The sequence below is a fragment of the Tinamus guttatus genome, unplaced genomic scaffold (genome assembly GCF_059628265.1).
Source record: "Tinamus guttatus ecotype Peru unplaced genomic scaffold, ASM5962826v1 Tinamus_guttatus_pri_ptg000212l, whole genome shotgun sequence".
Lineage (NCBI taxonomy): Eukaryota > Metazoa > Chordata > Aves > Tinamiformes > Tinamidae > Tinamus > Tinamus guttatus.
This window is the reverse complement of record NW_028288746.1, coordinates 1707154-1848844: the sequence shown is the minus strand read 5'-3', so window position 1 is coordinate 1848844 and position 141691 is coordinate 1707154. Positions and strand designations below refer to the sequence as shown.

The window sequence follows — 141691 nt, the reverse complement described above, 5'->3', positions numbered from 1 at the left end:
AGTCTTGGCACAGCAAAACACTTCTCTTGGCATGCCCTTTGCAGCCTCACTCCAAACGGGGCTCTCCGCTTCATCCATCCCCTGACTCCATACTAGCACCAACGGCCTGCTAAAGCGTTTCGCAGAAAACACCAAGGAACCTGTTTCTCATTCCAACCACAAAGCGTGCGCAGCACGAGTCTTGGCACAGCAAAACACTTCCTTTGGCATGCCCTTTGCAGCCTCACTCCAAACGGGGCTCTCCGCTTCATCCATCCCCTGACTCCATACTAGCACCAACGGGCTGCTAAAGCGTTTCGCAGAAAACACCAAGGAACCTCTCACTCCAACCACAAAGCGTGCGCAGCACGAGTCTTGGCACAGCAAAACACTTCCTTTGGCATGCCCTTTGCAGCCTCACTCCAAACGGGGCTCTCCGCTTCATCCATCCCCTGACTCCATACTAGCACCAACGGGCTGCTAAAGCGTTTCGCAGAAAACACCAAGGAACCTGTTTCTCACTCCAAGCACAAAGCGTGCGCAGCACGAGTCTTGGCACAGCAAAACACTTCCTTTGGCATGCCCTTTGCAGCCTCACTCCAAACGGGGCTCTCCGCTTCATCCATCCCCTGACTCCATACTAGCACCAACGGGCTGCTAAAGCGTTTCGCAGAAAACACCAAGGAACCTGTTTCTCACTCCAACCACAAAGCGTGCGCAGCACGAGTCTTGGCACAGCAAAACACTTCCTTTGGCATGCCCTTTGCAGCCTCACTCCAAACGGGGCTCTCCGCTTCATCCATCCCCTGACTCCATACTAGCACCAACGGGCTGCTAAAGCGTTTCGCAGAAAACACCAAGGAACCTGTTTCTCACTCCAACCACAAAGCGTGCGCAGCACGAGTCTTGGCACAGCAAAACACTTCCTTTGGCATGCCCTTTGCAGCCTCACTCCAAACGGGGCTCTCCGCTTCATCCATCCCCTGACTCCATACTAGCACCAACGGGCTGCTAAAGCGTTTCGCAGAAAACACCAAGGAACCTGTTTCTCACTCCAAGCACAAAGCGTGCGCAGCACGAGTCTTGGCACAGCAAAACACTTCTCTTGGCATGCCCTTTGCAGCCTCACTCCAAACGGGGCTCTCCGCTTCATCCATCCCCTGACTCCATACTAGCACCAACGGGCTGCTAAAGCGTTTCGCAGAAAACACCAAGGAACCTGTTTCTCACTCCAAGCACAAAGCGTGCGCAGCACGAGTCTTGGCACAGCAAAACACTTCCTTTGGCATGCCCTTTGCAGCCTCACTCCAAACGGGGCTCTCCGCTTCATCCATCCCCTGACTCCATACTAGCACCAACGGGCTGCTAAAGCGTTTCGCAGAAAACACCAAGGAACCTGTTTCTCACTCCAACCACAAAGCGCGCGCAGCACGAGTCTTGGCACAGCAAAACACTTCCTTTGGCATGCCCTTTGCAACCTCACTCCAAACGGGGCTCTCCGCTTCATCCATCCCCTGACTCCATACTAGCACCAACGGGCTGCTAAAGCGTTTCGCAGAAAACACCAAGGAACCTGTTTCTCACTCCAACCACAAAGCGTGCGCAGCACGAGTCTTGGCACAGCAAAACACTTCCTTTGGCATGCCCTTTGCAGCCTCACTCCAAACGGGGCTCTCCGCTTCATCCATCCCCTGACTCCATACTAGCACCAACGGGCTGCTAAAGCGTTTCGCAGAAAACACCAAGGAACCTGTTTCTCACTCCAACCACAAAGCGTGCGCAGCACGGGTCTTGGCACAGCAAAACACTTCCTTTGGCATGCCCTTTGCAGCCTCACTCCAAACGGGGCTCTCTGCTTCATCCATCCCCTGACTCCATGCTAGCACCAACGGCCTGCTAAAGCGTTTCGCAGAAAACACCAAGGAACCTGTTTCTCACTCCAACCACAAAGCGTGCGCAGCATGAGTCTTGGCACAGCAAAACACTTCTCTTGGCATGCCCTTTGCAGCCTCACTCCAAACGGGGCTCTCCGCTTCATCCATCCCCTGACTCCATGCTAGCACCAACGGGCTGCTAAAGCGTTTCGCAGAAAACACCAAGGAAGCTGTTTCTCACTCCAACCACAAAGCGTGCGCAGCACGAGTCTTGGCACAGCAAAACACTTCTCTTGGCATGCCCTTTGCAGCCTCACTCCAAACGGGGCTCTCCGCTTCATCCATCCCCTGACTCCATACTAGCACCAACGGGCTGCTAAAGCGTTTCGCAGAAAACACCAAGGAACCTGTTTCTCACTCCAACCACAAAGCGTGCGCAGCACGAGTCTTGGCACAGAAAAACACTTCCTTTGGCATGCCCTTTGCAGCCTCACTCCAAACGGGGCTCTCCGCTTCATCCATCCCCTGACTCCATACTAGCACCAACGGGCTGCTAAAGCGTTTCGCAGAAAACACCAAGGAACCTGTTTCTCACTCCAAGCACAAAGCGCGCGCAGCACGAGTCTTGGCACAGAAAAACACTTCTCTTGGCATGCCCTTTGCAGCCTCACTCCAAACGGGGCTCTCCGCTTCATCCATCCCCTGACTCCATACTAGCACCAACGGGCTGCTAAAGCGTTTCGCAGAAAACACCAAGGAACCTGTTTCTCACTCCAACCACAAAGCGTGCGCAGCACGAGTCTTGGCACAGCAAAACACTTCCTTTGGCATGCCCTTTGCAGCCTCACTCCAAACGGGGCTCTCCGCTTCATCCATCCCCTGACTCCATACTAGCACCAACGGGCTGCTAAAGCGTTTCGCAGAAAACACCAAGGAACCTGTTTCTCACTCCAACCACAAAGCGTGCGCAGCACGAGTCTTGGCACAGCAAAACACTTCCTTTGGCATGCCCTTTGCAGCCTCACTCCAAACGGGGCTCTCCGCTTCATCCATCCCCTGACTCCATACTAGCACCAACGGCCTGCTAAAGCGTTTCGCAGAAAACACCAAGGAACCTGTTTCTCACTCCAACCACAAAGCGTGCGCAGCACGAGTCTTGGCACAGCAAAACACTTCCTTTGGCATGCCCTTTGCAGCCTCACTCCAAACGGGGCTCTCCGCTTCATCCATCCCCTGACTCCATACTAGCACCAACGGCCTGCTAAAGCGTTTCGCAGAAAACACCAAGGAACCTGTTTCTCACTCCAACCACAAAGCGTGCGCAGCACGAGTCTTGGCACAGCAAAACACTTCCTTTGGCATGCCCTTTGCAGCCTCACTCCAAACGGGGCTCTCCGCTTCATCCATCCCCTGACTCCATACTAGCACCAACGGGCTGCTAAAGCGTTTCGCAGAAAACACCAAGGAACCTGTTTCTCACTCCAACCACAAAGCGTGCGCAGCACGAGTCTTGGCACAGCAAAACACTTCCTTTGGCATGCCCTTTGCAGCCTCACTCCAAACGGGGCTCTCCGCTTCATCCATCCCCTGACTCCATACTAGCACCAACGGGCTGCTAAAGCGTTTCGCAGAAAACACCAAGGAACCTGTTTCTCACTCCAACCACAAAGCGTGCGCAGCACGAGTCTTGGCACAGCAAAACACTTCTCTTGGCATGCCCTTTGCAGCCTCACTCCAAACGGGGCTCTCCGCTTCATCCATCCCCTGACTCCATACTAGCACCAACGGCCTGCTAAAGCGTTTCGCAGAAAACACCAAGGAACCTGTTTCTCACTCCAACCACAAAGCGTGCGCAGCACGAGTCTTGGCACAGCAAAACACTTCCTTTGGCATGCCCTTTGCAGCCTCACTCCAAACGGGGCTCTCCGCTTCATCCATCCCCTGACTCCATACTAGCACCAACGGGCTGCTAAAGCGTTTCGCAGAAAACACCAAGGAACCTGTTTCTCACTCCAACCACAAAGCGTGCGCAGCACGAGTCTTGGCACAGCAAAACACTTCCTTTGGCATGCCCTTTGCAGCCTCACTCCAAACGGGGCTCTCTGCTTCATCCATCCCCTGACTCCATGCTAGCACCAACGGCCTGCTAAAGCGTTTCGCAGAAAACACCAAGGAAGCTGTTTCTCACTCCAACCACAAAGCGTGCGCAGCATGAGTCTTGGCACAGCAAAACACTTCTCTTGGCATGCCCTTTGCAGCCTCACTCCAAACGGGGCTCTCCGCTTCATCCATCCCCTGACTCCATGCTAGCACCAACGGGCTGCTAAAGCGTTTCGCAGAAAACACCAAGGAAGCTGTTTCTCACTCCAACCACAAAGCGTGCGCAGCACGAGTCTTGGCACAGCAAAACACTTCCTTTGGCATGCCCTTTGCAGCCTCACTCCAAACGGGGCTCTCCGCTTCATCCATCCCCTGACACCATGCTAGCACCAACGGGCTGCTAAAGCGTTTCGCAGAAAACACCAAGGAACCTGTTTCTCACTCCAAGCACAAAGCGCGCGCAGCACGAGTCTTGGCACAGCAAAACACTTCCTTTGGCATGCCCTTTGCAGCCTCACTCTAAACGGGGCTCTCCGCTTCATCCATCCCCTGACTCCATACTAGCACCAACGGGCTGCTAAAGCGTTTCGCAGAAAACACCAAGGAACCTGTTTCTCACTCCAACCACAAAGCGTGCACAGCACGAGTCTTGGCACAGCAAAACACTTCCTTTGGCATGCCCTTTGCAGCCTCACTCCAAACGGGGCTCTCCGCTTCATCCATCCCCTGACTCCATACTAGCACCAACGGGCTGCTAAAGCGTTTCGCAGAAAACACCAAGGAACCTGTTTCTCACTCCAACCACAAAGCGTGCGCAGCACGAGTCTTGGCACAGCAAAACACTTCTCTTGGCATGCCCTTTGCAGCCTCACTCCAAACGGGGCTCTCCGCTTCATCCATCCCCTGACTCCATACTAGCACCAACGGGCTGCTAAAGCGTTTCGCAGAAAACACCAAGGAACCTGTTTCTCACTCCAACCACAAAGCGTGCGCAGCACGAGTCTTGGCACAGCAAAACACTTCCTTTGGCATGCCCTTTGCAGCCTCACTCCAAACGGGGCTCTCCGCTTCATCCATCCCCTGACTCCATACTAGCACCAACGGGCTGCTAAAGCGTTTCGCAGAAAACACCAAGGAACCTGTTTCTCACTCCAACCACAAAGCGTGCGCAGCACGAGTCTTGGCCCAGCAAAACACTTCCTTTGGCATGCCCTTTGCAGCCTCACTCCAAACGGGGCTCTCTGCTTCATCCATCCCCTGACTCCATGCTAGCACCAACGGCCTGCTAAAGCGTTTCGCAGAAAACACCAAGGAACCTGTTTCTCACTCCAACCACAAAGCGTGCGCAGCATGAGTCTTGGCACAGCAAAACACTTCTCTTGGCATGCCCTTTGCAGCCTCACTCCAAACGGGGCTCTCCGCTTCATCCATCCCCTGACTCCATGCTAGCACCAACGGGCTGCTAAAGCGTTTCGCAGAAAACACCAAGGAAGCTGTTTCTCACTCCAACCACAAAGCGTGCGCAGCACGAGTCTTGGCACAGCAAAACACTTCTCTTGGCATGCCCTTTGCAGCCTCACTCCAAACGGGGCTCTCCGCTTCATCCATCCCCTGACTCCATACTAGCACCAACGGGCTGCTAAAGCGTTTCGCAGAAAACACCAAGGAACCTGTTTCTCACTCCAAGCACAAAGCGTGCGCAGCACGAGTCTTGGCACAGAAAAACACTTCCTTTGGCATGCCCTTTGCAGCCTCACTCCAAACGGGGCTCTCCGCTTCATCCATCCCCTGACTCCATACTAGCACCAACGGGCTGCTAAAGCGTTTCGCAGAAAACACCAAGGAACCTATTTCTCACTCCAAGCACAAAGCGCGCGCAGCACGAGTCTTGGCACAGAAAAACACTTCTCTTGGCATGCCCTTTGCAGCCTCACTCCAAACGGGGCTCTCCGCTTCATCCATCCCCTGACTCCATACTAGCACCAACGGGCTGCTAAAGCGTTTCGCAGAAAACACCAAGGAACCTGTTTCTCACTCCAACCACAAAGCGTGCGCAGCACGAGTCTTGGCACAGCAAAACACTTCCTTTGGCATGCCCTTTGCAGCCTCACTCCAAACGGGGCTCTCCGCTTCATCCATCCCCTGACTCCATACTAGCACCAACGGGCTGCTAAAGCGTTTCGCAGAAAACACCAAGGAACCTGTTTCTCACTCCAACCACAAAGCGTGCGCAGCACGAGTCTTGGCCCAGCAAAACACTTCCTTTGGCATGCCCTTTGCAGCCTCACTCCAAACGGGGCTCTCTGCTTCATCCATCCCCTGACTCCATGCTAGCACCAACGGCCTGCTAAAGCGTTTCGCAGAAAACACCAAGGAACCTGTTTCTCACTCCAACCACAAAGCGTGCGCAGCATGAGTCTTGGCACAGCAAAACACTTCTCTTGGCATGCCCTTTGCAGCCTCACTCCAAACGGGGCTCTCCGCTTCATCCATCCCCTGACTCCATGCTAGCACCAACGGGCTGCTAAAGCGTTTCGCAGAAAACACCAAGGAAGCTGTTTCTCACTCCAACCACAAAGCGTGCGCAGCACGAGTCTTGGCACAGCAAAACACTTCTCTTGGCATGCCCTTTGCAGCCTCACTCCAAACGGGGCTCTCCGCTTCATCCATCCCCTGACTCCATACTAGCACCAACGGGCTGCTAAAGCGTTTCGCAGAAAACACCAAGGAACCTGTTTCTCACTCCAAGCACAAAGCGTGCGCAGCACGAGTCTTGGCACAGAAAAACACTTCCTTTGGCATGCCCTTTGCAGCCTCACTCCAAACGGGGCTCTCCGCTTCATCCATCCCCTGACTCCATACTAGCACCAACGGGCTGCTAAAGCGTTTCGCAGAAAACACCAAGGAACCTATTTCTCACTCCAAGCACAAAGCGCGCGCAGCACGAGTCTTGGCACAGAAAAACACTTCTCTTGGCATGCCCTTTGCAGCCTCACTCCAAACGGGGCTCTCCGCTTCATCCATCCCCTGACTCCATACTAGCACCAACGGGCTGCTAAAGCGTTTCGCAGAAAACACCAAGGAACCTGTTTCTCACTCCAACCACAAAGCGTGCGCAGCACGAGTCTTGGCACAGCAAAACACTTCCTTTGGCATGCCCTTTGCAGCCTCACTCCAAACGGGGCTCTCCGCTTCATCCATCCCCTGACTCCATACTAGCACCAACGGGCTGCTAAAGCGTTTCGCAGAAAACACCAAGGAACCTGTTTCTCACTCCAACCACAAAGCGTGCGCAGCACGAGTCTTGGCACAGCAAAACACTTCCTTTGGCATGCCCTTTGCAGCCTCACTCCAAATGGGGCTCTCCGCTTCATCCATCCCCTGACTCCATACTAGCACCAACGGCCTGCTAAAGCGTTTCGCAGAAAACACCAAGGAACCTGTTTCTCACTCCAACCACAAAGCGTGCGCAGCACGAGTCTTGGCACAGCAAAACACTTCCTTTGGCATGCCCTTTGCAGCCTCACTCCAAACGGGGCTCTCCGCTTCATCCATCCCCTGACTCCATACTAGCACCAACGGCCTGCTAAAGCGTTTCGCAGAAAACACCAAGGAACCTGTTTCTCACTCCAACCACAAAGCGTGCGCAGCACGAGTCTTGGCACAGCAAAACACTTCCTTTGGCATGCCCTTTGCAGCCTCACTCCAAACGGGGCTCTCCGCTTCATCCATCCCCTGACTCCATACTAGCACCAACGGGCTGCTAAAGCGTTTCGCAGAAAACACCAAGGAACCTGTTTCTCACTCCAACCACAAAGCGTGCGCAGCACGAGTCTTGGCACAGCAAAACACTTCCTTTGGCATGCCCTTTGCAGCCTCACTCCAAACGGGGCTCTCCGCTTCATCCATCCCCTGACTCCATACTAGCACCAACGGGCTGCTAAAGCGTTTCGCAGAAAACACCAAGGAACCTGTTTCTCACTCCAACCACAAAGCGTGCGCAGCACGAGTCTTGGCACAGCAAAACACTTCTCTTGGCATGCCCTTTGCAGCCTCACTCCAAACGGGGCTCTCCGCTTCATCCATCCCCTGACTCCATACTAGCACCAACGGCCTGCTAAAGCGTTTCGCAGAAAACACCAAGGAACCTGTTTCTCACTCCAACCACAAAGCGTGCGCAGCACGAGTCTTGGCACAGCAAAACACTTCCTTTGGCATGCCCTTTGCAGCCTCACTCCAAACGGGGCTCTCCGCTTCATCCATCCCCTGACTCCATACTAGCACCAACGGGCTGCTAAAGCGTTTCGCAGAAAACACCAAGGAACCTGTTTCTCACTCCAACCACAAAGCGTGCGCAGCACGAGTCTTGGCACAGCAAAACACTTCCTTTGGCATGCCCTTTGCAGCCTCACTCCAAACGGGGCTCTCTGCTTCATCCATCCCCTGACTCCATGCTAGCACCAACGGCCTGCTAAAGCGTTTCGCAGAAAACACCAAGGAAGCTGTTTCTCACTCCAACCACAAAGCGTGCGCAGCATGAGTCTTGGCACAGCAAAACACTTCTCTTGGCATGCCCTTTGCAGCCTCACTCCAAACGGGGCTCTCCGCTTCATCCATCCCCTGACTCCATGCTAGCACCAACGGGCTGCTAAAGCGTTTCGCAGAAAACACCAAGGAAGCTGTTTCTCACTCCAACCACAAAGCGTGCGCAGCACGAGTCTTGGCACAGCAAAACACTTCTCTTGGCATGCCCTTTGCAGCCTCACTCCAAACGGGGCTCTCCGCTTCATCCATCCCCTGACTCCATACTAGCACCAACGGGCTGCTAAAGCGTTTCGCAGAAAACACCAAGGAACCTGTTTCTCACTCCAAGCACAAAGCGTGCGCAGCACGAGTCTTGGCACAGAAAAACACTTCCTTTGGCATGCCCTTTGCAGCCTCACTCCAAACGGGGCTCTCCGCTTCATCCATCCCCTGACTCCATACTAGCACCAACGGGCTGCTAAAGCGTTTCGCAGAAAACACCAAGGAACCTGTTTCTCACTCCAAGCACAAAGCGCGCGCAGCACGAGTCTTGGCACAGCAAAACACTTCCTTTGGCATGCCCTTTGCAGCCTCACTCCAAACGGGGCTCTCCGCTTCATCCATCCCCTGACTCCATACTAGCACCAACGGGCTGCTAAAGCGTTTCGCAGAAAACACCAAGGAACCTGTTTCTCACTCCAACCACAAAGCGTGCGCAGCACGAGTCTTGGCACAGCAAAACACTTCCTTTGGCATGCCCTTTGCAGCCTCACTCCAAACGGGGCTCTCCGCTTCATCCATCCCCTGACTCCATACTAGCACCAACGGGCTGCTAAAGCGTTTCGCAGAAAACACCAAGGAACCTGTTTCTCACTCCAACCACAAAGCGTGCGCAGCACGAGTCTTGGCACAGCAAAACACTTCCTTTGGCATGCCCTTTGCAGCCTCACTCCAAACGGGGCTCTCTGCTTCATCCATCCCCTGACTCCATGCTAGCACCAACGGCCTGCTAAAGCGTTTCGCAGAAAACACCAAGGAACCTGTTTCTCACTCCAACCACAAAGCGTGCGCAGCATGAGTCTTGGCACAGCAAAACACTTCTCTTGGCATGCCCTTTGCAGCCTCACTCCAAACGGGGCTCTCCGCTTCATCCATCCCCTGACTCCATGCTAGCACCAACGGGCTGCTAAAGCGTTTCGCAGAAAACACCAAGGAAGCTGTTTCTCACTCCAACCACAAAGCGTGCGCAGCACGAGTCTTGGCACAGCAAAACACTTCTCTTGGCATGCCCTTTGCAGCCTCACTCCAAACGGGGCTCTCCGCTTCATCCATCCCCTGACTCCATACTAGCACCAACGGGCTGCTAAAGCGTTTCGCAGAAAACACCAAGGAACCTGTTTCTCACTCCAAGCACAAAGCGTGCGCAGCACGAGTCTTGGCACAGAAAAACACTTCCTTTGGCATGCCCTTTGCAGCCTCACTCCAAACGGGGCTCTCCGCTTCATCCATCCCCTGACTCCATACTAGCACCAACGGGCTGCTAAAGCGTTTCGCAGAAAACACCAAGGAACCTGTTTCTCACTCCAAGCACAAAGCGCGCGCAGCACGAGTCTTGGCACAGAAAAACACTTCTCTTGGCATGCCCTTTGCAGCCTCACTCCAAACGGGGCTCTCCGCTTCATCCATCCCCTGACTCCATACTAGCACCAACGGGCTGCTAAAGCGTTTCGCAGAAAACACCAAGGAACCTGTTTCTCACTCCAACCACAAAGCGTGCGCAGCACGAGTCTTGGCACAGCAAAACACTTCCTTTGGCATGCCCTTTGCAGCCTCACTCCAAACGGGGCTCTCCGCTTCATCCATCCCCTGACTCCATACTAGCACCAACGGGCTGCTAAAGCGTTTCGCAGAAAACACCAAGGAACCTGTTTCTCACTCCAACCACAAAGCGTGCGCAGCACGAGTCTTGGCACAGCAAAACACTTCCTTTGGCATGCCCTTTGCAGCCTCACTCCAAACGGGGCTCTCCGCTTCATCCATCCCCTGACTCCATACTAGCACCAACGGCCTGCTAAAGCGTTTCGCAGAAAACACCAAGGAACCTGTTTCTCACTCCAACCACAAAGCGTGCGCAGCACGAGTCTTGGCACAGCAAAACACTTCCTTTGGCATGCCCTTTGCAGCCTCACTCCAAACGGGGCTCTCCGCTTCATCCATCCCCTGACTCCATACTAGCACCAACGGGCTGCTAAAGCGTTTCGCAGAAAACACCAAGGAACCTGTTTCTCACTCCAAGCACAAAGCGTGCGCAGCACGAGTCTTGGCACAGCAAAACACTTCCTTTGGCATGCCCTTTGCAGCCTCACTCCAAACGGGGCTCTCCGCTTCATCCATCCCCTGACTCCATACTAGCACCAACGGGCTGCTAAAGCGTTTCGCAGAAAACACCAAGGAACCTGTTTCTCACTCCAACCACAAAGCGTGCGCAGCACGAGTCTTGGCACAGCAAAACACTTCTCTTGGCATGCCCTTTGCAGCCTCACTCCAAACGGGGCTCTCCGCTTCATCCATCCCCTGACTCCATACTAGCACCAACGGGCTGCTAAAGCGTTTCGCAGAAAACACCAAGGAACTGTTTCTCACTCCAACCACAAAGCGTGCGCAGCACGAGTCTTGGCACAGCAAAACACTTCCTTTGGCATGCCCTTTGCAGCCTCACTCCAAACGGGGCTCTCCGCTTCATCCATCCCCTGACTCCATGCTAGCACCAACGGGCTGCTAAAGCGTTTCGCAGAAAACACCAAGGAACCTGTTTCTCACTCCAAGCACAAAGCGCGCGCAGCACGAGTCTTGGCACAGCAAAACACTTCTCTTGGCATGCCCTTTGCAGCCTCACTCTAAACGGGGCTCTCCGCTTCATCCATCCCCTGACTCCATACTAGCACCAACGGGCTGCTAAAGCGTTTCGCAGAAAACACCAAGGAACCTGTTTCTCACTCCAACCACAAAGCGTGCGCAGCACGAGTCTTGGCACAGCAAAACACTTCCTTTGGCATGCCCTTTGCACCCTCACTCCAAACGGGGCTCTCCGCTTCATCCATCCCCTGACTCCATACTAGCACCAACGGGCTGCTAAACCGTTTCGCAGAAAACACCAAGGAACCTGTTTCTCACTCCAACCACAAAGCGTGCGCAGCACGAGTCTTGGCACAGCAAAACACTTCTCTTGGCATGCCCTTTGCAGCCTCACTCCAAACGGGGCTCTCCGCTTCATCCATCCCCTGACTCCATACTAGCACCAACGGGCTGCTAAAGCGTTTCGCAGAAAACACCAAGGAACCTGTTTCTCACTCCAACCACAAAGCGTGCGCAGCACGAGTCTTGGCACAGCAAAACACTTCCTTTGGCATGCCCTTTGCAGCCTCACTCCAAACGGGGCTCTCCGCTTCATCCATCCCCTGACTCCATACTAGCACCAACGGGCTGCTAAAGCGTTTCGCAGAAAACACCAAGGAACCTGTTTCTCACTCCAACCACAAAGCGTGCGCAGCACGAGTCTTGGCACAGCAAAACACTTCCTTTGGCATGCCCTTTGCAGCCTCACTCCAAACGGGGCTCTCTGCTTCATCCATCCCCTGACTCCATGCTAGCACCAACGGCCTGCTAAAGCGTTTCGCAGAAAACACCAAGGAACCTGTTTCTCACTCCAAGCACAAAGCGTGCGCAGCACGAGTCTTGGCACAGCAAAACACTTCTCTTGGCATGCCCTTTGCAGCCTCACTCCAAACGGGGCTCTCCGCTTCATCCATCCCCTGACTCCATGCTAGCACCAACGGGCTGCTAAAGCGTTTCGCAGAAAACACCAAGGAACCTGTTTCTCATTCCAACCACAAAGCGTGCGGAGCACGAGTCTTGGCACAGCAAAACACTTCCTTTGGCATGCCCTTTGCAGCCTCACTCCAAACGGGGCTCTCCGCTTCATCCATCCCCTGACTCCATACTAGCACCAACGGGCTGCTAAAGCGTTTCGCAGAAAACACCAAGGAACCTGTTTCTCACTCCAACCACAAAGCGTGCGCAGCACGAGTCTTGGCACAGCAAAACACTTCCTTTGGCATGCCCTTTGCAGCCTCACTCCAAACGGGGCTCTCCGCTTCATCCATCCCCTGACTCCATACTAGCACCAACGGGCTGCTAAAGCGTTTCGCAGAAAACACCAAGGAACCTGTTTCTCACTCCAACCACAAAGCGTGCGCAGCACGAGTCTTGGCACAGCAAAACACTTCCTTTGGCATGCCCTTTGCAGCCTCACTCCAAACGGGGCTCTCCACTTCATCCATCCCCTGACTCCATACTAGCACCAACGGGCTGCTAAAGCGTTTCGCAGAAAACACCAAGGAACCTGTTTCTCACTCCAACCACAAAGCGTGCGCAGCACGAGTCTTGGCACAGCAAAACACTTCTCTTGGCATGCCCTTTGCAGCCTCGCTCCAAACGGGGCTCTCCGCTTCATCCATCCCCTGACTCCATACTAGCACCAACGGGCTGCTAAAGCGTTTCGCAGAAAACACCAAGGAACCTGTTTCTCACTCCAAGCACAAAGCGTGCGCAGCACGAGTCTTGGCACAGCAAAACACTTCTCTTGGCATGCCCTTTGCAGCCTCACTCCAAACGGGGCTCTCCGCTTCATCCATCCCCTGACTCCATACTAGCACCAACGGGCTGCTAAAGCGTTTCGCAGAAAACACCAAGGAACCTGTTTCTCACTCCAACCACAAAGCGTGCGCAGCACGAGTCTTGGCACAGCAAAACACTTCCTTTGGCATGCCCTTTGCAGCCTCACTCCAAACGGGGCTCTCCGCTTCATCCATCCCCTGACTCCATACTAGCACCAACGGGCTGCTAAAGCGTTTCGCAGAAAACACCAAGGAACCTGTTTCTCACTCCAACCACAAAGCGTGCGCAGCACGAGTCTTGGCACAGCAAAACACTTCCTTTGGCATGCCCTTTGCAGCCTCACTCCAAACGGGGCTCTCCGCTTCATCCATCCCCTGACTCCATACTAGCACCAACGGGCTGCTAAAGCGTTTCGCAGAAAACACCAAGGAACCTGTTTCCCACTCCAACCACAAAGCGTGCGCAGCACGAGTCTTGGCACAGCAAAACACTTCTCTTGGCATGCCCTTTGCAGCCTCACTCCAAACGGGGCTCTCCGCTTCATCCATCCCCTGACTCCATACTAGCACCAACGGGCTGCTAAAGCGTTTCGCAGAAAACACCAAGGAACCTGTTTCTCATTCCAACCACAAAGCGTGCGCAGCACGAGTCTTGGCACAGCAAAACACTTCCTTTGGCATGCCCTTTGCAGCCTCACTCCAAACGGGGCTCTCTGCTTCATCCATCCCCTGACTCCATACTAGCACCAACGGGCTGCTAAAGCGTTTCGCAGAAAACACCAAGGAACCTGTTTCTCACTCCAACCACAAAGCGTGCGCAGCACGAGTCTTGGCACAGCAAAACACTTCTCTTGGCATGCCCTTTGCAGCCTCACTCCAAACGGGGCTCTCCGCTTCATCCATCCCCTGACTCCATACTAGCACCAACGGGCTGCTAAAGCGTTTCGCAGAAAACACCAAGGAACCTGTTTCTCACTCCAACCACAAAGCGTGCGCAGCACGAGTCTTGGCACAGCAAAACACTTCCTTTGGCATGCCCTTTGCAGCCTCACTCCAAACGGGGCTCTCCGCTTCATCCATCCCCTGACTCCATACTAGCACCAACGGGCTGCTAAAGCGTTTCGCAGAAAACACCAAGGAACCTGTTTCTCACTCCAAGCACAAAGCGTGCGCAGCACGAGTCTTGGCACAGCAAAACACTTCTCTTGGCATGCCCTTTGCAGCCTCACTCCAAACGGGGCTCTCCGCTTCATCCATCCCCTGACTCCATACTAGCACCAACGGGCTGCTAAAGCGTTTCGCAGAAAACACCAAGGAACCTGTTTCTCACTCCAAGCACAAAGCGTGCGCAGCACGAGTCTTGGCACAGCAAAACACTTCTCTTGGCATGCCCTTTGCAGCCTCACTCCAAACGGGGCTCTCCGCTTCATCCATCCCCTGACTCCATACTAGCACCAACGGGCTGCTAAAGCGTTTCGCAGAAAACACCAAGGAACCTGTTTCTCACTCCAACCACAAAGCGTGCGCAGCACGAGTCTTGGCACAGCAAAACACTTCCTTTGGCATGCCCTTTGCAGCCTCACTCCAAACGGGGCTCTCCGCTTCATCCATCCCCTGACTCCATACTAGCACCAACGGCCTGCTAAAGCGTTTCGCAGAAAACACCAAGGAACCTGTTTCTCACTCCAACCACAAAGCGTGCGCAGCACGAGTCTTGGCACAGCAAAACACTTCCTTTGGCATGCCCTTTGCAGCCTCACTCCAAACGGGGCTCTCCGCTTCATCCATCCCCTGACTCCATACTAGCACCAACGGGCTGCTAAAGCGTTTCGCAGAAAACACCAAGGAACCTGTTTCTCACTCCAACCACAAAGCGTGCGCAGCACGAGTCTTGGCACAGCAAAACACTTCTCTTGGCATGCCCTTTGCAGCCTCACTCCAAACGGGGCTCTCCGCTTCATCCATCCCCTGACTCCATACTAGCACCAACGGGCTGCTAAAGCGTTTCGCAGAAAACACCAAGGAACCTGTTTCTCACTCCAACCACAAAGCGTGCGCAGCACGAGTCTTGGCACAGCAAAACACTTCCTTTGGCATGCCCTTTGCAGCCTCACTCCAAACGGGGCTCTCTGCTTCATCCATCCCCTGACTCCATGCTAGCACCAACGGCCTGCTAAAGCGTTTCGCAGAAAACACCAAGGAACCTGTTTCTCACTCCAAGCACAAAGCGTGCGCAGCACGAGTCTTGGCACAGCAAAACACTTCTCTTGGCATGCCCTTTGCAGCCTCACTCCAAACGGGGCTCTCCGCTTCATCCATCCCCTGACTCCATGCTAGCACCAACGGGCTGCTAAAGCGTTTCGCAGAAAACACCAAGGAACCTGTTTCTCATTCCAACCACAAAGCGTGCGCAGCACGAGTCTTGGCACAGCAAAACACTTCCTTTGGCATGCCCTTTGCAGCCTCACTCCAAACGGGGCTCTCCGCTTCATCCATCCCCTGACTCCATACTAGCACCAACGGGCTGCTAAAGCGTTTCGCAGAAAACACCAAGGAACCTGTTTCTCACTCCAACCACAAAGCGTGCGCAGCACGAGTCTTGGCACAGCAAAACACTTCCTTTGGCATGCCCTTTGCAGCCTCACTCCAAACGGGGCTCTCCGCTTCATCCATCCCCTGACTCCATACTAGCACCAACGGGCTGCTAAAGCGTTTCGCAGAAAACACCAAGGAACCTGTTTCTCACTCCAACCACAAAGCGTGCGCAGCACGAGTCTTGGCACAGCAAAACACTTCTCTTGGCATGCCCTTTGCAGCCTCGCTCCAAACGGGGCTCTCCGCTTCATCCATCCCCTGACTCCATACTAGCACCAACGGGCTGCTAAAGCGTTTCGCAGAAAACACCAAGGAACCTGTTTCTCACTCCAAGCACAAAGCGTGCGCAGCACGAGTCTTGGCACAGCAAAACACTTCTCTTGGCATGCCCTTTGCAGCCTCACTCCAAACGGGGCTCTCCGCTTCATCCATCCCCTGACTCCATACTATAGCACCAACGGGCTGCTAAAGCGTTTCGCAGAAAACACCAAGGAACCTGTTTCTCACTCCAACCACAAAGCGTGCGCAGCACGAGTCTTGGCACAGCAAAACACTTCCTTTGGCATGCCCTTTGCAGCCTCACTCCAAACGGGGCTCTCCGCTTCATCCATCCCCTGACTCCATACTAGCACCAACGGGCTGCTAAAGCGTTTCGCAGAAAACACCAAGGAACCTGTTTCTCACTCCAACCACAAAGCGTGCGCAGCACGAGTCTTGGCACAGCAAAACACTTCCTTTGGCATGCCCTTTGCAGCCTCGCTCCAAACGGGGCTCTCCGCTTCATCCATCCCCTGACTCCATACTAGCACCAACGGGCTGCTAAAGCGTTTCGCAGAAAACACCAAGGAACCTGTTTCTCACTCCAACCACAAAGCGTGCGCAGCACGAGTCTTGGCACAGCAAAACACTTCCTTTGGCATGCCCTTTGCAGCCTCACTCCAAACGGGGCTCTCCGCTTCATCCATCCCCTGACTCCATACTAGCACCAACGGGCTGCTAAAGCGTTTCGCAGAAAACACCAAGGAACCTGTTTCTCACTCCAACCACAAAGCGTGCGCAGCACGAGTCTTGGCACAGCAAAACACTTCCTTTGGCATGCCCTTTGCAGCCTCACTCCAAACGGGGCTCTCCGCTTCATCCATCCCCTGACTCCATACTAGCACCAACGGGCTGCGTTTCTGCGTTTCGCAGAAAACACCAAGGAACCTGTTTCTCACTCCAACCACAAAGCGTGCGCAGCACGAGTCTTGGCACAGCAAAACACTTCCTTTGGCATGCCCTTTGCAGCCTCGCTCCAAACGGGGCTCTCCGCTTCATCCATCCCCTGACTCCATACTAGCACCAACGGGCTGCTAAAGCGTTTCGCAGAAAACACCAAGGAACCTGTTTCTCACTCCAACCACAAAGCGTGCGCAGCACGAGTCTTGGCACAGCAAAACACTTCCTTTGGCATGCCCTTTGCAGCCTCGCTCCAAACGGGGCTCTCCGCTTCATCCATCCCCTGACTCCATACTAGCACCAACGGGCTGCTAAAGCGTTTCGCAGAAAACACCAAGGAACCTGTTTCTCACTCCAACCACAAAGCGTGCGCAGCACGAGTCTTGGCACAGCAAAACACTTCCTTTGGCATGCCCTTTGCAGCCTCACTCCAAACGGGGCTCTCCGCTGCATCCATCCCCTGACTCTATACTAGCACCAATGGGCTGCTAAAGCGTTTCGCAGAAAACACCAAGGAACCTGTTTCTCACTCCAACCACAAAGCGTGCACAGCACGAGTCTTGGCACAGCAAAACACTTCCTTTGGCATGCCCTTTGCAGCCTCACTCCAAACGGGGCTCTCCGCTTCATCCATCCCCTGACTCCATACTAGCACCAACGGGCTGCTAAAGCGTTTCGCAGAAAACACCAAGGAACCTGTTTCTCACTCCAACCACAAAGCGTGCGCAGCACGAGTCTTGGCACAGCAAAACACTTCCTTTGGCATGCCCTTTGCAGCCTCGCTCCAAACGGGGCTCTCCGCTTCATCCATCCCCTGACTCCATACTAGCACCAACGGGCTGCTAAAGCATTTCGCAGAAAACACCAAGGAACCTGTTTCTCACTCCAAGCACAAAGCGTGCGCAGCACGAGTCTTGGCACAGCAAAACACTTCCTTTGGCATGCCCTTTGCAGCCTCACTCCAAACGGGGCTCTCCGCTTCATCCATCCCCTGACTCCATACTAGCACCAACGGGCTGCTAAAGCGTTTCGCAGAAAACACCAAGGAACCTGTTTCTCACTCCAAGCACAAAGCGTGCGCAGCACCAGTCTTGGCACAGCAAAACACTTCCTTTGGCATGCCCTTTGCAGCCTCACTCCAAACGGGGCTCTCCGCTTCATCCATCCCCTGACTCCATACTAGCACCAACGGGCTGCTAAAGCGTTTCGCAGAAAACACCAAGGAACCTGTTTCTCACTCCAAGCACAAAGCGTGCGCAGCACGAGTCTTGGCACAGCAAAACACTTCCTTTGGCATGCCCTTTGCAGCCTCACTCCAAACGGGGCTCTCCGCTTCATCCATCCCCTGACTCCATACTAGCACCAACGGGCCTGCTAAAGCGTTTCGCAGAAAACACCAAGGAACCTGTTTCTCACTCCAACCACAAAGCGTGCGCAGCACGAGTCTTGGCACAGCAAAACACTTCCTTTGGCATGCCCTTTGCAGCCTCGCTCCAAACGGGGCTCTCCGCTTCATCCATCCCCTGACTCCATACTAGCACCAACGGGCTGCTAAAGCGTTTCGCAGAAAACACCAAGGAACCTGTTTCTCACTCCAAGCACAAAGCGTGCGCAGCACCAGTCTTGGCACAGCAAAACACTTCCTTTGGCATGCCCTTTGCAGCCTCACTCCAAACGGGGCTCTCCGCTTCATCCATCCCCTGACTCCATACTAGCACCAACGGGCTGCTAAAGCGTTTCGCAGAAAACACCAAGGAACCTGTTTCTCACTCCAACCACAAAGCGTGCGCAGCACGAGTCTTGGCACAGCAAAACACTTCCTTTGGCATGCCCTTTGCAGCCTCGCTCCAAACGGGGCTCTCCGCTTCATCCATCCCCTGACTCCATACTAGCACCAACGGGCTGCTAAAGCGTTTCGCAGAAAACACCAAGGAACCTGTTTCTCACTCCAACCACAAAGCGTGCGCAGCACGAGTCTTGGCACAGCAAAACACTTCCTTTGGCATGCCCTTTGCAGCCTCACTCCAAACGGGGCTCTCCGCTGCATCCATCCCCTGACTCTATACTAGCACCAATGGGCTGCTAAAGCGTTTCGCAGAAAACACCAAGGAACCTGTTTCTCACTCCAACCACAAAGCGTGCACAGCACGAGTCTTGGCACAGCAAAACACTTCCTTTGGCATGCCCTTTGCAGCCTCACTCCAAACGGGGCTCTCCGCTTCATCCATCCCCTGACTCCATACTAGCACCAACGGGCTGCTAAAGCGTTTCGCAGAAAACACCAAGGAACCTGTTTCTCACTCCAACCACAAAGCGTGCGCAGCACGAGTCTTGGCACAGCAAAACACTTCCTTTGGCATGCCCTTTGCAGCCTCGCTCCAAACGGGGCTCTCCGCTTCATCCATCCCCTGACTCCATACTAGCACCAACGGGCTGCTAAAGCATTTCGCAGAAAACACCAAGGAACCTGTTTCTCACTCCAAGCACAAAGCGTGCGCAGCACGAGTCTTGGCACAGCAAAACACTTCCTTTGGCATGCCCTTTGCAGCCTCACTCCAAACGGGGCTCTCCGCTTCATCCATCCCCTGACTCCATACTAGCACCAACGGGCTGCTAAAGCGTTTCGCAGAAAACACCAAGGAACCTGTTTCTCACTCCAAGCACAAAGCGTGCGCAGCACCAGTCTTGGCACAGCAAAACACTTCCTTTGGCATGCCCTTTGCAGCCTCACTCCAAACGGGGCTCTCCGCTTCATCCATCCCCTGACTCCATACTAGCACCAACGGGCTGCTAAAGCGTTTCGCAGAAAACACCAAGGAACCTGTTTCTCACTCCAACCACAAAGCGTGCGCAGCACGAGTCTTGGCACAGCAAAACACTTCCTTTGGCATGCCCTTTGCAGCCTCGCTCCAAACGGGGCTCTCCGCTTCATCCATCCCCTGACTCCATACTAGCACCAACGGGCTGCTAAAGCGTTTCGCAGAAAACACCAAGGAACCTGTTTCTCACTCCAACCACAAAGCGTGCGCAGCACGAGTCTTGGCACAGCAAAACACTTCCTTTGGCATGCCCTTTGCAGCCTCACTCCAAACGGGGCTCTCCGCTTCATCCATCCCCTGACTCCATACTAGCACCAACGGGCTGCTAAAGCGTTTCGCAGAAAACACCAAGGAACCTGTTTCTCACTCCAACCACAAAGCGTGCGCAGCACGAGTCTTGGCACAGCAAAACACTTCCTTTGGCATGCCCTTTGCAGCCTCGCTCCAAACGGGGCTCTCCGCTTCATCCATCCCCTGACTCCATACTAGCACCAACGGGCTGCTAAAGCATTTCGCAGAAAACACCAAGGAACCTGTTTCTCACTCCAACCACAAAGCGTGCGCAGCACGAGTCTTGGCACAGCAAAACACTTCTCTTGGCATGCCCTTTGCAGCCTCGCTCCAAACGGGGCTCTCCGCTTCATCCATCCCCTGACTCCATACTAGCACCAACGGGCTGCTAAAGCGTTTCGCAGAAAACACCAAGGAACCTGTTTCTCACTCCAACCACAAAGCGTGCGCAGCACGAGTCTTGGCACAGCAAAACACTTCCTTTGGCATGCCCTTTGCAGCCTCACTCCAAACGGGGCTCTCCGCTTCATCCATCCCCTGACTCTATACTAGCACCAACGGGCTGCTAAAGCGTTTCGCAGAAAACACCAAGGAACCTGTTTCTCACTCCAACCACAAAGCGTGCGCAGCACGAGTCTAGGCACAGCAAAACACTTCTCTTGGCATGCCCTTTGCAGCCTCACTCCAAACGGGGCTCTCCACTTCATCCATCCTGTGACTCCATACTAGCACCAACGGGCTGCTAAAGCGTTTCGCAGAAAACACCAAGGAACCTGTTTCTCACTCCAACCACAAAGCGTGCGCAGCACGAGTCTTGGCACAGCAAAACACTTCCTTTGGCATGCCCTTTGCAGCCTCGCTCCAAACGGGGCTCTCCGCTTCATCCATCCCCTGACTCCATACTAGCACCAACGGGCTGCTAAAGCGTTTCGCAGAAAACACCAAGGAACCTGTTTCTCACTCCAACCACAAAGCGTGCGCAGCACTAGTCTTGGCACAGCAAAACACTTCCTTTGGCATGCCCTTTGCAGCCTCACTCCAAACGGGGCTCTCTGCTTCATCCATCCCCTGACTCTATACTAGCACCAACGGCCTGCTAAAGCGTTTCGCAGAAAACACCAAGGAACCTGTTTCTCACTCCAACCACAAAGCGTGCGCAGCACGAGTCTTGGCACAGCAAAACACTTCCTTTGGCATGCCCTTTGCAGCCTCACTCCAAACGGGGCTCTCCGCTTCATCCATCCCCTGACTCCATACTAGCACCAACGGGCTGCTAAAGCGTTTCGCAGAAAACACCAAGGAACCTGTTTCTCACTCCAACCACAAAGCGTGCGCAGCACGAGTCTTGGCACAGCAAAACACTTCTCTTGGCATGCCCTTTGCAGCCTCACTCCAAACGGGGCTCTCCGCTTCATCCATCCCCTGACTCCATACTAGCACCAACGGGCTGCTAAAGCGTTTCGCAGAAAACACCAAGGAACCTGTTTCTCACTCCAACCACAAAGCGTGCGCAGCACGAGTCTTGGCACAGCAAAACACTTCCTTTGGCATGCCCTTTGCAGCCTCACTCCAAACGGGGCTCTCCGCTTCATCCATCCCGTGACTCTATACTAGCACCAACGGGCTGCTAAAGCGTTTCGCAGAAAACACCAAGGAACCTGTTTCTCACTCCAACCACAAAGCGTGCGCAGCACGAGTCTTGGCACAGCAAAACACTTCCTTTGGCATGCCCTTTGCAGCCTCACTCCAAACGGGGCTCTCCGCTTCATCCATCCCCTAACTCCATACTAGCACCAACGGGCTGCTAAAGCGTTTCGCAGAAAACACCAAGGAACCCGTTTCTCACTCCAACCACAAAGCGTGCGCAGCACGAGTCTTGGCACAGCAAAACACTTCTCTTGGCATGCCCTTTGCAGCCTCACTCCAAACGGGGCTCTCCGCTTCATCCATCCCCTGACTCCATACTAGCACCAACGGGCTGCTAAAGCGTTTCGCAGAAAACACCAAGGAACCCTTTTCTCACTCCAACCACAAAGTGTGCGCAGCACGAGTCTTGGCACAGCAGAACACTTCCCTTGGCATGCCCTTTGCAGCCTCACTCCAAACGGGGCTCTCCGCTTCATCCATCCCCTAACTCCATACTAGCACCAACGGGCTGCTAAAGCGTTTCGCAGAAAACACCAAGGAACCCGTTTCTCACTCCAACCACAAAGTGTGCGCAGCACGAGTCTTGGCACAGCAGAACACTTCCCTTGGCATGCCCTTTGCAGCCTCACTCCAAACGGGGCTCTCCGCTTCATCCATCCCCTAACTCCATACTAGCACCAACGGCCTGCTAAAGCGTTTCGCAGAAAACACCAAGGAACCCGTTTCTCACTCCAACCACAAAGTGTGCGCAGCACGAGTCTTGGCACAGCAGAACACTTCCCTTGGCATGCCCTTTGCAGCCTCACTCCAAACGGGGCTCTCCGCTTCATCCATCCCCTGACTCCATACTAGCACCAACGGGCTGCTAAAGCGTTTCGCAGAAAACACCAAGGAACCCGTTTCTCACTCCAACCACAAAGTGTGCGCAGCACGAGTCTTGGCACAGCAGAACACTTCCCTTGGCATGCCCTTTGCAGCCTCACTCCAAACGGGGCTCTCTGCTTCATCCATCCCCTAACTCCATACTAGCACCAACGGGCTGCTAAAGCGTTTCGCAGAAAACACCAAGGAACCCGTTTCTCACTCCAACCACAAAGTGTGCGCAGCACGAGTCTTGGCACAGCAGAACACTTCTCTTGGCATGCCCTTTGCAGCCTCACTCCAAACGGGGCTCTCCGCTTCATCCATCCCCTGACTCCATACTAGCACCAACGGGCTGCTAAAGCGTTTCGCAGAAAACACCAAGGAACCTGTTTCTCACTCCAACCACAAAGCGTGCGCAAATGGGGCTCTGCGCTTCTTCCCTCGCCGAACTCCACGCTTACACTAAAGCGCGTTTCCAGCGTTGCTTTCGGCAGCAAAACAGAATCAAGCCTGTTTCTCATCCCACCCACAAAGTGTGCCCTGCATGAGTCTTGGCACTGCTTCACACTTCCCTTTGCATGCTCTTTACAGCCTCACTCCATACGGGGCTCTGCGCTTCTTCCATCTCCAAACTCAAGGATATCACTGGAGCACACTTCCTGCATCCCTTCCGGCAGCAAAAGAGAATCAACTCTGTTTCTCATCCCACCCACAAAGTGTGCCCAGCATCAGTCTTGGCACTGCTTCAAACTTCCCTTGGCATGCTCTTTACAGCCTCACTACAAATGGGGCTCTGCGCTTCTTCCCTCACCGAACTACACGCTTGCACTAAAGGGCGCTTCCAGCGTTGCTTTCGGCAGCAAAAAAGAATCAAGCCTGTTTCTCATCCCACCCACAAAGTGTTCCCAGCATTAGTGTTGGCACTGCTTCACACTTCCCTTGGCATGCTCTTTACAGCCTCACTCCAAATGGGGCTCTGCGCTTCTTCCCTCGCTGAACTCCACGCTTACACTAAAGCGCGCTTCCAGCGTTGCGTTCGGCAGCAAAACAGAATCAACCCTGTTTCTCATCCCACCCACAAAGTGTGCCCAGCATGAGTCTTGGCACTGCTTCACACTTCCCTTGGCATGCTCTTTATAGACTCACTCCAAATGGGGCTCTGCGCTTCTTCCCTCGCCGAACTCCATGCTATAACTAAAGTACACGTCCTGCATTTCCTTCAGCGGGAAAACATCAACAACCCTGCTTCTGAGTCGAGCCACAAAAGGGGCTCAGCATGAGTCTTGGCACTGCTTCACACTTCCCTTGGCATGCTCTTTACAGCCTCACTCCAAATGGGGCTCTGTGCTTCTTCCATCTCTGAACTGCATGCTAACACTAAAGCGCACTTCCAGCATTTGTTTCGGCAGCAAAAAAGAATAAACTCTGTTTCTCATCCCACCCACAAAGTGTGCCCAGCATCAATCTTGGCACTGCTTCACACTTCCCTTGGCATGCTCTTTACAGCCTCACTCCAAACGGGGCTCTGCGCTTCTTCCATCTCCAAACTCAACGATATCACTGAAGCACACTTCCTGCATCCCTTCCAGCAGCAAAACAGAATCAACTCTGTTTCTCATCCCACCCACAAAGTGTGCCCAGCATCAGTCTTGGCACTGCTTCACATCTCTGAACTCCATGCTATTTCTAAAGTACATGTCCTGCATTTCCTTCAGCGAGAAAACACCAACAAACAACCCTGTTTCTGAGTCGAGCCACAAAAGGGGCACAGCATGAGTGTTGGCACTGCTTCACACTTCCCTTGGCATGCTCTTTACAGCCTCACTCCAAATGGGGCTCTGTGCTTTTTCCCTCGCCAAACTCAACGCTTGCACTAAAGCGCGCTTCCAGCGTTGCTTTTGGCAGCAAAACAGAATCAAGCCTGTTTCTCATCCCACCCACAAAGCCTTCCCAGCATGAGTCTTGGTACTGCTTCACACTTCCCTTGGCATGCTCTTTACAGCCTCACTCCAAATGGGGCTCTGCGCTTCTTCCAGCTCCTAACTCCATGCTATTACTAAAGTACACATCTTGGATTTCCTTCACAAGGAAAACACCAACAACCCTGTTTCTGAGCCGAGCCACAAAAGGGGCACAGCATGAGTCTTGGCACTGCTTCACACTTCCCTTCGCATGCTCTTTACAGCCTCACTCCAAATGGGGCTCTGTGCTTCTTCCATCTCTGAACTGCATGCTAACACTAAAGCGCACTTCCAGCATTTGTTTCGGCAGCAAAAAAGAATAAACTCTGTTTCTCATCCCACCCACAAAGTGTGCCCAGCATCAATCTTGGCACTGCTTCACACTTCCCTTGGCATGCTCTTTACAGCCTCACTCCAAACGGGGCTCTGCGCTTCTTCCATCTCCAAACTCAACGATATCACTGAAGCACACTTCCTGCATCCCTTCCAGCAGCAAAACAGAATCAACTCTGTTTCTCATCCCACCCACAAAGTGTGCCCAGCATCAGTCTTGGCACTGCTTCACATCTCTGAACTCCATGCTATTTCTAAAGTACATGTCCTGCATTTCCTTCAGCGAGAAAACACCAACAAACAACCCTGTTTCTGAGTCGAGCCACAAAAGGGGCACAGCATGAGTGTTGGCACTGCTTCACACTTCCCTTGGCATGCTCTTTACAGCCTCACTCCAAATGGGGCTCTGTGCTTTTTCCCTCGCCAAACTCAACGCTTGCACTAAAGCGCGCTTCCAGCGTTGCTTTTGGCAGCAAAACAGAATCAAGCCTGTTTCTCATCCCACCCACAAAGCCTTCCCAGCATGAGTCTTGGTACTGCTTCACACTTCCCTTGGCATGCTCTTTACAGCCTCACTCCAAATGGGGCTCTGCGCTTCTTCCAGCTCCTAACTCCATGCTATTACTAAAGTACACATCTTGGATTTCCTTCACAAGGAAAACACCAACAACCCTGTTTCTGAGCCGAGCCACAAAAGGGGCACAGCATGAGTCTTGGCACTGCTTCACACTTCCCTTCGCATGCTCTTTACAGCCTCACTCCAAATGGGGCTCTGCGCTTCTTCCATCTCCTAACTCCATGATATCACTAAAGTACACTTCCAGCATTGCTTTCGGCAGCAAAACAGAATCAAGCCTGTTTCTCATCCCACCCACAAAGTGTGCCCAGCATGAGTCTTGGCACTGCTCCAGACTTCCCTTGGCATGCTCTTTACAGCCTCACTCCAAATGGGGCTCTGCGCTTCTTCCCTTCCCGAACTCCATGCTTACACTAAAGCGTGCTTCCAGCGTTGCTTTCGGCAGCAAAACAGAATCAACTCTGTTTCTCATCCCACCCACAAAGTGAGCCCAGCATGAGTCTTGGCACTGCTTCACACTTCCCCTGGCATGCTCTTTACAGCCTCATTCCAAATGGAGCTCTGCGCTTCTTCCAGCTCCTAACTCCATGCTATTACTAAAGTACACATCTTGGATTTCCTCCACAAGGAGAACACCAACAACCCTGCTTCTGAGTCGAGCCACAAAAGGGGCCCAGCATGAGTCTTGGCACTGCCTCACATTCCCTTGGCATGCTCTTTACAGCCTCACTCCAAATGGGGCTCTGTGCTTCTTCCATCTCCGAACTGCATGCTAACACTAAAGCACCCTTCCAGCATGCCTTTCGACAGCAAAACAGAATCAACCCTGTTTCTCATCCCACCCACAAAGTGTGTCCAGCATGAGTGTTGGCACTGCTTCACACTTCCCTTGGCATGCTCTTTACAGCCTCACTCCAAATGGGGCTCTGCGCTTCTTCCCTCGCCGAACTCCATGCTTACACTAAAGCGTGCTTCCAGCGTTGCTTTCGGCAGCAAAACAGAATCAACTCTGTTTCTCATCCCACCCACAAAGTGTGCCCAGCATTAGTGTTGGCACTGCTTCACACTTCCCTTGACATGCTCTTTACAGCCTCACTCCAAATGGGGCTCTGCGCTTCTTCCACATCTGAATTACCTGTTAGCACTAAAGCACACTTCTAGCATTCCTTTGAGCAGCAAAAGAGAATCAAGCCTGTTTCTCATCCCACCCACAAAGTGTGCCCAGCATGAGTCTTGGCACTGCTTCACACTTCCCTTGGCATGCTCTTTACAGCCTCACTCCAAATGGGGCTCTGTGTTTCTTCCATCTCTGAACTGCATGCTAACACTGAAGCACACTTGTAGCATTCCTTTGGGCAGCAAAACAGAATCAACTCTGTTTCTCATCCCACCCACAAAGTGTGCCCAGCATCAGTCTTGGCACTGCTTCACACTTCCCTTGGCATGCTCTTTACAGCCTCACTCCAAATGGGGCTCTGCGCTTCTTCCCTCCCCGAACTCCATGCTTACACTAAAAGGCGCTTCTAGCGTTGCTTTCGGCAGCAAAACAGAATCAACTCTGCTTCTCATCCCACCCACAAAGTGTGCCCAGCATTAATGTTGGCACTGCTTCACACTTCCCTTGACATGCTCTTTACAGCCTCACTCCAAATGGAGCTCTGCGCTTCTTCCATATCTGAATTACCTGTTAGCACTAAAGCACACTTCTAGCATTCCTTTGAGCAGCAAAAGAGAATCAAGCCTGTTTCTCATCCTACCCACAAAGTGTGCCCAGCATGAGTCTTGGCACTGCTTCACACTTCCCTTGGCATGCTCTTTACAGCCTCACTCCAAATGGGGCTCTGTGCTTCTTCCCTCGCCAAACTCAACGCTTGCACTAAAGCGCACTTCCAGCGTTGCTTTCGGCAGCAAAATAGAATCAAGCCTGTTTCTCATCCCACCCACAAAGCCTTCCCAGCATGAGTCTTGACACTGCTTCACACTTCCCTTGGCATGCTCTTTACAGCCTCACTCCAAATGGGGCTCTGCGCTTCTTCCCTCGCCGAACTCCACGCTTACACTAAAGCGTGCTTCCAGCGTTGCTTTCGGCAGCAAAACAGAACCAAGCCTGTTTCTCATCCCACCCACAAAGTGTGCCCAGCATGAGTCTTGGTACTGCTTCACATCTCTGAACTCCATGCTATTTCTAAAGTACATGTCCTGCATTTCCTTCAGCGAGAAAACACCAACAACCCTGTTTCTGAGTCGAGCCACAAAAGAGGCCCAGCATGAGTCTTGGCACTGCTTCACACTTCCCTTGGCATGCTCCTTACAGCCTCACTCCAAATGGGGCTCTGCGCTTCTTCCAGCTCCTAACTCCATGCTATTACTAAAGTACACATCTTGGATTTCCTTCACAAGGAAAACACCAACAACCCTGTTTCTGAGCCGAGCCACAAAAGGGGCCCAGCATGAGTCTTGGCACTGCTTCACACTTCCCTTCGCATGCTCTTTACAGCCTCACTCCAAATGGGGCTCTGCGCTTCTTCCATCTCCTAACTCCATGATATCACTAAAGTACACTTCCAGCATTGCTTTCGGCAGCAAAACAGAATCAAGCCTGCTCCTCATCCCACCCACAAAGTGTGCCCTGCATGAGTCTTGGCACTGCTTCACACTTCCCTTGGCATGCTCTTTACAGCCTCACTCCAAATGGGGCTCTGCACTTCTTCCCTCCCCGAACTCCATGCTTACACTAAAAGGCGCTTCCAGCGTTGCTTTCGGCAGCAAAACAGAATCAACTCTGTTTCTCATCCCACCCACTAAGTGTGCCCAGCATTAGTGTTGGCACTGCTTCACACTTCCCTTGACATGCTCTTTACAGCCTCACTCCAAATGGGGCTCTGTTCTTCTTCCATCTCTGATCTCCATGCGAACACTAAAGCACACTTCCAGCATTCCTTTGAGCAGCAAAACAGAATCAACCCTGTTTCTCATGCCACCCACAAAGTGTGCCCAGCATGAGTCTTGGCACTGCTTCACACTTCCCTTGGCATGCTCTTTACAGCCTCATTCCAAATGGGGCTCTGCGCTTCTTCCAGCTCCTAACTCCATGCTATTACTAAAGTACACATCTTGGATTTCCTTCACAAGGAAAACACCAACAACCCTGCTTCTCATTCCACCCACAAAGTGTGCCCAACATGAGTGTTGGCACTGCTTCACACTTCCCTTCGCATGCTCTTTACAGCCTCACTCCAAATGGGGCTCTGCGCTTCTTCCATCTCCTAACTCCATGATATCACTAAAGTACACTTCCAGCATTGCTTTCGGCAGCAAAACAGAATCAAGCCTGTTTCTCATCCCACCCACAAAGTGTGCCCAGCATGAGTCTTGGCACTGCTCCAGACTTCCCTTGGCATGCTCTTTACAGCCTCACTCCAAATGGGGCTCTGCGCTTCTTCCCTTCCCGAACTCCATGCTTACACTAAAGCGTGCTTCCAGCGTTGCTTTCGGCAGCAAAACAGAATCAACTCTGTTTCTCATCCCACCCACAAAGTGTGCCCAGCATTAGTGTTGGCACTGCTTCACACTTCCCTTGGCATGCTCTTTACAGCCTCACTCCAAATGGGGCTCTGCGCTTCTTCCATCTCTGAATTACATACTAGCACTAAAGCACCCTTCCAGCATTGCTTTCGGCAGCAAAACAGAATCAACTTTGTTTCTCATCCCACCCACAAAGTGAGCCCAGCATGAGTCTTGGCACTGCTTCACACTTCCCCTGGCATGCTCTTTACAGCCTCATTCCAAATGGAGCTCTGCGCTTCTTCCAGCTCCTAACTCCATGCTATTACTAAAGTACACATCTTGGATTTCCTCCACAAGGAGAACACCAACAACCCTGCTTCTGAGTCGAGCCACAAAAGGGGCCCAGCATGAGTCTTGGCACTGCCTCACATTCCCTTGGCATGCTCTTTACAGCCTCACTCCAAATGGGGCTCTGTGCTTCTTCCATCTCCGAACTGCATGCTAACACTAAAGCACCCTTCCAGCATGCCTTTCGACAGCAAAACAGAATCAACCCTGTTTCTCATCCCACCCACAAAGTGTGTCCAGCATGAGTGTTGGCACTGCTTCACACTTCCCTTGGCATGCTCTTTACAGCCTCACTCCAAATGGGGCTCTGCGCTTCTTCCCTCGCCGAACTCCATGCTTACACTAAAGCGTGCTTCCAGCGTTGCTTTCGGCAGCAAAACAGAATCAACTCTGTTTCTCATCCCACCCACAAAGTGTGCCCAGCATTAGTGTTGGCACTGCTTCACACTTCCCTTGACATGCTCTTTACAGCCTCACTCCAAATGGGGCTCTGCGCTTCTTCCATATCTGAATTACCTGTTAGCACTAAAGCACACTTCTAGCATTCCTTTGAGCAGCAAAAGAGAATCAAGCCTGTTTCTCATCCCACCCACAAAGTGTGCCCAGCATGAGTCTTGGCACTGCTTCACACTTCCCTTGGCATGCTCTTTACAGCCTCACTCCAAATGGGGCTCTGTGTTTCTTCCATCTCTGAACTGCATGCTAACACTGAAGCACACTTGTAGCATTCCTTTGGGCAGCAAAACAGAATCAACTCTGTTTCTCATCCCACCCACAAAGTGTGCCCAGCATCAGTCTTGGCACTGCTTCACACTTCCCTTGGCATGCTCTTTACAGCCTCACTCCAAATGGGGCTCTGCGCTTCTTCCCTCCCCGAACTCCATGCTTACACTAAAAGGCGCTTCTAGCGTTGCTTTCGGCAGCAAAACAGAATCAACTCTGCTTCTCATCCCACCCACAAAGTGTGCCCAGCATTAATGTTGGCACTGCTTCACACTTCCCTTGACATGCTCTTTACAGCCTCACTCCAAATGGAGCTCTGCGCTTCTTCCATATCTGAATTACCTGTTAGCACTAAAGCACACTTCTAGCATTCCTTTGAGCAGCAAAAGAGAATCAAGCCTGTTTCTCATCCTACCCACAAAGTGTGCCCAGCATGAGTCTTGGCACTGCTTCACACTTCCCTTGGCATGCTCTTTACAGCCTCACTCCAAATGGGGCTCTGTGCTTCTTCCCTCGCCAAACTCAACGCTTGCACTAAAGCGCACTTCCAGCGTTGCTTTCGGCAGCAAAATAGAATCAAGCCTGTTTCTCATCCCACCCACAAAGCCTTCCCAGCATGAGTCTTGACACTGCTTCACACTTCCCTTGGCATGCTCTTTACAGCCTCACTCCAAATGGGGCTCTGCGCTTCTTCCCTCGCCGAACTCCACGCTTACACTAAAGCGTGCTTCCAGCGTTGCTTTCGGCAGCAAAACAGAACCAAGCCTGTTTCTCATCCCACCCACAAAGTGTGCCCAGCATGAGTCTTGGTACTGCTTCACATCTCTGAACTCCATGCTATTTCTAAAGTACATGTCCTGCATTTCCTTCAGCGAGAAAACACCAACAACCCTGTTTCTGAGTCGAGCCACAAAAGAGGCCCAGCATGAGTCTTGGCACTGCTTCACACTTCCCTTGGCATGCTCCTTACAGCCTCACTCCAAATGGGGCTCTGCGCTTCTTCCAGCTCCTAACTCCATGCTATTACTAAAGTACACATCTTGGATTTCCTTCACAAGGAAAACACCAACAACCCTGTTTCTGAGCCGAGCCACAAAAGGGGCCCAGCATGAGTCTTGGCACTGCTTCACACTTCCCTTCGCATGCTCTTTACAGCCTCACTCCAAATGGGGCTCTGCGCTTCTTCCATCTCCTAACTCCATGATATCACTAAAGTACACTTCCAGCATTGCTTTCGGCAGCAAAACAGAATCAAGCCTGCTCCTCATCCCACCCACAAAGTGTGCCCTGCATGAGTCTTGGCACTGCTTCACACTTCCCTTGGCATGCTCTTTACAGCCTCACTCCAAATGGGGCTCTGCGCTTCTTCCCTCCCCGAACTCCATGCTTACACTAAAAGGCGCTTCCAGCGTTGCTTTCGGCAGCAAAACAGAATCAACTCTGTTTCTCATCCCACCCACTAAGTGTGCCCAGCATTAGTGTTGGCACTGCTTCACACTTCCCTTGACATGCTCTTTACAGCCTCACTCCAAATGGGGCTCTGTTCTTCTTCCATCTCTGATCTCCATGCGAACACTAAAGCACACTTCCAGCATTCCTTTGAGCAGCAAAACAGAATCAACCCTGTTTCTCATGCCACCCACAAAGTGTGCCCAGCATGAGTCTTGGCACTGCTTCACACTTCCCTTGGCATGCTCTTTACAGCCTCATTCCAAATGGGGCTCTGCGCTTCTTCCAGCTCCTAACTCCATGCTATTACTAAAGTACACATCTTGGATTTCCTTCACAAGGAAAACACCAACAACCCTGCTTCTCATTCCACCCACAAAGTGTGCCCAACATGAGTGTTGGCACTGCTTCACACTTCCCTTGGCATGCTCTTTACAGCCTCACTCCAAATGGGGCTCTGCGCTTCTTCCCTCGCTGAACTCCACGCTTACACTAAAGCGTGCTTCCAGCGTTGCTTTCGGCAGCAAAACAGAATCAAGCCTGTTTCTCATCCCACCCACAAAGCGTGCCCGGCATGCGTCTTGGCACTGCTTCACACTTCCCTTGGCATGCTCTTTACAGCCTCACTCCAAATGGGGCTCTGCGCTTCTTCCCTCGCTGAACTCCACGCTTACACTAAAGCATGCTTCCAGCGTTGCTTTCGGCAGCAAAACAGAATCAAGCCTCAGAAACAGGGTTGTTGCTTTTTTCCTGCTGAAGGAAATGCAGGAAGTGTACTTTAGTGATAGCGTGGAGTTCGGCGAGGGAAGAAGCGCAGAGCCCCATTTGGAGTGAGGCTGCAACGAGCATGCCAAGGGAAGTGTGAAGCAGTGCCAAGACGCATGCCGGGCACGCTTTGTGGGTGGGATGAGAAACAGGCTTGATTATGTTTTGCTGCCGAAAACAATGCTGGAAGCACGCTTTAGTGTAAGCGTGGAGTTTGGCGAGGGAAGAAGCTCAGAGCCCCATTTGGAGGCTGTAAAGGGCAGTCCAAAGGAATTGTGAAGCAGTGCCAACACTAACGCTGGGCACACTTTGTGGGTGGGATGAGAAACAAAGTTGATTCTGTTTTGCTGCCGAAAGCAATGCTGGAAGGGTGCTTTAGTGCTAGTATGTAATTCAGAGATGGAAGAAGCGCAGAGCCCCATTTGGAGTGAGGCTGTAAAGAGCATGCCAAGGGAAGTGTGAAGCAGTGCCAAGACTCATGCTCTTGCGTGCTTTGTGGGTGGGATGAGAAACAGGGTTGATTCTGTTTGCTGGAAGTGTGGAATGCTGGAAGTGTCCTTTAGTGCAAGCAATTGCTGAGCAAGATGCTCCTCTGGGCTCCAGCACTTTGGTGATAGGGTTTGCAGTGCTTGCTTTTGGAGGGATTTCCTCTGTGTGAGGGAAACAATGGACGGCACCAGGGAGATCAGCTACTCCTTCTGCCCTTGGCTTTCCTGTCCTTACCCAAGGGCTGGGAATTCACCTCCATTAGGAATAGACTATTGCAGCCCAGTGCTGGGCAGAGCTGCAGCAGCTGCAGGTCCCTGCTGCTGCTGAAGGCACATATGTGCCTGCTCTGCCCCCTGCAGCCCTTGGAAGCCGTGGCACGGGCAGCAGTGCAGAGTACGTGCTGAGACCTTCATCAGTGATGCCTGGGAGACCCTGAAAAAGGCCTTGAAACAACAAGGTCATGCCAAGACAAGAGCCCTACAGAACAGGTCAGAGTTAAGTACTGTGGAGAGGGGGCAAGTGCAGCAGCCAGGAGAGCAGCATGATTGGCCTCTGGATGCAGAAGCTTCTTGATTGAACTGTGCAAGGCAGGTGGCAAGAGAGCTGAGCCCAGAGCAACGTGAGTGCTGAGCAAGGACAGTACCTGCATAGAGGGAAGATAGTGTGCCTGTTTGTACAGGGAAGACTGCTCTGCTTCACACTTGTCCTCCAGCATTCCCAGGGCAGCAGCCAAATGCCTGCTGGCAATTCCCTGTGCCACCAGCCCTGCGGCTGCTTGGGAGCCACCCAGAGCCCTCCGCGCACCTCTGGCATCAGCCCCTTCCCAGCAGCTGCGCTCTGCCTCGCAGGGGCACTGCCGCTTGCCAGCAAGCAAGCTTGGCCAGCAGCAAGGTGCTCCTCTGGGCTCCAGTACTTTGGTGGCAGGGGTTGTGCTGCATGTTTTTGGAGGGTTTTCCCCTGTGCGAGGGAAACACCTGATGGCACCAGGGAGATCTCCTACTCCTTCTGCCCTTGGCTTCCCTGTCCTTACCCAAGGGAGGAAGCCATGTAAGGGACAGAAGTGCAGGAGCCGCACGAAGGCTGATCTCAGCCACAGCACATGGCCTGTGCAAGGTGCGCGGCAGGACAAGAGAAGGAGCCCAGCAGCGCACCAGGGGCTCCCAGGCCACCCTCAACTCACAAGGGCTCTGCTGAGGACATGCACACTTGGCCCCAGGGCACAACTGCCCTTTGCGCTCATTGCGCTACTGAGGAACACGCCTCGACCATGGAAACCCAACCTTTCTCTAGTCCATCGGGCTCAACAGGGCAGGAGGGGGAGCAGGGAGGAAAGATGAAGGCGTTCAAGGCTGCTTGCAGGAGTGGAAGCAGAGCCCCAAGTGCAGCCCGGCCTCTGGGCAGGCAGCCGCCAGCAGTGCCATGGGGCTGCGTGAGGAGCCCTCCTTGGCACCCAGCAAGCCCAAGGCCATGCACTGCTCTCTGCTGCCAGGCTCAGCAGTGCCAGGGGGAGACCAGCACATGCAGACCCTTCCTCACGGTGGCCCCCCTGGCCCCTTGCACTGCCCTCCTCCCGCCACGGAGCAGTGGAACATCCCAGAGGGGCAGTTATTGCCACGGGAACACGTATGCTTCCCAGGGCTGCGCCTCACAGTGGCTCCAGTGCTGGCCACGCAGCAGCAAGGCCAGGTGAGCAGCAGGGCCGTGCAGCACCAGGGGCCACCCATGGTGCCCACAGGGTGCGGGGCAGCCTGCGCAACGCCTCCCAGGGGAGGCCCCAAAGCCGCCGCACACCCCTTGGCACTCGCACCGCTCCCCTTGCCCTTTTCTCTGCTCTGCTTGGCACTGGGCTCTCTGCCTGCCTGCCAAAGGGGCTGCTGGGCGCAAGGAGGCTGCTGCGGGCAGGGCCGGCACTGCCTGCTCCGGGCCCCACCACTCCCACGCACGGAGACGCCAAGAGGCTCCTGGGACAGAGACCCCTGCTCTCGGGGCTACGAGTGCCAATGGCTCCTTGGCCCTTGCAGGCCAAGGTCTGCTTCACCCTGGCTGCTGCCAGGAAGCGCTGGGCCCAGCGACGCCATCATGAACCTGGTATGGAAATGTTTCTTTCTAGATTTTTTAGAGTAGTATTTTTTGTTGTTTATATTCTTGTTGAAAGTATTGTTATTGTTAATGAGATTTTTGTTATTTTTATTCTTGTTGTTATTGTTCTTTATCTACTTATGCTTATGGTTTTTGTTTCAATATAGATTCCTGTATCATAGCTTAAGTGTTGTGCATTATTTCCAAGCCAGCTCCGGCACAAAAATCATCCCCACTGAAGGTGTGTGGGGGAAGCCTCACCATATTAGAGCATAGGAGTAAGTAAGGGCCAGCAAACGGTCCCTCTAAGACTCCCCCTTACACGTGCCCCTTGGCATCCTACAGTCCCCTTTCCTTCTTTTTTCTTTCTTTTATTACTTTTTCGGCATTTTGCACAGAAAAAAAAACACCTTTTTCCCTCCAAAAAACATATTTCTCTCAAAAACCCTACATAGGGCCATATAGACACGTATGGACTCATTTTCCACCCCAAAAAACACATTTTTTCCCCCTAAAAAAATATATTCCTCTCAAAAAACTCTATATACGGCCATATAGACGCATATGGACCAGTTGCTGCTATAAAGCCCCTTTGCCTTCTGTTCACGGGACACACTTGTTGCAACCTAGTGCCTAAGATCTGGGAGAACATCCTGAGTGTTATCGACCTGATGGTAATGGGTCTCCAGTTGTTGATGTCCACAGTTTTCCAGGCATCGGTCGACTTCGGAATCACAATAGTTCTTCCAGCCTTCATCACGCCCGGGACCTTCCCAACCAACAGCCACAGGTTGAACAATTCAGCCATCTGGCTGCCCTGGGGATCTATCTTAACCAGATCCCTCAGGAATAGGCCATCGGGTCCCAGGGTGGAACATCGAGACATCTCCACAGCATTCTTCATGACGTCCCCCATGGAGATCATGGATCGGAAGGCAGAACTGTCGGCCTTTCCCATACTCTGGAACAAGCCCAAGCTGGTAAAGGGGACCACCTCCTCCCACCTCACTTTGAAGAAGTCCCAAACTACTTCTATAGGGAGGGGCCATCTGATGGCTTCGATGTTATCAAGTATAATTCCAGTAAGCTTCTTCTGATCAAACACGAAGAGCTGCTGGTACCTGAGATATTGTCCCCACTTAACTGCCCTGCGTTTCATCCACTTCTTCTCCTTTCTTGCAGGAACAGCCTCGGTTAGATGCTTACGATGATAGCACATCCTAGATGTGACGAGCTTCCCCTTTGCAAGGGATATTGGCAACTCCAGTGGACGGATGATAACCTCGGAGGGGTCTTCCATATCTTCCATAGCCTCTTGGAACGCCCTCTGGCCACATAGAGCTCCTGCACAAATCTGCTCACTCACAATCCTTCTATATTCCCTTCTAATATCCTCAACTTTTTCCACTACGGGGGGGAGTTCCCTTCCCAGCGCCGCAGCTGCAAATTTCTCGGGCAGCAAAGTCCTAGCTGTAGCTGCCAGCTGCCTCCTTTTATCGCTGATCTGTTTCACCGATTTCGTTGGCAAATGCTCTGCAATCAGCTTATTAAAAAAATTGCTGGTTCTTAAACCTGTCTTCCATTCAATCAGTTGTGCAACTTCGTCCTCAGTCCAGCAGCTCTTGTGAGTGCCATGTACCACTTTCTTCTTCGGGCAAGCTCCCTCAATCCGCTCCACATTCCTTGTAAGTGGGGGCACAAACCTTTTGTGCTGTGACAGGCCACTTTTCATCTTAAATTTTTGCCTGCATTCCTCACACTCCCATTTGGGTGCATCCAGGGGGCCCTCCTCAACTGGGGGTCCCTGGAACTTTGGGAAATGGCATGCAATACTATGGTGTTTCTCATTAGTCCTCCCACATTGAGAGCACTGATATAGGATCCGTCTCCGACCATGGGTCCTCTTCAGATGTTCCATTAAAACCATAATCTTAGCCACGCTAGTACCACAGCATGGATATGCTGGATGGTCCTAGAGGACCTTCACTACCAGGGTAGAAACCTCGGATGCTCTGGCCCCCAGTACTAAGATAGGACTGACTAGTTCAGGATGGATTGCAGGGCCAGGTTAGGTAGCCTGACCTCTTTCTCCGGCAGCATTTCCACTCCTATTTCCTGCTGCGACCCCTGACGCCAGCACCTCATAGACCTCTGGCAGATCTCTAATGAAATCCAGATTTGCTGGTTCAGGGAACTCCCCTCCCCAGATGCCATAATCCGAGTTATAAAGTGTGAATGGTAAGGTAAGGCAGATCTCTGATTCTGATCTTATCGACACAGGAACTTTCCCGGTTGTTTCCACAGGGAACTCCCCTGTCTGAGTCGCCACCAAAATGAAATTCACAACCCAGGACTCCATGGGTTGGATGTGTGTCTAGGGGGTTCTGTTATACCCAGGAGAACAACACCCCCAAGTCCTCCAGAGATGCCCAATTACAGCCCGCGACGCAAGGAGCTACAGTCCAGTAATGAAATGGCTGGACAATTTTGTAATATCTCACACCTAGAATACTACTGAGCAGCCAGCGACCGCTACTCAATAGGGTAGGAGCAACTAATCCCGGGGCAGAGACAACTTTTGTCACGCAATGTTACAGGGTCCGGCGGGAACCACATGGATGTATTGTCTCTGCAGCTAAGCCCGTGTTGTAACTACAGTCCCCAGTAAGAGAGTCATAGTTACTCCCACCATAGTTACTCATGCGGCCTCCCAAGGCCTCCATTCGCACGGGGTTGGGGGGCCCTATGGGCTTTCGTGCAGCTTCCCGGGGCCTTCATCTGCACAGGGCCAGGGGAACGCTACGGACTTTCTTGTGTCCTCCCGGGGCCTCCATGTGCACGGGACCGGGGGAACGCTACGGGTTTTCTTGTGTCCTCCCAGGGTCTCTGTGCGCATGGAGGCGGGTGGGCCCTACAGGCATTCATGCAGCCTCCTGGGGCCTGGCTGCTAGTGGCTGGTAGAGGATGTGTCAAGGCTGCGGATGCTCACTGTCAGCCTAGCACTGTTCTGCTTATGCAGGTGGAGTTTGATGGCATATCTGTGTGACCTTCAGCTGAATTCCTCACTAGGGATTTGGGTTGTTGCGTCCCTTTTGAGGAGAAAGGAATTGCTTTCTAGGAAAAATGGATGTAAAATAAATTTTTGATGTGCTCTGTTGAAGACTGATGAATCATAGAATCATAGAATCATAGAATCATAGAATCATAGAATGCTTAAGGTTGGAAGGGACCTCTAGAGGTCATCTAGTCCAAACCCCCTGCACATGCAGGGTCACCTAGAGCACGTGGCACAGGACTGCGTCCAAGCGGGTTTGGAAGATCCAGAGAAGCAGACTCCACAACCTCTCTGGGCAGCCTGTTCCAGTGCTCTGTCACCCTTACTGTTAAAAAATTTTTCCTTAAGTTCCTGTGGAACTTTTGGTGCTTAAGTTTGTGGCCATTATCTCTAGCTTTGTCGGTGGCCACCACTGAAAAGAGACCAGCACCATCCTCTTCACTCCCTCCCTTGAGGTACTTACAGACACTGATTAGATCCCCTCTCAGCCTTCTCTTCTCCAGGCTGAACAGGCCCAGCTCCCTCAGCCTCTCCTCATAGGGCAGATGTTCTAGGCCCCTCATCATCCTTGTGGCTCTGCGCTGGACTCTCTCCAGCAGCTCCACATCCCTCTTGTACTGTGGAGCCCAGAACTGGACACAATACTCCAGATGCGGCCCCACCAGGGCTGAGTAGAGGGGCAGGATCCCCTCCCTCGACCTGCTGGAGACGCTCTTCTAAGCCTACAGCACCCAGTATTCCCAGGCGGTCTCCCATCCAAGTACTAACCGAGCCCGACTCTGCTTAGCTTCCGAGATCAGACGAGATTGGGCATTTTCAGGGTGGTATGGCCGTAGGCAAGAAGAATCATAGAATCATAGAATCATAGAATGCTTAGGGTTGGAAGGGACCTCTAGAGATCATCTAGTCCAACCCCCCTGCACACGCAGGGACACCTAGAGCACGTGGCACAGGACTGCATCCAAGCGTGTTTTGAAGATCTCCAGAGAAGGAGATTCTACAACCTCTCTGGGCAGCCTGTTCCAGTGCTCTGTCACCCTCACTGTTAAGAAATTTTTCCTTAAGTTCCTATGGAATTTTTGATGTTTCAGTTTCCGGCCATTTCCTCTAGTCCTATCAGTGGCCACCATTGAAAAGAGACCATCCCCGTCCTCTGCACTCCCTCCCTTGAGGTATTTATATACACTGATTAGATCCCCTCTCAGCCTTCTCTTCTCCAGGCTGAACAGGCCCAGCTCCCTCAGCCTCTCCTCATAGGGCAGATGTTCCAGGCCCCTGATCATCCTTGTAGCCCTGCGCTGGACTCTCTCCAGCAGCTCCACATCCCTCTTGTACTGTGGAGCCCAGAACTGGACACAGTACTCCAGATGTGGCCTCACCAGGGCTGAGTAGAGGGGCAGGATCACCTCCCTTGACCTGCTAGAGATGCTCTTCTTAATGCAGCCCAGGATTCCATTGGCCTTCTTGGCCACGAGGGCACACTGCTGCCTCATGGTCAACTTATCATCCACCATGACACCCAGGTCCCTCTCTGCAGAGCTGCTCTCCACAAGGTCGGTCCCCAGCCTGTACTGGTGTCTGGGGTTATTCCTCCCCAGGTGCAGGACCTTGCACTTGGCCTTGTTGAATTGCATGAGGTTTTTCACCGCCCAGTTGTCCAGTCTGTCCAGGTCCCTCTGGATGGCAGCACAGCCCTCTGGGGGAGGCTACTCCTCCCAGTTTCGTGTCATCAGCAAACTTGCTGAGGGAGCACTCTGTGCCTTCATCCAGGTCATTGATGAATAAATTGAACAGGACTGGACCAAGGACTGACCCCTGAAGAAGAGCCACAGGCATTTAGTGTGACTCTTTCTAATAAAAGAGCACCATGGAAAATTGTTCTGCTGTTGCTGGAGCCTACATAGAGTTTGCTGCTCTGCATATTTTGCCTCAGATTACTCATCTGAAGAAGAATGGCATTAAAAGCCTACTGACTGCACACAGGCGAGCAATAGCAGGTGGACCATGTTCTGTTTGGTTTCTGGCATTCTCACATCACAGCCTTCCTAGCACCTCTCGTTAAGCTTTAGATCTGGTCAGAAAACTTATTAGATTCCTCAGTTGGGCTAAGTCTGGAACACTGGTGTGAAAGCGCTTCCATTAGCATGGTATAACTTAGGAACATGAGCTCTAGGGAGCCAAGTTGCAGCACGCAATACGAAGTCCTGACTGATTAAATGGCTCTCATGCCATTAACAGTGAATCGGTCTTGTGCCATGGCAAATACAGTCCTTAATTGTCTGGCAACAGGTAGTAGGACAGAAGTTCTCAGAGGAGAATTTGAAAGATTGCAATGGGAAATCCATGAGTCCTTGAGAGATGGACTTTATTATAGAAAGTCCTAGAGTTCTAGCATGTGGTGAGCAGATGACTGCTGCTAAATGGCCTCTTTGCTCCCAGAAGTGCGGCTGAGCAGCAGGCCAAGCCGGGGGCACCCCAAGCTGTGTGGGTCACTCCACACAGTGACTTAGAGGTGGTGGGAAGCAGGACCTGACATCTGCTGCTAGGTGATGCACACCACATGAGTCAGCCCTTGAAAAGTTCTTTGTAATTGTTTGAAAAATAGAAATTGGGCCTGCACTAAGAGCAGTAGGTTGCTAGTGCTGTCTGCATTATGTAGGATATTGAGGTATTTAAGGTTGCTGTGTTGCATCTTTTTGAAGTTTATTCCTTTGAACAGTGTGAGAAGGTTGAAAATGCTGCTGAGCACTTTGGCCCGGGCTGGGTGGAGTGCTGAGACTGTCTCCGACTTTCGTGAGAGAAGCTAGACTGAGGATGTTGGAGTCTGTCTTTCATTTCCAGCTCACGTCAGTGACTTCTATTGCTACAGAAAAATCCTATAGTAATAATCAGAGAGCAAAGACCAAAAAAGAGGTGGGAAGGCTGTCTACTTTCACATACGGGCAGTGCCTGTTACAGATGGGCACCTTTGTGGTATGACTTTCTTGGGATAGGAAAACAAATGCAAGTAGAGAAGACCACATTCAAGCCAAAATTTCTCCTTCGCCTAGGAGAAGTGGGCTGTTTCACATTTTGTGAGCCTTTGCCCTACTGAGAATGGATTTGACCAGGCTTGAATGATGGGTGTACATTTTGAAAGGGAGGGCAGCGTGGGAATGGGATTGGGGGGAAGCTGGGCAGTGAGGTGGTACCTCAGCACGCAGTGACTGGTTCTTCACAAGGCCTTGCTTGTGGGCAGTTAGACCTGCTTGCCCGAGTACCAGAGCCATGTTTGGATGTCTGGAGGTTCGGTCCCTTTCTCCACCTCAGGTTGCGGTCTCAACTCTTTTGATAACCCCTGTGAGGATCCGAAATAGTCTGTAGCCTTCAGGATGCTTTGAAAGCCCAGGCATTTAAGATGTTGTATTAAATTTGATTCTGATTTTTGATTTCCAAAAGAATTGCAGCTTAGCCGTGTTACTAGAACAAGGCTTGGCCACATTAAACTGGCCTTAGTTTATCTGGCTTGGTACGTTCTCTCTGAGAGAACTTTTACGACACTCTGTCAAAAAATGCAGAACATTCTTCTATCACTAAAATAGCAATTTTCTTCATTTTCTAAGCAAAAGAAATGGATTATGTTCAGGGACCTAAGGCATAGGTAACACCAGGACCATAGTTGCACAATGTCTGCTTCCAAAACTTCTGCCATAATGTTTCAAAAAAAGTACCAAATTTTTTTCCCTTGCTATACTAGCCAACTCATGATTGATTTTTTGCCAAGAGAGGGGATTAAATAGTATCCATTAATGTCAAAGCTATTAACAGAGAGGGTTGCTGTTGCCTCTTTAGACCTTCTCGTCACTTCTAGGGGTAGTAAGTCATAAAATATTTAAGTTAGATATTAACTTAGCATGTTGTAATGCAGCTTCATACAAAATTCACATTGCTGCTGTAGTAAAATGGTGGGGCATTCTGTGGCCTTGTTAGGCACTTGGGTCAAATTGTGTGTGTGAGAGTTTGGTAGGCTGGCGTTTGCCTTGAAATGGGATTTTCCTTCTGCCCATTATTAGTTTTCTTAAGAAAATAGCACAGGTCTGATTTTATGCATGTGTACACGCAGATTTTAATTCTGTGACTAAGCAAGCATTGAGATTAAATTGCCACAAAGATCAAACCACAGATTAAGCTTTAGTTTTTTAATAAGCTTGTACAGACTGACCCCTGTCCTTAGTTTGTGTAAATCAATGTGGTGTGACAGTGGCTACACTGGAGCAGAAATAATTTTTACACCAATTGAGGATCAGGCTAACTTAAGTAAATGTCAGTGTATACTTTAAAAATATATTCCAAACTACTGGATCTGTAGATACTTAGGAGGAAGTACCCCTTTTAGCACACTGCTCTTTGCAGGCTGCAGGCTGTGTGTGCAGAGCATGCCTTGGAGCAGGTGTGTGCGAGCTCTGCCCGCAGCGTGGGCAGGCTCTGCCCTCCCCAGAGGTCTCTGTCCACCCGCACGCCTGTCCGAGGCTCTCTCTGTGCCCAGCCTTGGCTGCATCTGCCCTCTGGATCCAGGAGGCAAGCGGCGGTGCTAAGAGCGCATCGGCTCTGTGGTTGGCGCAGCTCCTCCCGCGCAGGGATGTTAGGTGACACCCTGCTTTCTGCCGTAGAATCATAGAATCCTCACGGTTGGAAAAGACCTTCCGGATCATTGAGCCCAATAGTAAGCCCTTCAACACCATGCCTGCTAAACCATGTCCTCTCTGCCTCCTCTACACGTCTCTTGAACAGTGACAGGGACGGAGACCCCACCACTTCCCTGGGCAGCCTCTTCCAGTGCTTTACCACTCTTTCTGTGCAGAAATTTTTCCTAGTATCCAACCTGAACCTCCCCTGGCACAACTTGAGTCCATTTCCTCTTGTCCTATCTGTAGTTATATGGGAGAAGAGACTGATCCCTGCCTCACTACAACCTCCGTTCAGGTAGTTGTAGAGAGCGGTAAGCCCTCCCCTGAGCCTCCTCTTCTCCTGACTAAATAACGCCAGCCGCTCCTCACAAGGTCTGTGCTCCAGCCCCTGCACCAGCTTCGTTGCCCTCCTTTGGACACGCTCCAGCACCTCAGTGTCATTCTTGTAGTGAGAGGCCCAAAACTGAACACAGTATTCAACGTGCGGCCTCACCAGTGCCAAGTACAGGGGGAGATCCCTTCCCTGGTGCTGCTGGCTACACTGTTCCTGATACAAGCCAGGAGGTCGTTGGCCTTCTTGGCTGCCTGGGCACACTGCTGGCTCGTGTTCAGCCGCTGTCAACCAAAAGTCAAGTATAAGAGTTGTGGGCGCCATTTTTGTAAATAGCCAACTCGGGTTTGAAATTTGAAGTGGGCTTTAAAAAAAGTTGGGGATTGAGTTGCCTTTTAGATTTCTTTTTCCTTTGCTTTTAGACTATTTTTGCTCTAGGTAAGTGCAGAGAGAGACTTCCTTTTCAGGTTTGCAGCAGGTTTCTTGATGTGGAACCTTCTATAGGAGCAGTTCTAGCCAGGACTGAGGCTATTGCTGTGCCTCTCCTAGTTTCAAGTGGTTGAAATCCATCTGTCTGTCAAGAAGGTTTAACTGTAATCTGGAATCTGGGAAAAAAAATGCAATTCAGAAGAGAATGGCACACCAAGGGAGAAAACCTCATTGCTCTAGATATATCTTTGTCTTCCACATGTTTAACCTGCACTGTCAGTTACTGATGAGAAGGGATGTGCTATAACTCCTATAACTCCTCCAAATACAAACAGGAATGGCAGCCTGTATGAGGTAAATTGAGGTGTTTCAGTCAGTTACCTCAGCAGTGTGTGCAGCTGGGAGAAGGGTGGTGGGAGAAGAACTTTGTGACAGCAGAAGAAGTCTCTGTGACTTGGGGCATTTAATGCAGTGTTTTTCAACCCACAAGGTGATAGAAGAACTTTGCATCACGTTGTGGGTTGAAAAACACTGCATTGGATGCCCCAAGTCACAGAGAAGCCATGGGCCCTTCCATTTGGAGGAGACTGGGGCAATAGAAGTGGTAATGATTGCTCAGAAGAGGAAATTTCTGGCTCTTTCAAGGAAATCAATAACCCTTGCATTAGGATAAAGATGAGGAGAGAAATGTGGAAAGGCTATGTGCATCTTACCTTGTGAAACCCATCTCCTTGCCAAACACACGTGCGTGCTCCATGTTTGCGTGGTGAGCCTGAAGCGATTTTGTGCTTTGTGTGTCAAGTCAGCCTCTTCTTTTAAAAGAAGCAATAGCTCTTCCCCTCCGCTTCTGGAAATGATATGTCTGACTGTTGCCCTTGATAATTTTTGCGAAGCTTTGAATGTCTTGGTTAGCAGAGCAAGACTATGGCTTTTGGTGCTGGCAAAGCCTGTTTCTTGGAACCTGAATGGAGGGAGAAAAAGCTGAGGGGCTCATGGTGCTGCGAGGTCGCTGTGTGCTCTGTCAGCTTGAGCTGCTTGCTCGAGCAGCAGCTCCTGGAATGCCGCGCGGCTGCGCTGGAGCCAGCGCCTGGTTGCCTTGGCGTTTGTGCTGTTCCTGAGCCCTGCGCAGGGTTTTGCAGCCCTTCCAGGCTGAGCACGAGAAGCTTTGCTGAGCTAGGGGAGTCTCCTGTGCGCGTCTCTGGGAACAAACCCGAGCTGCTCCGGGCTCGGAGAGAGTGTGGATCCTTTATCTGCCTTACTGCACCTAAGTTATGAGGAGCATTCGTGTAAGCACAAAGAAATAAAAAGGGAGTTGAGACGTATCTGCCGTACAAGTATCACAGCTCTGTATACTTGGTATGGAATATTTCATTTTAATTCATGGAAGCCTGGCGTTTGATTTGTTGTGTCTGACCTTACTGTCCCTTTAAAGAACACCTGGTGAAAGTCACTGTTAGGGATGAAGAAACTAAAATAAGCACCAGGACACAGTTCTTGTCTCTCAACACCTCATGTGATGAGATGATGTAAGATCATAGGCACCAACAGAGTCAGGGAATTCAGGGAATACAAGTGAAAAGTAATGGATTTGTTCAGAAGTCAATGTTCTCAAAGTTGTGGGGATTCAGTGGCTATTCATCATTAACTGAAAGCCAAATTAACTGTGATGGTGAAGTAAAGGTATGAGGTCAGCTTTTTGTTACACATCCTAAAATTCAGATAGAATATGATGTGCTTTAGAAGACTAAGTAGAAGTTACATCTGCCCTGATTTAACTCCTAAAAATAATTTTTCAAAACATTTTACTGTTGGTAATATATGGATATTTCTTAGGAGTGTGCTTGTTATTTCAAATAGGGCAGGCAAATAGTATTGGGAAAGTACAAAAACTCTAGCAACCACTACATTTGGCTCCAGTTCTGGGATTTTAATTTCTTTGCTTTAGATGTGTTTACATCTCAATAAAATGTAAAACTTAGTAACTAGACTGTTTAGTTGAGAGCACTGCAGACTTTCATAGGATTTAAATTAGCTTTTGCTCGTTTTTCTAATCAAATTCACTTTTGTCATTGTTTGTACTACAGACTGCAACTGGTAGTCTTTTTTATTTTTTTTTTTTCTCCTTTCTTCCTCTGAGATTAATTCACATCCCTTCTCATCAGTAACTGACAGGTTAAACATGTGGAAGAGAAAGATATATCTAGAGAAATGAGGTTTTCTCCCTTGGTGTGTCATTCTCTTCTGAACTGCATTTTTTCCAGAGTCCAAATTTTTGTTTTGTTTGAGACTAAAAGAGAGTTCACTTGCTCTATATTGAAATTAAGATTTTATAAGAATAAAGGAGAAAAGAAATTTGGGTGAAGTTTTTCTTCTAAATTAAGCATGAAGATTCAAATAACTTTTCTAATTTTGAGGGGGAATCTCTCTTGTATATTTCAGCACTGCATTAGGCAAAAACAGGCACACACAAAAAAAATCTTCTGATTGAAAGCTACGTACGGACAGTACTGGTAGCTCAGTATAAACAAAATGTTAGTGGTTCATTATGCCACAGATGACAATTGTGTTTGAATGAATACTATAATTAAACCCAAGATGTTCATGAATTTGGCTCATGTTTCCTTCTGTTCATGCTTGTTTTTTAGGTCTGTGGCCCCCGGCTGGTGTGATGGAAGAGCGGAGACACTGGTCTGTAAGACCAGCTGGAAACTCTTGCTTTGTTTATTTTTTATTTTTTCCTAAGGACCAGAAATAATGTTAAAAAGAATTTCCTATGTCTTTGAGGCAATTTCAGATAGTTTCTAACAGCTGCATAGGTTACTTTCCTTTTAAGATGAAGCCTGTTTCAGTTTACAGAGTTTTTTTTTTTTGTTTGTTTGTTTGTTTGTTTGTTTTTTTGCCTGTTGAAGCTATTGTTGTTGTTTCCCAATATTAAACACTTCTGTCATTTTGCACCCAGTTGTTCTTGTGCCTACTGTATTTAAAATAAGTACTTCTCCTTCCCCCTAGGCCAGCGCCGTGTTTGTGAGATGCAGTGGAATCCCCTTTCAGGACTCGCTTTGGTGTGGGCTCCTCGTCACCCGCTCAGCTCCGCTCTGACCTGCTGCTTCTCAGCCCTGAGCCGGGGTGGCTGCTGCTTGGGTGCTGGCCCGCAGAGCGCATCGCGGACGGAAGGGAAGGGTGCAGCCCTTTTTAAGGAAAAAGCGTGCAGCATTTTAAGGAAGTCTTCCTTTATCCAGATGACCAAAAGAGATCAACAGATGCACCCTTTTGAGAGTAGTTTACTGTCTTTACAGCTGTGTATTAATCTTCACTTTCTCTGTGCTTTAATACCAATTTCTGTTATTACACCACATGAAAAATGTTGCAGACAACTCTTCTGAATATCTCTTCTTCGGCCCCAGATAGTGACCTTAATCATTCTTCTATTCACCACTCTTTAATAATTAATAGTACTCTTCTGTTCACCGCTGCTTGTTCTTAAGTACATTGGGCCATGCTTGGTTGGAAATCATTCCTGCTATCAGGCTTCATCTCCCCTCTGATCCAGTATTCTAGAGTGGAGACCACTGGCTCTCTGCCAGCTTGAATTCATCGTATTCAATTTGAATAATGCTATCTATCTGTAGATATATATTTTTTCCATACTGCTTCCTTGCTGGCCATTTCCCATGTGGTGGTGGTTTTTGTTGATGGCAGTGGGGCAAAAATGATTGCTTTGTTATCGGGACATCCTTAGTTATCTAGGAAATTTCTCTTATATGGCTAGGAATGACTGAGTGACTCCCTGGGGCATTAACTGGGTCTGTTCACCGTTCAGAGCCAGAGAACTCCGTCTTAAATAAGGAATACTGTGGGGGATGTTTCTCTCAAATAATTTGAAACTAATTCTTTCCATAATCAAATCCAATATGGAGTTTGTCAACAGACTTCCAGATTTATCCCAGGAGAGCTGATTTTCCATCCAGTCCTTTTCCATTCCCATTCATTTAAATCCAGACTGGCCTGACTTAGCCATACAGTATTTCTTTGCATGAAGAAATGTTATGACTTCCATTTTGTTTAAAATGAAGTTCCGATCCTGACTGCTGCTCTTGTCTCCCTCTTTTTTTTTTTTTCCTGAACTAGCAGATAAGTTTGTGTGCTCCTATATGAATGCACAAATATATTAGTTGCTTCTACCAGATTCCTATCTATATCCTGGCCAAAAATAACAAAATTCTGTAGCCAAATGTGCACATCTATTGGTTTCTGTTTTTAACAGTATATGTATTTTGTTCCTCCTTGCTATCTAGTATTGTATTTCTACTTTAAATACTTGTGTTTGCATCTTCTATTTTCTTTTCTTTCCCCTGTTTGTACATGCTGTAAGCCCTGTGATCTCTGTCTTCTTGGAAGTTTCTCAGGTTGTGGCAGATCCTGAATTTTCATTCAGAGCAAGTCTGTTTCTAGCACTTCTGGCTTTGGGAGAAGCTTGAAAACGAGCTGTAGAGAACTAAATACCAGGTGGCAAGTGGCTGTCCACACATTTTGTGTTTTAGGAAAGTTTGGGAGTGGATTTGCAGCCCTTCTGTAATACTTTTTGGCTTTAAGTGCATCAGTTTAAGGTGTTCCTTCACTTAAGAGCGTTTCTGCCACCCCTGGATGTTGATGCGTCACCGCAGCCGGGAGGAGTGGCACGACGTGACGCAGAGCTGCAGCAGTGCTGGCCAGGGGTGCTTGCTTAGTTTCCTTGTGTATGGGAGTGTGGGGAGGGTAGTTTGCTCTTTTGAAAGTGGGTGCTGCGTATGCCCTGGCTAAAGTTGCTGGTAAGAGCTACCAAATGCAGTGTTACCATGTGAGGAAGAACAACTTTACTGTGAGGATGACAGAGCCCTGGAACAGGCAGCCAAGAGAGGTTGTGGAGTCTCGTTCTCTGGAGATCTTCTAAACCCGCCTGGATGCCCCGCTGTGCCCCGTGCTCTGGGTATCCCTGCTGGAGCAGAGGGTTGGACTGGATGATCTCTAGAGGTCCCTTCCAACCTCAACCCTTCTGTGAGTCTGTGAGTCTGTGAGCCTCCGTGCACACGGGGCCAGGTGGGCTACGTGCTTCTGTGGGGCCTTCCAGAGCCTCTGTGCCCATGGGACCAGGGGAGCCCTAGGGGCTTTCGTTCGGCCTCACGGGATGTCCATTTCCAGGGGGCAGGGGGGGCCCTACGGGCTTTCGTACGGCCTCCCAGGGCCTCCATGCGCATGTGGCCGGGGGGCCCTAGGGGCTTTCGTGCGGCCTCCCAGAGCCTCTGTACACATTGCACCAGGTAGCCCTACGGGTTTTTGTGCTGCCTCCCAGGGCCTTTGTGCGCACAGGGCTGTGGGGGTCTTACAGGCTTTCGTGTGGCCTCCTGGGGCCTCCGTACTCATGGGGCTGGTGGGCCCCTAAGGGCTTTCGTGCAGCCTCCCAAGGCCTCCATGCAGACTGGGCCGGGGGTCCCTACAGGCTTTCCTGTGGCCTCCCGTGGCCTCCATGCCCAATGGACCGGGGGGCCCTACGGGCTTTCATGTGTCTTCCCAGGGCCTCCATGCGCAGATATGGCCTCCTGGGGCCTCCATGTGCACGAGGCCGTGGAGGACCTAAGAGCTTTCTTGTGGCCTCACGGAGCCTCTGTGCGAACTGGGCCAGAGGGGCCCAACAGGCTTTTGCGTGGCCTTCTGGGGCCTCCTTGCACTCTGGGCTGGGGGTCCCTATGGGCTTTTGTGCGGCCCCCCGGGGCCTCTGTTCGCATGGGACCTCAGGGCTTTCGTGCGGCCTCCTGGGGCCTCTGTGCCCAATGGACAGGGGGGCCCTACGGGTTCTGTGTGTCTTCCAGGGGCCTCTGTGCACAGGGGGCTGCAGGGGCCCTCTGGGCTTTCGTGCAGCCTCCCAAGGCCTCTGTGCGTATGGGGCTGTGGAAGCCCTACGGACTTTCGTGCGATCTCCCAGGGCCTCTGTGCGCACTGGGCCAGGTCGGCCCTATAGACATTCCTGTTGCCTCTTGGAGCCTCCGTGCGCATGGAGTCGGGGGAGGCCCTACAGCCTTTCGTGTGTCTTCCTGGGGCCTCTGTGCACAGGGGGCCACAGACGCCCTCTGGCATTTTGCGTGGCCTCCCAAGACTTCCATGCAGTCTGAGCCAGGAGGGCCCAAAGGGCTTTTGTGCTGCCTCCCAGGGTCCCTGTATGTGCAGGGCTGCGTGTGCCCTATGAGCTTTCCTGTGGCCTGCCAGAGCCTCCATGCGTACAGGACCGGAGGGACCCTAGGGCTTTCATGCAGCCTACAAAGGGCTTCCGTGCACAGGGGGCCGCAAGGGCCATCCGGGCTTTTGTGCGTCCTCCCTTGGCCTCTGTGAGCACTGGGTCAGGGAAACCATAGGGGCTTTTGTGCGGCCTCTGGGGACCTCTGTGCATACTGAGCCAGGTTGGCCCCACAGACATTCGTGCTGCCTCTTGGGGCCTCAGGCACACTGGGACAGGGGGTCCTACGGGCTTTCCTGTGGTCTCCCAGGGTTTCCGTGCACACAGAGCCGGGGAGCCCTAAAGGCTTTTGTGCAGCCTCCAAGGGCCTCCCTGCCTAATGTGCTGGAGGACCCTAGGGCTTTCGTGTGTCTTCCTGGGGCCTCCGTGCGCACGGGGCTGGAGGGGTGCTACAAGCTTTCGTGCAGTCTCCTGGGGCCTCTGAGCATACGGCGCCAGTGCAGGGCCCTACGGGCTTTCGTGTGGCCTCCCGTGGCCTCTATGGGCAGTGCGCCGGATGGGCTATATGGGCTTTCGTATGGGCTCCTGGGCCCTCCACGCACAATGGGCCAAGGGTCCCTATGGCCCTTCATGCGGCCTCTCAGGGCGTCCATGTGCACTGGGCCGGGGAGGGTCCTACGAGCTTTCATGCGATCTCCAAGCAGCTCCATGTGCACTGGGCAGGGGGGGTCCCTACGGGATTTCGCATGGCTTCCCAGGGTCTCCGTGCGCACTGGGCCGGGGGGGTCCTTCGGGCTTTCTTGCGGCCTCCCGGGGCCTCCGTGTACATGGGGCCATGGGGGCCGTACAGGCTTTCTTGTGGCCTCCAAGGCCCTCCATGCACACTGGATCGGGTCCTACAGGCTTTCGTGCAGCCTCTGGGGTCTCCGTGCTGGCAGATTTTTAAGAAGTTACTCTTGGAGTAATAAATCAAAAGGAAGCAAAAGGTGCCTGAATGTTAGAAATGCAGAACTATTTAATGGAGACACATTACAGCTGCTTTGATTTGGTTGTGTTTTCAACATCGTCCAGGATCTACTTTTCCTCTCTTTTCAGAAAAAAATGAAGAAAAAATAAATGTAGAAAAATACACTAAAGCCTCCATTTTTCATTACGCTGAAAAAAAATCATGAAAATAATTTCTTCTTTTTTTTTAGTACTAAGCTGTTGCACCTGCCTCCACACACACAGTAATTTATTTCCTCCCCTGAGATAATTGTACATTCTGTTCCCATATTTTCATGGAATACTTTGGGTACTTGCAGCATAGCAAGTAGGCAAATTTGATTCATGCCTAAGTATGCAGTGATCGAAAACAAACTGTTCTCAGCTTAAAGATAGATTCTAGTTTATTTAGCTCATTTTTTTTTCCAAAAATGTGGACAGTGGCAGGATCCAGCTGTTCAGAAGGAAAATACCAGTGATGATCTATGTCCCGGAGAGTTATTCTAATCTTCTTGCCAAGAGTTCCCCACACATACTGATTTCTAACAATATGAGCAATTATTTCATTTTAGTTATCAGGTTAAGGTATGTTATTTCTTGGATCTGTCCGATTAACTTTATGATTAAAAAGCGAGAGCCCGCTAATTCCTTATCCTTTTGTTATTGGTGTGATAGGAAAGCTTGTATCAAGAATAAATCAAGTCTACATGTAGAGTTAATTTCCACATCAGCATTATCTATTTAGGCACTCATTCTCATTCATGCTAAGGAAAAAATAATTCTTACGAAGTCAGAAAATTAAAGAAATTCATCGGCATATCTTCATGTAATCAGGAAAGGTTTGGAATGAGAGGAAAACACAGTAGTACAGATCTAAGATTACCTTCTCCAGATATTAAATTTCCAATGTACTGACATTTCTGATAATAATACGAGACTCTGAAAGTTAAACTAGGATTTTCAGCATAGGAAGAGTCAAAACTTCAATCTATATTTATGTTTGTGGACAAGGAGTAATTCAATTTGTTCAGACAGACTCTCTCTTGGTTAGATCTGCTATCAATCTACTGTGCAGAGTATCAGAAATTGTTCAAAAATGCTGCCAAAGTTACAGTCAATTATTAGTCCACATTATTGGACTAATTAGTGGGCTAATACATTTTGCTACATTGCAAAATGAGCTGTCCTCCAACCTGATAGACCAGAGTTGGTGTAACTTTTACTCCATCCTGCTTGGAAGAATAGCTGGATCCTGAAGAATATGTATCCAGAGTATATTTTGCTCTAGAAATCATCACCTTGGCTTCCTGGGCCCCTTACTGGGTAAATTAAATCTAGAGCAGAGTTTCAGTTAATGACTAGCAGCTAAGGCAAGTGAGGTCCTCAAGGTAAAGTTGCTATAGAAGCACTGCCTTAACTAATTGTGTTATTACTGGAAAAAGAATGATTAAAAGCCAGAAGAATTGATTTGGAGCTTTGTGGTCAATCCCTCTGGCACTTCTAAATGGTTTCCTGAATATGAGTGCTCAGAGTATGAAACAGTATGTAATTAATTCCATTGCAAACACCCTCGTTATTGACAAAACATCCACCTTCTGTCTGGACTTTAAAGAGCAAATCTTCTCTCGTAAACTCAGTGTTTGTCTTCTCAAGCTGTGCAAACTATCTGATCAAGTTCGATCAGCAGGTATATTTTTGAGGCCTTCATCTTCATGACCTCTCCTTCTAAAAAAATGTTACATGATGAATTCTTCAATTTTCAACAGTATTCCAGTTTCAGTTTTTTAGCTCATATAATCCCAAGCGTTTACATGCAGTTAGGACACAAGTGAACTCTGCCAATGAAGTGATCCATAGGTGAATGCGAGCCAGTGAAATTAATTGATCACTGTCACAAAATAAGTACTATCATGTCAACTGTTATCAATTACACTCTTTTTTCAGGAAGTATCATATTTTCTCTCCTCTTTTTTGTTTCATGACAGCAGAACATAATAGAAAACCAATTTACCATTCAATATCCCAACAAAACTAGATAGATCCTGAAATGTATTGTTCTTTTAAGTAGTTTCTGTCCATTAAATTACTTAATTACTCTGTTAATTACTTACATTAAGTAATTAACTTACTGAATTAAGTAATTAAATTAACTGAATTAAGATAAAAGCTGAAAGGCATTGTACAATATTGAAATGTAGATATGCACTATCCTTTGAAATTTCTAGTTTTTGAGTGGATAACCTGAGGTGGCCCCTACTGTTTCTGCTACCATTTACCAGGGAAGAGTCTGCTCTTTATGTACCAGGCATTCTACATGTAGGTAAAATAAAACTTTCTGTCTACAATGCTGCTTACTTATGAAAACATAATCTTTTTAATTACCTAACTGCTCCAGAGTCTCATGCAGATATCTCATAGCCCTGAATCAACACAACATTAATAAAAACATATTTTAAACACTTGCATACATCAACTGTAATCACATGGTAAAAGCTGAATGAGGTTAGCCTTCCAGAAGTATAACTGCTGGAATTATCTACTATAAAAGTAGAAACCAAATTTTGCTAATGAAGGACTCCTGTTGCAGCAAGTAGTATTTTTATGTTCATAGGATTTATGGTTTTAATCAGTATTTTCATACCCTCTTGTTTGTGATGTTCCCAACCTCATGTTGTAAAAAAAGACGAGTTTTGTGACTTTTGGATCTTTTAAGGAGGTTCTTAATTGTTCTTGAACTTCTTATCAGGCCAAACAAGATTGAAATGACCTGATTTTGCTTTATCCTTTTTTTTTTTTTGGAGTTTTTTTGTTTTATCTTACCTTTTATACAGCTATCAGTCAGGCATGATTATTAATTTATGGAGAGATTTGTTTATTTATTGCTTTGAGTTTGCTGCTTCGTTAGCTCCTCCATTAAGAAAATATTTTAAAATATATATTTTTATATTAAAGAAGTATTTTTCAAGGCATGTATTTCCTAGCAGATATTGGCTATGATTCGAACAAAAGCACTGATGCAGAGAATATAAAGGCAGATAATTCTGAGACCTTTTTTTGTGCTCACTTCTTTCATGTTACATAATTTATTCCCCTTGCTGTGCATTCTACAGAGGCAGTTTGTGTTGACTGTGTCTGATGTAAACAAAATCAGGTGAAAGCTAATTCAGCATATGTTCATTCAACAGTCTGGGTACAGTAGCATTGGAATAACTGGGGCTGATGCATTCATTCCTCCTGACAGTCTTCAGTTGGGTTTTGGTTTTGCTGACCTAATGAAAGCATTAAATGTGCTCGTCTGGTAGACACGTAGAGAAAGGAAAGAAAACAAGGCAATGGTGGTGCAAGTACTGTGCTAACAGGGACGTACGACTGCACAGTGCAAGATCACATCAGAACACGTAAGATCATGTAGGCGGTGTTGCTTTAATTCATCTGATCATTCCTTTCAGAATCAACCCTCTTCTCTTAACTATTCCCAAGGAATTATATAACTCCTGGTGCGGGGTGCAGTGCCCACGCACCGTCGGAGGCCTCCAACAGCCCAGCCAGGCTGCAGGGCTCCACATCTGATCCGATGAGAAAGCAGCTGCCTGCTCATTGGTTAAAGACTGCCCCAGGGACAGAAACACGAATCAGATTCCCAAACCTGCTCCTCAGCTGCTGCCACACTGCACAGCTTCCATCAGCTTCCACTTCCCAAACTTGCCCAGACATGTCAGGGTATTCGTGCTCAACAGCTAGCTCAGCCTTCTGCTTGTTTTACTTCATGAAATCTAGCTAAAATTCTACGGAAGTAAACAACTAAACCACTGTGCCTGAAATAAGCATGTAGATGCTGCTGCTGCTGCTCTATCTATTGCTCTGCTCGTATGGGGTTGTGGGGATCAAGGAGAAACTTCCCCAGCTGCCTCCACTCAGCTCTTCTTGGAACCATTCGCAAGTTTTGCAGGGACTGAAATACAACCTGAAACCAAGTCAGAAAACCGTGAAGCCGCCTAACAGCAGACCGGCGATAAGACCCGTGAACACGAACTCTGCGCGCGTGCTGAAACGTAGCACGAAGCTCAGCCGAGGCCTCCTTTTCCTCGTGGAAGTGACGTCATTTGAGCGAGCCCCGAGGGCGCCGACGTCAGGCGCGCGCCGGAAGGGGCCGCGCCTCCAAAATGGCGGCGCGCGGCGCTGAGGCGCGGAAGGGGTGTAGTCGGGGGGTTGCTGCGGGCGTCTGAGGGCTCGTTCCGCTCCGCTGCCCGGGGCCGCTGCCTGCGGCCGCGCCGGGCGCCCAGGGCCGCGCCGGGGTAGGCTGGGGGCAGCCGCCGGGGACGCGGGGAGATGAAGCGCTCTTGTAAGCGTCTGAGAGGCTCCTGAGATTCCCCATGAAAAACAAGACCCCTCGAGCACGCAGTGTTGCTTTGCAGGCCTGCACTTTGTTTCAGGATATTGCTTCGTTTTTGTTTATTTTCCTTTTTTTTTCTCTAACACAAGTAAGTAGTTGCTGCGTATCCTACAGATGCAAAGTGTGGCAGTGAGCTAGTAGCAGTTAAGTATGTGACAGTTCATTGGAACATAGTAAAGGAGAGAGTCTTTGTGCATTGCAGCTTTATTGTACTGGACATTAATCTGATCTTCATCTTTAAAAATACCAGTGGAATAATGTTAAAGCAGTATCAGAATTTGACTAAAAACTGTTTGCATTTGTTTTTAGGCTGAATATTCTGATGTGCAAGTTAATGACTTACCAGAGTGTGCTGGAGCTTGCGCAAATACATCTTGCCTGAAAACTCAAACTATGTCCTGAAATTACCTTGTTGAACAAAACTTCACTTGATGCGAATTAATAGAAGAGTAGCAAATCACTTCATATGAGCACTTCCCAGGAGTCTGTTTTGTTATTGCAGATGTCCGTCTCACCAGCTTGGCATGGTGGATGTAGCAGAGAAGGAGATTATGGACAACCTCACGTTTAAAAGCGATACTGTACTCTCTGATGTTCACTTACACTGCCCAAACAGAAGACATCTCATGGTGCGACTGAATGCAGCTGGACAACCGGGTAAAGTGTGTTTTCTAGACTGATGAAACAATATTTTAAGAGTGTTCAGCTTTTTATAATGTCTGAATCCCTCAAGTGGTTGATATTAATCATTACATGCTTTGTTCCGGTTAGAAGGAGAATTGCTTCCTACTCTGTTGTTTCAAAGCAGACTAACCAGATTTGCATCATGATATTAACCAGACAAATTAAACCTATTAATGTAGACTTCATAAGCAGCTCATCCTAAAAAATAAGTCTTATTTATTTTAATCAACTTCTTACAAAGTTCAGAAGAGCAATGTTCTTGAATGTCTGTTACATAATTTGAGAAGTCAAGGCTGTAGAAGAAATGAACTGCTAAATACTTCTGATCCATTGCCTGCCTGTCAAGTTGTCAAGGGAAATGATCTCGAAATGACAGGAAAACGTTGTGTAGAAAAGTACCTCTCCTTTTGCTGTGACAGAAGTGTTAACTGTTGTTTTTTCAAGCCCGTTTGTGACATGCAGATTTAACCTCTGTAGTTATTCTGTCACATATCAATGTAAAAAAAGAAATGATTGGAAGAGAAGAGTAGGGCAAAGAGCCTGACAAAGAAGTTAATAATAGTTTTCCTTCATCAGGGCAAGGTCAGGTCATTAATATAGTGGTATGTCAGCATGCTACTTGCCATACCCAGGCTGTGATTTTGTTTGGTGCAAGGAACATTTCAATGCAATGAAATGACAGCATGTAATGACAGGCCTGAAGTTACTTGAATTCCCAAGGCCTTTTGAAGTGGTAAAAAAATAATCTAGTTACTTTTTGCTAGAACATCTTTCTTTCTGTCAAGAATTAAGTGTTAACCCAAAAAACAAACTTTCTGAGAAATAATTTGAAGAAACCAACCATTATTCAAATTGTGAGCATTAATGTTTCTAAATCAGGTGAAAATGTGAGCTGAGTCAAGCGGTAGACTTTGAAAGTTCTTCTTTGTTCCTTCTGTAAGGACTGATTTGTCCTTACAGAACTTAATAGCAGAAACAAGCTACCTGTATCTTTAGTTTTTTAATGTGTGAAACACATATGATCTCATGCATACGGAAGCTGCATAGAGATTCTGTTTTTATTGCAGTGTTAATCTTCAACATATTGTTTTTCTTGTGTTCTTGTAGTATTCTTGTCACATTTCAAGCTCCTTTGGAACACTTATAATTGGGTATCTGAGAAAAATGCAAAAGAAGCTACAACAGAAAAAGAACAGCAGTACAAAAGCAGAGGAGAATTGTGTGACAAAGACAGGAATAATCCAGAAAATGAAAGAGAAGTAAATATTAAAGGATTAGAAGCTCTGCTAGATGATGATGGAGACTTGGAAGTTGTCCGAAGACGTCAGGATGCCTCTGATTTAGAAGAGAAGGATCTTTTGAGGGATAGGGTGTGTCCTGTAATTCTAATAAGAGAGGAAGATGGTGCTTTTGAAGATGAGGAACAAGAACACACTTGCAGTGATGTCATTAAAATAGGTAAGTAGTAGGCTTTCCTTTAAGGGTAAATAGAATAACTATCTGTTATGTGGAACAAAATAAAAATGGATTTTTATTACTTCATAAATGAAACAACAGCTGTCAAATGAGTTGTGATAATAAAATAATTATATAGTATTATGCTGCAAATATACTGTTAAAAACATACTATTTATCTCTAGAAGAGTTTGGGGCAATAGTATAGCAGAGAGACATGTAGCTGACTGCTCCCAGCCTGAGTAAGTTAGACCTGCTGTGCCCCTTGGTTAGGGGGATTTTTATCTTTCTTACATTGAATGAAGAGCTTTAAGTTCTAGATTAAAACGAAAGAAAATGCAGAATGATTTTCAAAGTTGCTGCTATTTAACTTATTTTGAAAAACATTTTAATATACTTATTTCTGCTTTACTTTCATATTGACAGAACATACTATGGCAACCCCTTTAAAAGATGTTGGTAAGCAAGTATGTGTCATCTTTGCGATATCTTGCTGTTCTTGGATTGTGCTCCAGAAGCTGGCCAGTTTATTTGCTTCTCTTTGCTGAAGGTCTGGCGTGGAGCCTTTCTTCTTGCTGATTATATCCTCTCAAAATGGGACATGTTCAGGCGTTGTACGGTACTGGAGCTTGGAGCTGGCACTGGAATTACAAGCATCATTATGGGAACAGTTGCCCAGAGAGTTTACTGCACAGGTAAGACATCTATTTTTTAATTAAGTATTATTCTGAAACTTAATGTAGAAATTTGTGTGAAATTTTTCTGAAGCAGTGCATTCTTCCTGGGGCTCTCACCCTTATTTGTTCTTTTTTGGTTAATAGTTGTTTATTTATGTGTATAAGGTGAGAAAATTCTTGCCACTTTTCTGTAAATAACTCAACAATCTGAAAAAGCAGTGCTACTTTTGGGAGCCAAAGTTTGGGCAGGTTGTTTGTTTGGTTTTTGTTTTTCATATTGGTGTGAATTCAGCTTAATGTTCACAGAATAAAAGAAGTAATTGGTATTTTAGTGGCTTTTTCTTTGTGTGACTCAGAATTTAGTACTGAAAAACAAAGGCAAGAAGGATCCTAGTGAAAAAGTTATTAGAGAGAGTTGCTCTAAATTGTCCCTAAGCTTGAGAGAAGTTGAGAGAGAATTAGCCTGAGAGGTGTGGGCATGCATATAACAAATATTCTCATTTTGGCTGTCATTATCACCTTTTGCAGATGTTGGTGAAGATCTTCTAGCCATGTGTGAACGTAATGTTGCGTTAAACAAACACCTGATTGAGCAGGGAAGTAAGTGCAATACAGTCAGTTTTTGTGCATTTGCCTGTAGGTGGAGTTCTTTGCAATTAAGCAGTACAAGTCATTGACTATCCTACATGTTTACAAGTAAAATTAAACTCTCCTTTTGGTTGAAAGTGACTCGCTTGTGAGTTTCACTGAGCTTCTTGGTCGAATCATAGACATCCAGAGGCCAAGAGAGCTGTTACATTCTGTTACAGCTATTATGTAGGTGGTAGAGGTAGAACTGTGGAATGGGCAAGTATTTTGCAGGAGAGACATGTAAAAGAGAATGTAAAGTGCAGGTCTGCCCCTTAGGTTTCTCCTACCCCGTAAGGGTACAGTATTGTACAATTGACTGTACAATAAACAATTTGATGTTCAGGTTGCCAAGAGAGGTTGTGGAGTCTCCTTCTCTGGAGATCTTCCAAACCCGTTTGGACGCAGTCCTGTGCCACGTGCTCTAGGTGACCCTGCATGTGCAGAGGGGTTTGGACTAGATGACCTCTAGAGGTCCCTTCCAACATTAAGCATTCTCTGATTCTATGATTCAGTCAGGCCCAATGTATCTCATATGTTTTATAATATATCTTAATGATCTGTTCCACCACAGATTTTGACTCTTTACTTCCACTTATGTATCTTCCCCTGCCTCTGTCCCCCTTCTTCTGCCATAGGAAGTGAAATTAAGGTTAAAGAACTGGATTGGATGCAAGCTGACTTCTGCGCTGGTAAGTGGTTATAGTGGGTCCATCCAAATGGTTTCTTGAAAGCCCTCAAGAATGAGTGTCCTAGTACTCCCTGCTTTGAAACGCTAGGTGATGCTCCAAGTGCAAGGTTGTTCCTAGGAGCATTATTGTTGTGTGGAAGGGTTTATGTATTGCATGAGGATAGAGCAACAGTAGTTGTCCTGTACTTTGGGAGGTGCAGACCAGGCTTGTTCATTATATGGCAACAACTTTCTGCTTTTTAGGGTTTCTTTTGTAGCATCATCACAAGATATCTTGATTTAATGCCTTCTGAAAAATAGCTCAGCTATTGAAGCAAATAGAATCATTCTTTACACTTGCAAAAATCTTTGGACTTTAAAAATTTCTGTTTAATGGAAACATTTGATACTGCCTGTAGAACAGGGTATATTTTTAAACTTTCAAGGGAAGCTTCTAAATTTTAACAAAGTCTAAAATTTTAAAAGTATGCCTAAATAGGAAGCTTGATCAAAACGTAGATGGGCTTTTTGAATTTAAAGCAGTATTTATTTTGGTCTAGTTATTCTATTCTATTTAGTCTATTATTTTAGTCTAGTTAAAGTCTGTAATCTTGCTATGTGGTAATAATTGTAAATTTTTATGGCAAGGAAAACTATACTCTTGCCAGTCAGCTTTGGAAGAACTGGATATAAGGGAACACAAGAGGCATCAGGGAATGCCAGAGAATGAATAAGCTGAGGTTTTGATTTACTTTTAGTAGGGTGCTCCATTTATGGAGGAGTAGATAACCTAAGAGAGAACGAAAATATCTCTCTTCCATCTTTCAGGTATTCAATATGGTTAAATCCGTGAGTAAAGCTGTTTTCTTTGTTGCAGATCCTGAAGGTCCTTATAGGTGGTCTGAAGCAGAGATTGCTGATTTGCATGACCACTGTACTGTGATGATGGCAGCTGATGGTAGGAAATGCAAACAGTGAGCTCTTAAATGTTTAACTCTCATTTGCAATAATTTAAACATACCTGTGTTGCTCTTAAAATGCAGTACATAGATGATTGACGTGATTTGTCAAAGCTCTGACTTAAGTATTTATGTCTATCTTATAGTTTTCACTCTTAAAAAAGAAGGCTGCCAATTCAGACTGCAAATGCAAACAGGATGAAAGATCTTCAAAAGCCTAGCCTATTCTTTCCATTGTAGTTTAATGATTTGTAACCAACTAAATTATTCCAACATAATTGTCACAGGCAAAGAAGTCCTATGTATGAAAAAACAATTTTCAGGTGCTGCAGTTGCCCAGAATCTGTCCCTTTGAATGTTTGTGCATTTCTATTCTGTTTTTCACCTCGGTGAAAGACTGAGAAATGAAGAGCTAGCTAATCTGTATAGGAGAACCATTGTGGTTTTGATATTCAATGGTATTTCAATTAAAGAGTTTCTCCTGATTGGTTTTCAGTTATGGCATTGAAAGATGTTGTGAGACTATTTTCGAAAAAGAAGTTATAAGGTGCTAGTGGTATTACTTACTGCCTTTTTTTTTTTTCCCTTAGAAATGAGACCTTGTGAATTATGATATCCAGGTGTTTTTTTTTTTAGCTTTGCAGTAAGGTATTTCCAGGATGAAAGATCTTGTTTAAGTTATATAAGTTGTCTGATACAAGTGATTCCCATTGGCCTGCGAGAAACCTTAAAGAAGGCTTGATGTAAAAAGCAGCAAGGGATCCTATTACAGGGTTGGTTGTTGCCATTAGAATATAATGCTGTGGGATTTAATTGAAAATAGTGACACAAAGTTTTTGATTAGAGAAATCTAATTAAAGGCTGTTATTGTTTCTTACATGAGGTTTAAGTAAATATTGCATTTGAATGTCCATACTGCAATGCTTTTACTCTTTTTATCATAGTGTTCTATGATGATGACCTGACAGATGCCTTGTTCAGAACACTCTATAGAATCACACATAACTTGAAAAATTCTTGTGCAGTTTACTTATCAATAGAAAAGAGGTAAGTAATATCAAGAACATAAATAAGCAGTAAAAAAAATTCTACACTTTCTTTATTTGGAAGAAAAATCTGATTTGCTTGCAGGTCAGCTTTGAATTTTCCTTTCACCAATTGAGCAAAAGCTGCCATATCTATTTGCAGCGAATTATTTTTAATACTTGCTTGATTTTTATGCATTTAGAATTTGAATTTCAGATGAGTTGATTTTCTATTTGTCTTGCATCATATAGATAAGTCTGCAGTTGTAGACCAAAATCTTCTGTAATACCAATAAAATTTATTGTGTATTTGAGATCAAAGATTTAAAGGGTTTTTTGTTTGTTTTCTTGAGTAATCGTGTTTTTTAGTACGTTCATAAATACATTAATATTCCTTATTTAATTCTCTGGGGATGTGTAAGCAATAGCCCTTCATATTGTTCTTTTGGGGCAAACTTACCTACATCAAAGAGTTATTGGTGTGCTAATCTTAATTAAATCTTGATAGTCACAAACAAAACAAAATGGTAAGATGAACTAATAAAATTAGTAAATGACACATTTTCCATTAGCTTAGGAAAGTTACATAGCTATTTAAGATGCAAGTGTAGCAGAGAAACTTCTGATGAATTATTTTCTTGCCAGGCTGAACTTCACTTTAAGACATATGGATGTTACATGCGAAGCCTACAATCATTTTAGAAATACTCTAAATGATCTGGAGAACCTCCAAGATGGAAAAATTAAATATACTGTGGAGCCTATTAAACTTGATTTCTGCCAATTTCTCATTTATGAACGAACTGAGCAGTTGGTAAGTGATATTCATTAAAATAAATGTAATGTGTCGGGCTAATTATCTCAAATTAGTTTTCTGCTATTTACTTAACATGAAATAAGAACAGAAGAATAAACATCACCTATTTATTTCTGTTAAGCTGTTACATAAAGATTTCTTGTTCGTGCTTAGAACTTATATAAGATTTTCATAACATGCCCTCTCTATCACTGAGCAATATAATGACTTAGGTTATTTGTTAACCTTTGAGGAGGTGAGTTCAATCTGCATTACCTTTAGAAAACAGAAATTTTGAGCTTGACTGGAAAATGGGACCAATATCTCTCATTTATTTGCTTGTAGAAGAGCTCTCATTTTATACTGTAGTAGTTCCTTTAGAAACATTCAAGACAATTAGCTCTAAAATTCTGTTATCCAGAAATTTCTGGGGAATGAGTAAGTGGTCTTTTTCATTTTTTGTTGTCCTGTAAAGTGAGAAGTGTCTAAGAAAGATATACTTGTGAGAGCTGGAGTCCTCAGTAAATTGAGGATTTAGGGGGTTTGTTTGTTTTTATTTTTTGTTTTTTTTTTTTTTTTTGCATTTTTTTCTAGTCTTATCTTTACAGGCATTGTTTAAAGCATCTGTCAACACAAGCTGAGAAAAAGAGCAAGATTCTTAGCCCAAACTGCTGAAGACATCCAGATTAGTTAAATTATTTCCATAAACGGGGATTTCAATTATGTTTTTTATTTAAAAATATTAAAGTATAAAAACTCACCTGTATCTCAAAGATATATTCTAAGATTTACTATGCAAGTACAGGGTGTGGCTTAATTTGTCTTAGTGTGGGTGTTGAACTTCTATTCATAATCACCATCTACTGATCTGAGAAAATACATGTGTGTATTTTTCTCTTTTACAGGAACTGTGGAAGGTCATTGCTGAACAGCTGACATGACTGGGACAAGAGAAGAATTGAAGATACTTGGACAAAAGATAAAGGCTTTTTGGATGCTGTATTAAAAATGGATTCTTGTCCCAAGAAAATGATTTTTTTCTGGGGGAATCATGTTCTTGGAAAGAAACTTCAAGCAATGATTGCTTATTTCAATAATTTATTTTTTGACACTTTGGACATGGTTTCTCTATTGCTTTCTGTTAGGAAAGTATTTAACACTGATCCTCAGAGTACAGCTCCAAAACAAATTTCATTAGTTATACCATGCCTGATAATACCCCATAGTGTTGCATCCTGAACTGTGGCAAGCAGGGGGTACTGTGTGTTCTTTAGGTTTTGTGATTTAGTTCTTAAAATCTCACAAGAGCTATCTAACACTTTTCCATGCAGCTGGTTTGCAAATGTATATTTTCATTTTTAGCTTTCTGAACTTGCATGCTGTTTCCAGTCTCAAGCCAATTCCACGTTATTTATATTTATAGACCTGTTTGAAACTGTCTTCGGGGCAAGACCTAGTTGTCTTTAACAGACTCTTATTTCTTTATCTTCATAAATGAATTTCTTAAAGTACAGTCTTTCATTTTCTGTTTGTCCTACTAATATCATTCTAGTTTAGGGCTACTGCCTTATTTGAAAGGAGACAAAATGCAGTTAGGTTTAAGTGTCTAAGAATGTCTTGTAGGTATGTTTTCCGACTGGCTTTTTAAGCTATTTTGCTCTTGCTAGGCTGAAGGTGGGAAGATTTCCTACCAAATGACTTGATTCCGTTCTTTAAATGTCACAACTTCTACCCTCAGGATGTGTGAGGTTTGGGAGCAGCAGATAACCCGTGTCAGGAATGTCTCAACCTCGCAGATGGAGCCGTTTGTGTCTTGGCTTTTGGATTAAAGTAAAACATATTAATCAAATCTCTCCCGAGTAATTAAAGAAGCCAAAAATCATAACATTTGTATTTTATATTTTGAATGCCTACTCTTGTATTATATTACTTGCCACATACACACTTAGTGAAGCTTTTTTTTTAAGCTTTACGAGAGTGTTAATAATAAACATAATCTATAACTTGAATATAATGTATAGTGTGGGTAAAAAGTTGGAGTATGCTAGACACTCAGTTCATATAGTTTATGGAAAACTCAAATGACTCAGGAGGTTGGACAGTCTTGGACTATGAGCTACTCAAAAAGAATTTGCACAATTTGTTGTGAAATATTGAAGAAACCTTTTGGACTATTCATATACTTCTTTTTCTCCTTTTGTCTAGAAAGAAAATAAAAAGGTTTTGCTTTTGTTAGTAAATTACTAAGCATCTCTGTCAGTGTCATTCACTTCTGCAAGTTGTTTACTTCTGCGAAGAGGAAGAGAATGTGCACACTGATTCTAAAATTTGTTACTATCTACTGTTCAGGGGGGTCGAGATTGAAGAAGTTTCATTTAGAAAACTGACTTTCTACAGTGCCAAATTAAGCCATTCTGCACTGGCGATACTTTCAAATCTGTAGCCTGGATGGTCAGCAAAATGGATTATGCTGGAGAGAGATAAAAACAGTGGGAATGGGAAAAACCTAAACACTTTTGATGCACTAATTTCTGATAGAAAAAGAGTATAACTTTTTGGGAAAGACGGAGAAGTGCATATTGGAAGGACACACTATCTTCCACTAGGAATTCATATTTGAAACAAATTGATTTTCCTTCTGTGTCCCTGGTGTATAGTGATGGAATACATATGCTTTCCCAACTGCACTCTTCAGATGAAGATTCCAGCACTGTTCTGGAATCACTGTTACACTTTCATCTCGCAAAGTGAGAGGATTGTGGATAACATAATTCTAGATATTGATCAAAAGAAGAACTTGATCTACTGTGTGACAACCTTACCTACTAGTAGTGCTCATTTTATTTCTTTGAACTCTGTTGATGTGGAACGTAGAGAGCTACTTTGTTGTGAACCTGCTTGTGTATCATTTTGTAGTAGAAAGCAAAGTTATTTATGATGCAGCTGCATTATCTAATGCATTATGTGTATTATCACTATTTGTTCTCATGTGTAGGTGGCTGTTTATAGACCATTCCTGCAGCTCCATCTGTTGTGCAACACTCTGAGTCAAAACATTTTTTCCACAGTTTGTTAAATATCATGTTCCTTTTGGAGAAAAAAAATGTTTTTTTAGCAATATTTTACTAAGAATAACAGTTTTCAGCTTCAGTATGTAAGACTGCATTTTAATGATGCTAATGTGTGTTTTAGAGATTAAATGATCATGAAAACAAGCGTGGAAACAGGGAGGTTTAGTAATCACCTTTGAACAGTATTTTAGAGCACAGCCTCCAACGGCTTGGAATTTCCAGGAAATGTTCCAGGGAGGGGTGGGAACAACTTCCTTGTGTGTGGTATGGACTTGTAATTCATTAAAGATAAGGTTTTAAATTGGAATTTATAAAGTTTTATAGCAAATCTGTTCCATGAGAGTGTTCCTCCAGTGTTTCAGCTTGATTGCTCTGGTGGATTTCTAATGAGCATTAGCTCCAATTATTTTTAGTTTTCATCAGAGGCTTGAGGAGTCTAATCATGATAGTTCTAATTTTCTCTCTTCATTCTGCTAGTACCTGAAATTTAAAGAATTTTATGTATTTGAGATTTCTAGCCTCTTCCATGTTAGGATCAATAAGCCAATGAACTCCAGGGTCTTTCCCTAAGGAACCAATGTAATGCTTGAGCATTTGTAGTAGGTGCTACAAGTAAATGAGTGACTATTTCACTGCTAGGGTCACTTTGGCAGTGAGTTAAGTGCATGTTAGCAGTGGCCATACAGTACTAAATTATTTTTGTGAGCATTCAACATGCTACTTTTAAACAGGGATCTACTTCTTGCTAGAGGTCTTGGATAATGTAAGTTGGGTTTTTTTTTAGTTATTGTATTTCACTTGGTGCTATACATACAGAATGAATTGCTTACAAGGTAGAATAAGGAGGATTACCCGAAGGAATCAAGAAGAATCCTAGAAAGCTTGTGTGGAGATTCCTGAAAAGTAACTGGGGGAATGGGGAAGGAATGGCAGTGAGAAAGAAAATAATAGATCTGGGGACTGAGGAAGTGAATTCTCGGTTTTATTCCAGTTGTGCAATTGCCTCGTTCTTTGCTTTGAAAAAGCTGTGCTAAAAAGAAGCCTTTTAATTTGTGCAAGTTTTGGCTGCCCGTGTTTGAAGGGCTTGGACGTGAGAGAAAGACGAAGCGAATGGGTCCTGGCTGTAGGTGAATCACAGCCTGGACTTCTGAGCTGTCAGCACTAGAAGCGTACGCAGTATGTTCTTCTCTGGCTGCAGCTGAAGGCTGCTATTTTATATTATGTTTTTTTTTGGGGGGGGGGGCGGGGGGAGGGATACTGGATTGTGAATTTTTTTTAAATGTTTAGAAAAATGCTTTTGAAGAGCAATTCCATTCTCGAGTGTGATTATGGTATTGATAAAACTGAAAAATACTTTTTCAGCAAAGACGAGCTTGTCAATAGATTAATCCCCAAGTTTAGGGACTGAAAATCTTGTTAGGACCCATGTAACACAAAACTGGAGAAGAAATGGCATTGAGCAACAGCCCTTCTCCATTTCTTCCTGCAGTCTGTGTTGATAAACTACTTGCCATTAATTAGTTTAATAGAAAACATCAGGTTCTAGTTTTGAATGGGATCTGCCAGAGCTGCTACAAAGAAGCTGTTTTTGCAGGTTCAAGGCAAGTAATAGCATTTGAAAAGAAACTGCTTTGTACTGCTTGTCTATCTATACTTGTCCACTTGGCGTAGGTCAAAAGGCTTTTATTTTCTGGTAGACTGCAATTAATAGGACTTTATCCTGCTTCTGTTTCACTCCTCCTGACCTTGCCTGTCTGTGGGTTCCTATCTGAATCTGTGCTAGAAGATGGTGCATCAAGAGGCTAAAGGTTCCTCTTGAAAAACATGGCCTTTGTAGGCTGCCAAAGAGCACAGTCACATGGAGTGGCGCAGCAGGTTTCCTAGGAGGGAAGCCTACCAAACCCTGAAATACTCCCTCAGAAATAGCTTGCACAGCAATTCCAAACTGTCTTGGGTTGCAGGAGGGGAAAAGTGTATCTCATGACCAAATTCCAAGCTTAAAACCAAGAAGCATGGACATACTGCCTGCTATGTACTATCCCGGATTCACAAAATTGGGATTTTGCTATATTACACTGAATTAAAACTTTTCTACCATGTTCCCAGATTTAGTAACCCAAGGAGAAGCACAATTATATGTACTCTGACCTCCTCTTTAACATAGAATTTCTATTAAAAAAATCCAATCATTTGTTTTATCTATAGTACATTTTCCAGGAAGTCATTCAGCCTTCAGTACAAAGAGACAACTCATGGCTCTCCTTGGCAGCTTGTTCAGGTGGTTAATCATCTCTCATGGTAAACACTTGTGGTGCACTTCCAGTTTGAATTGCTTTGTTTTCGACTTCCAGCTTCCGGGTCCTTGCTACCAGGGCCCATGTGAGAATATAAGCAGCTTGGAAAACTGTGTAAGATGACAACATGCAAAAGCAGGAAAAATAGGCCAGATCTCAACTGCCTAAATTCAGTCCATAGCAGAATTTCCCTGTGTAACAGAATACTGAGCGTTCGTCCATTAGATATTGCACACACTTTTGCACACACTTTTGGCTCTTTCCATATCATGAGCTTCTAAATCTTTCATAGTCCTTTAACTGATGAATAGCTTATGGAAAATAAACCTTCCTTGTCGTGCACAGTTGATATCCAATGGGTGCAGGTTTACCAGGACCACATTTAACAATAAAATTATTCGGTTTGTATTTTATCATCAGATACTGTCCAAATAGCTTGTTTTTCTTAAAGCTAAAGGCTCCAAAGCTGCTTTAGGTCATGAAGAGAAGGCTTTCCATTTCCATAGCCATCAAAGAAGAAACAGACTGAAAAGAAAATGGGCTATATCATCTTATGCAGCTGGCCTATATTTTGATTCTTCTTGTTTTTGTTTTGGTTAACCTTGTCTATCTCAAAACATGTGAATATAAGAATTGCATTTCTTGGATAAAGTTTATCCAAGTGTAAATGATTTTCTAGAGCTACCTTGAAGCAGTTCATAAATTTCAAAGCTGCTTTCTGAAGTAATACCTTTGGCTCCCCAAAGCATCCCTTCCTTCCCCCACCTTCACATCTCTCTAGCCAGGTTCCTTGCATATTGTCCCTGCTTCTTTATTGCTTCTAAGCAAGCTGGGTTAGATTTACATCCTATGCCTAAGGTTTCTGAGTCAAAAGCATGTAATGTGGCAAAATTTTAGTATATATTACCGGTAGTGAAATATGTCCTTTGTCTTGAGTTCTTTGGATGTCTAGCACATTTTGTAACGCTAGAGAGGTTTTCTTCCAGCAGATGGCACACAGACCTTCCTTTTACAGGACCAGCACTCAAATGCTGTAACTATATATATCTGTGAGTTTTTTTTTTTACAGATTGCTTGCCAATGTCAGTCGCAGGAATATCTGGAAGGGGAGATGTGAAGGAATATCACTCGCTTCTACAGGAAGGTGAGTGCATTTTCTAAGTTTCTTTCTTTTTTGTGGGGGATTCTCTTTGGTAATAGCATGCTGGCAATAAATTGTACTCTGCAAAAGATTCCCTTAGTTTGATGGATTTTTTTTTTTCTCCCCATCTTCCTGTATCTAATGAATCTGAACAAAACAGTTTTATATTTACATTGCTAGGATTTGAAGCTGATCAGGTAATGCAAGTAATAACACCAGCTATGTAGGAAATACACAGCTACAAGGAAAAAGGGTTGTTTAGAAAAGGACAGAATATATTGTAGGAATGCGTGACCCCAAAATGTCTCTGCAGCCTTTGAGTCCAGTCTGCTGCTAGAATAAGTCACTATACCTGCGTTTTTGTCAAATGGACTCCCTGTGCCATTTAGGAGGTGCTGATTTCTCCCATTGCAGCCTGACATCAATTAGAGAACCATACAGTGACAGGAAAGAGGTTACTGTCATTAACATCAGCTCCTGCTTCAAAGAAAAATACATGTGATGAGTTTGTCAAGAAAATTAACAGTGAATTACACAGATATAGTACCTTAAGAAAGCGGTATTCACTGTTCTGTATTGGCCTGACTCTATTTGTTCTGGAGGGTCTCAGCTGCAGGTTTATGTTTTTGTTCAGATATTGCAGGTATGTTTCAGACTCATAGGAAATTAGGTCAGAAGGGCCGCCAAGAAATTCTCTGCTCTTTTCTTCTCTTTGAGCAGAATCATGTGGAACTGAGAACGTGAGGAGAGCTTTTTTTTTGCGTGTTATTAAAGACTCTAATGATTGAGATTCCGCATGGCTCCCAGTAACCTGTCCCAGTGCTTCAGTGTCCCTTCTGATGGAAAGGTTTTCCTGGCGGCTAAACTGCTTGTCTTCTAGCAATTTGAGATCATTAAATCTTCCTTATTACGCCTGCATTCATGTGAGAGGAGGGAGAGGTGCATCCTGGAGCCTCTCTTGGCCTTTACCAGACTAGGCCTAGATGTGGAAGTCTGAGACCTTGAACGTGGTCTAGAATTCAGTGGGACGAGCGTCAACAGGATCAATGTGTTTGCAGTGGTTTCTGCTCAAGAGATGCATTCTCGCACTTACAGTTGATTGGAGAGGCGTTTCAAGGTTTTCTTTTTGTTTTTGCGTGTTTGTTTTTGTGTCTGTAACTACCACATTGCTGTAGTTAGCTGATGTTTGACAAAAGCACAAAAAACAGAGGCGGTCATCATTATTTACATAGACATTACTGATAAATCTTACTATTGATCCCGCTTTTGTTTCGTATTTTATCATCAAGAGTTGATTCATGGCTGATAATCTTCAAAAACGACGGAACTGCAGTTTTAAACCGACCGAGGCGTCAGGCGCCCGCGGCGGCCCGGGGGCGCCCGCTCCCCGCCTCACGCCGCCGCCCCAGCCTGCTGCGCCGCGCCCGCCGGGGGGCGCGCTGGCGCCGCGCCCTGCCATTGGCCGCGCTGTGGGGGGCGCCGCAGGCGCGCGGCGCTGATTGGCTGAAGCGCGCGGCGCGGGGCGGGCCGCGGCAGCCGCGCAGGCAGCGAGTGAGGAGCGGGCTCCGCGCCGCTGCCCGCCCGGCGCCTCCCGGTGAGCGGTGGGCCCGCGCGAGCGCTTCTCGGGAGCGGAGCTGTGTCCCCCGTGCTCGTCCTTACGGCGGCGGCTTCCGCGGTGCGAACGCGGGCGGTTCCGTTAACCTCGCGGTGCGCGGTCGTTTTGCGGTTGCGTTCAGGGACTGCGGGTCTTGTGCGGTTGCAGTTCGGTTGGGACCGAGAGCGGCGCAGGGCCCTTCCCGGTGGAGCAGGAGAGCGCCCTAGCTTAAGGACGGTGGTTGTTGTTGAGGTGGCAGCATCTGCCATGTCCAGCGTCTGGTACCCTGCTGTGCTCGTGTCTGCAGAGCAGGTGGGCCTTGCCTCTGTGTAAAGGGAGGGAGAAAGGAATGAAGGGGCCCAAAGACAGTGAGAAAATAAGGGTTGGATGCGGGGAAAACATCTGCCTTTGCACCTAGCTCCCCTTTGCATGAAACATTTCGGGAACTGAATGAAACCTCCAGGAGCAGAGGGGCTCCAACAGCGGCCCAGCGCTTTGGCCCAACTGCGCTTCACTGGGGCCTTCCATGTTCCTCTTCCCAGCTCGAAGCGCTGAGGTTCCCACCACCATCTTGCTAGGCTGCCCTCAGCCTCAGCCTTGCAGCCTCCCACCTGCTTTGCTTCCCCCAGCCGACTTCCAGCTTTACGTCCCATCCCTTAAAAGACCTATAGGTGTTCAGCCAGAGCTCTGCCTACTCCTGGCTTGGCCCCTGCCTCCTTGCTCCCCCTTCACTGTGGCAATGCATAGCCAAGGCAATGGTGTGCTAAGAAGCTAACTGCATGGGGAGATTTCCAAGTAGTTTTGTAATCAGTAATGAATGTTCAGGCTTGCAGAGGTTGGATTCTGCCCTGCAGTTCAAAGGCATGGCTGGTGGGTACGGACTCCTGTTAAGAGTCTGTTCTCCATGATTTTAGGCAAGAACTTCATTACAGCATGGAAGCGAATCGATACCAAAGGAGGTGCCAATAGGGTGACCTTCTGGAAACCCTATAGTGAGGAAGTTACCTATTGAATACTATTATGATGTGACTGTCGTAGTCTGTGGTTTATTGAGGATATATTTCTGCAGCTTTTGTTGCATTGTGTATTTTTTTCAGCAGTTGGCCCCTGTATCTGTTTGACTAGCATTGAGTAACTGTGGTTGGGATTGGTCTGCCCTCTTTAATCAGAGTTAAATATGCTCAAAGAGGCAGATCGTAAAGTGATGTGCCATATATATGTGAAAGCCATATATATGTGGCATATATAAAGAAAAAGAAGCTGATGGGCACAGGTTCTGTTGATGGAGACCCGAATCTGTAAGCTGACCGCTTACAAAGATTGAGATAAATGTAACAGAGCATCGTATTCCAAAGCCTTTAGGCTTCTGGGGACTAATGCACTTAGAGACAAACGGTAGAGTAAGGTGTGTGCACTCAGACACAGAGTAAACTTAAATAATTGGGTATTTAAGCAGAGAAGACAGTAAATAACTAATCCTACGTAACATCTATGGATTTGGCTGGTGTTTATGTGTTGGCAGCTGTGCTCTCTTTAGGATAAGAAAATGGCTTCATCCAAATTGTGCAAGGAACAGAGAGGAAGGAAGATGCTCCTTGGGCGTTTGTAGCCAGATCTTGCTGCAGCTGCCGACAGCATAGGGGTCTCCAGGACATTGCCTGTGCCCTGTCTTACTGGTACCTCAAAGTAAGGCTTCAAAAATAGTTAATATACTGCCTGTTCACCCAACAGTCATTTTAATCATAATTCTAATAGTAGGGTGTTGTAGGTGTGTAACACCTGCACCAGCCTCAGGTACCTGCCTTCAGCTCTGCTACAGAATGACCAAAGCCTCCTGATTTGTGCTTTAATCCTAGGACCAGGCCTGGGATTAAGTCCAAGCCTGACATCTACACCATTTAAATTTGTATGATCAGTGATGGTAACATGAAGGTTCACAGCACCGGGAAGATCTCGCAGCTTTTCTGAGGAAATCACTGAGGAAATGCATACATGCAGTTCATGTCCTAGCTCAGGGGGTGCAGTCATTTAATTGTGGTAATGAGGCAGTGGCTGATCTCTCTAGCTACCTTTGGGAAAATCTATTGGAGTTGCTTCCAAAAGCTTTGGCACATTTAGTAGCAAAGACAGAGGTCTTTCCTAGTAAGGAACCTGCTTTTTAAAAAAATGATAAAGCTGAAGTGTGTCAGTGGATGTGAGAAGGTATTAAAGACGCTGAAAATTTATGCCCTTTACTAAGTTGAATGGTACCAGCTTGAAAACAAGAGCCAGGAATATGAACTTAGTTACTCAAATCCAAATGATCTCTTTTTAGATTGTCTAGTGTAATTGTATTAGAGGATGTCTCAGTATTAATACACGAATTTAAAAAAAAAAAAGTGCAAATGGCAAATGTATGGTACTGCATCCCATTTTTCTTGGGTCTCTGGGTTGGAGGCCAGTAGTGTGTAACTTAGTGTGGCAAGGTATCCGGCACTATAAAGTCAGTAAACTTTAGACTTCATGTATTCCTGCGAGTTTCTTATTCAGGTTTTATTGTTTCACTGATACACAGCTCAGTATTGACTGGGAGCAGGATTCGCTAAAGCACCTTTATCTTTTTATGGCTCTTATGGAATGCGGCAGTTTAAAAATCAAAGTAGTTCTTGTGGGGACAAAATCATACCCAAAAGCATCCCCCTGGCCAATGCCAGTTTGTCTTAAAAATACTTTTTTCAGTGGTGCTGGTTGGAGCAGTGACACCAGTAACGAAGTAGTATTTGCTACAGTTTTCTTTGTGTTTTGGATCCAATTTGAGGACTCTTGTCCCGTCTGTCACTTCTAATAACCAGTGCTTTGATGAAGGCCCTTATAGCTTTTTAGCAGATCTAGTGGCAGATACTCAGCTCTGCTTGCAAAGAGCTGCTCATATGGAAAGGCAGCTGGAAGGGAGGAGAGCGCCTGTCCTGCCAGTGGTGTTAGCCAGGAGATTGGGTGGCTGTCAGACACTGTGACACGTTTATGGTTATGGAACGGTGTTATCAAAGACAGGCATTTCTGGCTTTTTTTTTTTTTTAGCATTTTTTAGTATTTAGTTTGTTTTGTTTTGTTTTCCATTATAACCTTGGTTTCATCATTCAGAGGAAAAAAAAAAGGTGTTTGGAAAGAAATTAGCAATGATGTTTTCATAATGTTCTATTTTTGATGTTTGGCTCAATTTTTAAACTCCCATCTGCGAGCGTCAGCAAACTGCTAATGCAAATTTTTTGTCCCCTGGTGTTGGACAGCTTCATGGGAGCTTCCTCTCCTCTAATGTTGCTATTAAATCTCCCCTTCCTCCTGCAGCAAATGAAACCAACTACAGATGTTTCCAACAAGAGGTTGTCTCGTGGCCTTGCAGCACTTCATATTTCTGTAGGAAGTAATGCGAGAAGATGGGCATGCAGAGGCACTGACAATGGAGAAAACGGGGCGGAAAATGTAGTTTGCAGGGAAAGGAAAGAATAATATCCCTCATCTGCATGTATATAGCATCAAGCTCAATCGTGCCTTAAGATTCTTGAGCGTTAGAGTAATATGCCGCTTTTTGTCTCCTTTTTTATCAAAGGGTCAAATGTGGGAAGATTGGCAGGGAACACACGTGAAATCAACTGATACGGATCAACTGCTCCAAAAATAATGCAAAATTATGAGGAAATGAACAATGAAATACAGATTAAATATTCAAATCAATTTTGGTGTACTTTCTTAGCAGTATCTTTTTTATTTATGTTTCCACTAAATATAATCTGTCTGTCAGCTTTTCTTTATTTTAGATGCCTAATATGTGAGCGAATCATCTTGTCACCTCTCTTTCTGCCTTTTTCTTGGATGGTGCATTTTCTTGCCAGCTGCTTGCTTGATGCTAGTGCTGCGATGTGCACAAATAAAAAATTAGGATGCTGGGAGTAGGATGGAAGGAATACATTCATCCTCAATCATCTTGAACAGCTCACTATATAAGTCTGATTGCCTTGCTGGGGATTAGAGAACACAGTGCAGGTTAAAAAGCTTTTTAGAAGCCAAAACATTCTTCAAGGCAGGATGGATGTCAGGCACAAGATGCTTCCTGGCAACAGGCCAGAGCATAATCTGACCGCACAGTGGCAGGGTACAGGCCAGGACTTTAGAATTCCTACTGATTTAATCATATAAGGCTAATCCCGCTGCTGAGTGCAGTGATGGTCCTCAGGCAGCAGCAGCAGGAGGATCATTTCACCTCTAGTATCTCACCTTAGTGTCTCTCATCCCATCCCCTGTATAAAGCAGCAAAACCTGATTTTTGCTCCACAGTTACTGCTGCAATGCAGCTTCTCGGTTGTTTCCTTCACCAGGGCACTCTGTTTTCTCTGGGTTGAATTTGGGGCTACCCTGGATGCTCTGAAGGGTCATACGGGGGCCCCTCTCCAAACTGGGAACTTCTTTGGCATGGAGAGAGGATGAAGCCATGCAGGTAACAGGAGAGCAAGATTGAAAGTGGAGGTTTTTAGAAGACAGCCTAAGATACATTATCATCCTTAAAAAGCAGGATAGGGATGTTTCTTGACAAAACCAAGAAGGCAGCAGAATAACTTCCAGAGACATTCCAGAATGCATAACAGGGATACATGTTGTCACCAGTATATTAGCAGCAACTTTTGAATGCCCAGAGCAAAGGTAAAATAGAGGAGAAAATAAGCTCAGAATGGTACCATAATTTCCTTTTCACTGCAGCACTATCCCTCTGAATAACTATTTTTCTGTGGTCATGGGTTTTACGTGGTTTTGGTTTATACAGAAAAAGCCCAGTGTAACAAGGAAAATGAAATTATTGCCCATGGAGTTTTTAAACCCTTTGAATCCAGAGAGAGGAAAGTAGAAGGGAAACTCCTGCTAGAACAAACCAGAAACACAGAAGGCAGAAGAGCAAATAAGAAGAGGTAAGACAGGGCAATGATCACTTTGTAGGTTGAACACATACAATTCACTGTGATGTTTGCATCTATATCTGTTTTTTTCAATCTGCAAAGTTCTTGTGTAGTTCAAACTAAAAATGTCTGTCTTCATGATTATTATATTTGGGATGTCCTTTTGAATTACCTGGGCTGACTCTGTAACAAGGAAAATAGCTCAACAAAGTTCTGAGTTTCAAGGTTCGTTTTTGATTTAGATTTCTCTTCCTAAAGTTCACCCTTGCTGTAACGCTGAGAAATCAGTGCTCCAGTTCATGCAAAAGCTTTTTAAGCAAACTCCAAGTTACTCAAAGTAACACTTGCATGAAAAAGTATTTTCTTGGGGGTAATTAAACTATGCTTTCATCACTTGATATTTCCACTAATCTTGCAGAGGCACCCGCAAAAAATGTGCAGGGCAAAGCATGTCCCAGAACTTCTGCGTGATGGGAAACAGCTCTTGGGTGTAATTTTATTGTTCTGAGTGGAGAGGGGAGGAGAAATAAACTATTCATTAAATCTGGTCAAAATCCATATGCAACCTTGCATAACTGAGCCCTCGTGCTCTGATTCGTAAGCAGCTTTGCAGCCTCCTTTTGTCTCCTGCGAAACTTCAACCTCTAGTTATGTCTCTAGTTAACAGGAGAAAGGGAAAAGGTGCAGGCTGAGATAGCGCTGACTCTGCTTCTGGAGGCTAAAAAAGGGGTGTGAAGGTGGTAACTTCCAAGAAGAGTTATCTGATTCCTGTTAGCTGCTGCAGTTGCCTTGATGTTATGAATAAGATCATTTTTGACATTTGTTGTTTGAGCTACTAGGACAGTGCTCTACTGGGGTAGCTAAGGGGGACAGGTGAAGGTAGGGCTGAAGGAGGGTGGAGGACAACACTGAAGCAAAATGACCTGCTGTCCCATTGCACAAAAGCTGCTTACTTCAGGTGTGTTCTAGAAATATAATTGTTGCCCTTAACACAACATGTAAACAACCCAATCAAACTAATACCCCATTGGTTTTTGTTCTCCAGGCTGAATCGAGTCTGTTTAGTAGCTTGAAGGGGGCTGCATAACATTACATCAGCAATACTTACCTCAATCTTTTTGTAATGTAGCAGGCTCTGCTAATGCCCATTAGCGCCTTTCTGACAATATTGAGTAACTGAGGCTTGTCTGACAGCACCGAGATGTCTGGTTTTCCTCTGATGGCTCTATTAAGAGGGGTAGCTGCTGCCCTATGCTCCTGGGAGGCTTATATTAAGTTGTCTTTCCCCATCCTTGTTGTAGCACTCTGTGGTATTTGACAGAAAGTGCCATCTCCGAGCTGTCCCACCACACTAAGGCTAGTAGCATTGTCAGCTGCTTTGTTAGTAATGATATTCATCATTATAGCCCATATTTGTAGTATATGCCCTTACAGCCCCTACAGATATTACTTCTGCAAGCTGCCTTGCTTGCAGAGCTGCAGAACGTCCACTTGTTACACGGGCTGCTGCTGACGGGCTGAGCTGCGGTGAGGGGCTTTGGGGAGCTCCGTGTGGGAGGTGTCACGCTCTGCTGCAGCCCATTCCTGCAGGAGTTCCCATGCAGACGTTTGGGGAGTGTGTGGCAGTGAGTGTTCCAGAAAAAGTTGCTTCCCAAAACCTTAAAAATCATCTATTTTCCCGTTCCAGTATTAACCTGTCTGCCCTTCCAATCCACCCTGCTGTATGAGATGGATTAAGCTGCAAGAAACCTAGCAGAAGTACAAAGTTCTCTGTTATTTGTTGCTTTTAGCAATATAATACATGTTGTTCAAAAATATACAAGGATCAGTGCTATTTTAATAATTGACTGTCTTGTTTGACCTAAGGGTTTTTCCTTCACCTCTTTCTGCTTAAATATCTGTCAAGCAGGTCTGTGCTGCAACTCTCTGGTCTTAAAACTTGTCACCGTATGTTCAATGGAACAAACTCCTGCTTTATGGGAAGAGGTAGATTCTCTGGGAATTAAGGATCCTCCGTTGTTCAGGCTGTGATTGCTGGTTGTTTCTTGATGAAATTGGAATGACGTGATTTTTTTTGGTAGGCAGGAGTGTTATCCTGGGTTTATATGGCTCTCGTCCTCCCTTTCTCCAGTCCCTCTGGGACCAGAGTTTGTTAATTATCTAAAGACAACGGATAGAGCCTTCAAATAGAGTTTGAAAAGTCAGCAGTCCGTCTGCTATGTAGATGTCAAGGATGTCATTAGAGTATGGGCTGCAGCACAGAGGTACCCGAGCTCCACAGCACCACTGAGGTTATCCACAAACCACAGGTGCTCCGTGCGGTCCCATTCACCCCAGCCAGGCATTTGGTGGCTGTGTGAAGAGCAGAAGCGACTCATTATCTTCGTCAAATGGGCAACGTACAGGGAGGAAATGAATATAGTTTATGAAGTAGCCTTGTGGTTTTGCTTACTGCACTTCTAAGTCAATAAGGTGCTTTGGCTTGTTCAGTCCCTCAGATTTGTGAATGGGCCCAGTGATATTAAGGGACTGCTTGAGAAATATGTATTTGGCTGAATCAGACTTTGTCCATCTGGAGCCTGAAAAGAAAGTCTGAAACACTCTGGGGAATTCGGCCCAGAAATCTGTTGAAATTAGCACAGAATATATATTTATTATTTGTACACTGCTTTGCAAACCTGCCTGACTGTCGTTATTTAACCTACTCCTGAACAATCAGGCAATAATGGAGCTTTCTGAATAGTAGAATCATCATATAGGCATCATCATCTTGATGGATTCAAGTATTTCTGTCCTCCCCTTCCTCCTCTTTCCCGCAATTGCGAAGCTCCCCTATCTCATGGAAATTAAAGTAGCCTCTGTCCAAAGAGGACTTTGGCATTTGCAGTTCTAAATCGCATTTCTTGTTTCCCCCGCGCCAGTGTGTGCTGTGTTGCACAGCTCCTGGTTCTGAAGGGTGCGGATCAGGTGTGTCCTCACATACCTTCACCCTCTGGCTATCCACCAGAAGAAAGCCCTACATTTCTAGTGTTGTTTTGTGTTGTGGTAAGTTGCCCAGCCTGAAAAAGCTGCAGGGCACTGCATATGCTGCAAAATGAAGCAATCCTAATTTTTCCTTTTTCATTTTCTCCTGGATCCTTCATGGTCATCCTCTTTGTCCAAATAAAATTCTTATCTATCTGTCTTTAAATCACCTGCTCAGATTTTTATAATTAGCTTCTAGTGAACATTTGATAATCTTCCTTTATGTTTTCTTCCCATAGGACTGAAAGATTTCTTAATATACTTTAAAGCGAAGCTGGTGATTACACCATTTGCAGTGATCATAGATGATTAATGTGAAAGTAACCAAGTCATAAACTGTGCTTTAGAAAAACATAATTATGCATGTAAACCAATTAGCTTAGCAGCACTAAACATCTGCAATGGGAAGCAGTGTTGGACTAAAGCCTCGGTACCTGTACCATGTTCTCCACAAAATAGCAATAGCAGAAAAATCCAGCTGTCAGTGGCAAGCACTTGAACTGAGTGTTGCTTTTGCCCTCCTAAAAGTTTGGAGTTCTCAAAGCCAGCTTCTTGGTCTGGTGACAAGTGAGTTTTGGAGAAGAGAAATAGACTATGATGCTGAAAATTTGGGCATGCCTTGCCTTTTTCTGCTCCATGCCTTCTGTCCTTGTTTTTTGCAGGCACATGTGACGTTTAGGGTTCTGACATTTTGTATCTCCTCTTAAGAGCTGTTATTTCTGGATCCCGAGTTTTGCTCAAGTCCTGTACCTCTGTGTGTTATTTGAAATGCTTTGCTTTTCTTAGCAATTCGTAGCAGATATTTTTAGTGTAACAGCCGGTGATTAAAGGAGGATGTGGGGCTTCTCTGCAGAAATTTCTGATCATTTTCAGTTCAGTTCAGAAATCCAGCAGCTGATAATATAATTAAATCTTACCTTGCTTTCGATAAAATCAAAATACAATCAAAAGCCAACTTTGAGCATTTACCCAGTGTGTTGTGCACCAGACTTGCCAGCTCCTGACCCCCTTGTTGCCTTGCATCACCCCCTTTTAATTACTTTTCAGAATGCATAATATTGACATGTAAAAATGTATGCAGAAGTGGAAAATGCTCTTGGGTGAGCATCCTGCTAAAGCAGATCATTTTCTAACAGTGGAATGTTGTGTAATGAGTCTTCCTTGGGAAGCCACGTGCCAGTGCAGGCTGTAGAGGCTCAGCGATGCTGACATACAGCTAGCACCACTGCAGTACTTCACAACAAGTACTTTTCACGCAAGATCATTTTCCTTAACAAATTCAGCCTTGTGTTGTATAAGTTAGCAGTCGGTAGAGGCATAGGAATTGCTCCATCATAACATGGTCTCCTGAGAGTGCACCCTTAGGAGCTGTGATCATGATTATTCAGCTTATCAGCGTGGGAAAAAGTTGCTGACAGGTTGCAGTTCTATTGGATCTAAAGTTTTCCATGTGGTGAGTATAAATATCTGCAGCTCTTCTCAGTCTTTCCTCCTCTGCTTTGTGATATGTCCTTGAGGCTGTCAAGTGATGAGTCTGGTCTTCAAGACCATCTGTCTGAATAGGATTATTGCTCTTTTTGTGACAGATTAGCTAGTTCACAGGTTCGTTTTAAAATCAATGGCTTATTTTACCTTTTGGCAACCAGTATAGGCCAGTTTAAATAAGTCATTTATAGTCAGAGTTGCAGAGCATGGGGTAACTGATATGCTTTAAAAAAACAGTCTATGTATGTAATTAATAATGGATTTTAAATAGTGAAGTAGGGTAAGGTATCAGCTTCAGTCGTTGTGGATCAAAACAAGCAGCTTCGTGCTTGGAGACCTTATGGTGTCTGTCTCATAAATGCAGACAGGTGGGGCCTTCCCGGAGCGCTGGGGTGGTCACAGGGATCTGCGGGTCCCGCGTGGGTCCGCAGGGGCCCCTGAGCGCACCCCGAGCAGGGTAGGTCACCATTGCACTTGTGGCAATTGCAGATTTCTGCCATTTTCCCTCAGCGGTTGCCACGGCAACCGTGTGGGCGCCAAAGCGCCTGGTGGAAACGGGGGCGGCTGGGCCCTTCCCTGCATGCGGGGGCATCTTCCCACCCGGCAGGCACCATGGCGACCGTGCGGCCTGCACGGACACAGAAACGAGGCTGAATTCCTGTTTTTCAGCGTGCAGAAGCCGCTTCTTTATATCACATCCCCCCTAGGGCTCCACGGGAGCTGAGGAGGTGATAAAACCCCACTGGGTTTGGGTGTCTGGGCAGACCCCTGATTATTCTGCAAAACTTATGTGCCTGGGTGATACAGCAAAAAGGAGAATGAAGACAAAACGTGGCTTCCACAGTGCTTGATAACTAAGCCGTTTAATACATTCTGGCTCTGTATCTCCATGATTTATTTCTAGAAAGCTGTCGAGAAGGCTTTTGGGTGAGCTGGAGTGAACAGGAGCTAATGGGCTGCATTGGGGTGGTAAGGAGCAGAGAAGCGCGTTTGAAGCGACATAGGTGCTGCTTTGGGCTTGAGCGAGTGCTGGGTAGTTTGCTGGAGCTGGTTTTGTTAAACGAGGTGGCATTTTCCCCTCCCTCCATCCCTCCCTCTTTCCCTCCCCTGGTTAAACCGCAGGATTATTGCGAGGATTTTCCTGCAAATGATCCATGTTCTTATTGCCAGGCATCACAAGCAGTTCCTGAAGGAAGCTGGCAGCAATGATGCTTCTCAGGAGCACAGTTAGCAGCATTAAAGCGAAATAAACCAAATACAAGAGAGATATTTTAATCTGCCAAGCTGAGAAACGGCGCTTTTCATCCAACCAATGTAAGTGTCTGGCTTCTGCATGTGTGCTTTGACGCAGCTCTTGCGATGAGCCTTTCAGGGGTGTTTTCTAATGCATTCTGTATTCCGGTAAACATGGAGTTTAATTCCTGGCGAGGGGTGTTTTTCTGTGTCTGTTTAAAGCTGGTTGCGTATGTCTGTGTGTAGGCACAGGGATATTGCGTACACCGGTTTAAAAATGTCCCTGTCAGGACTATGTGTGTAGCTGTTTGGAACAGAAACCCCTTCGTGCGTCTGCATTTTGGTGTCTTTAGAGGGAAAGCAGGTCACCTTGAGAAGCCAGGGCACCCACATCTAAGAAGATTGGCCTGTTTTTCATGGTTTGGTACAGCCTGAGTCAGCTATTTTCAACAAAAAGTTATTTCAACAAAAATAACAAATCATGCTTTGAAAATACATTTTATTTAATGCTATTTATTTAGCTATTTTCATGACCTCTTAGGAGACCGTGGTGGGTAGCTGAAGGAGTAAAATTTTAAAAGGAATAAAATTTAATTTAATTGAAAAAAAAGGCATTTAGTAATACTTTAATTCTTACGAAACTACTGACCGTTTGTGGAGCAGCTAATCTAAAAGGCACATCTGTATCATGACTTCTGTTGTTTAACCCCTTGAAAACTGGACTGTCTGTTTTGATATAGGAAATGTCAGGACTTTAACAGCCAAGTTTTGTGTATATTGTTGCCATCTTCCTTTAGGAAAAAAAAATCAAAATATGCAGTCTTAGAAAGACTCTTATGCATAGTAGTAAAGATGGTATGCCGAAAATCATACAAATGTAATTTTGCTGTGTGAACTATTAAAAAAAGAAAAACTATTTTTTAATTTCGTACAGCAGATTAACTTAGTTGTGTGTGTTTGTTTTTTTTACAAATACCATTATACATATACTTTTTAAGAAGACCTTATGCAAATAAGATAGGTATTTCTGGCTCTGGATCTTCTCTATTGGCTAGCAGATGCTTTCCTAGCAGTTCCAGCAGTTCTTAAATAAAAGATGAGCTCCTGGAAAGTTTTGGTATCCTCTGAATCAATCCTAATGTGCCATAACTGTATCATTCCCACCTATAAACTCCCACAACGAGAATAAACTCAGAGTATGGACCAGGAGTCAGTTGTTTATTGGAGGGACAGAAAACAGAGGGTGACGGAGATGATTCCATATCCAAGCACCAAAATCCCCTTACAAAACATCTGAGGAAGAGGTTTGGAGACAGGATTGTAATGACAATTATCTATCTAATTTTGATTTATTTTTTAACTTGGTGGAAGCTCTGGAGACACTGGTACAAAGCAAAGGGAAGGTGTGCAAAGTTACCTCTGGTTTAGCTTTGCTGCTGATTCAGCTTTGACTTAATTGTCTGGTCAGTCAGGTAGGTATTGCCACGTCATGGTGGTTAATGTACGCTGTGGGTTTCCAAAACGGGTTAGAAACTATACAAAAACATGACTCGTTTAGTGCATTGCATCTTGCTTTGAGCTTTTACTGCCGTTTTCAAAACGGAGACTGGTTTGAGTGCCAGATGGATGTGGAAGGAGAGAAGGCTGCAAAGAGCCAGTTTGTTAGGGGGGACATACACTAACGTGTGCAATAACGCACTGCTGAGATGTGGAAGACCAAGGCAGCCTCCCCATTCCTGTTCTTCTCAACAGCAATGGGAGTGTTTGATCCTCTCGGTGCCAATAAATAAATAAGCAAACATGAATAACAAACTTGAGCTTTTCTTGTAGCTATGACAACTGTGTCCTTGACAACGTCAGTACAAATATGGAGATTCCAATTACATCCTGTTCCAGAAAGCTTGTAAGGTTATTAGACAAAGAAGTGGGCAAAATCGAGTGACAGCCTCTGAAATGCCATCTTCAGAAAATCCCTTTTAGTGGTGGCTGCATGTCCGCGCTTGCAGATAACCATCACTTGCTGCTTCTCCATGTTGCTTGGTGATAAATGCTTTGGTGAGCTGTCCTTTCCAAGGACAAACTTGCCGTTCACTGCTAATGGGCACTTTTTACTCTGATTTGCTCTTGCTGTAGCTGTCTGCAATTTCTAAATGTTCAAGAAGTCTCAAGGAGTCTTTTCTACGTGTGGGTTATCGTGTAGGAATCCAGCAGGCCTCTTCTGCAGAGAAGGGCTCAGCTGTAGCAATCCTGGTACTGACTTAACATCATGGGCAGATCGTGACCACTTTTGCTAATAGTTCAAGGCTGTGGCCTTTAGTTGGCCAAGCTGGATGAGGAACAGTTTGGTTCTCTTTTCTGGATTATTTCATGCAATTATCACTTAACAGGATTTTCCTGCTCCCTACAATTTCAGATAACCTTGTCTCTACATATCACTACACGTTCTTGGTGATATTCTGATTTTTTTTTCCTGCAAAAAGCTTGTTGAATTAAGGAACCTATTGTGTTTCATTGTGTGTACTCACACTTTGATAACTGCATAGGTTTTACTGAACTCTTCTTTTGGGATCAACTGCACTGCAGTTAAATACATCAGTGTGTCTGTTAGTGAGGTTTTGGGGTTTTTTGGTTACTTTTAAAGTGGCTAAAGTGGTAAGTTGGAATTTCTGTTTCTGCTGGCACGCTCTCAAAGTTGCTGCTTGGTTAAGTCATTCAACATTTCCCTGCTTTGAGAAGGAAGGGAAGGTTCTTAAGGACTGTGATGCATTTTTCAAACAGTATATTTTATATAACGACACATTTTATGTAAATATGATTATAAAAACAATCTTTTTACGTAGATACTGGGAAGCCGCTAGGTTGGCCCATTCTTCCTTACATGCAGAGTAAGTAAAGATAAGATAGCATTTATGGTATGACAGGCTAGATTGTCTTCCCCCTCACCCATCCTCACAGTTGGAGGGTTTTTTTGGTGAAAACATAGGGCTATTCCAGCCTCTGAGATGTCCTTGAGCAATTTTTTTTGAGTGAAATACTTGTGGGTTTTTTGTTTAAGATGGGGCTATGCAGCTCTCCCCTTGTGAGCCACAGCTACAGAGCAGCATCTGCCAAAAGATGGTGCAAATAGCAGGAAATGAGTAACCAGGGTTTTTCAGGAGTTTGTGGGGTGCAGTGTGTAAATTAAGCTGGTTAAGGTTGGGTTTTTTTTTTCATTCTAGCCTGTCATACTGTCACTGAGCAAGGGATGCTACGGCTTTGGCAACATCAGTGAGGCTGGAAAACACCTTTCTTCTGTTCAGAAGCTGCAGTTGCATCTGCTTTTTTTTTTTTTTTTTTTGGTCAGCCTTTCTAGCTTTTTCTTCTCTTTCAGAATGTTTTATCTCTGCCTGGGTCACCTTATAGCCAATGACTGCATCTGAGATGGTCGCTGTTCATGTGCTTTAATCTGTGACTGTTTTATTAGTTCCTTTATTCGGGTCTCATTATCCAAATACTTTCCAGGCTTCCTCTTTTATATTCTCTAATATATTCTAGTCTGATCCCCTTTCAGAACAGGACTGTTTGCACAGACCTGACCTACAGTTCTGGGAGCAGCGAGGAGGCTGGAAAAGGAGAAACAAGATCAAACAGGAGATAAACAGGGCACACGACATTAACCCTTTATCAAGTGGTCTGTCTTTGTAACAGAGCTTTTTGCCTTGGCATATGATTACAGTTGGGCTGCCTTCCCTAGGAAAATCACCTTTAATTCCAGAGAAAATCGGCTGTTCAGTATTGTGCACTTGCATCGCAGCTCTGTGAGCACTGCTGTGCTGGGCAGCATTTTGGTAAGGGAACTGTAGCTCACTGGGGATCTCAGGCTGCAGGCTCTTCCAAAAAAAATGTGAAAAATACACTGTGGAAGTGTGATGAGCTGTGAACTGAAGAGCTCTCTTACCTTTGTGATAATGGTCGTCCTTATAAACCATCTAAATGGGTGGACGGGAGGCCGGGGCAGCTGGGGTGCCAAGATAGGTCTTTGAGTTGGGGAGTATTTGGTCCTGGTGCTGCCCTTGGGCCACCTGATGGAAGCGGAGCAAGCGGCCACAGTGCCTGCACTGGGGGCCCTGCAGCCTCCGTGCCTGTCCCCATCCCCAGAGCCCTGCGCTGGGTGCACAGACCTCTGGCTCTTCTCGCACCGGGATGGATCCAGATTAACAGAGGGGTTCCATGCGGCAGCAGTCAGCGTGCTGCCCCCTGGCTGCTGTGCCTCCTAGCAGAGCCGGGAGAGTGGGAACAGGCGAGAGAATCCGCTCACCCCTAACTGCCCACTCCTCGCCCCAAATACTGGTGTGGAGATTTGGGAGTAACTGCAACCTGCAGCCCTTGCCACGGCTTCCAAACCGCCTAATTGTCCCTTGCTAAATGGGCCTGGAGCAGCTGAGAGACATGTGAACGCGCCCCCATGAATTTCAAACAGGCTCCTGTGTCTTTGGCACAAGCAGGAGGAACGTGATAGAAATCTGCAGCGCTGACTTCTGTCCCTGCCCTGTCACTGCGCTCGTTCCGCTCCCGAGCTCGGGCTGGGGGCTCTTTGCAGAGGCAGCTTCTTGCTGCTGCGCTCTGGAACACGGGCTCCGTGCTGAGTTAGCTGCCCTCGAACAAGAAGGGATTACACGAGCTAACAGTGTAGCTCTCAGTGCTCGGATGGAGCACCCCAAATGTTGGGGGCCCTCACTATTAATTTGCTTTTTGCAGGAGTTCCCCCTCCAGGCACCTCCCCTTGTTGCCCCTGAAAAATGGGGCCTTGGGCTATGTTTGCAGTAGGCTGCAGCTGCTATTAATGAACAACTGCTGTCAGTGTGAGGAACTAATCCTGCCTGGCGGAAAGAATCACTCAGGACATAATGTTAAGAGCTGCTGTTTTTTTTTTTTTTTTTTTTTTTTTTTCCTGATTTTCCACTCTTTGCGCATTAGAAGATCCACATATCTTCATATTTCATGTGCTCTGTAAACTGTTCTGAACTTCCTTCTTGAAAACAATTTTCTGTACCAGAAGAACGGCAAATGCAGTTTAAGGCACAAAGCAGCAGTGCGTGTGCTCACAAAACGAACAGCGTAGCTGCAAAATTAATGTCTGCAGCAGCCACCGTGGGGTAGCTGTTCTGTACAGTCATCTGCAGCAGTGGCCATATGTGGCTCAGACGGTTGCACTTAGAGGGAAGATACCCAGAGAAGAGTTTTGTCAATCTTGTTCTCTGCAGAAATCTCGCTTTTCTGAGGCCCAAAGTGGCCGGCGTTTAATCCTAAATCAAACAATTGTATTTCAACACACACTTTGCCATCTGATATCTCAAGCTGATGGAGATATTTTGCCTAACAGATCTGAGACTGGACTTTGTTCTAAGTAGCAGTGGTGAAAAAGTGTCTCGTTGTTTCCTGTAGTTTTGGCATGTGCCCTGGAACCAGTTCTGAATGATTTCCAAGATCTTCCACTGCTGTTGGCAACAAGAAGCCAGTGGGACTTGGTCAAGGAGTGAACGAAGTCAAAATTTTGTTGGTTTATTAGGTTAATAAAATTGGGATACTGAAATAGCGGATATATTGATCGTGCCAGGTCATCTTGTATGCGAAGTTCTGTGCTCCGTGGAGACAGAAGTGAAGCTGATTTTGGCTATACCCAAATCTGATGCTGCATGATTTGCTCTGACTGCAGGCTAGGAACTTTTTAGATAACAAATATAGGAAAATTAAGGCTAAGCTGTTTTGTTGTTTAAACGTCTTGCAATAATTTGTTTTCTAGGAATATTTCAGAAAGACAGAACCATATCAAAATATGAAGTTGAGCCTTTTATAAATATCATGTTTCAAGCTAAAGCCTTTTGTCCCAAGTGCGTTTCCGCTACCCCTTCTGCTTGTTTCTGCAAAGCTCTGTTCAAGTTAACTTTTAATGGGTTACTAGAAACTTTTAAAAGGTAATATCTTGCAGAGCAAACGTAAGGAGGGAATTAGAATCCAGATAAATAGTTGTGGGCAGAGGATGTGCCGGTGGTTAATCATTGTGAGAGGTGCTGGGTCCCTTTGCTGCTGAGCAGCTCCTTGTGGCATTGGTGTCCTCGCTGGCCAGAGTCATGTTTGCAGAATGATCTTGAGGTGAGAAAGTCTCTTCATACATCAATTTTGCAAAGACTAGCGCGACTCGGGAGAGGAGCCAAAAGTGAAAATATTAATGGATCAATTAACCAAAACTTGATTTATAACTCTCTTCTGTACAGAGCAACTCCCCCTCCCGTGCTTCTGACCCCAAGCTTCCAGAGCGAGCACAGCGTTGTGCAGCGTGCGCGCGGATGTTGCGCCAGTGTTTGCTCACCTTGGCGGATTTCAGGCTGCGCTGGATTTTAAGTGGCAAACTGAGTGAAACCAAGTGTGGGTTGATTCGTCTGGCAAGGCCCAGGGAGCTTTCTTTGCACCAAGCAGTGCAGTCAGGATTAATAGATGGCCGTGGGCAACGAGTTTTTATTTTGCCAATTCTGAAAAAAACTCAAGTGTGAAGGAAAACAACTGCTGTCTTAGCTAAGGATAATACAGAAATTAAACATCTGAACTATTAATGTTGGGTAAGAAATACTTTCTATCGTGGCAGCAATAGATGAAGTACTGCCTAGCATCTAGTCATCAGCATCTGTTTGCATATTTGGGGAAGGAATACAAGTGACGTGAGCAGTAAATGATCTTTGTATGATGGAAGAGCACCTGTGTTCTCAGCGCTTATTCACGATATACTGCTGTTTGCCAGGAGGTTTATGGATAATAGTGATGTCTCCTTTGAACTGTGGGTCATCTGTTATGAGGGAATAGCCTCTACCCTCTCGGTGAAGGAGACGTCAGATGAGGAGCCAAACACCGGCTTAGCTTAGTCTGTGTCTAGACAAACAGAACCTCTGGTGCCCCTAGGAGATCTGGTGCAGGATCCCAGGGTCTCAAGCACCAAATTTGAATTTAAACAGCATGCTGAGTATATTAATAACTGTGTTGTCCATGTGCATCTTCCAGCCAGACTTTCTGTGCAGGTGATCCAGAGCAGAGAGGCATGTTGTCATTTGGGAGCCTGGACACGGCAAGCTTGTTTAGCTTTACCGGGATGAGATAGAGCTGGGTCCAGTTGGGCTTGGAGATCCTGTGACTGCTCTAGGACTGTCTCCCAGTGTTAGATCATCTATGCACTAAAAAAAACTTTTGCTTATCTTTAAACACAACTTCTTGTATTTCAGTTTATGCCCTTTGCCTTTTGTCCTGTCACTGGATACCACTGAGAAGAGTCTGGCTTGGTCATCTCCTCCCATCAGATATATATACATCCTGATTAGTTGCCCTCCATCGAGCCATCATCTCTTCAAGCTAGGCAATCCTGGCTCCCTCAGTCTCCATTCATAGAACTGTGGATTACTCTATAAAATGTTGGGGTTTTGGTTTGTTTCTTTCATTCATTTCAGAGTTGCCTCTTATTTCCTAATATTAGCCCCACAGTCTTTTTACCTTGCATGTTTTTTTTTTGTTTGTTTGTTTTGTAAACAAAGGACGCATTGACACAAGAATGTGACTGGAAACAATTTATAAAATGTTAATTACAGCTACTGCAAAACACAGCAGAGCAGAACAGGAGGAATGGGAGATGATCTTTACCTCTTCACCTCAGTAAGGCTGAGGGATACAGATTTAGCCTGGATTTAGCTTGAGGCACCTCAGCAGGATTTAGCTTCAAACTTTTTATCTTGAAACTGGTTTTAATTTTGAGACTCTTTAGGACATGAGCAGCAATCCATCAAACCATCTTCACAGTTTCTTTGGATTTGAATTAGCGAAAAGGAAAATTGAAATCAATGGCATAGTAATGGTAGCTCCATGCATAGGCACATAAATGTTTTGTTTTATTTTTCAGAACATCATCTGGAAAGAAAACTCTGAAGACTCAGTGTTTTTGACAAAATGGCATCAATGTTGCTTAGTCGGCAGCTGACCTGTTGTCTGCAGCAAAACTCCAGGCTGTTTGCAGTTGGTAAGTGCTCACTAGGTGCTAGTGAAGATTCCCGTGGCTATTGCTCAGTTTGGTAGCACTGAATCTTTCAAATTTTGAAGACTACAGTGGTGTTCTGCATCTTGGGCCATGAGGCACTGATATTTCAGAAGTAGCCCACAAGGATGGATCTTTCCTTTTTAACTCAACAACCTATGGGAGAAATCCTTACTTGGGGGCTAATTTATGCTGTAAAATGTTCTAAATGCAACAAAGCTCTTCCACTCTTGGAACTTTGCTTTTACACAGCTGTTTTCTGATGCTGCCTGGTGCTGAGATGAAAAACTCACTCGTCAAAATCAGCCTCATTATTCTTTGTGCTTAATGCTGTGTGACTCTGCCCATCTCCAGGTGGAAATCCTGAGAGGTTTTATATAATGCAGTGGAAGAAGTGGCCCTTATTGTAGGTGTCCGTTTCTGCCGGCAGTTTGTTCTATTTCAAAATAAAAATAAAGCACCACAGAATGTCAAGCTACTTCCTCCTAAGTGTGTAATGACAAGTTCTGGCTTGGCCCTGGCTTGTAATTTTACATGTATGTCTTCGTGTACATTAAACCTGCAGTCTCTGCTCGTGCTTTAAATGAGGCTTTCGTTTTTGTTTTCCAAATAAATTTGAAACTGGAGATCTAGCACCTGTTTTATGTAGTGTTCTGCTGAGTACAACATGCCTGAATGACTTTTCCTGTGAGTTGGTAAGTGGTGATGCCTCTTCTTTCCTCCAGCCTCCCTCTGTTACGCTGCTGTGCAGCCAGACAAACAATAAACATTTCCACTCTCTCACGAACTTAAGTACCATCTATTTCCCTTTAAATAATGTACTTTGGGGAGCAGCTGGCCTTTTGGGTTGAAGTATACAAAATCTAGTCTTGTAACTGTTAGAGAAGCATTAAGTCAATGTTTCAATGCAGGATACGGTTCTATTTCTGGTAGTGACGCACTGGATGTCTGAGCTGGGCTGGTCAATAGTGGGCAATGGAAAGTGCTTGCAGCAACCAGCCCTGATAGTTGTCAGTCCTTTGAATGAATCTCTCATCTCAGTATTTCCTATGTATTCCCTTTCCTGTACAGTGTCTTGCACACTTTTATGTTGCTTCCCAACCAGACAAATGTATCAAAGGTGTGAAAAACGCTTGAGATGCCTGGGATGAAAGGCAAAGACGCAACCTGCCCCTTTTCTTCTCACTGTTATAATGAAGACGTGTAAATCTTCAATGAGAAATGAAGGCAATTTGAGGCTCCATTAATCCAGCCGTGAGTCCAGGAATTTGTAAGTGGAAAAGCCTGTTAAAATACTGAAGAGGAGACTGGAGGGCCCTGATTGCAGGTATACAGCAGACCTGTGAGCCCTGGGGCTAACTGTTTTGTGCACGGGTCTGCAGAGACTGGGACACAGCACCAGCAGGAACTGTCCCCTGCAGATTCTTAGCCTGCAAAGTTCTCATCTGACCAAGCAGGCAGCAGGATTTTTGACACTTGTAGCAAAGATTCAAGCTTCGCTTATTTCCCTGATGAATCCCAGCCAAGTCTTAGTTTCACCAGTTTGCTCATTTTTAGGAAAATGCCAAAAGGAACATCCCAGAATTTTCTGCTCCAGAATGCACACCACTAAGGTGTTTTTTGAGCACATAAGCTCACAGTTACACAGACTAAAAAATAGACTCACACCTACTCCCATGAAACTCCTGCAATTTTGGTCAGCTGATGTTTAGATGCTGAAGTGGCAGGATTTGCTAGGGAGAATTGGGAATGGAAAGAATAGATTGTTTTGTGAGAGAAGTTCATATAGGCTGAAGAGCTAGACTTAGGCTCACTATTGTAAAACATGTGGGAAGAAATGTAACAAAACTTGATATTAATCAAAATATTTCTAGGAACTTTTCCTTTGGCAATATGTGTGGGACAATGTTTCATTAAGATGGATTTCAAGTTATCGGAGCTCTTCTGTAACATGACCTGGAGAGTCTTTTAATTTGACCACTGCTTCATTGCTTGTGGTGTTCTTGATCCAAGTATAGTGCTAGTCCATGATAAGCTAACTAGAAAGAGAAAATTTAAAATCTTTTGCTGATCAAGCTGATTAAAATGCAAAAGCTAAGCAAAGCGTATCAAAGTAAAATTCAAGTTAAATCTTGCCCAAAAATGTGTAATCTTGTAAGTATTTTGAGTCCTTATGCCTTACTTACAGATAAGTCTTAATCGGGTATCTGTTTTGTTTTTGTTTTCTGTACTTGATTAACTTGTCAGTTTGTCCCCGAGCAGATGATTTACTGGAAATCAAGTGACTGCAGAAGAGCGATGATAGACTGAGTACACTGGGAAATTGGCTTTATATCAGATATACCGGAGGAATCTTGCTTAGTGCTCTGGGTATAGGAACATTCAAGCAAATCCATGAGATTGCTGATGTTAGAGGAATAATGGCCAATCTAGGTGTTACTTTATTGTCTGCATTGAGTTCTATTGCTATCACCACTACAGAGTTCTGCACACAGACTACAATTGATAGTTCTAAATCTAAATATTTATTCTGCTTTGTGCTAACTCAGATTTTATCAATTGTGGCTCTACAGGAGGAAAGCTGTTCCATTTTCATACTTCTAAGGTAGGATAAGCTGGACTTTCGAGATCTGTGCTCAGTTTTGTGCTGATTACCCTGGGGGCTTGAACTCGTCTTTCAGTCTGATCTGAAAAGAATGCAAAATGTCTGTCTTCTACTTTTAGGTAGCATCAATTGATGTTACCTCATGCACATACCCTTCTGAGATGCAGGCAAGCTGGTCTGTTGCTGACCTTCCCATTAAAGCTTTTTCCTAACGCTTCCTAATTTTCCTAATGCAAATTTCAATAAGGGGAAAAAGAAAATCAACTCCTTACTATTTGTCCTGCCCTGCATGGACCTGGATACTGGACTTGCTCTCCCTGCCGCTCCCAGCAAACATCCTTTTACATACTGGAAAGCTATTGCCTCCGCCAGCGCCTTGTGCTCGTCTGAACTGGTCTAAATGACGTTTCAGTCTTCCCTCTTGGGTCCAGTTGTTCTCTTCCAGATTCTCTGCACTTTTATGTTCATATTAATTATTTGCTTGGCCTCGTTGCAAATATCCGAAAAGAAGTTACAAAGTCTTGAAAACTGCATATTTTCAGTCCTACCTGTGCGTAATATTCCCAAGACTTTTTACTTTAATAAGCTTCAATGTTCGGAGTTCCCATAGAATATCATGGCAACAGGAAGAGTCTATCCCTGTGTTCTCCCCCCACCCCCCCCAAAAAAAAAGAAAGAAAGAAAAATAAATTCAGGGAATCTCCCAGAGAACCAGCAGTTTTATGTTCCCGTCACTCTGCTGAAAGGTTGTTTTGGAGCTGTGGTGAGGTTGAGGGAGGAACTGGGCTTTCCTCCTTCTCATGGGAGCTTTCACTTATGTAGAGGGTGGACTGGATGATCTCTAACAGTCCCTTCCAACCTTAATGATCCTGTGATTCTACAGTCTGTTGAGTATCAAGTTTGTTCATGCTCATGAGGGAATCCTGTTTCCATAAAACCTCATCTGTGCGTAGGAGTGCTGCAATACGGACACCCTCATGTGCGGCAGCTTCTAGTCTTACAGCATAAGCACTCTCTAAATAGCAGCCTCAGTTTTCACAATATTATTCAATAGCAATGTTCACTTTCTAAACAACTCCAGTTAGCCTGGCCTTTTGCCATTCACTGTCAAGATCTGCTAGTGACAGATTCTCCTTGCAGCACCCAAAGAGGATTTGGGGAAAATCAGACCTCCTCCTTTTGGCAGTCAGAGCCTCCGCACTCCCAGACTTCTGTCTGGAAGGTTGTTCAATGGCCTCTATGGAGCACAGATGTAAATTTGAAGCTCTAGACACTCAGAGGAGACCTCCTTTCTGCACCTGCATGAGGAGCAATACTATGGGACTGGGTATCTTCAGTCTGAAAGATCCGATGTGCCAGCCAGTACCCTTCCTTTCCTCTCTTTTATCCTCTGGATTACACTGATCTAACTTCATTACTTCCATTGGAACTTCTCCCAGCTCATATCCAGTTGTACAGTCAGCAACTGTCTTCATATGAGTGTCATTTTTTGTCAGAGTTGTCAGGGGTTAAGCACCTTCTTTCTAGGCCTGAACCTAGCTCTTGTTGGAATAGGTCACTACTGGACCTTACTTAGCACTACCATTAGCACTTTCTGTGACCACTAATAGGGCAAAAAGTTAAAAGGGTGCCCTTGTGTTAGCTGTGTTGCTATAGCAAAACTGCTGAGTGAGGTGTCTGAGGAGTGGTGAGGGTAGCTTAGAAAACATCAATTAGAAAATGTACTTTTCTCTCTACTGGGAAAGGATGGCATCCTGTCACATGAAACAGAAGGAAGCCCTAGTTTGCTAACACTACTGAAGCGTTTAGAAGGATTGTGCGAGTTGTGTAGAACTTGGAAAAGCCTTCAGAGGAAAGCAAAGTCACCCCAGTCCTCAAGAAGGGCAAGAAGGAAGAACCCAGGGAACTGCAGGCTGCTCTGCATCCCCTCGGTCCCTGGGAAGGTGCTGGAGTAACTAATGCTGGACACCAGATGAGGTGATCTCCGCAGGTTCCTCTCAACTTAAGTATCAGCCACGGGTTCCTCTCAACCTCTCAAACACCCTGTGATGTTTGTGGGAGTTCCTGGACCTCGTCTGGAATTTCGTTTCTGTAGAGGTGGGACTGTTTTCCTGAGCATTTGGTGACTAGGTCCCTGAACTCTGAGGTAGTTTGAAAATCTTCTTTTCTGTTTGTCAAGGTGTGCAAGGTGGTTGTCAGGAGGTGTCTTTGCTTGTGTGTTTGCCAGTGACTCGTGTGTGCTAGTACATCTCAGACTGATCTCTGCACTGGAACTGACCTTTTAATAGTTATATCCAGAGTCCAAATGTACTTGAACTGGAGTTGAAGAAAGAAAAAAAAATGTGGAGGGAAAGGAAAACAGAAGAGCAGAAAAGAAAGGGGGGCCGTTTTTGTGATCTTGCAATTTAGGTTCTCAGGGTTTGGCATTTTTGTTTGTTTGCTTTAACCAACCGTTAGAACAAGTATGGGGATCTGATGACTAGAGTACTTGGAATAAATCCATCCTGACCTTACTAGAAATAGTGTGAGCGTGTGCCCATCATTTATATTATACTTCCTCAAAGAGGGGGAAAAAAAAAAGAAAAAGAGAGAAGAATTAACAGCACTTTTATTTTTTGGTTCTGACTATCAAAGGCCCTGCTAGTATGTTGAGGCTTTTTTTTAATTTTTTTTCTAGTTTCTAGTTTTCTAGTCTTTTTATCCTCTACCTAGGAGGAAGAAAAAATTGCATTTCAAGATCCTTTGTGGTAACACAGGCCATTTTCATTTGCTTATGGCCAGTAGATTCAGAGAGGGTAAAAGGTAAATTCAAACCATAAGGTTTTCCTGAGCTATGAGGTAGAACAACTCCTTGGGAAATGTAAGAACCAATAGATCAGTTAAGCTGTCATTATACAAGCGTTAACAAAATAAAATACTCTGTGGGCTTCTGAAAACAAGTATAAAATCAAATTTGTATCAGCGAATCAGCCTAGAAATCACTTTCTGTTGGAAATAATGAAGTGCAGCAAGTTTTAGAAGATAACAAGCAAATTTTGCCTTGCTCATTTTTACGTGGTTCTGGGTCACTGACTCACTGAAAATGATTGTGGTTGGATGAGCTGCTTCTGAAACTGTTGTTTAAAAGAATAATCTGTCTCACAAATTGTCCAATGTTGACATTTTGATTAGAAATCCTTAAAGCAGCACTTTTCTTCTGAGGGCATTTGCATGTTTTGGTTTCACTTGGCCGATCTTTGCTGCGTTTGACAGCCTGTCCGTTCGGATGCGCGGGAGCTGTGCTGGTGAGAACTGCCGCAGCGCTGCACAGCCAAGTTCTGCTTGTTCGTAAATCACTCAGATGTGCCCTCAGCAAATACCTAGTCCGAGAGGCTTTTGCACAAGCAGTAATAAGATGATGATGATGATGGTCTTTTATGGTCTTGGCTGCTCTACTGAGCATTTGTGCGAGGTCAATCTCTTCCCTGCTCCCTCAGCACCAGGATTCCTCCTTTAAAGTGCGGTAGGTTCTTGCCGTGGGTGGATGTGAGACTGTTGTTTTTAGGATTAAATTTCCATTTCCAAGAATTTCCATTCTTGAAATGGATCCATCATCTACACCCAATTCTTAATATCATTGACATGGGTGTCTGTGTATTCTTAGTAAACACAAATGCATTATTTTAGTAAAATTCAGCCTTTGGGCAGGCCTGATTTCCAGAGTAGTTTTAGTTCCTGCTCCAAAGAAGGTGGATATCCAATATTGATTTTGTTTCCTTCTCATTATTTTTTTTTAATTAATAGTCTGGATAGAAGAAAGCTCTTCTTGGCTAGTGCTGTTAAAATAAAAAAAGCTAGGAGAGCAGTAAAGTATTTACCAGTTCCCTCCCCTACTGTGAGGCTCTGTGAATGTCTGTCCTTTCGGACGAGAAGCTGCTCCTTTTGTAATATCCACAGCAGAATTTTCTCAGAAAATAAAACAGATATTTCAGATTTTGTTTATTTTAGATTTCTCTTCTGTTAAAATATTTTGGAAATTGCCATTTTAAGGAAAGGGAATGTTATCCATGCTTCATGTTATCCATTCAAGCACTCTTGGCAACCAATGTAGCTTCACCAGCCACCTGTTGAGTCCAGTCCCACCAGCTCCATTGGGAGGCCCAGCTTTTCCCTTGAGCACAAGTCAGGAATGTGGCTGAGCCGCTTCCTGGTCCCGCGCTGTGTTTGGTCGGGTAGATATGACCTTGGGGATGTGGTATATAGATATACTGGAGCACATAAACTGCTTTAAAAAGGGAATGGCCTTATAATGCAGTATTTGTTGTACAGTATAGACTTTATATGAAATCACCAGCTTTTATGGCTTGCTGAATGCAGGCAGTAAAAGGCAGTGCTGGGGACTGTAGTGTTTAGGAGTTAACTGCGGTGAGGAGAGGGTAAAGGAGGAATCTTTGCAGACCCGATTTCCCAAACTCAGCAGTGAATCTGGGGATTTAGCTAGGGATGCTTCTAAAGGGCAGGGATTTCCAGGTAAAGATTCGGCACTTTCTGGAAGGTCAGGCTTGCTCAAGCCAGTTCAGCCTGTGGCTTAATAAAAAATGTTTCCAGTTAGTTTTTGAAATCGCACCAGGGGTGTGAGAGGCCACTCGGGATGAAGTGCAAAGAGCTGATGCTGCCCGGCCTCCTCGGGGCTGGCGCGCACTGCGCTCGGAGACGGTGCTCTCCAGGACTCCGGGCTGGAAACTCTGCACCCTGCGGCTTTCCCTGCTCTCGGGTGCTTGCCTGGATCCCACCTGCCTCCCTTGCCGGAGTGCTCGGTCTCTACTGTCTGGTGTCACCGCAGTGGCTGGCAGCGCTGTGCGGCACCGGGGGATGCTGGGGAATGGGGACTCCACAGAATCACAGAATCCTTAAGGTTGGAAGGGACCTATAGAGGTCATCTAGTCCAACCCCCCTGCACACGCAGAGTCACCTAGAGCACATGGCACACAACTGCGTCCAAGCGGGTTTGGAAGATCTCCAGAGAAGGAGGCTCCGAAACCTCTGGGCAGGCTGTTCCAGTGCTCTGTCACCCTCCTGAGCTGTGCTGAGCCCCAGGCAAGCTCTCCTATTGCCAACTTCCAGCAGAGAACTAGGCGCTCAGTAATTGCATCCGAGAATACTCAACTTTCCCGTGGTGAAAAAGGGAGTTAAGGGTCTTTGTTTTGAGAGCTGCACCTAGCAGAAAAGCCCATCACAGACTAAAACAGATTATGAATCATCTTTCAGGTGCTGATCTAGTGCAAGTGTGGCACTAGGATGGTAAGTTTAGTTAGTCTGTAGCTTTGCAGGTGAAATGGTTAATTTAGTTAGTTTGGCTCTACACTTAATTGTAGTGCATGGAACCAGCTCATACTCTGTCACTGCACAGGTCACTGCAATGTCATAGGTCTCTCTTTTGGAGTACTTGCAACACAAATGAGAACAGAGCTTGTTGCTGCCGAGGCCTGAGCCATCTCTGCCTGCTGGTTTCATTGCAGGTGTCAGGTTTATTGTCATTCTTCCATTATAAGTGTGGGGGAAGAGCAGCAGCTCAGTCACGGGTCAGAGTAAAAACTCACTGTTTAGACCCAGCTGCAGTGCAAATTGCCAGATTCCTGTGAGATTTTTTTTTAAATTTAGTTTAAACTCAGCCATTTCCCTTTCTGAGGCACAAATCTTTTTTCTCAAGTGCTGTTCCTCCAGCTGGTGTAAAATGTTGTAATGAGTTTACCTACAACCTCCCTCCAGCTTTTCTGTTATTACTGACAGCGAGCCCCTGCTCTCTGCTCATGGATGAGGAGATTTAAGGCAAAGCCTTGCCCAAGGTGTAATGCACAACAACAAAGATGGAAACAGATGTGTCTTCCTGTTCCTCACAGTAGGTTTTGACCCCATTCTCCAGGGTTGTATTGTTATTTCATCCAATTTATTTATTTTTTTTTAAATCTGTCTGATACTAGTTTGCCTGAGATTATATGTTTAGCTCCCTTCAGACAGGACAATGTGGCTGGTCTCATCCTTCAAGCATTTGCACTCAGGTAAAGTCTGGCTATTTACTCTGCGAGGAGAATCCAGAAAATATAGTCTTTAACTCAGTGTTTTGTTGTTTCCTGCAGGACACAGGTGCATCAGTCAAGCTGCTGCTAAAATTGATGTGGACTTTGATTATGATGGACCTCTAATGAAGACAGAAGTTCCTGGGCCACGATCTAGGGTAAGTTTCCAAAGTCTAGAGACGTCTTTTTTCCTCTAGCTGTCTTTGACTTGATGCAAAACAAGTTTTATTTCAAACCTTAAACCTGATACATCATTTCACAACAGTCTATGTCTACTTCTACCAGGATACTGAGAATGAAAACCTAGAAAGAGGACAAACGTTTCTGTCCATCTGTCTCTGTCATGTTTTTAACTGTCATGTTTGCAAGACACATTATGAAATTTCATGTGGCAGGTAGAGTTTCCTGGAAAGCACAAAGGATGGCAAGTCTTGCATGCAGTTTGTGTGGTCATATAAAATAAACATATATATATTCTTTACTATTTGATAAGTACAAACATGAGGCTCTCTGACCTTTGTTTTTTTTTAACAGGAATTAATGAAACAACTGAACGGAATTCAGGTAATCTGTCAAATTCCCTTGAATTTGTGCAAGGAGGTGTTGCTACTGTGATTTCAAATCTAGTTTTCCTGGTATATTTAATTTCATACAAAAAAAAATACAGAAATATCTGAATCTGTGTTTGAATGCCTGGTATATTACAATTGCTATGTATGTGCATTCAAATAAAATATTTTATTTTCTATTTTAAATACTGCAGAATTATTTTGATAGGATCAATCACTTTAACCACTTCAGGTTTATACAGTGTTTGTCATTTTGGATTGTTATGAAGTGGCAGTAAGAACATAGATATATCTGAACTTAAAAGTAGGCCAGTCTGTATGTTGCCTTCCCATGAACAGCAATTCTGTAAGTCTGTGTTTGACTTTATGTAGAAAAAAGTGCATGCTTGCATTAAATTTCTGCACTTTCCATAATGAAAAAACTTGCAGCCTGATATGAGTGCTTTTTTTTTTTTTTTGTAATTCTAAACATTATAATGAGCTCATTGTATAGCTGAATTCCATTTTCAGGTCTGAAACTATGTAGTTACTGAGGACTGGCAGACTTATTTAAATCACTGTTATTGAATGTGTTTAATTCGCATTCATTGTCACAGTTGTTCAAAGTAATATATGTTTTTCAACTGATAGGTTTTGGAAATGCGCAATTTTCTGCCTCTTTTTTACCTTAGGACAGATTATTTTTAGCAGTCCCTCTTTATAAAAACTGTTCTACAGTAAATTCCCTAATATTCATATAAAATGTCTTTATATATTATTATTATTAGATCTTTATGTCAGAAATTTCAGTATATCCATTAGTTGGGCCTTCCCTCACACTGCAAGGACTATTCTACTTCTTAAAATATTAATTTCTTTGCTTTTTTTTTTTTTCCTTTAAGAATGCCGAAGCCGTACACTTTTTTTGCAATTATGAAGAGAGCCGAGGGAACTACCTAGTAGACGTAGATGGCAATCGCATGCTGGATCTCTACTCTCAGATTTCATCCGTCCCAATAGGTAGGAGACTGATGCACCAATACATTTGCTTTATTCTCAAGCTGTTGTTTTGTTGTTTTCTTCTCCCAGCTGCTACTAGAGAACTAGCCAACATCATAAATGCCTCACTGCAGTCAGGTTTTGCAGACCTCACCGCTGCGTATCCAGTAGAATGCTTCAGTATCTGGAAAAGCTAGGTTAAAATTCAATGTTTACAGCTCACCTGAGGCACATAGTGATACCTGGAAGAAGCTGTAATATTAATCTTAATTTGAATATGCTCCCCTTCTCGCCTTTGATCGCTAACCTTTTGTCAAAGCACAGTATTCAAGAAATAAAATGCAAAGTGTGTTGGACAGCTACTGAAAATACATCTGGATGCTGGTAGGTAGTGAGGAAGTGAGATTCGCAGAAATACAGTACACATCTTGTTAGCTGATAAGGAAAATAAAGCTTGTAAATGAATTTAGTAGTGGAGAAAAGATTGTAGATAGACTGACAAGAGATAAGGTGGCAAAAATACAGTTCCTGGTAACATTAGATTTATCTGTGAATCAAGTTGAGGCCGGATGTTCACTGTCTGCACACTCCATTCCCAGGCACTTCTGCCCAAGCCATGAAAATGAGAGTACAGTTAGTCCATTATATGGATTCAGTCAGAGTGAATTTCAAAAGCGTATGAATATATTGCCTGAGATATGGTTAATCATTTAAATTAAACTTGCAATCAATTCTAATCAGTCCGGAAGATCAGTTCATTTGTTGGAATAATGCCTAATTTGGTTAGAATTGTCTAAAAATCTGACTGCTCATATGTGCACTGCTATTAGAGGTGCACAGTATGTGACCAGAAGTGGGCTGAGATCTGTTAACTTACCTGAGATACCTATTCAGTCATGCTATGTAATAGCAGAGGCTTCTAAGTTTCCTTTTCTCCGGTTGATTGAAAAAGCTGGTATAGATATAAAAGATGCTCAGTGAAGCCAAGCTCTTCTTTGGTATAAGGCAATGCCCTTGTGAGGAGGAGCTCTTTCCCCTAGAGAACTTGCTCCTCGTCTAGCAACTGTGGATCCATGTAGGGCATGGATCCATAAAGTGCAGCAACAAGTACTTACAGGCTAACCTCAATCTAACTGAACATACAGTATTAATCCTTTTCTTTTTGAACAGAATGACAAAATTATTCGAGGCTGCAGATGTTGCTAATACTGTTGTTCTCAGTGGTAAAGTTACATTCTAGATTGGGCCGCCGGGACAAAAGTCGTGGTGAGAATTCTAGGTGATCTGATGTTTTCAGGTCAAGGTGCTGGTTGTCTGTGGTTCTCTTCACAAGGAAATTAAATAAAATGTTTTTGAGTCCATCAGGACTGCACAAGATTTGATAATGATCCGCTACACTAGAATTTATTTATCTGTAGAGGCTGAGAGGTAGCAGTGCCTGTGCAGGGATGAGGAGTGAGGTTAGAAAGACCCTTGGCAAAAATAGTCAGGACTTTTCTTGGTGAGAACCAAGAATTGTGGAGAGAATTGTAACATTTCTTTTAACCTGTGTCTAATTATCTAATAGAATTAAAAACCTATGGAGCCAAAATGTAATGATGAATCCTGTTAAGATGTCGACCTGTATTCCACCATCTGGAATAGCAAGTGAATATTCTTTTGCTGAGTATTGGCAATGACTGTTTTTGTTCAGGGGATTCCGTAGCTGTAGCTGGCCAGTTTGGGGCTCCGCCTGGTGTTCAGTTCAAATGGGTTCTTAGGGCTTTCTCTAATAATTTTAGCAGCTTTCATTTTCCTATTGCGAATGGGGACCTACCTGCGCATGCAGGATGTGCACTGCTCTGTCACATCGGCAGGCAGCCAGAGTGATGAAGCAGGTGCCCTTCTTTTACAGCCAGCTCTGTCAGATCTTATACGAGTGGCTTCTCAAAGCTGCAGTGCCCTGTGCTGCTCCTGGCAGGGAACAAGGTATTTTCTGTTGCCCTCCGAGGCTAAAGCTTTTTGACTTGTTTGTAATAGTTACGTAATGGTTATCTAACCTTATAGTTCATCCTGCTGTTAATTTTAAGGATATAAAGCTACCTAACAGTTCAGCATCTTTCTACATGCTGATCTGCTCTTTCAGAGAGTCAAACTTCAAGGATTCTGTGTTATTTTACTGGAGTCTGTATGAGGAAATACCAGTAAGATTTATTATGGGTAATGTTAGGAAGAGGACCAAGAGCCTTGGCATGAAATGAAGCAAAAGGGGAGTCTTGTATGGATGGGAGGAGACAAATTAGGAGTGGTAGAAGCCTTGAATTTACATTACATAAGAAAAGATGCAAAAGTCTCTGCATTTTTCATGCTATCTCAATACCATAAGCACAACTGCACATTTTTTGCAAGCAGGATTAATGACGAAGCTTCTGAGGCAATGGTAGTTGTTTATGACAACTTCTCTAAGGCTAAATGTGGAGATTTCTCAGGCGTACGTAGACTCTGAGGGGCTCTCAACAGTAGCCCCTCGCTGTGCTGTTCCCTCTAACCTACCTGCAGTTCTTCCTTTGACAAGGAGATGCAGGTTTAACTGTCTGCGTCCAAATAACTGCTTGTATTATCTTCATAATAATCTTGACAGGTTCTCTGCAGCATGACATGCAGAGAAAATGAGGTGGAGACTTTGCTTGTTTTGAGCTAACTACTTTAAATGGAATTGATAATTGGTTTGTTGCCCTGGTAGCCCAATGCCGCGTCGCTTGGGTGGGAGCAGTGGTTGTCGTTTAGCTTGAAGGAGGAGTTCAGCAGCTTTGGGACAAAATTAGAGCAGTCTTCATTTCTCGAGTAGCAGGGAAGATGAGGTTTCCAGCTGAATCTACAAGGGGATATAAAAGATGGTCTTAGTCTCTGGCTTTGGTGTGTCATAAACTCAGGTTTAGAATAAAATTTCCTGGGCTCCATTGATGAATACAGTGGTTTACATTAATCTACCCATAAATAAGCCAATTATCTCAGCAGATCTTCATAATTGTAGGTTAAGTGTCCTTAGTCATCCTGGAAGCATCCTTAACGTCTTAGAGTTTCTAGGTGAAAAGGACAGCCCATTGCATCTTCTTTTAATTAAAGTTTGTTAAAGCAAAGTCCTGTACTTGGAAATGCCAGAGCTAATGTTAGAGCAAACCTGCAGGTCTGGTAACATTTGAACCACCGTGGTGGCCGTCCTGAGGCAGTGGTTGGCAGGGCATGAGAAGCACTTTCTGCAGGTAGGAAAGTCTCTGCTCTGTGCCTAGCTGGTTTATATTTGAATTAGTATCTGTAATCCCTTGGTAGCAGCAAAAGCTTCCGGTAATGTGCTCATTCTTGATGATCTTCCCCAACAGCTAATGAATAATCACAAATAAATCTTCATAACTGTGAAAGTGTATTTTGGTCTAATATCTTCATAGGCAGATTTACACTTTTTTCACAGTATGCTCTTTATTCCACTCTCTTCCCCAAATTATATTTGCACTCAGCTAGCTGTGCTTTACAGAGTGTTAAACTGCATGTAATTCATCTCTTGATTCATGGGTCTGTAAATTCATGTGGGATCTCATATGTGAAATACTCTAATGTCAAGGCAGGACCTTTGACCAGAGTTTACACATGTTTTTTCATGATCCTCTTGGGAGACCAGCAGATAAAACAACTCATAACACTGACTTCTCCAAAGGAAAACATTAAATACAGACTTTTTAGAGGACAAATCTAATAGCTGTAAATAAACAAAAAATAAAACATCCAGCTTGGGTATTGGGAATCAGAAAATTTTAGGGTTACATAACAAAGGAAGAATGATTTTAAAAAAGAAAAAAAAAAGGGGGGCACAAAAGAAGCAGCAGGAAAGTAAAAAATGGCAGCTTAAGGAGGTTTCATGCTAGGAGGGAAAGCAGTTTTGACATGGCAGCAGTTTTGAAATCTCTCTATCTAACCTGGCCTGACACTTGACAGAGTAGCTGAGAAATGAGAATTGAATTTGGTCTCTGAGAGTGAAAGCGGAAAAAACCCTCCCTGTGGAGGAGAGGGGCGCTCGGAAGGTCCCTCCTTTCCTTTGGAAGGAGGACGAGGGCGATTCCTTGCCCACGTGCATGTTTTCCTGGAGCCCCTTCCGCAGGCTGGACTGCGGCAGGTAGCACTGCGGGCTGTGGGAGCAGGTAGTGCCTGGGTGATGCACACGCTGTAAAGACACTCATTTTTAGCACATACTCAGGTTTGAAGAGTTGGCTGTTAACATTTTAATAGATTCGCTTGAGGTGTTTGCAATATAGAAAGTGATACAAACCTTTAGGCCTTGATGGTTGAAAAAAACCTTCATAAAAGCTGTTATTAAAACATCTGTTTCTGAAGCAGCCTAATGTAAAGACGCCCTGTCTTTTCATTACACTTTTATTGCTGGTAATTTAGAGAAGATTTTGTCTTCAAGTTATTGTTCTCAGATATAAAATCATTAATTGGGTTTCAAATGGTTTGAAGAAAAAGACTGGCTGCTTGTTTTATTTGTGCTTCTAACTGCCCCTCTGTAATGACAGCCTGTGCTTAAGCACCAAGCACCAGCCGTCCCTTCCATTCGCATTGCAGTGGTGCTCCTAAGAAACTACAATGCAAATTAAATCAAATTAAACCAGTTTATAGACTTTATAATATTTCTGGCTGTACTAGAAATGCTGTACTGGAGTGTGATTTTTGTTTTCAGGCACATGTTCAGCTTGAACCTAACAGTTCCACCTAATGAGGCCTGTTGTTCCTAACACGTAGCCCCCATTTTTCCATGAAACCTGCAAGATCTGATCCTGCTGGAGCATTATTAGGAAGGGTGAAAACTGAAGCCCTGATGAGGAAGATGCTGATGTCTTTGTGCTGGTTTTGCTTGCTGCTGGTCAGAAAGATTAACCTGCGCTGTCCAGCTATATCTGCTGGGGAACCAAAAGGCCTAACTTACTTTTTTCCTAATTTTGTGCTTAAATACATTATAATGCAATGAAGTTACATTAGCTAAATGAGCTTCTTAGGGAAAACAGTACGCATATTTTTTGTTTGTCCTATGACTGCCAAGGCCTGAGGAACTGCATGGGCTAAGAGAGGGAGTACATCTTTCTAAATTGATTTTACAATGAGGAAAATCCAAACAGTTAGAAATCACAGTGGAACAAAAAACTCTTAGTGTGCTAGGAATGATCTATCTGATAATCCAGGGGAAAAAAAATTGTCAGGAGACTAGAATTGTAGGCAACACAGGCAGAAAGCTATTTCTACTCTTTATTGAGAAATTTCTATGTCATGTAGAAGAGAAATCAAACACTTCTACATGGAAAACCTGGAATGAGGAGTAAGCATATTTTAATTTCAGACCCAGCATACTCAGTATTAACAGTGCTGTTTCACTGAGGTTCAAGCAGGCAGAAGATTCCTGTCATGTTCACTTCGTTTTGGTGTTCCATTTTTAATATGTTTTGCTATTGCCTGACTTGCAAAGTCAGAGATAGCAATATATTTTATAAAGATGATTGTCCTACTTTGCAAGGAGGTCAATTATTAATACTTAAGACATGTATAAGTTAAAAAGAAATTGAGTTAAACATCTGAATAAGGTTACCTCTACATTGAGTGTGTTATTGAAAACACAGAAAGAACTGTTTTGGTTTTGTTTTTTTTTTATTAGGTTATAGCCATCCTTCTCTGATAAAGCTTCTACAGCAGCCACAGAACTTGGTAAGTGATGTACAACTTCAGGCATTTGCAAGAATCCTCTCCCTCCTTGTGGTTGTCTTTTTTATTTTCTCTTAAAGTGATAAAATGGCTTGATGGATCCATTTGAAATATGATAGGATCTGCTCTCTTTATTTCTCAATAGATGATAAAAGCTTGGTAGTGCTTAGAAAACATTTAAAAAATCTGTGAAGATTTCCAAGAAGTAAAAATGTGGATGACAGAAGCACTTCATATATTTTCAGAGTTTTAAATCGTACTTCCTTCACGCATAGGCTGTCCAATCAGTTATTCCAGCTGTGTTCTTGAATGAAGATGCTTGAATCTGAAAGCAAGTCTTTGTTTTGTTGGAATCTGACACAATCCTTGAGAGAGAATGTAGTGTTCAGAATATGGAAACAGTGATTTAGATCTGGAACGCTGTAAATTTCACTTGCAGGGACTTGCTTTGTTTTAGTGGCTGGTTCACATTTGCTTGATTACTGATGGTGCTAACAAATCTACCGTCACGTCCTTGAAAAATTAAAATAATTAGAGCAGGGCAAGGTCATTATTTCAGAGCAAAGTTACAACTTAGTGAGTGCTTAAATGAAGTATCTGCCTATTTTCTGTAATAGTCTACTAATAATCGTTGGAAACAACCTGTTTGAAATGAGAGAAACTTAGAATAAAGCTGCCTTATAATTGACTAGCTTACGTGTATGGTACCTGGATGTGTGTGCACAGAGATTTAGCTGCAAACCTGGGCCAGAGCTATGTACAACTGAGCTGCAGTGACAGGTGCCTCTGGATAACACATCCCTCTTGCACACGAGCCTCGGAGACACTGGGAGGCCCTTGATCCTTGTCAGCAGTGGGATCAGTGCCTTTTTGCAGGGCTTGTTTCTGTGGTTTAATATTCCAGGTAGCCTCTTTATAGCCAGCTAATATAAACACAGAATATACATCCATTCCAAAGCAGCTTATTAGCAGTGTTCTGCTTTTCTCAGTACTTCATAAGTCATTAAGAACCATAGAAAATATATATTTTTCTCCTTAACCGCAGATATTGTCAGTTGACTGTGAAAGCAAATAATCAAAGTCGCAGCCCCTTGTGCCATGACTGCAAATGTTTGGACTATTGTTTTTAATTATAATTAAATGAAAATGTCTTGATATCAACATGGTGATGTTCTTCATGTGATACTAAAGATATTTTTTCTTTCTATGTCTTTCTAGAGCACCTTTATCAACAGACCTGCCCTAGGGATTTTACCTCCAGAGAACTTTGCAGAAAAACTGAAAGAGTCTTTGCTATCAGTAAGTTTAAGATGTGTTGCTGTATTCTGTGATTAGGGACACAGACATGTCAAGGGATGTTACAGATTTTAATAGGTAGCATTATGGATTAAATGTCCACCTGCCTTCTTCCCTCCTAGAGACTGGAACCAGCAAGTAAAAAGTCAAACCTTTTTCCCTGACTTGACAGCTGAATGTGAAAGGAGCAGACAAGTGCTCTGCACTTCTGCTCCTGATTCAAGACCTGGTGACAAAACATATTTTTTCCATCTTCTATTTATTGTGATTTCTTAAAGAATGTAATAAGTGCCTTCTGCTGGTCCTGATTTAAGTTTGGATATCCTTGTGGTTGAAACTGAGTGAGTGTCTCAACTGCAGTTGGAATCTTTTTTGGTTTTATTTTCTTTTCTAAACTCACTTGATCTCCCATTATATTTAAGTTGATGACTGTTCATTATTATATTCACCTTCTGCTACATTTTTTTCTGTCTTTGATAGGTGGCTCCTAAGGGTCTGTCACAGGTTATCACCATGTCCTGTGGATCCTGCTCTAACGAAAATGCTTTTAAAACAATATTTATCTGGTACAGAGTGAGTAAAAATATTAAAGGCTTTTTTTTTAATGTTGGCATGTAGAAATCAGTATTTGTTCATAATCAAAACTATTAATGTACAACAAAGTAAGGCACAGAGGTTCTTGTGGTCAGGATGTCATTCATTTATGACTCAACCTGAGATAAAATCCTTTAAAAATTCTTAATCCAAGGTTTTGATTTCTAATGATACTAATGTAGAAATAAAAAAGGAAACACAGAAAATGCATATAGCAGTGTCACTTCTTCTGTCTCTTCCATTCACCATGTGATCCCCAGTGGTGACAGTGGTGTGTGGTCCTGCTCTTCTGCTAAGTGCTGCTCCTGGTAATTCACAGACGGGCAGGAGAGGAGGGCTGCTCTCTGCTGGCTCACCCCTATGTTACAGCAGAAAGAGAACTGCCCCTCAGGGAGGCAATTCCCAAGGTAGAAGGTCCATCCTTGTGGAGACAGATCTGAGATTATTTTTTGAACTTTAAAACAGGTTTCTTAATCAGCCAGAACTACCAGGATTTCAGAAAACTTTGCTTTTACAAGATTTGTAAGGAAGTATCTAGGAGAGAATCTCCTAAAACTATTTTGTGTAATAGATGACCTTGTTTTGAGTCTCTTTTACTAAGTATCTGATGATAGATCAGATCTCAGGCAGAGACCTTGCTGATATGCTGAGTGCAGAGAAATATCATTTGGAACTCCAAAATCAAGACCCAAACCTGCAGAAAGCTTGTAATAGTCCTTTCGCTAGTCCTAAACCTCATGGATTTATTTATCTTAAATTAGTTTGTCTTCTGAAATGCAGATTGTAGTAAGTACCTAAAGGCCCAACTCCACATTTTCGTTGCCTGCTATTTGGAATATCACCATTATTAATGCTAGTCCTTGGCCACATTCATTCATTGGTCGCAACTGAGGGAAAACTAATTGTTATTTTTTGCAGAGCAAGGAGAGGGGCCATAATAATGTCACAAAAGAAGAACTGGAATCTTGCATGATTAACCAGGTAAGACTTTTAACCACATTTACAGAGGTAGCGCTGACTTGATTTATAAGGGAAGCTTGGGGGAAAAAAAAGTTATTTTCCTATCTTTGAATTGAAGTCCTAGCTTTGTAAAATTTAGGAAAAAGTTAAATACAAACTGCTTCAAACAGATGTCAAGCTTTGCTCCTCATATTCTCCTGCACCCTTCCCAGCCGTGAAACTGAGGAAAATCTTTCCGTCATGAAATACCATCTGCTAGAGTAGGGTCCTAGATCCATCCACTTGTGTCCATGGAGGACACAAGCAGACTTTTATAAATAAAATAACATTACATTCTTTAAATTTTTCTGGAAACTGTGATTTTATAGCTTAAACTAATCAAAGGATTGGTCAAAATTTGACTGACTGAATGTTAACAACGTCATCCTAAAGGATCAGAAAATTAAGACACAAGTGAAAAGCCTCTAAATGCCCCATTCAGCTTTGACCAAAGCAGTCTTGCTCTTGCCAGTGACAAAACTTCATATGCAGTATTCAATCTCTTTTATGAGAAAAATACCTTATAAATGAATAACCTGCTGGTTCTAACCTGATCTTCGGCACTTGTATAGTGACACAGCATTCAGTTCATTCACACTGCATTAGGGAACCTGGATGGTTTTAAAAATGTGAAGGATGTTTTAGGTGGTTGTTTTGGGGTTGCTTTTTCTTTTTTCTTTTCCCCAAAATTATTTGCTCAAGTGGATCAGTTCTTTCATTTTTCTCTCAGCATGGTTGCACACAGGCTTGTGCCAATACAAGTAAGAGGTTGGCACATCCTGACCTGAAAGAACAGGAATTTTGTAAGCTGACAACAGCACCAAATACTTCTGTAATGTGATGATTGCTTTTTATCCAAGTTTAGCTGTCTAGACATTAAGTTTCTAGTTTGAGATATTTGAGTTTTCATTATAATCGTGGAGGGAGGGGATTGTCAGAGAGCAATTCTCCCTCTCTGAGAGGAATCCACCTACAAATATGGCAGTCATGGGCTTGTACCACACGGATGGGTACAAGATTCAAGGGTGTAAGTAGCGTGTGGACAGTGAAAATATGAGGCAGTTTTTGAGTGACAAATGTACTTGTTTAAATGGGTGAAGAGAGCACTTTATAGCACCGTCTGGTTTGGTTTGGAGAGGTGCTTCCCTGCCTGGATTGGAGCGGACGGCCGCTCCTTATGTAAGCGAGGTGGCGGCGCGCGGCCTGCACTGCCATCTGCCTGCGGCCTGCGCCCCCTGCGCCACCATCTGCCTGCGGCCCTCACCCTCTGCTCTGCTTCCAGGCCCCCGGCTGCCCCGACTACGCCATGCTCTCCTTCATGGGTGGCTTCCACGGACGCACCTTGGGTAAGGCGGGCTCTGGCAGGGACATGTTCCTTTCTCAGCTGCTGTTAGCCCCTGCAGTATTCATCACCTCATGCAGGTTGTGAAAATTAGGTGTTTCCTTAGTTAGTAGCAGTGAAGGCTACAGGTTTATAAAAGGTTTGCCTTAGCAGCTCTATCAGCCCTAAAACACACTGCTTGTTTTGAGAGACGGTTTATTTACTTCATCTTTTGAGTATCTGTTTTCAGAAGACTCCCTACTTTCATTCTGAATCCAAGGTTTGCTGTCTGTACAAGTTAAAATTTAAATCATGAGGTAAAATTACTGCAGCATACAAACGCTGTCACTTGTTTTTAGGTTTTAGGTAGACTCAATCCCTATCCTAAACATGCTACCCAACTCCCAGCTTTGCAACAAGTTGACTTTGGAATGGTGAAACTTTCTAGTCTGAGCGTTGCTTTTCTGTAAAGCAGAGTCACACAGACCCTCTTCTTTTGGGACACTGTTCCACAGAACCTGAGGCTTCAAAGTTAGCGCAGTTCCCTTAGGCTTCACAAAGCCCAATTACTCAGTGTTTCAGAAAATCAAATAAAAACAGAGAGCAATGAACAGAAATCCTCAGTCTTGGTGTCAGGCAGTTTTTCACCTCTTCGTAACTTTCGTCCTGTATTCTTCCTAGTCAGATATTGTTTTAATTCTTGTTTTTCTGGGTTTAGGTTGCTTAGCTACAACTCATTCTAAAGCAATTCACAAATTAGACATCCCATCGCTGGACTGGCCTATTGCTCCATTTCCAAGGCTAAAGTATCCTTTGGAAGACTTTGTGAAAGAGAATCAACAGGAAGAAGCCCGTTGTTTAGAAGAGGTAAAAAAATCTCTGGCAGTCTTCAGTTGTTTTCTTTTTGAAATAATGAATAGCATTAGCAGGATTAGCTGCTTTTCACTTAAAGAGTGTTTTCAGGGATTGGAACAGCATGTGATTAAAAACAGCATTCGCTGTTGTTTACGGTGAGAAGTTTGTGCCTGCCTTTCAGAAAGAATGATCAGCTGACCTGTGACTATCAGAAGTCTACGTAAATCATACCGAAGTGAAATCTCACATGCAGGAGTAGTTTTTTCTATCACAATGAACTTGTCTGACACAGCTTGGAGGAGGATGCCAAGACAAATCCTAGTGTGTGCAATCACCCAAAAACAGAACCTGTAATATTTTTTTTCAGCTTTTTCACCCTTCCTAAAAGATAAGTATTCTAGACTAGTCTAGCCTTCTAGAGTAAAGTCTGGTCCCACAGGTACAGGACGTAAGTGGGTAGCCGAAAAGGCTTGTTGCAGGGACTCTGTGCCCTTCCAGGGGAAAGGAAGGCTGAGCAGAACGGAGTTTAACCCAAGCTGTGTGCAGGTACCAGAACAGGAAGATACGTGTCTGTACAGGTTGTGGGCCCTGAAAGCTGGAAGTGGTATTTCAAGCAAAATAGCATTACTAATCTCAGCGACTGGTGCCACAGGGTTACTTAAAACTTCTCTTTAAGTCCTTATCAGCAACCAGATTTCTGTACTAATTCATCTGATTAAAATATCTGCACTAGGTGACTAGAAAAAGCAAACCTGTCAGATTGCCTTAATATGTTAGATGAGCTTTGTGTTCGGACACAAAATATGCTTTTTTTTTTTTTTTTCTTTCTTCTCTCTATGTTACTTGGGTGGAGTAACAGCAATGGCTTAGTAAACCTCTGTAGTTTCCATGATACAATCAGCTGAAATTTTTAGATTTTCCAACCTAATGTTAATTTATATTAGCGTGTGAGCTAAACTGTTTTCTAGTTACAATGTTTCTCAGTATGTTTCAAACTTTAGGACAAACAAGAGGACAGTGATAAATCCTGGAGCAGCTGCTTTATTCCTTGGGGCTCCTAATACCTTAATAGCCAGAAATGGCTTTGCATCAAGAAAGTTTAATCTTTCTGGGAAGAAATGTGCCAGTGTCCTGAAAGGAAAATATAACAGAAGTGTTTGATTTTTTTTTAGGTGGAAGATCTAATTGTGAAGTACAGGAAAAAGAAGAAGATTGTGGCTGGAATCATCGTGGAACCAATACAGTCAGAGGGTGGGGACAACCACGCTTCCGATGACTTCTTCAGGAAGCTACGGGATATTGCCAGGAAGGTAACTGGGCCTGTCACTGTCACACAGCAGCAGCTGAGCATGTGTGGATTTGCTCCTGTGTCCACAGGACTCTCTTCCCACCCAGCCCCAGGCAATTATAGAGCTTTTTCACATGCCTCCTCAGTAGCTGCTGGGATAGTTACATATACATATTCAGATGTAGGCAATCCCTATAGTCAGCATGGTGTTTTTGCTTCTATTTTGTGCATTCTAAGTGGTTTCCTTAGTCAAATACGTTTTATTCTAGGTCAAAGAAGCTACTCTGACCCATTAACTATGGGTTTCACAGTAGTGCTCTTTAAATGGTAGTGCTGATTTTCTGAGTGATTTCAACCCGTGCCAGAAGAGATGGGTACGGATAATATTTTTGTTGAAATACTTGTTTCAAATGGCCAAACATTTGGCAGAAACACAACAGACAGAAACACAAGCTGAGTCCACACGTAAGTGGTGATGTTCCAGTAAGCCAGCAATGAAAACAAGGCAGATATCTCCATACTTGACATATAAAGTTACCTGTTTAGAAGTGATGGCCCTCAGTAAGATCTCCTTCATGCTTCTTCTCCCCAACTAACATTTGTGGGAGAAACTAATGTGTGCTTGTGAAGAAGGGCATAGGTGACATTTGAACATAGGAACATGAGGTTCTTAATGCTTTACTTCTGTCTGAGGTTTTGAAAATTGCATCCAGACTCCTAGATGTTTTCAGGCATCCTCTGGAGGTGCCTAAGGCTGGACTAGGTAAAAACATATATTGCTTTTGTGGACTTATGCAGAAATGTTTCTGGTGGCATTCTTGTAAACTGCCAATTTTTGACTAAGATTTAATGCAAAATGAGTTAAAAGCCCAATTAGAAAATCTGTGGGCAATGATTTTGAGCTGGGGAGATGTGGGAGAGGTGAAGGCAGAGGAAGGGATGAATGTTCCGTACGGCTGGGTTGTGTTTATCCATTGGAAATGCGGACTCGCGCTCCCTGCACTGCGACCCTCTCTCCACAGCACGGCTGCGCGTTCCTCGTGGATGAAGTGCAGACAGGAGGTGGCTGCACAGGAAAGTTCTGGGCACATGAACATTGGGGCCTGGATGATCCAGCAGATGTGGTAACGTTTAGTAAGAAGATGATGACAGGAGGATTTTTCCACAAAGAGGAGTTCAGGCCAAACGCTGTAAGTATTTGCAATTATATGGCTCATTCTTGAGTACCTGTGATGTACAGCTACAGCTTTAGCCCAGTCTCTCTCAGTCACAAGGTTGCAAGACTGGTGGGAGAGATGGAGAACTGAGTGTGTGTATATATATACATATATATATATATATATATATAGAGAGAGAGAGAGAGAGAGAGAGAGAACCTTACCTAATAAACTACTCCTCAGTACCAAATCTGGCCACAAATTGACACCTTTCTGGGGCAGGGAGACTTGGTATCTTCAGAGTTGGCAGGTAAGCACAGTCTGTCAGCAAGGTTTCTTCCTGATATCAATAGTATCATTTTAGATGTAATAAATGAAAAAAAAAAAAAGAAAAAGAACTAATGGGAGGACATAAGGCTTGAATGCCAAAGCTGTGTAGATGGTGCTGATTCCCTGTTATCTATCGCAGTGTTTCAATGAGATGTCAGTTGCAAGAGAAGATACACTAAATCCATTGCATACAGTAGTCCAGCTTTGATTTTGCTGAGCAGGACAGGCACTGTCTTTTGCTTTTACAACAACAGGAACAATAAAAGGCATTGGGGAGATAAGCAAGTTTTTTGATATAGCAGCTGGTTTTATTACCAGCTTGGTGACTTGCTCTTCTAAGGGCAGAGTGCTATGGTGATTGGCCTGTTAACATGCAACTCTCCACCTTTTCCTAAGCCGTACCGTATTTTTAACACCTGGCTTGGAGATCCATCCAAGAACCTTATGCTTGCTGAAGTTATTAAGGTTATTAAAAATGAAGACCTTCTCAGCAATGCAGTCCATGCAGGAAAAGCACTACTGACCGGGCTCCTGGATTTACAGGTAAACATTTGGAATGCTTACTATCTGCTTATAGGAGAAAAGTGGATTAGAAACAATTTACTGATCATAACCTCCTGGTTTAGATACTTTAGTGAAAGGCTGAATAAATATGTCCTATTTTGAATTGAAGTTAACTTTCTGTTACTATCTCAAGAATGCTGATTTTATACAGTTGTTTTTATATAATGCTGCTTTATAGAATATTTTATACTTTTTTGAATATATATACTATTATTTCTACTATCCAAACCAAACTTACACTATCCAACCAAGACAGTTACTCTTGAATAAAAGGATTGTAACTCAGTTACTAGTGGAGCAGAGTAAGTGTGCCTTGCGGCAGCGTGAGGATGAGTGAGTTTCTAAACCCATTCCAGGTTGTTCAGGTTTGCCCAGAGTGCACATCCAGATGCAGGTTGTGTTACGCTCAATTCATGAAGCTCAAAGATTCTCTTTGACCCAGCTCAGGGGGTTCAAATTCAGTCCCTGCGTCAGGTGTTTAGCTCCTTTGTAAAGAGATGACGTGAGAGCTGCCTGCTCTACAGCTCTAGTCTGCTCTAGCTGTGCATACTGTTGTCAGGAATGGGTGAACAGGACACAAGGTTGTCAGACAATCAGGCTGTGCAGGTGCTACTCTCTAGGACTGAGAGGAAGCAGCTTTTCCGTGGGCAGGATGTGCGGGCAGAGCAGGCGCCAGGTGCCCTCTGTTGCAGCAGCTGCCACACGTGGCTCCTGGCGTCTCGTTGCAGGCTCGCTACCCCCACCTCATCAGCAGAGTGAGAGGAAGAGGAACGTTCTGCTCCTTTGACACTCCAAATGATGCAACTAGAAACAAATTAATTACAATAGCCAGAAACAAAGGTAAGAATGTCTGTGTGTAAAGTAACTTGAAGCTAAACAGATGGAGATATAATGCTTTAGATTTTCCTTTTCTATATGGCCCGTGTGCACTAGGCCATATGTGCGCTAGGCCACTATGTGCACTAGAAGCCAGTGCTGAACAAGATTGTAATTAGATTTTTCTGAAAATACTGTCATTTTCATAAACATACAGGCACACACAATGTCCACCTCCTCCTTATATCACACCTTCCTGAAGAGACAATGCAGGATGCACGTTATTTCTGACCTCTCTCATGTTCCTCTGCCTCTTTAGTCCCTTAGTGAAGGGACTAAAGCAGCTCTTCTTATCTTAGGTGTGGTGCTGGGAGGCTGCGGGGACAGGTCGATTCGGTTTCGGCCAACGCTGATCTTCAAGGACCATCACGCACATCTCTTCCTGAACATTTTCAGTGACATCTTAGCGAACTTCAAGTAAAAAGCAGCTCCCTTGCATTGAACAACTCAGATTACGAGATTAGTTTGCATTAATTCATGTCTCTCCACTTACAAGATAAGTGTAGTCATAAGCCGAGGTTTGTGTTGTCTGTGGCCCTGCCCAAGGTGAGCAGCTCCAGGCACACTGGACATGGCCGAGCCCTGGTCCTGGTCACCAGCAGCTGTCCTGCACCCCGCCGTCGTGGAGGCCACAGCCCCCACCTTCAGGCTTGGGTCATAAGAATTGCAAGGTCCTCCCTGCGTTCTGGCCCCAACTCTTAGGTAGTCTGAATACGACCTAGTACAATCTATGTTTTCACAGATGATTACCATAGCTTTAGGCATGTCCAGAAGCAGCAACAAACCTGCAAGTGCGGCATGAAGTTAGGGCCTGTGCCTGCCGCACAGAAAGCGCTGCTCGTGAACGGTCACTGGGATAAAGTAGGTGTTCCAAGGAAAGTTCTGCTTCCCACCACTGCCAAGTACAGTATTTTACAGCATAATTGCCAGCTTTATGCCCCCAAATACAGAAGTCTGCCATGGCCAGCTGGATCAGGATGCCATCAACTACTGTGCCCAGCCTTCAGTCTACAGGTAACACTGCAGGGACACCAGTGCCCTCAGCCCACGCGCAGCGTTGTAGGCGGAAGAGAAGTACTGATACTTCTTTCCTCATCCCTATTGATACTTCTTTCTTCATCCTGGATTTTAAATCTTTTGGATTGTCTCTTAGAATCAACTTGTACAGAGACAGTTATATGTAAAGTGCATTGTTTACTAAAGCTTAGACTATCACATGAAGCACATACTTCCACCTCCATCAGCAATCTCAAATGGTCTGAGATTGTTTTACTTTTTGCCTGTAATGCACCGTAAGAGCCATTCATGTAGATATTACGAGTTCTACACAAATACCTTAAGGTATTTTGTGAAAATACAGCAGATTTGAATTGCTTTATCTTAGCCATTACCAGACCAGAGCCGCTGCAGTCAAGGCTGAAATGCCAGGGCCAGCACATTGTTTATTTTGCTTTAGTATTTTATTCTAAGGCAAGCACAGTGCTTCAGGGGGCTCCTAGAAAGTCACTGTATCAAAAAGTGTCGACAATTAATTAATCTGTTTATCTTCAGATAATTGTTTTGGACATCTCTTTGATACTTACTCTTTGCTACTGGCTTAAGGCTGACTTGAACTGTGCCCCGTGCCTTTTTTTTCCTTACCTAACAAGCATCTCAATTTTGATTATATTATGCAACAACAAGGACCACCTCTGACTTTATGGCCCTACCAGCATTTTAACCACAATTTTTTTAAGTATGTAGTAAGATACGAGGCAGTTAAGGGATTTATAAATCTTTCTGAAAGCTACCAAATTACGCAAGGTTTCTTACCTGCCTTAGTGTTAATTGTGGTCTTCCCCTTACAGTTTTTGAGTACAGGTATGCAGCAACTCCAGAAACGTCCCTTCTGCTAGCTTAAAAATAATGGAATTTCTGTAATACTCCCTACAGAGCCCAGACTTCTGGTGCCTGCTGGCAAGAATCTGAGCAGGTTTTGAACAAATACTGTGGAAATCTCAGGGTTTCCACAGAGGATTGGTGAACAGGTGGTCAACGGAGCCTCATTGCCATTGCTGTCCTAGTGAGCACACTGTTATCAGGAGGAAAGTCAAACTGAGAATATATCCCACCTCCTTTTGGAAACTAGTTTGTCCAACATATCAGTGCAGTAGTTTTAGGAAACATCTCTAGCAAGTCTTGTACTTTTACAGAAACAAAGGTCCAGTAATTTGAAGTCTTACCACATCTTCACTTTTATTATGAATACTCTAGGTGTTTTTATAATTTTTACTGACACTCAGTAACTGTATAATTGTGTACAACATGTTGATGAAGTCATGTTAGAGAACACATAAAGCTCTACAGCTGAAGCATCATAAAGGTAATATTGTTTACAGCATACTGTGGACCGTGCCAAATAAGCGTTTCAACAAATACTTATCTACACTTCATGGTGTAACTCATAATTCTGTACACAGATCCATAAAATGACATCTCATGTGTAATCAATATTCTTAAATAAAATATTTATAAAGGAACTCCTCAGCCTTTTATTTTACACTGAGTGCATACTAAATATACTCTAACGTGGATGAGTATCCTGCATATACAGTGTACATACAGCCCACTTCAGTCAGCCGGTATCTTGCTGGTGTCGTGGCTAAGACAAGAGTTTCTTTTTTCTGTCTTGATAGTGCTGTGCCGCTCTATCAGTCAAAACTTTAAATAACTTGGATGCTATTATGAAAAGTTCAACAGTAATAAATATGAAATCGTGGTCACACATTTTAATGGCAATTTTACTTATCCACATCTACTGTTCCACCCCACCAAGAGACAGAGGTTCCAATAGACCTGAAGGAGAAATGGGGAAAAAAGAACACACCAAACATCCCTTTTTCTGAGGGCTATGTTTATTTGCAATTGTTTGAAATGAAGTGAGGGCTGGAAGAGCAGTGCAGGCAGGAAGCTTGTACTTAGTTTACTTAGCTTACTGTAAACAGTAGCCTAAAGGAAACGCAACATGAGCACGTGCAATACGGGGCATTTACCTGCTAGGCTGCAGAAAATGACGATTAGGTTACAAAGAGCACTTGGGAAGGGATCATACCCTGTCCCTGTAACTGACAGGTTCAGGAGTGTTTTTTTTTTTTCCTCTCCATTTTAGTAGGAAACCAGTTTCTGTGAGAAGCTCCTGAAATGCTGCCCCAGTCTCTACCTTTCTCTAAGTTGCAGTGTGCGCTCCTGCAGTGCAGGGTCACTTCACCTCCAAGAAGAGCTTGCTAAGAGACCCATCTTCCTAACACAAGCACTCACGAGAAGCTGGTCAAAATACTGTTTCTCTGATGCTGATTTTATCTGCTAGAAAAACTGCTACAGCATTATACATCTGCCTTTCCAATCATCCCATGATTTCATTACCACAGGGCTATATCTGTGTGGCATCTAGCAGTCCTTATCATACACTTACTTGAAAGAAAATTCAGGAGCTCATTGGCCCCAAGTTTCCTAAAAACAGTCACTTAAGAGTCAGGATGCTCTGCCATGGTGCTGCATTCCCTTTAAACATTTTCACTGTACAGGAGCACTCAGTCAAGGAGGCACCTGCGACTGCATGATCCAAGCACTGCGATGCAGATTTTGAGCTGCCAGTGCCTGTGCATGAAACAAACTTGCTGGATCCAGACAAGAGATCCTGCCTGCACCTTAACTCATTCACACCTTTAACTCATTCTTTACCACTTCTGCTTTCGCTTACCAGAAGACTTTGCTTAGAACCATGGAATTGCATCAGTTCCATACAGCCAATAAACTTCTTGGAAGAATACAGAAGTCACAACCAGTCGGCATTAGCTGCTGCATCACTCAAGTTCTCCAAATATCTGAGTAAACCGCTCTCTATCCACAATCTGTCCATACTTGAGTGTAAAATACAGGATGTCCGCACTATCGTACCGCCTGAACTGGCGCAGCAGCTCCTGTTTGCTGTCCCCAACGTCGTCCAGCGTCATGACGGTCTCCAGCGGGCACAGGACATCCCTGCGCCGTCCCCAGAAAGTCAGGTGGGCCACTTTGACGGTGCCACCGCTCTCGCTGAGGTAGATGAAGCCAATGATGCGTCGGAAGTAGTAGCTCATGCCGTAGAGCATGGAGCCCGCGAAGAGCACGACGCCGCCCGTGTAGAGCAGTGCGGCCGCCGACACCTGCCCATGTGCGTGCAGGTAGCAGACGGGCGGCAGGGCGGCCGCTGTGATGGCCGTTTGCAGCAGCTTCATCCTCGACAGCGCCCGGCAGTATCGGATGCCCGGGAAGCGATAGACGAGGTGGAAGCGCTCGGCCGCCTCCGCCGCCGGCTGCGCGCGGGGCTCCCCGCTGAGGCGCCGCAGGGGCCCGCCGGGCAGCGGCGGCCACAGGACTGCCCGTCGCAGGCAGCACCGGAACTGCAAGAGAGCGAGACGCGGCCGCGGCTTGCGAGGCACCGGCACCACCCGCCCCAACGGCCGCCACACGCCTCACCCGCCGACACGAGCGGCAGCGGCGGCGCAAACGGCCACCCTCAGCCCGCGCTCCCCCTCCCCAGCAAGAGCCGCGTCCCCGCGGCTGGGGACGCCTCTCCCCGGGCCGGGCCGCGCGGCTTTCCCGTCCCGTCCCGTCCCGCCCCTGCCGCTCACCGCCGCCATGGAGCCACCCGCACGCCTGCGCAGCGCCGCCCTCCCGCCTCGCGGCTCCGAGTGGCTCCGCGTAACGGGGCGGAGCGGCGCTTGCCGCGCTCTTCCCGCCGCGCCCGGCGCTATGGAGGAGGCGGATGCGGGGAGCGTGCTCTGCCTCTTCGACGTGGACGGCACCCTGACGGCGCCGCGCCAGGCGAGTGCCCATCTGGGACCCCTGCTCCAACCCCCGGGGGCCCCGCGCGCCCCTGCCCGGGCTCACGGGGCCGCTTCTCGCCCCGCAGAGGGTCGCAGCGGAGATGGCCGAGTTCCTGCAGCGGCTGCGGCGCCGCGTGCGCGTGGGCGTCGTGGGCGGCTCCGACCTGGGAAAGCTGCGCGAGCAGCTCGGAGACGACGGTGAGGAGCAGGCGGGTGGCGGGCCGGGCGCGACGAAGGTCAGTGCTTTGCTTTAGGGGAAAGCTATAAATCACTGCCTCGTCTTGTTCTGCTGCTGCTGCTTCTTTTTTTTTTTTTTTTTTTTCTTTTTCCTCCTGGTTTTAGTGATTGAAAAATTTGACTACGTTTTCCCTGAAAACGGTCTTGTGGCGTACAAAGACGGGAAGTTCTTGAGCAAGCAGGTATGTTTGAAGTGCCGGGTAAAGTGGGAACATGTATCCAAGCTTCAGCTCTCCTGCCTCAGAGCGGCCCTTGGAAATGATCCCTTGGCGGAGGCCGACGCTGCTGTTACTTCTGTAACAGACCCTTCCTTGGGATCCCCGACTTGTGCAGTGACCATCTTCTCCTCAAGCTTCCTTCCGGGGATGCTCCCAAAGCCATAAGCTGTTGGGAGTAACTGGCCACGTGAGAGCAGTGGAAATCCCGGAGCAGCGTTTCCGCCTCCATAGGCCTCTGCTCCCACAGCTCCCGGGGAGCTGCTGCCACGGATGATGCCTGTTGCCTTGGGCCTCATCAAGTTCCTTTTCTCTCTTGAGCTGCTCCTTACACTTAATTCAGGAGTGCACGTTCTGATGAACAGCCTAAGGTGGACCCTGACCAGTGCAGTCATTTCCAGTTCTTTGGAATAATGAGATCTCCATTGCTTTGTGCTTGGCTGCAGTAGACATTAACTGTGACTTTTCATTTAGGTCTATGTCTCTGGCCCACAGAACTGTATGCCTGTATGGAACATGTTAAATAACAGTTCGCTGTTACAGTTTTAAAAGAATAGGAGCCCATAGTCAGCATCACCTATTTCTTGAAGCCTTGTTTTTCCCCAGTACTAACCGTGTCTGAGTGTCCAGTATCTGTTTTCTCCTCTAAGATGACCTGCTTTAGAATCTCAGCCCGTGAGCCCTTGGCTGAAACGTGTTTCTTCTGCTAGAGCATTCAGGGCCACTTGGGTGAGGACGTTCTTCAAGATGTCATCAACTACTGCCTGAGCTACATTGCAAAGATTAAACTGCCAAAGAAAAGGTATGTGCATCTCCGTGTCACCTTATCCTTGGAGTTAGTGTTGAGCATCAAAACATAAAGCAGACTCTTGATTCATCAGAAGAAAAATATTTTGTGTGTGAGGAATGCATAGGTGACAAAGGATTACAAGTTGTGTTTTTATTCCAGAGCTGTTTATTTTCCATCTTTCTGGCTTTTCACAGACAATGATGAGGATTTCAAATAGGACTTGAAATCCTTATAAGTTTTTCTTGAGAAGAAAGGGAAATTAAACTTTTATAGGAAAATCATTCCCTTGGTGTGTTTGGAATTCAGCAGCGTGGTGGTTTCCGTATAATAGAAGTTTGCAGTAAGATCGGTTCTGTGTGAGATATTAATGCATCCTTCGTGGGAGGCTACTTGGATGCTTTAAACTTTGTCCTTTCACCCCAGACCTAGAAGACTGGCCTCTGAGGATGAAAGTCACATTGACAGGATGCTCCAGTTTACTTTTAAAACAGAATAGGGCCATGTTGAGGCCGCTGGATTCACATAAAAGTGCAGAAGACCTCTGGTGCCAGAGGTCCTGATGCTTTTTCATGCATACAATGAGAGGCTAAAGGAGACCTGCAATTCCCATTGTCTTTAGAATTAAACAAAACTTCTTGTGATACCCAATAATCCGAGCTATTTTTTCATGTTTTCGCTCTTGCTAATCTTTTTTTTTTTTTCCCCCAGGGGTACTTTCATTGAGTTCCGAAATGGGATGTTAAATGTGTCCCCCATTGGAAGAAGCTGCAGCCAGGAGGAGCGCATTGAGTTCTATGAACTTGATAAGGTAAGTTACAGCTCTTGGAAATACATGACTCTTCTGAGCGAGGCAGCTATGCTCAAATTATGGTTTTAAAGAAGCATTTGCATTTTGTCTGATTTTGCATTTTAATTCTTTCCATGTAGCTGAACAAACATCAGAGTTCAGCCTTCAGGAAATAGCTCTCTGGAGCAAGAGTAGTGATTTGCAGGAAGGTTTATTCCATTTGTTTCTTCATTCCTCTATGCAGAGTACTGGATTCCCACTTCGCATAAATCAGGAACTGGAGAGGAATCTCTGCTTACCCTTCAGTGTCCCGGCTTTTGTTCTGTGCACACCAATAAAATTATTCCCTTTCTTGTCAAATCCTTTAAGTTTTTTGAGCAAAATTTAAAAGCCTTGATTGAACTACCTTTTATCTCCCCTTTACACTGCAAACTATGCAAGATTGAAATGAATCTGAGCCACGCTACCTGATTGATGTTTTGGTGCCTCAATTTCCTCCCCTGTAAAATTGAATTTTACCAGGAGATAAGCTGACTTTATTGGTATTTTAAGATTTTTGGATAGAAACGTGGATATCACAGTATGTATGTTGAGTTTGGCTCTCATTATTTTTTACAAGTTGTTAATAGATGTAGAGATATTCTCAGCATACTTAAAGTATTAATAGAATATAGCTATATAGCACTGTTTTTTTTTTCAAATCATTGAAATAACAGCACGTAATTGACTCTTTTCCTCCTGAACAGAAGGAACATATAAGAGAGAAATTTGTAGCTGATTTACAAAGAGACTTTGCAGGAAAAGGCCTCACGTTTTCTATAGGTAACTCATTTAAAATAATTTCATTTAAAACAATTCATTCAAATTACATTTAAGATCATAGAATCATAGAATGCTTAAGGTTGGCAGGGACCTCTAGAGGTCATCTAGTCCAACCCCCTACACACGCAGGGTCACCTAGAGCACGTGGCACAGGACCATGTCCGAGTGGGCTTTGAAGATCTCCAGAGAGGGAGGCTCCACAACCTCTCTGGGCAAAGATGAATCATGTTCTCATAGATGTGATATAACCTCTCATTTGTATGACCGTTCTCACTGTGGGGGTTGTTGCTGGCCCTGCCTGCAAGATTAAGCTATTTTTTTTCCTTTTAGTCTGTTAGTCTGTTTCCTTTAGTTAGTAATTTTTAATTGAAATCCATCAACAAAGAGAACTGCATTGCTTGTCATTAGTTGATGGTCTTTTAAAGTCAGTTATGTGCCTGGTTTTGCTCACTTTCAAAACCCATTGCATACTTCTGATTAGTCAGAGTTTCTTCTGCTAATCAATTATGATCAAAAATACTACATGAAACTGTTTCAGTAGCCCTTAGCTTGTCAGATCCCTGTGTGGGGGAAGAAAATCCAAAAGCAAATGCAAAGAAAAAAAATTTTGTAGTCTTGCAGTAACATTTTTGTGACTTCAACAAAGTTCTTCCTCAATTGTTCTCTTTTTCACAAATAGGGTCTTAAAATGAAATAATTTGCTTGGTTTGTGTCTCTCTTAGGAGGCCAGATAAGCATTGATGTGTTTCCAGAAGGCTGGGATAAGAGGTACTGCTTAGGAATTGTTGCCAAAGATGAATACAAGACTATTTATTTCTTTGGAGATAAGACTATGCCAGTGAGTATATTGTTTTGTACATACATTTCAGAGCTGCTGCTTTAGACCACAAGCCACACAGGTTCTAATCAATTAAAGATTGCCTGGGCAATGGGCCTAATTGTGAGGGATTGCCCTGAGCATGGATTGCGGTTCTCGTCTCTGAACACAGAGTTCTTCACAGGGTTAATACTGGAATATATCTGAAAATCCTGTAATTAGATTAAAAACCTAGGTGGCTTGACTTCATATAATCTGGATGGTGGTTGAGAGTAGTTGGGTAGAAGGATGTTTCTTGCTGGCTGGTGATTAAACACTTCAATTTTTCCATTGCATTTGAAAATGCTTTTTTGCCTGTACATTCAAGAACTGAAATTATCCCCCTCCCTGGTCCGTAGAGAGACCTAGAGTAGGCTGAAGGCTTCTGCAGGGTGACCCAGAGATGCTTGAATATGGAGCAGAGAATGGACTAGGATTAGCAGAGGGAACAGCATCCATAGGCCTTGCTTGATATTCAGGCCCTAACTACCGCTAAGGGGCTGCCCTTCAATAGCAGACAAAGTTCTCCATGAAAAATAAAAAGCTTTCTTTTTTTTTTTTTTTTTTTTTTTTTTTTTCTTCTCCTTGGCACTAGGTGCAAAAGCAATACCCGTCTCTCTGGCAAGGCGCTGATGGACTAGTTCTAAACCCTGTAAATGACAGGGCAGCATTTTCAGAGTTTCAAGGCAGCAAGAGTTGCTCTTGACTCACTGGAAAGCAGGGAGTGAGTGATGGAAAAAACAGCTATTCTTGTTTCCTGCAGTGCATGAACTTCTTTCAGGGCCCTCTGCTCTTGCAGGTGGCTCCCTGGTTCACTGAACTAACTGTGAAGGAACCTTTTGGCACTCCTGTAATTATTAACCAACTACAAATGTCACGTCAGACTCCGAGACAACAAGGACAAAACAGGGACAACAGTGTTAGCACAGGCTTAGCTGACAGGAAAGAAAACAACCTGGAAGGAAGAGGATAATGCAACGGAGTTGCAAATACCATGTGCTGGTATCATTATCTGTAACAAGTTTTACACCTTAACATTAACAGGGAAGCAAACAAGAATTAATCCTGTGCTGCTGTATGAAAGCAGCAACATAAACTAAACTGCTGCAGACTTCCTGGCAGTGGCTGGTGCTCTGCAGAAGCCTCAGCAGAGGCTGGCACAGACACATGGTGCAAACGCTCAGCACTGCCTTGACTTGGTGCTTGGCAGCTCTCGGCCTCCTGGAAGGCGGCGTCGCAGCGACGGGGCAGCAGCTGCTGCTGTTTGCAGGAGTTACTGCCTCTCAGAAACTAACCTGAAGAAAAAAAAAAAAAAAGGATTTCTGAAGCTTTTAGAATAAGATTTGATCCACCCCTGCAAAATTTTGTTCAGTTCTGCTAGCTACTTCATTAAAAAAAAATATATATATAGGCTGCTGCTGGTTGTGTATACTATGATAAGGACAGGAAAGACTGTTTCATCAGGATCCTCTGACTAGTAACCACTTCCAAATGCAATTTCCACTTGGTAGCCAGCAAGGCGACAGTGTTCTTAGGTGGCTGCAACCATCTCCATGCTGTGGTTCAACTGAACCTACGTTTCAGTTGCCGGGAGGCTGCTTCCAAGGCGTCCCCATGGGTACTTCATGACCAGCCTTTAAGTCTGGGGTTAATTCAGACTCTTTTCAGAATCTTTCCCCAACTATCTATGTACTGAGCTGAAGAATATCATGTCTTCATCTGCTTTTTTTTTCTTTTCCTCTGTTACAGGGTGGAAACGACTATGAGATTTTCACAGACTCCAGAACAGAAGGCTACAGCGTCACATCACCAGAAGATACAAGGAGAATCTGCGAGGAACTATTTTTTAGATGAAAGACTTTTTTACATGTCACACTTACAAAACAGTTAAGACAGGCTAGTAACTCAAAAAAAATTTCTTCATTCTGTGCAATCTTTCCTAATTGGTCAGAAAAGGCAAGTACTTTGTGCATCAGTCATTACTGGAAGTGTTTTTGAGTAGAACCTTCCTGACTGTAGAGTAGAACAGAGCTTCTTTGGGATCATCCTTTCACAATTTCCATTGGCACAAATACGCTGTTTTCTTTTGGATGGGTTGTTATTTGAGTCACCAGTCCAAAAGACTATTGCCTCTCATCTATTTCCCTGCAAGTGTTACTTTGGGAAGAGCAGTCCCCATTTCTCAGAAAACTCCATGTTTCTGGACAGACCACCCCACAAGCTCCTTGAGTGTAGATTAATTGCTAATTTAGCAGGGGCTACAGCTCATACCCGTGACAGTATAAAAGGCTTTGAAATCTGTATATGAAAAGACAGACAACTGTGGCTTTCAATTCTGATAACATTTATTATAGCCTTCCTTAGCTAACAAATTACTTTTTGGGGTGGGGCGGGAGGGGGAATATTGCTCTGTATGTGATTAGTGGCTGCCTTGAAATTGGCCTGCAAATTTTTATGCCTGGTTTTGATTTTGAAGCTGCTATTTAAAGATGATGAAAATTTTAGAGTACCTTTTTTTAATACTATGTTGTCCTAAAACTCATGCATTACCTGTCATCTGGGATTTTCCTCCTGAGCAGTGGGAGACAGGTTTCCTTTCCTTCTGGAAGGATTGAGCCTAGAGTCCCTGACCTGGCACACTTGAATTGAGGCCACCACCGCAGCAAAGATGCTGGAGTGACCTCCCAAAATAACTGTGCTGCCAATGCACAGTACAAGGAACGGCACCTTTGCTGTTTGCAGACTTTTTTAATCAACAATTAAAAAAAATACCATTAAGCAAACTTAAGCACGATAGTAAAATTTCTTTTTGTCATCATGTTAAGACTTCAAGGGTAAGTGAAATTTTAGTGCCAAGTTTGGGGAAAAAAAAAAAAAGCCTCAAAACTTTCAATTAAGATACAAGTTTAAGCTTAACAATCACTGTAACTGTTAATTATCTGACAATAGGAAAGTAGCTTGTGGGTGAATAATTTACTTTAGAAAATGAAAATAAAAGTATTTTATTATGTAAAATGCACTGTTGGAAACAACTTGTCATTTTGGTAAATTAAAAAGCAAACCAGACCTGGGGGTTCTGTGTTGCCCCTTGGTACAGTGAAATGACTGACTTGAATCTTTCCAGTTTCAGGTTTGCATAATGTTTCTTTCTACAGCTAAAAAAATGGGACTAAACACACAAAGGGCTCACAGAAAAGGAGAGCAGGGGGTGATGGCCTCACATCCAACCTTCTAATGCTTCTCAGGTGCCTGTTTGACCCCAGTATCTGCACCTTGCTGAACTGAGAGTACAAGGATTTTAATGAAGACGAACTTTAGATCTGGAAAGATGTTTAAAGATGGTCCCAGTGCAACATCTCTGTGCGTGGGTACATGCACATGTGTATGGATGTGATGCATCTAACTATGTGATTCCTTGCTCCTCAGTGGTTCCTCTTTTTGCAGAAACTCACCTTGGAAAACATCCTGCACTGGCTGAAATCCAAATTTGTTCTCAAACTAAAATGTGCAAATGTTTATGCCTCCATACATACAAACCTTAAACTGCAGCCTTTGCTAATAGCTGAGGTTTACCTGCTGTGTCTTGCACAGGGTGCTGATGGAGAAACAAACAACATGCTTCTGCAAAAAATAATACATAAATAAATCCACGGGTGTTGTTTCTACCTTACTGCTCCTTCCCAAAGCCATGTGCTACTGCAAAATAAACTTGTCTGTGCTGAAAAGCTTCTGCCCTTAAGCGTTTTCCTTTGTGGCGGCTGTCAGTGCTCCCCATCTGTTGTCACCAGTGTGAATGTAGAAAACCCCACAGCAAGCACAGCCCTTCCTGCCCCTGAGCCCCACAGGGGTCGCTTGGGCCTGGTTCCCTGCCCCAGGGCTCAGCTGCAACCGCCAGGCCCTCCTCCCTTGTGCCCCCTTCTCCGCTTACATAAATAATATCTAATACAAAGTAGTATCTAATGGAAAGAAATGGTTTTAGATATATAGTAACAGTATGTATATTACTATAATATATAAAATACATAGTTATTCATGTATATATTTCTATATATTATTACTATGCAGTGGAATATATATTGCTGTATATCCTACTCTATTACTATAACATTATACATTACACAGTCTACGTTAATATATTAAGCAGCTAAAAAAACTCATAAAAATGATGTCCCAAGTATTCTGGTAATAACAATCCATTGATATTGCAAAGCTTTTTTTAAATATATATTTCTGTATATGTCTATATATAGGTGTGCATATGCAGGTACCTACCACCTCGTCCATCTCTAATCTTCAACGCTGAGTTTGTACAGAGCAGATTGAAGACAGGTATTTAAAGCATTATAATGCTAGCATTTATTGCAAAGGAAGCAGTGTGTGATACCCTCCAAGACAGGGAATGTTGAGCCCACTACACGAAAATCTTATATTGTTTTAAAGAACAAACAAGAGATGCTTTAGTGTAATACCAACACACCTTCAGGTAAAATCAACTGTGGCAATAATTACTAACCTTCATAATCTGCTCTCTGCTGCTCAGCCCTCCTTGGAAGAGATTGTCTTCTGCTGTGAAAGAGTCTGAAGCTACTTCATGACACTGCAAAGGCTGGTTGTTAACAGTGTAGGCAGGCAGCTGATATTACACTGTTTCACGCAACTAACAGAAGAGAATATAATGCCATTTTTTTTTTACTATTTTTTTTTTTATTTGCAAAGTCAATAAAAATTCACTGTGAGGAACATAACAGAGAAAAATGCTTCACGTGGAAAGCTGCCCGGCGAGCGAGCAGGCTCAGAGCTGACAGAGCGACACGAGCGGGGCAGCGGGAGGAGGCAGCGCAGGGCCCGTCCACGCGCTCGCGCTCCACGGCCCAGCCCCTGCGGAGCCGCCTCAGCGGCGCCTGCTCCGCAGCTCGCGCAGCCTTCACGCGGCGCCTGCGCAGCTTGCCCGTCAGAAACACGTTGGCTTTGTCCTCCCTTCTCCAACTGAAAATACACGTGCATCAGCTCTATGCAAGCAATGGTAATGGTCAGCTTTGTGTAAGTTCCACCACAGTCAGAAGCTATTAAGTCTTCACCACTCTACTAAGCTCTACTGCTTAGCTTGAAGCCACCAACCATTTTTTTGTCTGTTTGTTTGAAATCATTATTTTTAAAGTACTGGCCTATAATATCTGTTGCTAATCAACCACGAAGGCACCAAAGTAAATTCACAAACAATCCAGGCTTTAAAAAACCCACAATATTCCACACGGAAGCAGACATAATTTGAGAACATTGCACCTGAGGGGCAACTGGTTGTTGCTGTCAGAACTGCCAGGGCCTAACAAGCAGAGAGAGGTTTTCTACAGGGTGGCAGTGACTCAGATTGGGAACGTCCTTCCATAATGAACAACTGAAACAAAAAAATCTCTCTCTCTCAAGCTGTTGTGTCCAGGCACTGTTACCAGCAATGAGGCCCAGAAGTGCCACCCAAGGGAACACCTACCAGCTCACGCACCTACAGCACCTTCACGCTGGGGCTTGTTCCTGCTCTAGGAAAATCTTCCTTGAAATCTCCCCCCAAGTCAGCCAGCATTTACTGGAACCAGTTCACAAAAATTAAAAAATAAACAAAAGAGAACATAAACATGGCAACCCTCCCCCCCAAAAAAGCACACAAACTAGGTCTCTTTAAAATACAGTTTTGTAAACACATTTATATATATATATTTTTTTTTCATTAATATTTTGGGCTGTTTTCTTAAGTATCAATTCAGCCACAAACCCGGGAGTTTTGGCGCATTCCTGCCTCACGGACAATGTGGCATCTCCTCCCACTGCACACAGAGCATCTGCAGGGTAGCTCTCTCCCTGCCACCTCAGGAGCTGATGACGTGGCCTGACCAGGTCTCGTGCTTGGTGCCGGGCGCCAGGTGGGTGATGACCACCTCCACCGCCTGCAGCTTCTCGTTCTTGGGCGGGATGCTGCACATCTTGTAGGTGACTTCATCGCCCGCCACGGGCACGTACTCGCCTTCAATGCTGCGGAGGGGGAGCGTCGGTTACCCACAAGGCGCAGGAGCACTGACCTGTTCCACAGTTTTATCACAACGAATATCACACACATACGTGCTCAAGAGACTTCAGTTTTCATCAGAGCTGATCAGCTGCCAAAGCTGAGGCTGATTTTGGCAGCACCATCATATGTGATCACTACACACAGCACCAACACACAACCCCCAAATTAATTAGCTTAATTAACCTGCTCTCAGGCATCATTTGGGGCAGAGCAGCTCTGCCTTCCTCCCTGGCAGCACTAGAGGGCAGCTCAGGCTCGTGGCAACCAAGCATGGTGTGGAATAAGCTGATGTATACAGGGGAAGCTGAAGGGACCAGAAAGTGTTATTTGTCCCATGGGAAATGCAGAAGAAAAGTTATTGTTTAGTACCTGATTGTATCAACATCATATTGAAAATCCTAGTGTATCTAAAGGCAGATGTGAAGGCATCTGAAAGTTAGGAGGCACCAGGAGCATTCCCAGGCTGGAAACGAGCCTGTGGAGCTGGCTCCTGTGCTGACAGCACTCGAGATCCAAGAGCACCCATCCTACGCCAGACCCAGAGCTGTGCCTGGGAAAAGGAAGCACAAATGAAGATAGAAAAGCCATGATAGAGCCTCCTTCACCAGAGGTCTCTGCTGTATGAACCTGCTAACCAGCCCCTTGCACAGCAGGGAATCAGGCACCACTTATCACTTGAATGTTCATATTTGAGTTAGGAACAAGCACCGCCTGAGTGCTAAAAATGGGGTATTTTTCATTGTTGTTCTCTTGCTTCGAACTGAAAAATAAACAAACCCTAGTGTAAGTGTACAGGTAACCAGAATGGTCCTGCTCCTCCAAGAAGTTTCCTAGTGATTTCCCAATGCATGCCAGGCTGTGTGTTAGGGCAAGGGGAAGCCAAGGAGCCAACACGACTAAAGGACGGCCTTGTTATCCCTGTGCAGCCATTGCATCCTCGGGCAATGACTAGACCCCTGGTTGTGGCATCATCAATCATCTACAGAGCTTGATCTGCACAGAAAAGAAAAAAAGGAAAACTGCATTAACTCATTAAAAAGTAGTTTGCTGACCCAAACCTCTCAAGTTTAAAGTTTCAGGTTAATTACTCCTGTTTTTTCTGCCCAGAAGGCCAGACTAGCACTAACATCTATACAATGCTAAAGGTGTATTTTTCTCTGCCAGAAAGCCCTTCCTTTGGGACAGGGCACTACACCAACGGGATCATACCCTTTCTGGCTGTATGCACACTGACACTGCAGGAGGCTGAAGCTCGTGATGAAGTTTCATTCATCCCCAGCAGGATTTCCTCTCTCATGCCCTAGTTTGTCTTCTTGCTTTCCTTGCTTGTTGACATGAACTTAAAGGAGCGAAACCAGGACTGTTCTTTAATCAGCCATGAGAGCCAGCCTTGGACGCACAAACAGCTCTAATTTCACACCCTGTGGTGGGCCTTCAAACTCGTCTCCCACAGACCTGATTTTCTTTTCTCTTCTTTTCTCTTCTTTCCCGCTGCCTTCTGACTGCCACTCTTGCTGCCTACTGAATATGTGATGAACTCACTGCCCCCAGTGCTTATGAAAAACAAGCGGACAAAGGTCTTAGTTTGCAGCCTGACTAAACTCACTTGTGAATAATGTTCTTATCGCAGTGCTAGTGAGCCGGAGAGCAGCTGTGTCTGCAAGCAGGGACACTAAGTGACATTTCGAAGCAGGAACACGCAGCTTGCCCAGCACTTGTGGTGCTCGCAAGACAGGAGGATTAACGACATCCAAAGGTGCTGGTTGGGGTAACAGAGCCCTGCATAAGCTGCAGGATGAAGCTGCCTTACGTGCTGGGAAGCAAGCGAGCAGGAAAGGAAAGCAGGGATCTCCGAAGTGATTCCCTCTGCAGCAGTCACATACACGCCACAGGTTACCCTGCATTGTTTGCTGGAGGAAGTCAAACATGGAAATCTCATCTCTTCTGACGTTACATACTGATTAAATATTTTTAGATCATCCAAGATCATAGATAACCATATGATTGAGGTCATTTAAGTATATATTAAAAGATGCTCTACAAATGAAGGTGGATTTCACTGCTATTTAAGAGATCAGCATGCATATTCCCATTCACTGTAATGGGTACCTATGCATCAAAGAACTCCAAGTCATTTCAACAAATTAAACTAAAAATAGGAAATGTTTTCGTGATGTCAGTGTCACAGCAAGACACAATAGAACTTGCTTTAGATCATCCAGCAACTTCCATTTCGCAGCTCGGTACCAGTCTGCTATGGTGGAGCATTTTATACCGCACTATTTTTAGGGAACTGGGAGGTTATTAGGAAATTACCTAAATAAGGAATGTTCTAGTTCTTTCTTCTCACAGCTGCTATTCGTATTCCAAAGCTCCAGTTAAGTCTCTTGGGACACAGACTGAGGCGAATGGAAACATTCTGGAGCAAGAGTTTGTGTGAATTCAGGGCCTACCCAGCGCAGGCTCCTGCATCGCTCCGTGCTGCGCAGCTGCTCCTCGGGGCGCAAGGAGCTGCATCATGTTGGGCAGCCCCTTTAGCTCCTCAGCACTCCTCCCAGGACACACACGTGTCTGTTTAGACAGCAGGGCATGGCAAGGAATGAGCTGCTCTGAATGGCAAGGAATGAGCTGCACTAAAGCAAAATGCCGTCACACGCAGCCCATTTGGGGTTTCACAGCTCATGGTCCTGGGAGCTCTGGGCTCTCCCAAAGAGACCTTTGCTGGGTGCTCCCTCATCCTGGATGGAAGCTGCAGCTCCCTGCCAAGTTACTGATGCATCTCCCTCTCCTGCATCCTTCCAAGGACCTCTCCCACCTCCATGTTCAGGGATAGCTGAGGCTCCACGTTTACTCTCCAGTAGCTAATTCAACCCAAAGCACTGCACTGTGGCCCAAGAGAAAGACACCAGTGAGCACAAAAACTTTCCAGGGATCTGGATTTCACAGGAAAACCCCACCTTGCGTGAGTAAGTCAGAGAAACAGAAGCTCCTTGTTTCTGCAGGTATCTGACTTGGATTCGGCCACATTCATGCCTACAGTAACGCGTCTGGAAACCAGAAATCAAGGGCAGTTACGTTCTGTGCTCATTAACACAAGGAGATTCCAGGCTCAGGCAGCGACGTGGTGCTGCTCTGCCTGGAGTGCAGCCAGGATATGAATCCTGCACTGACCTGCCATGGATTAAACCACTTAGCCAACGGAGAAAGAGGGGGAAACCCTTCGGTTTCTCACTGTCTGTGACTGACTCCCCTCCCGAGCAGCTTCTGATACTCTGCTGCCTCTCTTCCCTCCACACACACTATCCTAAACACAGCAGCAGACCCAGCAGTGCATCAGCACAGGAGCACGTCAGGAGAGGGAACGGGCGGTCCCGAGGCAGACAAGTTATCCAGTACCTGAAGTATTTTGGAGGAATTGGAATTCCCAGCAGCCTCCAAGAATGGGTCTGTACCCACCGGGACTCCCAGCAAGATAATTCCTCTACCCCGTTCAGTATTCCTAAATTTCAGACATGACAAATGTAAACCTTGCTGAGATCACAGCACAGCGTGCAAGGAAGCTACAGCAATCCCGGGATCTCCCCAGGGATCCGGAGATAGCATGAGTCAAAGCAGAGGCGAAATTAAAAAAACAAAAAAACAAACAAACAAAAAAAAAAAAACAAACAAAAAAAAAACAAAGCACAGTGCCAGTTCCACAGCATCGCTGTCAAGTGCGGGGTCAGGAAACATCAGCCTGAAGGGCAGGCTGAACGTCCCTCTGCAATGCAGCATTTTCCCCTTCAGAGCCAAGCACAGGCGAACTGCAGGAGAGCCACAAAGCTCCGCACATGCCTTTTCTGCTCCGTGAAATCAGCTGCTTCTGCAAAAGGAAACTCCCAGGTGAATGAGTAAAGCTCTTTCTTGGGCCCCTGCTGGTGGGCGCCCCGTCTCCTCGTCTCGCCTCTGCGGGCCAAGAGGCTTCAGACCAAAGCCCGGGTTGCAGCGCGGGCCGGAGGGCCGGGAGCCTTCTGTGGGCCCTCGATCCCAACCAGGGGAGGGGAGGGATTCGCGTGCCCTGATCCTACAGACACCCTAGCCCCTCACTCATCAGCTACATCATTAGTAAAGAAGCTATTAGAGATTTTTAAAATGTTACTTCAGGCAAATTCGTTTTCCTGTGTTTCCAGCTTCCCACACACATTAGCTTGAATTAAAATCTCAGAAACTCATGCACCTCATGCTTGCCTGCAGCTTTATGTGCTCCACCAGGAAGCACGCGTTATTTTCAGCCGTGGAGAAGGGCAAAGCATTAAAGTCTCACAACACCCAAGGAGCCATAACATCTTGCTAGCACAATTGCTTTCATCAACTAGAAAAATACCTCCAAAAAGCAGAAGAAAGCAGTAGTGGTGGCAGCTTCTCAGCCACAGATGCTCTGTGCAGAGCTCCAAGAAGCCTCCCATGAAGCGGGCCAGGAAACTGCCACCACCAGCGGTACTGCCACCAGAGCTGCCACCAGCCTGGCTGCTGCAGATGCTACGGGGGCTCAGGAAGGCTCTCCATCCCCCAAGGCTTAGAGGAAGTTAATTTTTATTTTAAAATTTCATGTAAAAAAATAATATTAATCTGAAAGATAAGCAGACTGATCACTGATGCTCAAAACATTCACTAGTCACCACAGTCTAGATTGTTCTATCCCAGTTCCTGAAATTCTAGGTTTCAGGAAGAACCGATACAGCCAAAAACGTTCCCCTGCCGCCTCACGTCAGGTCTGTCCTGAACAGAGCCAGTGAAAGGCTCGATGGCTCGCTCTCACATCCAGCTTCACCTGAGGAAGGAAGATGAGCAAATATGTAGGAAAGGATCTCATGAGAAACACAGGCAACGTCCTGAAAGTCACCCTACACGAAGTGCAGCCATTAGAGTCCTCCTGGGCCACGGTGATTGGGTTACAGGCACTGCTCTAATAAGCAATTCCCATTAAGACAGTTGCTAATTCACAATGAAATAAACTGAAGTGCAAGATATTATTAATTCATCTTTCTAATGCTGCCTTTCATCAGAATTAAGACAATGATATCACCTCCACGTAGGACTAAAAGCTATTTCCAACTACTTCAAATACACTCAGAGTAGTTAAAGAACACAAAGCGCTGAAATATTCAGTGCCTTAATAATAGCACTTTTTGCTAAAAGGCCGAGGCAGAAACATCACCTATTTTTTAATGTAAGCTCTGCAAATGTACCTACAGAGGAAGCATTTAAAATAATGGCCCAGTCCTGATTCAATAGAAAATAATCCTGTTGACTTCAAAAGGAGCAGAATTGAGCCTAAAGAGGAAAGGAATCATTTTTCTGCTACGGAGATGGAAAGACTAGTAGAGAAGGGTGTAAGTGAAAACAAGGGAAATGCAAATTAAATATCAGAAAAGAGCAAGCGCTGTGAATTGTGGAAAGAGACTGCCCGGCAGGCAGTGGCTCTCCATGCCAAGGTCTCTTTGGGTGAAGCATCTGTTGGGAATGGCCCCGGCGCTGCTGACCAACGGGGGATGGAGGACGAGAACGTCCCTCCCATCTTCTTCTTCATAACCTTCTACCACCACAGATGGTCTTACCTGACACAGACTACTGGAGCTTGGGCTATTGTAGTGGGGAGAAAGATGTATTGAGTCCCTGAACAAAACTTGATTAATGCCTAAAAGATTAGCTTACATTTTGTATAAACATAGAGCAGTCCAAAAGCCAGAAGGACAGAAGATAACCCTAGGGATTAATTAAACCCTTGCCGATCAGCAATGCTATAGGCCAGACTAGATTTTCCCGGTAGAAGAATTAAATTGTGATACAGAAATGTTTGTTTAAAAGTTATTCTTGAAACAGAAAGTGTGTATTTGTTTTAGACAAAAAGGGGATATGAAATAACTTCTTAACGTTGAACACTTCTAAATCCACCCACATGCAACTAGGAGCCTTAAAAAGCTCTGGCTTGCCAACGTTCATCATGGAGAAAACATTCAGGTGACTGGAAGAAGGCCAGGATGCTCCTTCTCAAAAGGCAAGGAGAGAAAAGTCAGGCACCAAATTGCTAGTTGCTCTGAAAGCACATTCAAGAGGAAAAAAGATACGAGATTCAATTAACAAAGAAGTAAAATACAATTAATGTTAGTCAACATATAAGTGTGGAGGAAGCTATCCACATGAGTAATTGGAGTAACATGAATAACTTTGGTAAGGTTTTTGTTGCCTTACGACTGACTTATGCGTAAAGACCAAATTAGGATTACAGAGCTTCAAAACCATATGCAGTAAAAGTATATAGAACTCTATCAAGTGATTAAGATGCTCTTTAGGTCTCTGCTATCTTTAGATCTCCAGGATAAACACTGAGCAATCTTAACAGAGTCTACAGAGACCAATTCCTGGGGGTCAACCCCTCGCCAATCCGGAAACAAATAGAGAACAGAACGTTGCAGCTTGGCAGAGCAATAAATAGAGGCCGCGGAGCAGCTGCCGCCCGGGGCCACGGGCTGCCAGGGGCCTCCGGTCGCGCTCACGTTCCTCGGAGCAGGGGACGCAAACGCTGCCGCCAGCGGGGGGACGGACGGCACCTGGGGCCGCCCCAGCGCTCCGAGGCGGCGCAGGAGACGGAGGTCAGAGCAGATAAGCAACTCAGCAGAAGACGTGGGGCCAGAAGGGCTAATGTGATTATGGGATGTAAAGAAGGAGGGACTGAACAGGAATATGAAGGAGGTTTTATCTCTATAAACTGAAAGAAAAGGCACCACTGTGCTCTTTAAAATACTGCAACACACTCCAAAAAGGAGATTGGAAATTGCTTAATAATGGGGAAAAAAAATCTCAGCGAGGTGCCTGACCAAATTAATCTGTTTAGTTTATCAAAAGCTGGATCCAGAGGTGACAAATCTCTGTACGTACTGACAAGCAAGGAAAATCTTAATGATAACAAACAGATATGAGCTGAAACTAGACACATTCAAGGAAGTTATAAGGCCTGACTTTTCTTAACAGTAAAGGTAATTAACCTTTAGTTTAATAGTGGTATAAACTGTGCAAGATAGAAGTAGCAAATGTTTAGCATTAAAGGTCTTCAAATTAAACCTGGAGAGTGCCAGGATGATTTGCTTTTGTTAAATTCTGGTTCCTGGCCCTATGTGAAACTCTGTGTTTTATTGTAAGATATGCAACAGGACAACCTACTGTTCTTTAACTCAACAAATTTGTAGTAATATAGAAGAAGACCAGTGAAATCTGCAGCTGCCTGTAACACCTGCCTAACTCCTGTTTCAAGACGAGGGTGGCATAGTACAAACCACTCTTCTCTCCGCTACGACACTCGGTTTTAAGGCAAACTAAAGTTAGGACTTTCCCTGCAGCTCTGAGGACTTACTCAGAGATGTGCACAAAGATGTCCGGGCCCCCGTCCGTGGGGGTGATGAAACCGTGGCCTTTGGAGCGGCAGAAGCACTTGCAGACTCCTGTGTAGACGGGACCCTCGGAAGCTCTCACGGTCCTGCGGGGGACACGCAAAGCAGAGGTCAACGCTGGCCACCCACGCGACAGCTTCCAAGTACACAAAAAAAAAACAGTAAAACCATCCAAATTCTCCCTCTGCAGCAAGTATTTATTCTTGCACACATTTTGCCCATAGCCTTAAGTGAGGAAAGAGATGATTTTCTCTTAATACCATTATGAGTGGAGCAAACCCTTTTAAACAGCTTACGTGGCTTAAACAAAGGAGTTACTAGATCAGGACCTTCTCAACCCGCTAGTGCCCAAGTCAGTAGGTTGCTTCTGTGCTGGAAGAGGATTTTATTACGAATCTTCAAGACAAACCTTCAGCAAGTGATTAGGTTGTCACTTCGCCACATGCATCATGGCAATTTTGACATTTTCATAACGTTAAATTTTGCTAAATTGTTAAAATCATTAAAAAAAAAGATTTCTGCTCCTGAAATCATAAATTGTTTAAAAAATATATACCTATTAAAAAAGGGTGAAAAACAAAAGAAAGAAGGGGAGAAGGAATCTCTATTAAATCACTTCATTTTTAGCTCTATGAAGCTCTCCATGCAGCTGGACAGAAAAGCACTCACTGTCCTAAAAAAGCCATTAAAGTTCAATCTTCTTTCAAAAAGATAAATCACTGGGGGGAACAAGACCCCACATCTGCAGTGAACTAAAATTAAACAGTCCCACTGAATAATAAGCCACTACCTGACACATTCATCCCTTCCATAAAACTCTGGGGCCAGAACTGACTTCAAGCTCATTTTGTTTAAAGAGGACACGCATGCTGAAAAAAAATAGAGCTCTCAATTTTCAGGGTTAGCAAAATACAATAAGATTCCTACACTAATTAATAGCGATTAAAGAACTGTGGGAGCCAAAACTCCAACTGTAGGTTGAAGTGCCAGTCTAGGATTAACAGCTGAGAAGAATTAGAGTTCATTATTAACAAAACACTGAGGCAAGCCAGTCTGGAACTGGTTTGCAGGGTCAACCCCAATTACCAAGTCAATTATGCTCTTTTTAACAATATATTTCCATTACAAAATTTAGAGCATTTAAGATTTTTTTTTTTTTGGACCTGACAGCATATAAAATTTCCCTTTGCTGTTGCTGTTCTTTTTCATCTCATTTGGAACGGAAAAGTACAAATATAAATAGGATCAATCTTAATGAAGTCTCAAACTCGTACAGATAATTTTTGCAGAAAAGAGCTCAATAAATTGAAAGATGGTAAAAGACAAACACGGTACCTAGATTAAGACCACTAAAAATAGGCCAGCTGCAGGTTTGAGGTCTTCCTTCCACAGGATTTCGCTCGACACTGCCAGACCTCTCTGCCACAGAAGGATCTGCCAAATTGTGTCAGAAAGGGCAGAGGACAGACTAGAGTTTTGTGCTGTATCCTCAGACCCTGATTCCGAGGCCACTGAGGAGGTTAATGGAAAGATTCATGTTGCCTTCTGCAGGTCAGCACCTCCATGGGGCGATTTGCCCCAGGCACTGGGAGGTTTTTTGCAAGGCCAGAATGAGGTAATAACATCCTCTGTTCTCCAAGAGGGAATAAATTGCTGCACTACAAAGAAATTTCCTTTTTTTTTGGTGGGGAAAGTCTCTGCACTGAACCACTGGGCCACAGAGAAGGAGCAAGAAAGGAGGCTCTGCTATAATGTCACTACCTCAAATAATTAAGAACAGCAGAAAACCTCATGCTCATTTTATATGAAAATCTCACAGAATCAGAGAGACAGAGGTTATACCTTGAAAATAGATACATTATTTTAGAGATCTACTTGAGCAAATTCAGCAAACTTAAGACAGGGATATTAAAGGTGATTAAAGGAAGAAAAAAAAAAATCTTACTGCCTGAGGTGAAGCACCACCTCAGAAAAGGGGAAAAACTGCTCTGAAAAAAAAAATACACACAACTGGGACTAGAAGTCTGATGTGATCAAAACTGCTTGTGGAATAGGTAAGAGTAGAATCCTGATGCATCTTCCAGACATAAGAAACTATCTGACTCCCTTTACCTCTGTGACAGGCCAATCCTTCTTCCCAAAAGGCAGCAGTTTGGCTACGTCTGTGCAATTCCGTTCTTCCAATACTCACGCTGAAAACGTCCTGGTCCGTCGGGTTGGGAGAGGACTAGGAATGAGGTAGCCTCTCATGGGAGACGGGGAGCGCTCTCTCGGCCTGCGGCTTTCGGGCAGATGGAGAGAGCCTGGTGAGGGTGGAGAGGAGGGCGACTGCTCTGATGGGGGCTCAGAAGACATTCCTGACACCTGAGGAAAACCTAGAGAGAGGAGATGATGTGGTTTAGCCCAGGAAGGAAAAGTGCATGTAAAAGGCACACGTTTTTCAGCTTATGCTTTTGCAAAAGCATGACTCATTTCCTGCAGCCATGCATGCAGACCCACTTGCACCAATAGCTACTCCCTGTGTCAGTGAGTTCATTTTTTGGCTTTCTTCATAGCTCCCATGAATGGGAGGCTCCACTGAAGGAAAATCCATGACTTCACAACTGACATGGGGCACCTCGTGCCTTTACTGCTGCCTCTCTCCCAGCAAAGGCTCCCAAAGGAAGCCCCTCGGCCCCAGCCAGGGATCCACGTGTCCTGTGGCCACTCCTCTGGGAAGGGCTATGAGCAGAAATGCTGAGCTAAGGGATCCATCTTCCCTGCTGGAGGTTATTCCACCGTGCGAGCAGCTTCACTCTCTGCTGCTCGGTTATTATCACACCTCTATCAAGAGGTTCTAACACCTTCAGCTCTGCCAGAAGAAAATCATGAGTGAGCAGCTTGCTTCACTTCAGCAGCGCCAGAGAGTCCGCTCACCCTGGCAGAGAGGGGGAAGATGCTACCTGCAAACTGCAGAGATGCCGGCTACCCTAGTGCAGGTGGGAGCCCTTCCCCAGCCCACCCGCCCCCAAGCGCTCTGCGCCTGCATCCACGCTCCAAGGGCCCTTCCCAGCCTTGTCCTTGCTCATTTCCTCCAACAGGAAGGGAAAAGTTCTCTTTTTCCAACGTTTGCAATTTGTCCCTAATCCCGAACGATCCAAACTTCCAAAGACAGGGCAACAAGAGAAGTAAGACAGCACCGCTCCGGTATTACTGCACTCATCCCCTTCCACACTGGAGGGGAAATCTAGGGGAAAAATAAGTCCCACCACACTTTTATTTTAAAAAGTTATATATGTTTTATATGAAAGATTATACAAGTGTATGAGCTAGAAAACAAAAGATGCAGAGATCAGGGCCAAGAAAACATTCAGCAGGCACAGAGCTGACTTTGACACCAACAGCCTCATTCAGCTCAAATCTCTCATATTCACTTTGCACCCTCCTCTGGCCTCCCACACTCCCCAGCCCATGAATTATGGAGCGGATCCTTTACATGACATTTGAGAGCCGCATTCTTCTTGTCAGTGACGAATTGCCATTAAGCCTTCACGAAGTTAAAAACTAAAATTAAAAATGCCTCTCAAGAATGAAGTCACTGGGGAACAAAGGCTTTTGTTTGCAAATGCTCCGGGCGCTGGGAAGGCAGCGAAGCCGCTAGTCCTGTTCCAACGCAGATGTCTCCCACCGCATCCAGTGCTTTAAACTGCTCACGTGTGAATGGTGTTTTAGTCCCTCTAGCCAATGCTCTAGCCGTGCAGTGGGTACAGTTTTCGTCTGGGACTGAGATGGCAACACCAAAAGGAGAGGATTTTCCAAGCTCCCCCTAAAGAGACCTGCTGGGCAGGCTTGTGCTGATGAGGGCTTCTCAGATTTTGAGGAAATTCTGCTATAGAATTGAATTTATTGAATGCATATTTATTATGGTAGGACTGTAAATCTAATGAATTACAGGAAAAATAAATGGAATTTAAACCTCTAAGTCTCTGCTTAATGAGACAGCACAATCTGGGCCCTTAGACTAGTGAAAATGCCCTTTTCACTGAATCACATGGTTTCTTCCTAATCTACATACAAACCTGCTTGTCAAGTCACAAGCAAAATGCTGAGCTTCTCATGCAGCTCCAGCAGTGCTTTAAAGCAAGCCACAAAGCACTACTCTAAAGTGTCCATCACTTTACCCGGCCCTTTGGGAAGGAAAATGTGGCATTTGTCTCTTTTTCTGCTTGTTTGCTCTACTCTGGCTATTTTCCCCCCATTTCCCAACCAGTGGTGAGGTAAACCCCACCGACAGAATTCTGGAGAGAGGAGAAATCCTGCCCGGTGTCACTCGCGCTGCTGGGGACACTCGCAGCCAGACACAAAGCCAAAACTCAACCCTCCTCCGAGCAGGGCCGTTACCTGCAGCCATCTTGCAGGTACCTGAACGCGTCGGTAGCTGCAATCACCACCATGCTCCGGATCATCCACTATTTCACATAGGCCAGGGAGTTAAAAAAGCCTTGGGCTCTGTTACGACCCACAGCTCCATGCAGGCAGCCTAGATGATCTGCTTGTCTTGGGGCAATCTCCGAATATCACCCCAATCAAATCCCACAGCCTCTTTTGCAATCCATGGAAAGGGAGTGATTTTTCCCCTCTGAAAGGGCCCTGTAAGACGTAATTCTCACTAGTGTGACTCCAGATGCTCAGGCCACACACAAGGCATGGCAAGTACTAAGCAAAAGAGTGGACAAGCATTTGTTTTTTTCTTTTTTAACTGAAAACCTGACCCATTTTAAACACCCACAGCTCTCAACAAGCACCTCTTCAGCATCAATGAACTACTTCTCCTCTTCACGATTAGCTGAACAAACCCGTTTTGTTCATACACGTCTCCTCACCCACAGAAGTTAGGGGCCAATTTGACACTTAAAAAAAAAAAAAAAATAGATAAACCAATGGGAAAAAAAAATCCACATCTGCCGTATTTTCAAAGCAAATGGCTAAGGTACACACACAAATGACAACCTGAGGTCTCTTTAACAGGTAAATACAGAGCACAGATGACAAGAGATGCAACAGGTCATAAATACTACCAAAATCTACAAAAAAAAAAAAAAAAAAAAAGGCAGGGGAAGTACATAAACACAACCACCATTCCTACATATACAATCACATCGGTGTTCTCTAAGACTACTCCATGTCCCTAAAAATACCTTTAAGACAGTAGTTTTCCTGAAGTTATTCATCCTTCCCAGCACCACACCACACTTGTAAGGAAATACTTGGAAAAAAGCCAAACAGGATGTAGCACGAGGAGAGACTCCAGGAAATCTCTCGGTGTCTAAATGGCTGGATTTTCACCCAGGAGACGCCACCAGCTCTGCAGCTGGCAACACTGCGAGACGTGGAAAGGCCCTTTCCAAGCCCCGGGCTGCCTGGAGGGAGCCCTGCCCTGGGAGCAGTGACACGGCAGAGAAATCTGAAAAATTGTTTGCTTTCCTCCGGGCCTTCCTTGGACTCGGAAATGACGGCAGCAATGCTTTTCCTAGCTGGCTCATGTTTAAATGTCCTGGTTTCCAAGAGTACACTAAGCAGGCGCCTCCCTACCCTTCTCCAGGCCAGTTGTACACACAAACACCTCTGCGCTTCCCCTGTTCCTCTGCTGATTTTTACGAGCTCTGCATGAGAACAGCACAGCTCGATGGCACGCTGCTATCCTCGGCCACATCCACTCCAGCGTCCTTTCCTCAGCACATCCCTGCCCGGAGCCACAAAGCCCAAGGAACCCCACTACCCTGCTGGGCTCCCCGCAGCGTCCCTGATCTCCCGAAGAGCTCCTGGCATCTCTTGCACCCGGAGCACCAGGCCGGGGGCTCTG

General features: G+C 45.8%; 5 protein-coding genes and 1 pseudogene across 8 annotated transcripts; 3 read left to right on the top strand and 3 right to left on the bottom strand.

The window, feature by feature from the left end:
• Positions 1-38592: 38592 nt before the first annotated feature.
• LOC148594715 (5S ribosomal RNA) lies at positions 38593-38711 on the bottom strand (annotated as a pseudogene).
• A 16639-nt stretch (positions 38712-55350) lies between these two features.
• On the top strand, positions 55351-62819 carry METTL22 (methyltransferase 22, Kin17 lysine). 2 transcript variants are annotated; one of them, XM_088524595.1, is made up of 10 exons: positions 55351-55542; positions 56677-57027; positions 57451-57491; positions 57575-57719; positions 58230-58301; positions 58967-59020; positions 59876-59956; positions 60902-61004; positions 61685-61796; positions 62684-62819. In XM_088524595.1, the coding sequence occupies exons 1-10, from the start codon at positions 55410-55412 to the stop codon at positions 62717-62719; spliced, it is 1128 nt and encodes a 375-aa protein (XP_088380721.1). In that variant the 5' UTR covers positions 55351-55409; the 3' UTR covers positions 62720-62819. The 2 variants fall into 2 exon arrangements, with proteins under 2 accessions (XP_088380721.1, XP_010212569.1); XM_010214267.2 differs by having other exon boundaries at positions 61628-61796.
• Positions 62820-68206: 5387 nt separating this feature from the next.
• On the top strand, positions 68207-114277 carry ABAT (4-aminobutyrate aminotransferase). Of its 3 annotated transcripts, none has more exons than XM_088524599.1 (16): positions 68207-68287; positions 88464-88580; positions 97317-97414; positions 97791-97820; positions 98707-98824; positions 104481-104530; positions 105746-105826; positions 106304-106396; positions 107336-107398; positions 108699-108762; positions 109456-109604; positions 110765-110902; positions 111903-112070; positions 112764-112910; positions 113660-113771; positions 114107-114277. In XM_088524599.1, exons 2-16 carry the CDS (start codon positions 88511-88513, stop codon positions 114226-114228), a joined length of 1503 nt encoding a protein of 500 aa, XP_088380725.1. In that variant the 5' UTR covers positions 68207-68287; positions 88464-88510; the 3' UTR covers positions 114229-114277. The 3 variants fall into 3 exon arrangements, with proteins under 3 accessions (XP_088380725.1, XP_088380723.1, XP_088380724.1); XM_088524597.1 differs by lacking the exon at positions 68207-68287 and adding an exon at positions 69826-69876 and having other exon boundaries at positions 88463-88580; XM_088524598.1 differs by lacking the exon at positions 68207-68287 and adding an exon at positions 80439-80626.
• A 3372-nt stretch (positions 114278-117649) lies between these two features.
• TMEM186 (transmembrane protein 186) lies at positions 117650-118664 on the bottom strand. Its single transcript, XM_088524607.1, has 2 exons — positions 118460-118664; positions 117650-118203 (listed from the first exon to the last, which is right to left on the bottom strand). Exons 1-2 carry the CDS (start codon positions 118662-118664, stop codon positions 117650-117652), a joined length of 759 nt encoding a protein of 252 aa, XP_088380733.1.
• A 43-nt stretch (positions 118665-118707) lies between these two features.
• PMM2 (phosphomannomutase 2) lies at positions 118708-124570 on the top strand. The gene is made up of 7 exons (XM_088524614.1): positions 118708-118852; positions 118997-119073; positions 119817-119908; positions 120605-120704; positions 121430-121505; positions 122228-122343; positions 124111-124570. Exons 1-7 carry the CDS (start codon positions 118756-118758, stop codon positions 124213-124215), a joined length of 663 nt encoding a protein of 220 aa, XP_088380740.1. The 5' UTR covers positions 118708-118755; the 3' UTR covers positions 124216-124570.
• Positions 124571-128213: 3643 nt separating this feature from the next.
• CARHSP1 (calcium regulated heat stable protein 1) lies at positions 128214-138218 on the bottom strand. The gene is made up of 3 exons (XM_010213294.2): positions 138041-138218; positions 135813-135935; positions 128214-128385 (listed from the first exon to the last, which is right to left on the bottom strand). The coding sequence occupies exons 1-3, from the start codon at positions 138202-138204 to the stop codon at positions 128223-128225; spliced, it is 450 nt and encodes a 149-aa protein (XP_010211596.1). The 5' UTR covers positions 138205-138218; the 3' UTR covers positions 128214-128222.
• Between the last annotated feature and the right edge of the window lie 3473 nt (positions 138219-141691).

Coding starts and splice junctions, on each gene's coding strand:
- METTL22 (XM_010214267.2), top strand. CDS start 55,410: ATGGTGGATGTAGCAGAGAAGGAGATTATGGACAACCTCACGTTTAAA. Junction 58,302..58,966: donor ACACCTGATTGAGCAGGGAA/GTAAGTGCAATA, acceptor CTTCTGCCATAG/GAAGTGAAATTAAGGTTAAA. Junction 59,957..60,901: donor TGTGATGATGGCAGCTGATG/GTAGGAAATGCA, acceptor TTTTTATCATAG/TGTTCTATGATGATGACCTG.
- ABAT (XM_088524599.1), top strand. CDS start 88,511: ATGGCATCAATGTTGCTTAGTCGGCAGCTGACCTGTTGTCTGCAGCAA. Junction 105,827..106,303: donor TGAAAGAGTCTTTGCTATCA/GTAAGTTTAAGA, acceptor TGTCTTTGATAG/GTGGCTCCTAAGGGTCTGTC. Junction 109,605..110,764: donor AAGCCCGTTGTTTAGAAGAG/GTAAAAAAATCT, acceptor ATTTTTTTTTAG/GTGGAAGATCTAATTGTGAA.
- TMEM186 (XM_088524607.1), bottom strand. CDS start 118,664: ATGGGCACTCGCCTGGCGCGGCGCCGTCAGGGTGCCGTCCACGTCGAA. Junction 118,204..118,459: donor CGGGTGGCTCCATGGCGGCG/GTGAGCGGCAGG, acceptor TGCGACGGGCAG/TCCTGTGGCCGCCGCTGCCC.
- PMM2 (XM_088524614.1), top strand. CDS start 118,756: ATGGCCGAGTTCCTGCAGCGGCTGCGGCGCCGCGTGCGCGTGGGCGTC. Junction 119,074..119,816: donor GGAAGTTCTTGAGCAAGCAG/GTATGTTTGAAG, acceptor TTCTTCTGCTAG/AGCATTCAGGGCCACTTGGG. Junction 119,909..120,604: donor ATTAAACTGCCAAAGAAAAG/GTATGTGCATCT, acceptor TTTTTCCCCCAG/GGGTACTTTCATTGAGTTCC.
- CARHSP1 (XM_010213294.2), bottom strand. CDS start 138,204: ATGTCTTCTGAGCCCCCATCAGAGCAGTCGCCCTCCTCTCCACCCTCA. Junction 135,936..138,040: donor CGGACCAGGACGTTTTCAGC/GTGAGTATTGGA, acceptor TGTCCCCCGCAG/GACCGTGAGAGCTTCCGAGG. Junction 128,386..135,812: donor ATCTTTGTGCACATCTCTGA/GTAAGTCCTCAG, acceptor CCCCCTCCGCAG/CATTGAAGGCGAGTACGTGC.